The sequence below is a fragment of the Urocitellus parryii genome (assembly GCF_045843805.1).
Source record: "Urocitellus parryii isolate mUroPar1 chromosome 13 unlocalized genomic scaffold, mUroPar1.hap1 SUPER_13_unloc_8, whole genome shotgun sequence".
Classification (NCBI taxonomy): Eukaryota; Metazoa; Chordata; class Mammalia; order Rodentia; family Sciuridae; genus Urocitellus; species Urocitellus parryii.
The window spans coordinates 306,770-450,948 of record NW_027551776.1 but is presented as its reverse complement, the minus strand read 5'-3'; the positions used below and the strand labels follow the sequence as shown (position 1 = coordinate 450,948).

The 144,179-nt window shown below is 36.8% G+C and overlaps 2 pseudogenes; one reads left to right on the top strand and one right to left on the bottom strand.

The window, feature by feature from the left end:
• Window positions 1-32,160: 32,160 nt before the first annotated feature.
• On the top strand, window positions 32,161-105,643 carry LOC144251449 (glutamate dehydrogenase 1, mitochondrial pseudogene; annotated as a pseudogene).
• Window positions 105,644-128,685: 23,042 nt separating this feature from the next.
• Window positions 128,686-133,245, bottom strand: LOC144251467 (rho guanine nucleotide exchange factor 12 pseudogene; annotated as a pseudogene).
• Between the last annotated feature and the right edge of the window lie 10,934 nt (window positions 133,246-144,179).

Here is a 144,179-nt window from a genome sequence, read left to right as displayed (position 1 = left end):
TCTGCTCACAGCTGGGACAGACATGTAGGGACACTGTGCCCTAGGAAAGCTCATCTGGTTTAAAAGAGTCTGGATTAAAGGAAAGCAGAGATCTAATTATCCTGAAAAAATGGGAATTCCATCCTGGTTGAGAATAAAGCAAGGGTTCTCTTTGCTAAATGAGTGATGGCTCCCAGTAGCCTCAGCTCCAGGTTCAAGACAGACTTTGTAACTGCATTATAAAAGATCAGTAATGGAGAGATATTTACCAGACATTGCAGGATGTTGTAGTGTTATCCATCAAATGTAACTACTGGCATATTTTATTTAAATTCTAGAAATAAGTTTAATGTTCATAAGATTATTTATAATATCAGCCCAAAACAAATATCTGTGAATTTGGAATTTCATTCTCCTTTCAGATCAAATTGGACTTCCAAAATGTCTTTGAATATAATACTTAGTCCCTCAGCCCATATTGAAATAAAGACATTCAGCAAACTTTAATTCCTATTTCAGACATCTGGATCTCATGTCTACATGAGAGTTTATTGTATTTCATTTATGCTCAGGGTCAGAATGAGCCTGTAAAAGGAACTTTTCAATTATTAGGACTGGCCTGTCTCCAGGTCTCTCTGTCACTGGCCTGGTTCCTGTATATGAGTTCCAGATCTTAATGGGTCCACCAGGACATGTAATCCCCTAGAGAGCACATCTCCTTCTGGATGCTCACAAAATCTCCAACACTGACACCTTTAAATATACCTCAAAGGTTCAATTGACAATATGTCATGCATCAGGCAATGTCCTTTTTCTCCAAAACAGAGTGTTCTTTTATCAGTTTAAAGAGAATTGTAGGGAATCTAATGAAGCTGTGGGAATTTGATAAACACAATGGGATGGTGTGCAGAATTCTAGAGCTCTGATGGTCCTTTTCTACTGCTTGTTGTGCTAATTTTTACTCTATGAAGCCATGTTGCTTTATCTTCTCTAGAGTTCTTCCAGTCCATGCTACTATACCCACCCAGGTTCTCTTCTTAATCAACGGTTCTAGTAAGGGATGGAGGAGATTGATATATATCAGGAACAAGCTGCCAGCCAGTCTGTTTAATGAAGGGAGGAAACTTTTGCTTATTTCAGAACTTGTAATGCATACACCATTTAAAAATATCAGTAGAAATTAAAGGTTTTAATAGTTTAATTACCTGATGTGTCCCTGAAAATGATGCCTCTCTTCTCACTGTAAAATGCTCCCAGTGCCTGACAGGTACTTTTCCTTTTAACATGCTGAAGTATGAGCCAAGAATCTATTGAAAATGATAAATGTACTCTTGACTTTTCCAGCTCCTATGAAAATAAAATAATTTATTTTTACATATAACTTTTTTCTACTTTTCTTTGACAGAGATTAGAGAAATAAGAAAAAGGCATCCATCAATCCCTAAGCAGGGATTGATTATCTGTCATGGATAAGGCAATTTTCTGGATCTAGAAGTCAAGAGAATGAGTTACCTGTCAGTGATGACTGTGGAATTTGGAAGAAGCACAACAGAGATGAACCCAGTCAATCAATAATCACCTACCAAGTACTACATGTGGAAGTCACTATGCTGGGAACTGGAGATTTAAAGACCAATAAATAATAGACCCTTGAGGCTTTCACTCTCTGCATAGATAGAAGGCCAGATTTAGAATGAGAGATGTTATTGGTCATAGGGTCAGGAAGCTCATGGAAGCCAATATAGCAGAATTGGCTAACAGATATAATGCCTTTAAGAACAACTGTAAATTGATAATGCTAATCAAAAACACAAAACCAGTTAAACACAAATTTGAAGGGAAAATTATCATTATTACTAAATCAAAGTCTTTGTTATTAGACTTAACACTGTACCATGGCATTTAGCATAATTGCATTATTTATCACTGTGGAACAAAATACCACCCATATCAGAGAGAACATTCTGACAAATTAACAACAAATGAAAATCCACATCATGTACAACCACAAGAATGGGATCCTAATTAGGAAAAGTTATTCTCCATGTATTTATAATATGTCAAAATACACTCTACTGTCATGTATATTTAAAAAGAGCAAATTAAAAAAAAGAAAATATATAAAGATGGAAAACACCTTTCCCCCAATCTTAGTGGCTAAAAACAGCAGTTATATTTGTTCATAATGCTCTTTGGGGCAGTTTCAGCTGAAAAGTTCTTTGCATATCTTATTTGAGATTTTTTCATGTGGCTGTTCTCTTGGAAACTGGCTCTTCCAGGATGTCCTCAATTGGAAGATCTCATCTCAATTCTATGTAACCTTTCACCTCAAGAGGCTGGTCCAAACTTCCTCAATCAGAAGGATCACATTCCAAAAGGTGGGAAGAAGAAACCATAAGACCACTTGAGGCCTGGGATCAGTTGTTGCAAACATCCTTTTGGTCATTGCCGGTCCAGAGAAGTAAATGGGGAAAACATTTCTAACTCTTAGTAAGAGTCCATAAAGCCACATTGCAGTGAGATGTGAATTTAAGAAATTGAGAGATTTGTTTCAATCATCTACAAATATAATGACATCTTAATGCTCAGACACTCAGAACTCCAAATACCTAATTTTCACAATATCTGAAAGATCTCTTCCTTTGTTTTCCTAAGGTTCATAGTTCAATTCTTTCTAACTTTATTTGGAAGTCATCAAATTATAAACATATTAGTCTTACCAATAAACAGGTTTCTATAGTATGTATTTTAGAAAGTTCACTCAGATTACTTTACTATGTAGGTGGAATACTACTTACACATGGATTATGAGATTAGACAACAATAAGGATTAATGATAATGACAGTGATAAAAATGCTCCCTTTTCACAGATGTACTCCCCTTTCTTAGGATCACCATTTGAGAACATCTGATTAATGTAGGGCTATTCTTGTTTGACACCAAGTTCAAAGGAATTAAAAAGAAGTCCTACATAGTCAAAGTGATCACTGTAAAAATTGGGAACACTTATGTTTACAGTACAGTGTTCAGTTTTAGATTACTTAATAAAAGAATAGAAAAAGAAAGTCTCTCTCTCTCTCTCTCTCTCTCTCTCTCTCACACACACACACACACACACACACACATACACACACACACACACAGTGCAGGACTAGGGATAGATAGAACCTAAGGCCTTGCACATACTAGGCAAGACCTATGCCACAGAGGTACACCCCCAGCCCTTAATTAAGGTTTTAATATTCTAATTAAACAAAGTGCATTTTGCTTTCTAAAAATATAATTCAAACTGACTAACAATATTTTGAGTACAGAGACAATCACTTAATATTGAACAACCAACAAGTTCATCTCCAAAATAAGCTTTCTAACTGTTTCTGCTAGCTATTGATTAAGAGGATCACATATTTTTTTCTTCTCCATTCTGTTAATGTGGTATGTTCATTAAATTTTCCACATGAAGAATCATCTTTGCATCCCAAGAATAAATTCCACTTGGTTCTGGTTGCATAATCCTTTTTATGTGGTATTGAGTTAAGTTTGCTAGTATTTTCTTGAGAATTTTTTTCATCTATACTTAGCAGGGGACTCTTTACATTTCTTATCTTGTATTATCTTTGTGAGTCTTCAATATCAGGGTAATGCTTGCCTCATAAAATAACTTTGGAAATATTCATCCTTTTTCAATTGTTTGGAGTAGTTAAGAATTATTGGTATTGGTTGGTTTAAATATTTGGTAGAATGTGCCTGTGAAGAAAACTGTTCCTGGGCTTTTATTTGTTAGGAGCTTTTTGATTACTGATCTGATCATCAACAGATTAATGGATAAAGAAAGTGTGGCACTTGTATACAATGGAATATTATTCAGTCTAAAGAAGGAAGGAAATCCTACCATATGTGGTAACACAGGTAACCAGGAGAACATTATGTATGTGAAATAAGCTGGACCCAGAAGAACATGTGCTGTAAGATTCCATTTATACGAGTTTTCAAAAGTGGTTAAACCCAGAAATGTAGAGTACAATGGTGGTTGCCAGAAGTTGGGGGAGAAGAACGGGGAAAATGGGAGATTCTGTTTAAAAGGCATGGATTTTCAGTTAAGATCAAGAGATGTGCTATATGACATTATGCCAATAGTTAATGATAGTATATTGTGTATTAAAAATTGTTAGGAAGATAGGTCTCATGTTAAATGTTCTTACCACAAAAACATAAAAACCTGACAAATAAAAGTCTTCAAAGATCATTTTATGCCAATTACTTCTATTAGAATGAGGAAAGATTCAGTTGATATGCTCAAAATTTGCACTAGAAGAAGTGGCCTGAAAAGCATCCCATCACTCATGAGTTTCATGAATAGGTTTCTTTGCAGATTTCATCTACCATAAGGTTATTCTGGCAAGATTATGAGATAGCCTTACCTTGTCTGATTTTTCTTAGCAGGCTGAGGCAGTTATTCTAACTGGTGATTGATCAGAGAAGCACCTGGATATTCTTAGTCAAAGCTCCTGTGTGAGAGTCCTGAATAATTTGTAACTCCTGCCATGAGCTCAGCATCTGATTTATTATTCCTCATCACTGCAGCCGCCTGTATGTGTATTGAAAGCACACAAAGTACAGGAATAAGACCATCACCATCTCCACACATAGTTCCTAAACAAGACATACAATGGAAGTTAGATGCCACTTTACAAATAAACTCCAAACTAAGCACAGAGCTTTCCTATTAGAGGCTAGGACAGTATTGACTTATCCCCCTTTCCTTTTCTCCTCTCCCTTCCTTCATTCCATCTTCATGATCCTCTTCATAAAATTCATTTTACTTGTTACAGTTAAATGCGAGTGTCCAGTGAAATTATTGCCCACTTTGTTATAGTGCAAATAAACTCAATTTGAATTGAATTGAATACAAGAATCCAATCAACTATATAAATGATTGAAACCTGTATATAAATGAAGAAAAAATAACATTTATTTAGAATTGTCCATGAAGCATTTCTCAAAAAATAACCAAGATGTTCAAAGTCATAGATCCATAGCCTAAGCATACTTTATTTTTTTTTAGTGAGTTGAGGCACTGCCACTAATTGATAACCAAGGATTCTCTATCATATTTTTGTTTTATTCCAAGATAGTTCTTGCACAAAACCTACTGAGATTCTTCCATTAAATTGTATATATCCAAAAGGTTAATTGCATGTGAATTCTGTCTCCAAAACAGCTGATATAGAAAAAGAGGGAGGGATGGAGAAAGAAAATAAATATATATTACTGTGTGGTCCTTGTGGCTGCACCTTCTGAGAGTACTGTTGACCAGAGATTCTTAGGGTATAGTGGATAACCCTTTTCCTAGCATGTAGAAATACACATGCTAGGAGACTGGGTGAAGAGCTCCACTAATACCTTCAGATCACATAGTAAATGTATACTGAGTGCTCATTTTTCCTTAGATTCATTTGTTGGAGCCCTACACCTACAGGTATAGTATTTGTGAATGGGGACTTTGAGAGGAAATTGGATTTAGATAAGGTCTTGAAGATTGGGCTGCCATGGTGATATCAGTGTCCTTAGTTTTTGTTTTTTAAAGGAAGAGAAACCAGAGGTCAGTCTCTGGCTCTTTGCCATGTGAAGACACAATGAGTGCTGGTCTGCAAGCAACAATGAGAGCTCTCATAAGAAACCCAGTCTTCTGATACCTTGATCTTGGACTTGCAGCCCTCAGAACTGTGAGAAATAAATGCCTGTTGTTTCAGTCAAACAGTTTACATTATTTTGTCATGGCAGTCCAAGAAGACTAATGCATTACCTCTGAGCATCTCAAAGCTTATCTTCTTTATGCTTGGCCATTTTTGCAAAATTGACAGAGTACAGATGGTAAAACTTAAAAATCTTTACCCCAAGAGTTCATAGAAGACTCCACTATCATGAGCATCTCTCTTATTTCAGGATTTTCATATACAGATTTTGCAGAGAAAATGATATAGTAGGTTTAAAAATGGCCAGAACAGAATTAGAGAAAATAAAGATTTAGCTCAAATTAATGGACAAAATGTTTCTGAAAGACTTAAGCTCTATTTCACTAAACATGGCAGTCTTGATATATTTAATTAGCCCCTGCTCATGATTCACCTGCCCTTCCCTTTCCATTAATGCCATAAATACAGCAAACTTGAAATATTCTCTAAGAATATTCTGTAGAAGGCAGATAAATTTGATTCTGGCTTATAATCTTACTCAGTTTTTCTCTGTAAGCTAGTAGGTGAGAACCTATTCATAGTTATTTAATAGATATACAGTGTTCTCTTAAAATATATGTCTCTACTTCTTTTCTCTCTTTGTGTACAGAAAAAAAAGTTTTCAAATTTCATAAAAGGAAGCTGCCATACCCACATCCCCAAATGTCATAGGCCATAGTGTCCTGTCTCATGGTATTTCTTTAAGTGGCCATTCACTGCTTGATACTCCTATGCCACCTCTACATTAGTTTCATTTTTAATAAAGTGTAAATAAGTACTAGTAATAAGCAAGCTTACTTAATAAAAAACACTCTCCACATGTTTTCATTAATGAAAAACAGGATGATGTATCTAAAAAATGACACCTACAGCTCAGGGAGGAAAATAAATATGGACTTTTACAGGGTGCTGGGCACATAGGGCATATTTAATAAAAAGGAGAAAGGAAATAAGGGAGAATGTGAAGATGTCTAAAATAATATCTGAAGAAATTTCTAAAGAGATGATTATAACCTATAATAAATTTCCTTGAAAATACCCATAATAAGGAGCTGTCTGTAAGGGAGATTTAAGGAGATTTGCTGGAGGTTCAGGAAAAGATCCACAAGCAATAATTCTCTTACAGAGGGAGGTAGAAATTTGTGATGGCAAAACACCAAAGCACAACTCAGCAGCAAGACTTTGAAAGGCAACCTTAAGATAGATCAGTGTCTATATTGGAAGAAACTGTAAGATTATTGATAGAATGAATTGGTTGGGGTAATCTGTGAGAAATCCTGAATGCTATGCCAAATCATGTGTCACCATGTTCAATGCTTTGCCCATAAACAGTGGGATTCTGGAAAAGGGTCTTGATGAAGAAATAGCATCATCATGAAGGTAAACTATGATCACATCTTGCTCTTTTCACTAAGCATAGCACGGCAGGGAAAACTGGTAGCAGAAAGCCAGGCACAGAAGCTGTACCTATAATCCCAGCTCTTTGGGAGGTTCAGCTGGATCACTTGAATCCAAGAGTTCAAGGCCAGCCCTGACAGTTCTGCTCAAAAAAAAGAAATGAGAGAGAGAGAGAGAGAGAGAGAGAGAGAGAGAGAGAGAGAGAAAGAAGAAGAAGAAGAAGAAGGAGGAGGAGGAGGAGGAGGAGGAGGAGGAGGAGGAGGAGGAGGAGGAGGAAAAGAAGAAGGAAAAGAAGAATGATGATGATGATGAGGAGGAGGAATGAAAGAACAGAGGAGGAGAGGGAGAAAGAGAGAAGAGAGAAAAATGAAGAGGGAGGAGGAGAGAGGAGAAAGGAAGAGATAGATAGATACATAGATAGATAGATAGATAGATAGATAGATGATAGATAGATAGATAGATAGATAATAGGTATTTGGAGAGATATGAAAGAAGGAAGGAAAAATGAAAAATAAACCAAGAAAAAAAGAAAAGCATGGAAGAGAAGAAAGAAAACAGGAAGAAATAAGGGAAGAAGGGAAAAGGAAAGGAGGAAAGGAGGAAGAGGAAAGAAGGAAAGGGAAGGAAAGGAGAAAAGGAGGGAAGAAAGAAGGAAAGGAGGAAAAGGAAATAAAAGGAGCAATATGTGGCAGCAATAATAGTTAATAGGCTCCCTAGAGTATTGGTTGTACCTTCTTAGGGTGAAATGGCAGAGTAGCCATTAAAAATTGTGACTTAAAAGTATTTAATATTATAAAGAAAATAATATGCACAGAATATTTTTAATTTATTTTCTAATATTTTCTTAAAAGCAGAATGCCACACTGTATTGTGATGACTCTAACTTGTTTACTGATAAATATACAGAAGCTGGTTAGAATTTAGAATTTCTGTGGGCCACTCTCATGGAAACAAGCCAAGTTGTCAGAAACTCTTAAAATCTTCTTTAAAAAAATTCTAAAACTTGTCTAAAGGGCCTATAAAATATTTATTCAAAAAAACTCAATTAAATATTAGTGTAAATAGTGAGAGTCTCTGGTATTTGAGCTACACCTTGAACCCTCCCTCCCTATTCCAACACTCAGAGAAGCTTGAAGGAAGCTCCACTCCAAGTGGATGTGGCTAAAAGGACACTTCAGGATGGGTAGCCCACCAGCTTTTCTCATCCTCTCCAACTCTAAATTTAAGGGGCTAAATTCCTGGTGACTGTGACCAAGGAGTTGGAGTCTTCTTTCTACCTACCCACCCCCAGCCTACACAATGGAGACTGAGACTATGAAGGCCCTGTCAGCCTTCACTGTTAATCACTTGCAGAGAAGAATCAAATAGAATAAAAGAGACTGCTGTCACTTCCAACTGAGCATGTAGTGGCTTAGAGAGTTTTCACAGAATGGGTAGTCTATAAGAAAAGAAAATTTGGGTGCTCTTTTAGAGAGATGTGGGATGATCTTCTCAAAGAGTTCTAGAAAATATCTCCTTCATAAACTAAACCACAGACCATCTACTTCACCAAAGGGAACCAGAGAAAGAGCCCTTCTGGGTTCTGAACAAATTGATGACTGGCCTCCAAAACTAACCCAGCCCAAATTTAATTGTATCAGACTGCTGAAGAATTTATGTACAGAGTATTCCTGAAAACAATAGAGAAATTAGTAAGTAATTAGTAAACCTAAAGGACAGGAGCATGTTGAGAGAATGACCACAAATGAAGCAAGCAGCATGTGGAGATAAGGGAAAGTGACAGTGAGAAGGAGCCCTGACAAAACTAGTAACATCACAGGATGACTGTGCACATGGCCAAGGCTGCCCTCCACTACCACCACACATAGCAATGCTTCATACTGCAGAGGGAGCAGATTCACAAGACATCCTAGGTACACTACAAAACAAACAAGCTAATAGCAAAAAGTACAGAGAAGGGAAAGGAAGTATGTATGCAAAACTAGCACAAAAAAATCTAAAATGTTCAGTCTTTTAAAAAATTTTAATTTGTTTTAATAAATTATACATTAGAATGCATTTGTGCACTTTGATATACATAGATGGGGTATAATTTCTCATTTTCTGGTTGTACATGTTGTAGAATCACTTCAGTCATGCAGTCATATATGTACATAAGGTAATAATGTCTATTTTACTCTACTATTCTTCCTATCCTGGTATTGCCTCTTCTCCCCTCCCTTCTCTGCCCTCTACATAAACTAAGGTAACCCTATTCTTCCCTAGTGCCCCACCCCCTATTGTGAATTAGCATCTGCATATCAGAGAAAATATTCGGTCTTTGGTTTTTGGGATTGACTTTTTTAGCATAGCATGATCTTCTCCAACTCCATTCATTTACTAGCAAATGCCATAATTTTATTCTTCTTTAAAGCTGAGAAAAATGCTCAGTTTTTAACAACAAAATGAAATAGTAACATGTATCACAATAGGCAAAAGGCAAGTAGAAGAAACTGCCTGTGAGGATGACCAGGTCAGATTTAGTGGACAAAGATTTCAAAGTCGCCATTGTATACATGCACAAGAGCTGAGGCAAACTCCGATTAATGAAGTAAGGGATGGCATGGAGACAATGTGTCATCAAATAGACTCAATAAAAAAGCAAAAATGATAAAGAGGATCCAAGTGGAAATTCTTTGATTGAGAAAGTACAATAAGTGAATTTTAAAATCCACTAGAGGGGCTTAACACATTTGGGCTGTGTGTTAGTCAGAAGTTAGTCACTGTGATCAAAATACCTGACAAGAAAAACTTCAAAATTTACTTTGGCTCACAGTTTCAAAGGTTTAGTCTATGCTTGGCCAACTTCATTGCTCTGAGAACTAAATGTAGCAGAATATTGTGGAGAAAGGGTATGGCAGAGAAAAACTGCTCAGCTCACAACAGCCAGAAAGCAGAGAGAGCTGGAGTGCAAGGATTCAGCCATTAAACAATACCAAAGGTACACCCTGTGTGACCCACTTCTCCCAGCCTCACCCTACCACAATTAATCCATTCAAATTATCAATCCATCAAATGGATTAGGTTACAGCTCTCATAATCTAATCATTTCACCTTTGAATATTCCTGCAATGTCTTACACATGAGCTTTTGGGGGGACACTTCATATCTAAATCATAGCAGACTATTGAGAGAAACAGTCAAAAATCTTAAAGACAGATTGATAGAAATTATACAATGTTGAAAAGCAGGGAGAAAGTGAATAAAGAAAAATACTTAGAACTTCAGAGAAACATAGGACACCATTATATACCTCAATATATACTTAATAGGAATACCAGAAAGACAGGGAGAGAAACAGGAACAGAAAGTATTACTCAAATAATGCTTGAAAACTACCCAGTTAAAAAAAAATCAATCTATTCATCCAGGAAGATTAATGAACAAGTCATAGTAAAGATATCAAAGCAACAATCTGTACAGACAACAGCAAGATAATTACACTATATATGTACACATTGAATTTGGTTATCTATTTTTTATTGTTTATTTTTTCCTGTTTTTTTTTAACATTATCATGTATCACAACCAATAATAAGTGTTGATGATGTTGTGGTGAAAAAGGTACAATTATGCATTGCTGGTGGGACTACAAATTAGTGCAACCACTCTGGAAAACAATATGGAGATTCCTCAGCAAAAATTGGAATGAAGCCACCATTTGACCTCAACTATCCCACTCCTTGATTTATTTCCTAAGGATTTAAAATTAGCATACTACAGTGAAACAGCCACATCAATGTTTATAGAAGCTCAATTCACAATAGCTAAACTATGGGGAGCAAATCTAGATGCCCTTCAACAGATGAATGGATAAAGAAAATGCAGAATATGTACACAATGGACTATTACTTAGTCTTAAAGAAGAATAAAATTATGGCATTTGCAGGTAAATGGATGAAGCTGTAGAATATTATGCTAAGTGAGATAAGTCAATCCCCCAAATAATAATAATAATAATCAGTGGATGCTGATCCAAAATGGGGTGGGTAGGGTAGAATGAAAAAAACTTTGGACTTGGAAGAGGGGAATGAGGGGAAGGAAGGAGATGTGGGGATGGGAAGGATGGTGGAATGAGAAGGACATTATTACCCCATATATAAGTATGATTACACTACCAGTGTGACTCTGCACCATGTATAGCCAGAGGAACGAGAAATTGGGCTCCATTTGTTTACAATGTACCAAAATGCATTCTACTGTCATGTATAACAAATTAGAACAAATTTAAAAATAAAAAAATCAGCATCTATCACTTTTTAATTAAAAATATGTTAAAATATATTTTAATGGCATTATTATTAAAATAAAAAAAAATGAATAAATGATTTTAGTACTCTAGATAGGATGGTGGTTTAACAAATTAGGAAATGGAGTGGTGAGGCAGGTGGTTACTTGTTCCTTACAGATTGGTATGTCTTGCTCAAGTGTGTGGAAAATTAGTGGGTTTTCTTGTTCTGACTTTATGCCTGTCTAATTTCTATTAAACATTCTAGACTTGGGGAAGAACTATATCATATACTTGAATTATACCTGCATAAAATAGAAGCAATACTAGTTAGCTTTCCATTGCCATGACAAATAACTGAGAAAATCAATTTAGAAGAGGGAAGATTTATTTTGGCTCACAGTTTCATATTTGTTTCATATTTTTTAAATCCATAGTTGCTGCATTCATTAATTCTGGGCCTGATCTGAGGTAGTACTGCACGGCAGAAGCGCATGGCAGAGGAAGTAGCTCATGGCAGCCCCCAAGGAGAGAAGAAGAAGAAAAAAGAAGGAAAAGGGAAGAAGGAAGAAGAAAGAAGAAAAGAAGTAGAAGTAGAAGAAGAAGAGGAAGAGGAAGAGGAGGAGGAGGAAGAGAGGATGAGGAGAAAGTGGAGGAGGAGGAGGAAGAGGAGGAAGGAGAAGAAGAAGACGGGGAGAGAGAGAGAGAGAGAGAGAGAGAGAGAGAGAGAGAGAGAGAGAGAGAGAAAGAGAGAGAGAGAGAGGGATATGCACACACTAAGGAGAAGAAATATGCCAGGGCACACTTCCAGTGACAAGTCTTTCAACTATGTCCCACCACCTACAGTTTCAAAAACCTCCCAATAATTCCATAAAATATGATGTCATCAATGACTCCATCAATTGATGAGGTTGGAGCCTTCAGGATCCAATCACTTTCCAAAAGCCCACATCTGAATGTGATTGCTTTTGGGATCACAAAACACAAAAAGGTGTGTGATATTCAACACACCTTTGGAGGATACTCTAGATCTAAATCATAATAGAAGCTGACTGGTATAAATAAAATCAATGAGGATTATGATAATGTATATAGGAATTATAAAGTAGACATGTTTAGCAAGTTAAATACTATTGCCTTTACAAATTCTTCTGCTTACTCAAGATTGTGTACATGAAGGTTCTGACTAGTTTATATCTTTTTTCCATGGTTTCCCACAAAATTACTGCATTAATGCTGTAGATTCATTCAGTCACCCCAGGGAAGCTAATTATTCCTTAAGGCAGCCAATTTTGACCTTTGTTAATTTTGTGTTTTAGGCATTATAAATCTAAATTTGTGATGGAATGGCAGTTTGATTACTGTAAATGATTGACTTAGCAAACAAATGGCTTCAAATATTGTTTCATCTTAGCACTTCTGTTATAAGCTGTGATATACTCTGATATTGTATTGCTATACACGTTCCAATGTTTCCAAAGAGAGTATAATCTCAGGGAGCACAAGAGAAAAATCAAGTGTGTCACATGAAACTCTTTTTGTTCTGGGCTCTGTGTCATTAAGACACGAGCCAATCTCTCAGGGACTTCAATCCAACCTTGTGGATTAGGTTCAAGGGGTTTGAAAATCTTTAGAACTGTTTTGAACAGATAAGTGAGTATATGTGGAGGACTGAGGTTCATATATCCATGATGAATTACATAATTTTCATGATTCTTAGAAAGATCTTTTACCTGAAAAGTATCAATTCTACAGCTCTAAAATGAACTAAACTCTGAGTTATTTCTTCAGCTCACACTGCACTTATTTGTAGCTCATGAATATACACAAAATGGCAGTATGGAATGTGTCAAGAAGTTCTCAGGCATACAAGAGAAATATGCATAAAATAATCCATTGAAATGATTCAATGTTAAACACAAAGAATTAAACATTCAAGAAATTGGTTTCAGCAGGCCAAGTCAGGGAAGTATAATTTAAAAAGTGGAAATAAGTCTAAGTTTTTCTTTCCCATAATCAAAGGGCATTGGTCAAGAGCAATCTCCAGAAAGTGAGAAAGAAGGTGCTATGCATCCTGTTATGGTTTCAAAGCAACCTCATATAAAATAAGCATGAAGGGCAGATGGCTATGAATGTGGATGGGAGAGAAGATAAAGTGCTGAGTACACAGGGCAAAGTAAGGATTGGTAGAGATCTCACAAAGTGGAAGACAGGGACATAATACAAGGGGGCAGCCATTGTTTCTTTGTTTCTTCAACATATGTAGAACTATTTTTTTTGTGTGTGTCCAAAACAATCTTCTATTTTTTTTTAAAAATTGCTCATCTAAATTTACTTGTATGGATAAGCACAAATTATTTATAAACACATAATAGATATATTTCTTATTTATAAGAGTCTTAGAAAATAGAGTCTCTATTTAGTTTTATGAGAGGGATTCAATATTCTTGGATAGATAGTCAAAAATCAAGCATAACCTTTTATTCACCAATGGTTTAAGGATTGAGGATATGCACATAGACTTTTACATACTGAATAAAATAAGGCCCATAAAGGTGGGCTTTTTCTTCAGGAATAGTGAATGTCAAATCATCGAAAACAAAGCTCCATTCACTGTATTCACAAGGACACTTTCATATCTTCTCTAGGACAGTTCAGAACTAGTGCTTCAAGGGCAATAATGATGGCCATTGTGTATAGGATATTTCCTTCCTTGATTTGCTCATTGTGAACTTAGTTTTATTTTTTGTCTTTGCAGCTGTTTTATTTCTATTTTTTTTTGGTTCATTTATCCTAAGATTAGGCCATTCTATTTTTCTCTTCATACATCTGTCACCAATGATTTTTCCTTTTCTCATTCTCAATTTTATTTTTTCTAATAAGTGTCTTTCCTGCTTTCTTCATGAAATTTGATGTTCACAAGAGACTTGGAACATCTCCTTTTCTGTTCTGTGTAAAGACAGGCAAGTTCTTGCATTTTATCAAAATCCACAGACACAAAATAACAGGGACTAGAAGAGAGACAGGAGCCTTATGAAACTCTGTGCCCATTTCCTTCTTTGAGATTATCCTTTCTGATATTTATCTGAGATTTCTTTCAAAATATTCAGAGAAAATTCTATACTTTCCAATAAGCTATCCAAGTCCCTGCTTCTCTGAAGTACTACTGTCTCCTAAGGGAAAAAAATATATATATCTTGCCATTTAGTCTAAAATTATTTCTACTTCAGCACTCATTATTTTCCTTCTAATTAACTCTAGTAGTTCCCTTCATAATAATCTAGCATTTGGAACTATATCTCCCATGCTGGTGATTGCCTCAGTTTTTGTAATTCTATAATATGATTTACTTCAGATTTTTATGCAACACTATGTACTTATATTATTTTAATCTCTGAAGGATGTCTTAAAATACTGTGCTACCTACATTTTCCTGGTGAATCACAAGTTTATATGCTAACATTTTTCCAGAGTGTACAATTCTAGGGAAGCAAGGCAGGGGGACAGTGGGAGAAAGAGAACAGGGAAAGAGAGAGCAAATGGGAAGGAGTGTGTTACTCATCAGACTAACACAGGGAAGCAGTGTGGGTGATGGTCCAACCACAAAGGGTATTTAAGGGATGCAAGTTGAACTAAGTTTTCTCAGGATAGTATTGGGGAGGAGAGTTCATCTACTGACTTGTTAACATTTCCTTTCCCCCATGGGTGTCAACTCCCTCAAATCTGCCGTTTCCATTATCCATGTGCTCAAAGACAGCCACAGGAGACCAGAAGTGGCCCCATGAGAGCAGTTCTCTTTTAGCGTAACAAGATGATCTTTCTTGTCCAGCTGGACCACCACACAGAATCCTCTGTCTCTGGTGGTTGGTAATGGTGACAGCATCAGCAACCTGTATTATGGCCCTGGGGACTACATAGTGATTTTAAGAGATGTTGCTCATCAAACAGAGTCAATGCCTATTAAAACAGTCTCACATAGCACCCTTAATAGAGAAAATAACTCCTATTAATGCCCACATGCTTCATTTCTCATTTTTCATATGGAGCTACACATTGTGCAGTATCAATTCTGTGCATTTTTCTTGCCTCAGCCCCATAAGTTTCTCCACTGGAGGCCTCTCCTCCCTCTGGTGACCTTGACTCTACCATTAATTCTCAAAAGCATGTACTTCAAAGTCCATGGTATTGGGTTATGTTTTACATTAACCATTTAATCAGTGAAGCTTCTTTTGACCAAACTCTGAATTGTTTTGCTGCATTTCCATCTTTTATCAACTCATTCACAATAGTCTTCAACCTGCACTGGGCTCTGTCTCTCAGGGATCAGAACAGTCACTTGATTACCTGTTCAATCCATAAATCAGTCTTCAATTATTGGACACTGGAATTGATTGCCATGTTTCGTTTTTATAAATAATAACTAATATTTACATACATATATGATTGTTCCTTCAGGATATTTTTCTAAAAGAGAAAGTACTATGCATTTGGAAAAGTTAACTCATATTGAATTTTCTCACAGAGAGCATTGAAACATGCTGATTCATCACAGAATTTACATTTATGTGAAGCATTTAAAATATCTTGAAAAATAAAATAGGTGATACAGATTGCTTTATTCATATATCTATGTGATTGTATGGTAGAATCTATGCAATACAAAAATATAAGAGATTGTATTTGTTTCTCCATTTACTTAATAGTGAGGCTTTATTTTCAATTTTTTTGTAATAAATATAACTAAGATGGGAACTATTTTATAAATTATATATAGAGCCATGTAAGCTACCTACATGTTTAGAACATTCATTAACATAGCTGTACATCCCAGAAGTATTTTATGTTTGCCTTGTTAATAAATAAAACTGTGAATGTTACTTTGAGTAGAGCTCTAAGCATCAGCAAGTCTCTTTCTATTGAGAAAAACAATTTTATGCTCTCACTTCTTTTTCTTTTTCTTTTCTTTTTTTTTTAGAGAGAGAAAGAGAGAATTTTTAAAATATTTTTATTTTTTAGTTTTCGGTGGACACAACATCTTTATTTTTTATTTTTATGTGGTGCTGAGGATGGAACCCAGTGCCCTGCACATGCCAGGCGAGTTCGCTACCACTTGAGCCACATCCCCATCCCTTTTATTTTTCTTTTCTCTCTCTTTTCTAATTTAATAAATTCAGGATCTCATGTATGCTAGGCAAGCACTCTACCTCTGAGTTACATTCTCAACCCCTGACTTTATTTGTGATGCTTAAGAAAAGTCAACATAGATTCTTCTTCATGAAAATTTAATTTCATAGAGTAAGGAAGCAGCCCTACGTCTAATTTCAGAACTCTCTTATGAACTATGTTAACTGTATTTTTCATCCAACAGATGTGTAGTACTTAAAAGCTGGTAGGGAATAAGTATCCTGTGGTTTTTATACTCTTTACTTTCTAAGACAGGATTTTTAGTTTATGTTTACCTTCAATCCAGGGCTCTGTCCCAGTTGTTTATGACAATTCCATTTTATTTTGCCCTGTTCAACCTCTAACAATATTTTAGCACAAAAGTATTCTCCAAGATATAGTGATGAACACTTGGGTATAAATTATGTTGAACATAAAGGCTTCTATATCAAATGAATATAATCAATCAGGCAAGTTTTTATATAATTACCTAAAGTCATTCTATCATGAATATTGTCTAAAAATTACTTGTTACATTCTAAACTATATTCTAATTCTGGGAAAATAAAAAAAATAAAAATTGTGAAAATGTCTTTAGTAATGCCTGCTACTTATGCCTCAAGGTCATCAAAAGCAAGAGTGTCTCAGAAACTGTCACAGACCAGAGGAAGTAAAGGACACAGAAGAATGACTACCAAATGCAATTTTGCATTGTAGTTTGCATTTACAAATAGAAGAAATCACACAAGTAGAACAACTGTGGAGTTAAAACAAAACAAAACAAAACAAAGCAAAAACTTTGTCATTTATTTAAAGTAGTATACCCTTGTTTATTTCTTGGTTTTGATAAAAACATTCTGTGGTCATATAAGGAATGAATGTAGAGGAAACAAATGATGAGGGCACCAGTGCCTTATAAAGCATCTATTTATTTTTTTCTGGAAGTCTAAAATCATTCCAAACTAAAATTTCTTAAAAATTAGTTTGGCGAGTGGCACAGCACTGGAACCCATGGCAGAAGGGTGAAGCTTGAGCCCCACGGAGTTCTGGCAGTGAGGAGACGCAGGGTTACTGATCCTTCAGGGCTGGAGGGGCCAGACTGCGACCCATGTCACCACAGGGAACTAGAGAGAGGACCAAATTCTGGACATAATATAGGAACAGCCCAGGTCCCTCCACCTCACTGGACACCCTGGTGCAGAAATGGGAAGTCACGATATTGGAAAATCTACGTTATCAACTTTTGGCAGGTGTAGTAGACAGTGCAATGAGCATCTGAACAAGTGTGTGATTACCAGCCCTGCCTCTACCCAGCTGTGATAACTCAAAATCATTCTCCTCAGCTTTTGGTGGGTGTGAATATCAGAGCCCAGTGCAACTGAGAAGGTGCTTGATCTCCAACTCCCCCCCCCCAGATGTGATAACCCAAAACCTTTCTTGCCAGCTCTCAGTGGGCATGGCTATCAAAGAGAATAGGACAGAACAGGTTGCCGGTTTCCAACTCCCCCTCTCCACAGCTGTGATGACTTGGTTACTACCCAATACAGAGATAGCACTCTGTTGATCAGGAGCATGGGATGGCAAGGGTGCTCCCACTCAGAGTGAACACAGGGCTGTGGACAAGAGATCCATCAATTGAGGCCTGGTGGGTAGGAGAGGTAAGGGGGATAGAGACCAGGAGCAACCCAAAGAGACAGGATTGTTGGAGAGGCAACCAGCAGGTGAGGGAAAGCCACCTCACACGGATTGCTTCCACCACCCTTAGGGCAGAGACTCAACCTGGAATGCACAACACCACCTATTGGAAGAGAAGAAAACAGAATTCTAAGACTGCATTTTTTCCCCTTTTTCCTTTCTTTTCTTTTTATCTTGTACTTCTCTCTTTCCCTCTCTCTTTTTTATTCCCTTCTCTCTATCTCTTCCCCCCTTTCTTCTCCTTTTCTTCTTACTTTTCCTCCTCCTTATCTTCCTCTCTCAACCTCCCAAGTGTTACTATTTCTACTATGTGTAATTTACTAAATGTAAATAGGTGTTTGTTTCTATGCTTCTTATTGTCCTCCCACGTACTTAACTACCATAAAATACCTCCTGTCTATTCTCCTACTAATAACCCCCTTCATTAAAGTTCACCTCCAAAGTAGCTAATATATATTAATCCCATACCCTCACATCTTTCCCCCATAACATAAAGTCCTCCACCTGGCCTTCAGTTCTCTACACTACATACTGCTCAAGGAACCATTCACCAACAAGACATAATGAAACTAATGAATATATTTTAAATTATAATTGAATCCAACGTCTCTAGACATAGAGAGTAACTATGAATATATTAATAACAAAAAATAGCTCATAGATAATGTATAGATAATGTATAGTCACACAGAGCTAGAAAGAAATGTGAGCAAAATAAAAAGACAAGGAAAGAAAGGACCACAAACAATGCAGTACAATTCAACATTAGATGAGGTAATAGCCACAGAAGAAAGAATGTCAGATAAAGATTTCAGGATATACATGGTTTAGATGATCTGGAGTCTCAAGGAAGTCTTTATACAGCAAATGCAGACAATGAAAGATAACTTTGACAATGAATTAAATAAACAAATCCAATAAGCAAAAGATCAACTCTATAGGGAGTTAGAGAAATCCTGGAAATGAAGGAAATAATAAACCAAATAAAAACCTCAAATGAGAGTATCACCATTGGAGTAGAACACTTAGAAGGCAGAACATCAGACAATAAAGACAAAGTATATCATCTCGAAAAGAGTGTAGACAACACAGAGAGACTGATAAGAAACCATGAGCCAAACACCCAAGAAATTTGGGATAGCATAGTTACCAAATTTAAGAGTTATTGGGATAGAGGAAGGTGAGAGGTTCAAACCAAAGGAATGAGCAATCTGTTTAATGAAATAATTTTAGAAAACTTTCCAGACATGAAGAATGAAACAAAAATCCAAATCCTAGAGGCCTACAGGATGCTGAATGTACCAAATCACAAGAGATCCACACCAAGACACATTATAATGAAAATGCCCAACATACAGAACAAGGAGAGAATTTTAAAAGCCACGAGAGAAAGGAAGCAGATTACATTTAGGGGTAAAACAATTAGGTTAATAGCTTATCTTTCAACACAGACTCTGAAAGCTAGAAGGTCCTGTAACAACATATTTCAAATGCTGGAAGATAATGGGTTCCAACCAAGAATCTTGTATCAAGCAAAATTCAGCTTCAGGTTTGAAGATGAAATAAAAACCTTCCACAATAAACAAAAGTTAAAAGAATTTACCACTAGAAAACTGGCACTTCAAAACATCCTTGGCAAATCATTACAGGAAGAGGAAATTAAAAATAACAATGAAAATCAACAGTGGGAGGTAGTATAGTGAAGAAAAAACTAATATATAGTAAAGAAAAAACAAAAATAAACAAACATGGCTGGAAATACAAATCATATCTCAATAGTAACCCTAAAAGAAAATGGCTTAAACTCACCAATCAAAAGATGTAGGCTATTAGACTAGATTAAAAAAAAGATCCAACAATATGCTGCCTACAGGAGACTCATCTGATAGGAAAAGACATACACAGACTGATGGTGAAAGGTTGGGAAAAATCATACCACTGACATGGACCTCAGAAGCAAGCAGGGGTGTCCATACTCATATCAAATAAAATATACTTCAAGCCTAAGTTAATGAAAAGGGATAAAGAAGGACACTACATACACTCAAGGAACCATTTACTAACAAGGCATAACAATCATTAATATATATGCCCAAAACAATGGTGTAGCTATGCTCATCAAACAAACTCTTCTCAAATTCAAGAGTCAAATAGACCACAACACAATAATAATGGGTGATTTTAACACACCTCTCTCAGCACTGGACAGATCTTCTGAACAAAAGTTGAATAAAGAAACAATAGGGATCAATAACACAATTAATAACTTAGACTTAATTGACATATATAGAATATATCAACCAACATCAAGCAGATACACTTTTTTCTCAGCAGAAAATGGATCCTTCTCAAAAATAATATACATGCCACAGGGCAACTCTTAGCAAATAGAAAGGAGTAGAGATACTACCATGCATTTTATCATATCATAATGGAATGAAATTGGAAATCAACAATAAAATAAGGAAGAAAAATTCCTACATTAAATGGAGAATGAACAATATGTTGCTGAATGAACAATTACAGAAGACATCAAGGAGGAAAATTACAAATTTTTAGAGGTAAATGAAAGCACAGACACAATATATCAAAATCTCTGGGATACTATGAAAGCAGTACTAAGAGGAAAATTCATTGCATGGAGTTCACTCCTTAAAAGAAGAAAAAGCCAACAAATAAATGACCTCACACTTCACCTTAAAGCCCTAGAAAAAGAAAAACAAATGAGCACCAAAAGCAGTAGAAGGCAATAAATAATTAAAATCAGAGCTGAAACCAATGAAATTGAAAAAAAATTGACAAAACTAAAAGTTGATTCTTTGAAAAAATAAATAAGATTGACAGACCCTTAGCCATGCTAATGAAGAGAAGAAGAGAGAGAACCCAAATTACTAGCACATGGGATGAAAAAGGCAATATCATAACAGACACTACAGAAATACAGAAGAAAATTAGAAATTATTTTGAAAACTTATACTCTAGTAAAATAGAAGATAGTGAGGGCATCAATAAATTTCTTAAGTCATATGATCTGCCCAGATTGAGTCAGGAAGCTATACACAAATTAAACAGACCAATAGCAAGTGAGGAAATGGAAGAAGCCATCAAAAGATTACCAACCAAGAAAAGCCAAGGGCTTCACAGATATACAGCTGAGTTTTACAAGACCTTTAAAGAAGAACTAATACCAATACTCTTCAATCTATTTCAGGAAATAGAAAAAGAGGAAGTACTCCCAAATTCATTCTTCAAGACCAATATCACCCTGATTCCAAAAACAGATAAGGACACCTCAAAGAAAGAAAACTTCAGACCAATATCTCAAATGAATATAGATGCAAAAATCCTCAATAAAATTCTGACAAATTGGAAGCAAAAATATATCAAAATGATCGTGCACCATGATCAAGTGGGATTCATCCCAGGGATGTAAGGTTGGTTCAACATATGGAAATCAATAAATGTAATTCGTCACATCAATAGACTTAAATATAAGAACTATATGATTACCTCAATAGACATAGAAAAAGCATTTGACAAAATACAGAACCCTTTTATGTTCAAAACACTAGAAAAACTAGGGATAATAGGAACTTACCTAAACATGTAAAAGCTCTCTACACTAAGCCTCAGGCCAGCATCATTCTAAACAGAGTAAAACTGAAGTCATTCCTTCTAAAATCTGGAACAAGACAGGGATGCCCTCTCTCACCACTTGTATTCAACATAGTTATTGAAACACTAGCCAGAGCAATTAGACAGATGAAAGAAATTAAAGGAATAACTATAGGAAAAGAAGAACTTAAACTAGCACTATTTGCTGATTATATGATTCTATACCTAGAAGACCCCAAGAAACTTCTAGAACTAGTAAATGAATTCAGCAAAGTGGCAGGATATAAAATCAGCACCCATAAATCAAAGGCATTTCTATATACCAGTGACAAATCCTCTGAAGAGGAAATGAGGAAAACTATGCCATATATAATATCCTCAAAAAAAAAAAAAAAAAACTTGGGAATCAACTTAACAAAAGAGGTGAAAGATCTATACAATAAAAACTATAGAATCCTAAAGAGAGAAATAGAAGAAGACCTTAGAAGATAAAAAGATCTACCTTGCTCATAGATAGGCAGAATTAATATTATTAAAATGACCATATTATCAAAAATACTATACGTGTTCAATGCAATTCCAATCAAAATCCCAATGGCATTCCTCATAGCAATAGAAAAAGCAATCATGAAATTCATCTGGAAAAATAGGAGACGCAGAATAGCTAAAGCAATTCTAAGCAGGAAGAGTGAAATAGGTGGTATCATTATACCAGACATTAAACTATACTACAGAGCAATAGTAGTATGGTACTGGCACCAAAACAGGCTGGTAGACCAATGGTACAGAATAGAGGACACAGAGACCAACCCACAAAATTACAACTACCTTATGTTAGACAAAGGTACCAAAAGCATGCACTGGAGAAAGGATAGCATCTTCAACAAATGGTGCTGAGAAAACTGGAAATCCATATGCAACAAAATGAAATTGAATCCCTATCTCTCACCATGCACAAAAGTTAACCCAAAATGGATCAAGGATATAGGAATTAAACCAGAGACTCTGCATTTAATAGAAGAAAAAGTAGGCCCTAATATCTCCATCACATTGGGCTAGGCCCCAACTTCCTTAATAAGACGACTATATCACAGAATTAAAACCAAGAGTCAACAAATGGGATGGATTCAAACTAAAAAGTTTTTTTTTTCAGCAAAAGAAATAATATGTGAGGTGAATAGGGAGCCTACAACCTGAGAACAAATTTTTACCCCTCACACATAAGATAGAGTTGTAATCTCTAGGGTATATAAAGAGCTCAACAAGATAAGCACCAAAACAAAAACAAAACAAACAAAAAACCCCACAAATAATCCAATTAATAAATGGACCAAGGACCTGAACAGACACTTCTCGAAGAGGGAATACAATCAATCAACAAATATACAAAAAAATGCTCATCCTCTCTAGCAATCAGAGAAATGCAAATTAAAACTACTCTAAGATACCATCTTACTCCAGTAAGAATGGCAGCCATTAGGAAGTCAAACAACAATAAGTGCTGGTGAGGATGTGGGGAAAAGGGTACACTTGTACATTGCTGGTGGGACTGCAAATTGGTGCAGCCAATTTGGAAAGCAGTATGGAGATTCCTTGGAAAGATGGGAATGGAACCACCATTTGACCCAGCTATTCCCCTTCTCGGACTATACCCAAAGCACCTAAAAACAGCATACTATAGGTACACCACCACATCAATGTTTATAGCAGCACAATTCACAATAGCTAAACTGTGGAGCCAACCTAGATGCCCTTCAGTGGATGAATGGATAAAAAAAAATGTGAGATTTATATACAATAGAATATTACTCAGCACTAAAAAATAATAAGATCATGGCATTTGTAGGGAAATTGATGGCATTAGAGCAGATTATGTAAATGAAGTTAGCTAATCCCCCCAAAAAAAAGAAGTGCCGAATGTCTTCTCTGATATAAGTGGGGTGACTCCAAATGGGATAGGGAAGAAGTGCATGGGAGGAAGACTATCACTAGATAGGGAAGTTGGGTGGGAGGGAAAGGGAGGGAGAAAGGGAATTGCATGGATGGTGGAAGGAGACTCTCAACATTATACAAAATACATGTATGAAGATGTGAATTTGCTGTCAACATATCTTATATACCGAGATATGATAAATTGTGGTATAAAGGTGTATTAAGAATTATAATACAAATTATAATAATAATGATAATAAAGCTCATGCAAAAAATAAATAAATAAAAATTTAAAAAAAATAGTTTGGCATGATGGAAGAGGATTGACTACCCATGATGGTAAAAAGGATATATAAAGATCTGGAGGAAATTAAAAATGTGATTTTTCTCACTCAATAGTGAGAAAAATGGCACATTGGCATTCAAGGTATATGAGAAATGACATGGTAAATAAGATGAGGGAGAGTTTTGAGGGCTAGGTTGAGAAGAATGTGGAACATCAAGCATCACATCCTGGTGATTGCAGAAAGCAGGTGTGAATAACCGAGGAGAAAGATTTCTCTGGCCATCAAAAAATCTCAAGAAAATAACTTGATTCTACTCAGCCCACTCATTAAAAAGCATGTGTATATTCAATTGTTCTCTATTATGCACAAAACCCTGGACCCTGCAGAAGAAGAGAAGAATAGAATCCTTGACCTCAGAAGCTGCGTTCCCTCAGAGAGACATATGACCAAGCCTGAGTCAAAGTGATCAGGGCAGCCCAACATGTGTGGGGAGTGTGGGGGAAAGTAGGGCTGGAAGGACCTTGGGCTTATGAGTTCAGGCTGTGAAGGCTTCCCAGAGAAGGCAGTGTTTGTGCTGAGCAGAGAAGGATGAGCAGGAGTATGTCAGATGTACAAGAGGGAGAGAGAGCTCCAAAAAAGGAATTACTATTCTGTTCAAAGGACAAGATTTGAGGCTGGTCACGGGAGCTGCAGGCAATTTAAAGAACAGAAGACTCATGCTATGTTTCCCTAATAGAGGTTTACTAAATCCTACTTTGTAAATAAAAATGTATTGACCATTTCATGTAACTTCAATTTGGAAGAAAATTTATTTACCACACAAAACATTATGTATTTGGTTATTAAATAAACATTAGGAAAAATATCTGAAATTTACTAACAGAACAAGACAAAACAAAACAACCCTCATGCAATCATAAAATATAGCAAAGCAAAACACTTTGCCTATGGAAACCAACTCCCACAGATTAAGAAGACAAGAGAAGCCAGGCACGGAGCACGCCTATAATCCCAGCAGCTAGGAAGGCTGAGGAAGGGGGATTGCAAGTACAAATCCAGCCTCAGAAGTGTGAGGCACTAAGCAACACAGTGAGACTCTGGCTCTAAATAAACTACAAAAAATAGGGCTGAGGATGTGGCTCAGTGGTAGAGTGCCCCTGAGTTCAATCCCTGGTACCAAAAAAAAAAAAAAAAAAAAAAAAGGAGACAAGAGAAAGCCAGAAGTTAGCATTTACACAGATTCTCAACTTAAACTTAGCAAGACAAGGAGTCAACAACTTCTACCTAAATTCAAACTGCTTAAAGTTAGGGATGTATTTAGGGAACAGCTAGTCCTGAGCAGCTTTATTAAAAATATACAGGAAAAAATACAAAATTATGAAACTTGACTTTTGGCAGAGATGCCAGAAAAAATACTAACTTACTGAGAGTTCTACAATTATTGATCAGAAAACCATGCCCATGTCACTCTGGAGCTCCTTGGATGACTCCCCTCAACCCCCACTCCCCATGCCAGCTCCACTGTGACCCAGCAGGGTTCCACCACACAATGTCCATGATAATCTGCATCTTTGCAGCACCACCCACATTTATTTGTTAGTACATATGTCAACACCAACCTCAGAGCATAGACAAATCTAAAACAGCCCCCAAATTAAATCTATATCATTGTCTGAGAATTGCAAGCATGCAGCAGAGAAGCTAACAACAGTGCATCAGACAACTGCTGTTACTGCTATAATGATCAGAGAATTATTTAAAAATCTCTAAAAACTAATATGAGGATTACCAGTACAATTTTCTGAAGCAAACCATAAGAAATAAATCCTTGCTATTGTGATGCTAAGAAGAATACACTTAACCATGAAGATGGATGGCCGTTCACTCATCCTCCAGCTCATGGAAGTGCTACCAGGAAGAAGAAAGGTCTGTTCTGACACTGCCTTTTTCTGTGAATTGCATTCAACCCAGCCCAGCTGCTGCCCCTCACTGAGGAGGTGGCCTGTTCATTCCCTCATTACAGTAACAAGACAGGTGATTTTCTAGACCCAAACAACACAGGAAATGGCCATTTGCTACCATCATTTTGCTAGAAAAAAATTCTGTCCCTATATCTGAGTCTATGCCTGGTAAGGAAAAAAATATACACAGCAAACCACTTTTAGCACACAGGAATGTCTCCTTGAGTGAGTTGAGCTTACTAAAACTCAGTGCTGATGTTAAAGAATGGTTCCCATGGGCAATGAATAATACAAACTCTTAAGATTCTCTGGAATCATGCCATGCCTCCAACCCCAATCTCTTACAGGCATTTGTACATAATTTGTTACCTATATCTTCCAGGTACAAGTCACTAAAGGTCTATCCATTCTTATACACCATCAAATTGAAAAACATACATCATAACACAAATACACCACAAAAAGGATGGCAAGCATGGAATAAACACCACATGCTTTGAATGTTTTCCATTTAGAGAGAGCCTGTGTGGCTTGGGGTATAGGGCACAAGAGCAATGCATTTGCGCTCAAGCCCAGTCTGAAGTGGTGGAGTGGTAGATTTTTTTTTTTTCATGGCTGGTGTTCAAACACAAGGGATCCCACTAATGCTAGGCAAACACTAACACTGAGCTACACTCCCAGTCCTAACATTGATAGTTTTCAATGGCTGACAGTTTAACATTGTAGTCAGAAAGTAAGATACTATGTTCATAGGAATAATTCGGATGCCTAAGTGACCCCTTGCCTCTTGGAAAGGAGATACCAGAAGTACTAAATTGCTTGTTAACTTGACTAATCCCAGAATGAAATGAATACAACAAACATATTTTAATGTAGGGATCCCAGATTTTTGGTTGCTTGATATAGAGTAGCAATGTTAGCAACCATACAGGAAACACTCAGAGATGTGCAAATGTAAAGACAATCTATAGCACAGAAAGAAGAAAAGAATGGAGATTTATGTGTCTTTGGCAATAATCCCTTATCTTTACTATTAAATATGGAGAATGTAAACTGCTGACACAAGTTGGGTTTCAGTTTGGCCAATGCACATGTACCATGCCAAGAACTGTGGATTTGTGTGGAATAGGAATATGTTATTGACAGGCTTATTCTCTAGAGAATCAGGGCACTTTATTGTGGTATCAATAGAAACCAACAAAATATGCAATTTGATTCTTCAAAATGTTGGCAATGTCTCACCACAGCTTTCTTAAAAATTGAAAATGCAGAGTTTCAGGCAGCACTGCAAGGGGGCTGTAGGCTCCCTTGGGCTATGGCACACATATCTCAGGATAAAGGTTTAAGAGCTGAGTAAACAGGTTAATAATAATTCTTTCCTTAGACTTTTTATGAAGATTAAAGAATACAGGTTAATGTCTGCTACACAGAACACATTAAATAACTATGGGTAATTCTTATTTATGAGATTTCTTTTCTAATTAAAATGTATTCTAGCTGTCTCTCATCTAAAATAAGTCAATAAAATAAATTTAGTGATCTGTTAAAAATAAATATCCTCTATTTTTTTCTTTTCTTTCCTTCCTTTCTGCCTTCTTTACTTTTCTTTTCTTTTTTCTCTTTAACAAGATAGAGAGAACTCTAGGAACTAATTTCCATCTTACAGAATAATTATCTGGGGTTTTCAAAGGGGTGGTCACAAAAACCTTAAGATGTGTATACAATTTTACAATGGCTAAGCTTTCAAAGCAGAATTTTTACCTGAGCAATGAAGTGACTGAAACCTTCATGGGTGTTTGCTCAGCTCTTGAGATTCTTTGTTCTCCTTCTCCCTCCTTTTACTGTCTCCAGCACAGTCTATGTTGGCTCTACCCTGCTGCTTTCCCTAGGCCTCCCCATGGTTGCCTGTCTTCTTAATTCATTGCATCATTCCTGTTATGGTTTGGATCTTGACTGCTTCCCAAAGGCTCATGTATTAAAAGCTTGGTGTCTAGTTTGATGTTATTGGGAGGTGGTAGAAATTTCAAGAGGTGGGGCCTCATGGGAGGTTTTGGGGTTACTGGCATTGTGCCTTAGAAGGTGATTGTGGGATCACTTTCTCTTTCTCTGTCCAGTGATGAGGTGAGAAGCTTTGCTCGACCATGCACTCGAGTCATGATGAGCTGCACTTCCACCCAAGGCCTAAACTACAGGGTCCACCTGATTATGGACTGGCATCTCCCAAACATTGAGTGTACATAAACTCTTTCTCTTTATAGTTGATTATCTCAGGTATTTGTTATACTGGCAGAAATATGACTACCACAATCCCCAAAGTGCTGTTTATGCTGAATTTGACCTGAAGGTAATGTACATAAAAATTCTTTTATTGCACACACATGGTAATTGTCCATTCTTTTGCTGGCCTGTGTTTCCTCCAGCCTGTGATGATGTCTTTTCATTAAGAGTGGATTGATTAAGTAAATGTGGTATAGTCATAACACAGTATACCTGCTAGCCACTATTTTTAAAATGAATATATAGAACAACCATGAGGTATTTAGTACCAAATGTATGTAGCTAAATGACATAAGTGATCTGATTGAGGTGTGTTCTATACATATGACTATTTAGAAATCAGAGTAACAATGATCACAGAGTATATCTCCATAGGCCAATTGAGAATGTTTAATATTGTACTATATTTATTGCTCTTGAATTTTCATGTAAGTGTACACTCTGCCTATAAATGGTAGAAAGTTGAAAAATTTATAATGAATAAATGTGTTAAAACTTGGATTAAAAAAAGTGATACACCAAAATATAAATTAGTTATGTGAATATTTTCCCCCATTGGAAAAATAATCACATAACTAATTTATATTTTGGTGTATCACTTTATTATAATCCAAGTTTTTAAATTGTGATTTATGTCAGTACACCTTTATGTGGGAACATATCTCTTGCTAGAGAATACAAGGGGAGGAATAAATGCATAATTCAAATTTTATTAGTTGCTGTTAATCCAAATTCAACTAGAAATTAATGTAAAATTTCTCTAAAGTTGTAATAGGTCTAGTGAATAATTCAATGTCCCTTATAGAAAGCCTACACAGAGGTGGTGTAAGAGTGCATCTAGTGGGATTTTAAAGATTCACCTGCATTTGTACTTATTTGGTTGCTGGTAGGTCTCCTTTCAAGAGCTCTGCATTCTTTCTTTGGAGATCAGCACACTAGCCAGCATTGTCTGAGGACTGTATCTGCTTACACCACAAGGAAACCTCCCAGAAAGACAGATATGGTGCTTTGCCTGCTAACAAGGGAGGAGCACATCCCAGGAGAGCTCCGAGCTTCACCAGGGACATTCCTGTTCTTTTCACTAAGTTTCATTATTTAAAAGCTCTTTTTGTATCTTTTGAGTGTTTGGCTCCCTCTTCTGGAAAATTTGCTTCACAACTACAATTTACTTCTACAGAAGTTGGACACAGGTGATGGTGTTCTAGCAAACTGAGGTATAAAACAATCTAAAATATCAAAATACTTGTATTTATCAGACAATAAGAAAGGTTGTTCATTTTTTTTTCAAATACCAAGCCTGCAAAACATTTTTTATTTTCTATGGTTATACCTCTTCTTTATTAAGGCCCAGGAAGTCAATGTCCTATGCAATTTGAAAATGTCTTGAATATTTTTAAAGCAACAGGATCTAAAATAACTGCATGCTGTTAACTCTCAACTTATAACTTTGAGTCTCAATGTTATGCTTGAGGTTCTGTGGCTAAACATTCTACTGTACAGAATACAGAGATACAACAAATAGGCTGCACAATCTGTTTCTTCAAAGTCCAAGATGCTACTCCTTAAAGATGTGGGGTTGGATGAGGTCCAAATCAGGCCATGGTGAAATTTATGCTCATGTAAGTATTTGGATTTGTGTGGGATTCCATACTCCATTGTTTTTACACTTATACAGGATAGCCTAACATGCCCAAGCAATGGGAAGCTCTATGTATGAAATGCGAGTGTAATTATGCTTTGGGAAAATGTCTAGGAGAAAGACTACAGCATTGGTATTGCCATTATAGCTCTGATCCCCAGGTGAGGGCTCAGTTCTCTGAACCAAATTAATATTAGACATTGGGTGAATTCAAGCTTTTGCATATGTAACATGAGGGTCATGGGCTGTCCCTAAGCTACTGCTGGCTTGTGTCATTTACAGATTCCACATAAAGAGGGTAGAGAGATTTAATGAGCCTCTTTGTGAAGCTTGAATGTATAAATGTTGCCCCCAGTGAATGGCCACCTTTGTGTGAATAAACAAAGGTTAACATAGGCCAATATAAGACATCTCATTACATGATGATATTTGGCCTTCACTAAATTTTAATGATTCTGAAAATTTCTTCTAAGTATTGTGATAAAACAACAAGTCTTGTGAACAATGTTAAAAGGATTCCAAACTGCATTTGGATTCCTCTGATTTTGCAAATAATAATAATAATAAATAATAATAATAATAATAATAATATAATAATAATAATAATAATAATAATCAAATAATAATAATAATAATAATCAAATAATGCAAACCGAATGTCATAATATCTATTATCACATTGTCCTACATATATCATCTATAGTTAAATATTGATAGCATCTCATCCTAGTTTGATAAAGGACACCCCTTCATTTAAATAATTGTTTCTGTAGTTGGGATGTTAAGTCTTAGAGTGCAAAAGTTTACGTTGATAGTTTATTGCTGCTTAGGAGCTCAGAGTATATTTAAAATGGGTTTTGGGGTTCTATACTCAAAGAGAGTCTCATTATAAATTTGTTTATGAGAGAATACAATAGAATGTACTTCAAGAACAAAATTGAAAATGATCTTTAATTATGTCTTATTCTTCACTGAACTCTCGTTTCACCTACACAGTGCCACAGATGAGTGGAAACTGCCATTGAGTCAAGTGGTCACTTCACACCTGGAAACATGAACAATACTTCATAGTGATGACGATGATAACCATGATGATGTAAACAAAGTGAATGTGACTTCAGTTATTGCCAGTCTCATTCAATCATCAATGTCTTTTGAAATATCATTTTTAGTCACTTAAGACATGCAGGTCCTGTGATAAACATGGGTGATCCAATCATAAACACAACACACTAGGAATGACATTTTAGTGGGAAGAGACAGAAACTATATAGAACATCAATAAATTCATTGTGCCCTTTCAATCTACTAGTACCTAAACACGAAGCACAAATTTTCAGAAGAAAATGCATGAAAGTGTTTTTATAAAGGTTCTACCTGAGGTAAGATTTACACAGGTAATTCACACAAAGGTAAGAAGACAACTAGAAGCATTTCAAATAATGCAAACTAAATGTCATAATATCTATTATCACATTGTACTACATATATCATTTATAGTTAAATATTGATAGCATCTGATTATTTCAGAGACTTCATAGTGCTGTGAAGTAAAAGTAGTATGTATAGTAGAGAGTGATTAGGTGGACCTATTGACCTATTGACCTAAGAGTCAATCCTGTGCCTCAAAAAACCAAGCAAGCCTGTTTGACAAAGAAAGCAGTGTGAACATCTTTCCACTAACAAGCAGTGGAAACCCATAAACCCATGAAAGTTCTATGGGATATTGGGAGATGATCAGAAATGGCTCTCTTTGTACTTGCTGAGCAATGGCTAGACATAATTCTGCTAACTTCCCCAACTAATTAACTTTGAAATTTGCTTGAATCTTTGTCAAGTCTATAGTCAAGTGTCAAAATGTGAAGGAAGAGCATGAGGAAAGCAATTGTGCTCTAGACTCAAAATATCACATTTTCTTTCTCTATTTTATCTTAGCAATAAAATAATTGACTCATTTGTTTAATGATTTGACTCTGGCTTTTTTCACTCTGACAATCTGAAAGAGTCACAAAGTTGACAGTAGGCAGTGCTATTCTTTGCAGGTAAATGGATAGAGTTAGAGAAAATAATGCTAAATGAAGTTAGCCAATCCCTCAAAAACAAATGCTGAATGTTTTCTCTGATATAAGGAGGCTGATTCATAGTGGAGTAGGTAGGGGAGCATGGGAGGAATAGATGTACTCTAGATAGGACAGAGGGGTAAGAGGGGACATGGGGTTAGAAATGATGGTGGATTGCCTGTGCGACTGGGCGGCTGGAAACCACCCACCGGCTGGCGACAGACCCCGCGACTGGGCGGCTAGAGATCACCCGCCTGCCAGAGACAGCCCACCCACTGTCTGCGCGACTGGGCAGCTGGAGACGGCCTGCCAGCCAGCAACCAATCGCCAGACGGCTGCCCGCGCAACTGGGTGGCTAGAGTCCGTCCGCCCGCCCGCACGCTGGGGACCGATAGCCCACCGGCTGCCAGCGCGACTGAGTGGCTGGAGACCGCCCGGCCGCCGGTGTCCAGGAGCTGAAACCAACCAGAGACAGTTCAGTCCCACCCCTCCATTCGAACACCCCAGTAAGGAGCCTGGGGCCCGCCATAGCAGAGAGGTGATGTCACTGGAGCTCCGCCATCGGAATGCCTTCCCTGCAGAATCCACTTTAGCAAGCATAGTCTACCAACACAAAGGAGAGACAACAGAAATATAAAAAAACAAAACAATTTTATAGAAGAGAGCAGAAACACAGCAATCAAATAGAGCTGGAAAGTAGCATGAACATCATGAAAAAACAAGGAAAAAAAGGAGTACAAACAATGCAGGACAACTTAAATCTATAGGAGGACCTAGAAGCATCAGAAACAGGGATAGGGAAAGAATTCAAGGCATACCTAACTCAGATGGAAAGGAATAGTAGAGAATAGATAAGACAGAAAGTCCAAGCAATAAAAGTATATTTTGAAAATGAATTAAACAAACAAATTCAAATGGCAAAGAACGAGATTTACCAGGAGATAGAGATCTTTAAAAAAATCAAACAGTAATCCTAGAAATGCAGGAAACTATAAACCAAATTAAAAACTCAAACGAGAATATTACAAATAGACTAGATCAAGTAGAAGTCAGAACATCAGATAATGAAGACAAAGTTTATCAACTTGAAAAGAATATAGTCAACACAGAAAAGATGCTTAAATCCCACTAGCAATCTATTCAAGAGATATGGGATGTCATAAAAAAACCAAATTTAAGAGTCATTGGGATAGGAGAAGGCATAGAGAACCAAACCAAAGGAATGGAAACCTATTAAATGAAAATTCTAGAAAACCTCCCAGAGATGAAAGATGGAATGGATTGCCAAATCCTGGAAGCCTACAGGACCCCAAACATTCAAAACCGTAATAGGCCAACTCCAAGACATATAATTATGAATAGAGCCAACATACAGAACAAGGAGAGAATATTAAAAGCTACGAGAGAAAGGAGGCAGATAAAATTCAGGGGTAAACCAATTAGGTTAACGACTGATTTTTCATCACAGACTTTGAAAGCGAGAAGATCCTGGAACAATGTATTTCAAACGCTGAAAAATAATGGATTCCAACAAAGAATACTGTATCCAGCAAAATTAAGCCTCAGACTTGACAATGAAATTAAAATCTTTCACGATAAACAAAAGCTAAAAGAATTCGCAGCCAGAAAACCAGCACTGCAAAGCATTTTGAGCAAAATACTACAAGAATATGAATTGAAAAATAGTGCCCCAAACTAACAGCAGGAGGTATCTCAGTAAAGGGGGAGAAAAATAACCAAAAAGTAAAAACTAGCCAAACTAAAATAAATAAATAAATAAACATGACTGGAAGTACAAATCATATTTCAATTGTAACCTTAAATGTTAATGGCCTAAACTCACCCATCAAGAGACATAGGCTAGTAACCTGGATCAAAAAAACAACAACAAAAAAAAAACAAATCCAACAATATGCTGCCTTCAGGAGACTCATATGATAGGAAAACACATAGACAGGCTGAAGGTAAAAGGTTGGGAAAAAATCATATCACTCACATGGCCCTCAGAAGCAAGCAGGAGTGGCCATACTCATATCGAATAAAATCAACTTCAAACCTAAGTTAATCAAAAGGGATGAAGAAGGACACTATATACTGTTAAAAGGAACCATCCACCAACAAGACATAACAATTATCAATTTGTATGCACCAAATAATGGAGCTGCAACGTTCATAAAACAAACTCTCCTCAAGTTCAAGAGTCAAATAGACTACAACACAATAATTATGGGTGACTTCAACACACCGCTCTCTCCATTGGACAGATTCTCTACACAAAAGCTGAACAAAGAAACTATAAAACTCAATAACGCAATCAATAACCTAGACTTAACCAACATTTATAGAATATATCAACCATGATCAAGTGGATACACGTTCTCAGCAGCTCATGGATCCTACTCAAAGATAGACCATATATTATGCCATAGGGAAACTCTTAGTAAATATAAAGGTGTGGAGATAATACCATGCATCATATCTGATCATAATGGAATGAAACTGGAAATCAATGATAAAAGAAGGAAGGAAAAATCCTACATCACATGGAAAATGAACAATATGTTACTGAATGATCAATGGGTTACAGAAGACATAAAGGATGAGATAAAAAAATTTCATAGAGACAAATGACAATACCGACACAACATACCGGAATCTATGGGACACAATGAATGCAGTTTTAAAAGGGAAATTCATTTCTTGGAGTTCTTTCCTCAAAAAAAGAAAAAACCAACAAATAAATGAACTCACACTACACCTCAAAAACCTAGAAAAAGAAGAGCAAAACAACAGCAAATGTAGTAGAAGACAAGAAATAATTAAAATTAGAGGAGAAATCAATGAAATTGAAACAAAAAAAAAAAACATTAAAAATTGAAAAAACTAAAAGTTGGTTCTTTGAAAAAATAAATAAGATCGACAGGCCCTTAGCTATGCTAAGGAAGAGAAGAAGAGAGAGAACTCAAATTACTAACATACGGGATGAAAGAGGCAATATCACAACAGATACTACAGAAATACAGAAGATAATTAGAAAGTATTTTGAAACCCTATATTACAATAAAATAGAAGATAGTGAAGATATCAATAAATTTCTTAAGTCATACTATCTGCCCAGATTGAGTCAGGAAAACACACACAATTTAAACAGACCAATAACAAAGGAAGAAATTGAAGAAGCCATCAAAAGACTACCAACCAAAAAAAGCCCTGGACCGGATGGGTATACAGCAGAGTTTTACAAAACCTTCAAAGAAATAGAAAAAGAAGGAGCTCTTCTAAATTCATTCTATGAGGCCAACATCACCCTGATCCTGAAACCAGACAAAGACACTTCAAAGAAAGAAAACTACAGACCAATATCTCTAATGAACTTGGATGCAAAAATTCTCAATAAAATCCTGGCAAATCGAATACAAAAGCATATCAAAAAAATTGTGCACCATGATCAAGTAGGATTCATCCCTGGGATGCAAGGCTGGTTCAATATACGGAAATCAATAAATACTATTCACCACATCAATAGACTTAAAGACAAGAACCATATGATCATCTCGATAGATGCAGAAAAAGCATTTGACAAAGTACAGCATCACTTTATGTTCAAAACACTAGAAAAACGAGGGATAACAGGAACTTACCTCAACATTGTAAAAGCTATATATGCTAAACCTCAGGTAGCATCATTCTAAATGGAGAAAAACTGAAGGCATTCCCTCTAAAATCTGGAACAAGACAGGGATGCCCTCTATCACCACTTCTATTCACTTTAATTCTTAAAATACTAGCCAGAACAATTAGACAGACAAAAGAAATTAAAGGCATAAAAATAGGAAAAGAAGAAGTTAAATTATCGCTATTTGCGGATGACATGATAATATATTTAAGGGTCTACAAAGAAACTGCTAGAGTTAATAAATGAATTCAGCAAAGTGGCAGAATATAAAATCAACACGCATAAATCAAAAGCATTCCTGTATATCAGCAACAAAACTTCTGAAATGGAAATGAGAAAAACCACTCCATTCACAATATCCTCAAAGAAAATAAAATACTTGGGAATCAACCTAACAAAAGAGGTGAAAGATTTATACAACGAAAACTACAGAACCCTAAAGAGAGAGATAAAATAAGATCTTAGAAGATGGAAAAATGTACCCTGTTCATGGATAGGCAGAACTAACATCATCAAAATGGTGATATTACCCAAAGTTCTCTACAGGTTTAATGTGATGCCAATTAAAATCCCAATGGCATTTCTTGTAGAAATAGATAAAGCAATCATGAAATTCATATGGAAAAACAAAAGACCCAGAATAGCAAAAGCAATTCTAAGGAGGAAGTGTGAATCTGGAGGTATAGTGATACCAGAGTTCAAACTGTACTACAAAGCAATAGTAACAAAAACAGCATGGTACTGGTACCAAAACAGGCAGGTGGACCAATGGTACAGAATAGAGGACACAGAAACCAATCCACAAAAGTACAACTTTCTTATATTTGATAAAGGGGCTAATAGTATGCAATGAAGGAAGGATAGCATCTTCAACAAATGGTGCTGGGAAAACTGGAAATCCATAGGCAACAAAATGAAACTGAATCTCTTTCTCTCGCCATGCACAAAAGTTAACTCAAAATGGATCAAGGATCTAGATATCAAATCAGAGACACTGCCTCTGATATCAGAAAAAGTTGGCTATGATCTACATACTGTGGGGTCAGGCTCCAAATTCCTTAATAGGACGCCCATAGCCCAAGAGTTAATAACAAGAAAAAATAAATGGAACTTACTTAAACTAAAAAGTTTTTTCTCAGCAAGAGAAACAATAAGAGAGGTAAATGGAGAGCCTACATCCTGGGAACAAATTTTTACCCCTCACACTTCAGATAGAGCCCTAATATCCAGAATATACAAAGAACTCAAAAAATTTTAAACAATAAGATAACAAATAACCCAATCAATAAATGGGCCAAGGACCTGAACAGACACTTCACAGAGAAGGACATACAATCAATCAACAAGTACATGAAAAAATGCTCACCATCTCTAGCAGTCAGAGAAATGCAAATCAAAACCACCCTAAGATACCATCTCACATTGGCAGCCATTATGAAGTCAAACAACAATAAGTGTTGGCGAGGATGTGGGGAAAAGTGTACACTTGTACACTGCTGGTGGGACTGCAAATTGGTGCAGCCAATTTGGAAAGCAGTATGGAGATTCCTGGGAAAGCTGGGAATGGATCCACCATTTGACCCAGCTATGGACCTCCTCGGACTATTCCCTGAGGATCTTAAAAGAGCATACTATAGGGATACTGCCACATCAATGATCATAGAGGCATAATTCACAATAGCTAGACTGTGGGAACAACCTAGATGCCCTTTAATAGATGAATGGTTAAAAAAATGTGGCATCTATACACAATGGAGTACTATGCAGCAATAAAAATGACAAAATCATAGAATTTGCAGGGAAATGGATGGCATTAGAGCAGATTATGCTAAGCGAAGCTAGCCAATCCTTAAAAAACAAATGCCAAATGTCTTCTTTGATATAAAGAGAGCAACTAAGAACAGAATAGGGAGGAAGAGCATGAGGAAAAGATTAACATTAAACAAAGACAAGTGGGGGGAGAAAAAGGGAGAGAGAAGGAAAAGCATATGAAAATGGTAGGAGACACTCAATGTTACACAAAATTACATAGAAGAGGATGTGAGGGGAAAGGGTGGGAACAAGGGAGAGAATTGAACAACAGCAGATGAGGTAGAGAGGGACGATGGGAGGGGAGGGAAGGGGGGATAGTAGGGGATAGGAAAGGTAGCAGAATACAACAGTCACTAATATGCCATTATGTAAAAATGTGAGTGTGTAACCGATGTGATTCTGCAATCTGTATACGGGGTAAAAATGGGAGTCCATAACCCAATTGAGTCAAATGTATGAAAGATGATATATCATGAGCTTTGTAATGTTTTGAACAACCAATAAAAAAATATAAAAAAAGAAATGATGGTGGAATTAGATGGACATCATTAGTTAAAGTCCATGAATGAAGACCCAAATTGAATATACTTTGAGTACAACCAGAGATATAAAAAGTTTGTGCTCTATATGTGTAAAATGAATTGTAATGCATTCTGCTGTCATATATTAATAAAAAATTAAATAAAAATTTCCAGTAAGATCTTATCTCCTGATGGGATCCAAGATGACAGAGTAGAGGAAATACCATTTCTGGCTGCTCTGTGCATGAATCTGAGAAAGCAGTCAGATGGCTTCTCCACTGGGACTCACCTTGATAAATTATAGCATCTTGGAGCATGTGACAGGATCCCATACTAGGGATTTTTGCAGAGTCCATCAGAGAGGCAAACCCCATACAGAATGCGCAGAATGCAGAGTAGCTGTCTGTCAGTGGGACTCCAGACATGGGTCCCAGAGCCCCCAGTTTAAGCGCTGCTGAGACTCTTTGGTGGCCGAATAGAGGCACCAGGTTAGCACCTCTGGAGAGTTGCAGAATGCCAGGCTGCAATCCGCGTTTGTGCAGGTAGCCAGACAGAGTTCTGGCCATAGCACAGGGACATTCCAATTCCCCCCACCACAGCAGACACCCCGATGTGGGAAAGGAATGGACTCCATCTTGGAAAGCCTGTCCCACCATCTTTTGGTGGGCGTGGCTAACAGTACAGATACATGATTGATTTCCAACTCCCTCTGCCCCCAGCTGTGATAATTGGGTACAGTGAATATCCTAGACAAAAATAGCTCTCAGTTGAACAAGAAGGAGCACAGTGGCAGTGTGATCAGGGCACTGCCTACCTGGAGTGAAACCAGGGCTGAGAGCAAGAGATCCTGCAATTGAGACCTGATAAGCAAGAGAGGGGAGGGGGTAAAAAACAGAAACAACTCAGAGAGACCAAGATTAGGGAGGCTCCAGGCAGGAGAGGGAGAGCTCAAGCCTTTTCACACTGGTTAACTCCATCACCCTGAGGGCAGAGACTCAAACTGGAACAGACAACTCCATCTACTGGAAGAGAAGAAAATAGAATTCTAAGAGGTTTTTTTTGTTGTTGTTGTTTGTTTGTTTTGTTTTGTTTTAGGTCATCTTCTCATCCATTTTATCTTCTTTCTTTCTCCTCTACCCTTCCTCCCTGGTCCTCACAACCCCAATATATGTGAAACTAATAACTTTGAGTGAAATAGAACTTTAAAAACTGAGTCACCAGAATAATATAATATAGAGGAATTGTATAAGCCCCCTTATTTTTTTCCATTTCATTCCCTCTCTTTTTTCTCTTTTTTCTTTCCTTTTTATTTTTTACCTCCCTCTCTTCCTCTTTCAACTTCCTAATTTTTACTATTTTTACTTTATGTAATTTTCTAAATACATAAATGTGTTTGTTTTTATGCATCCTATTGTCCTCCCATGTACTCGTCTACCCTAAATGACCTCCTGTTTATTCTCTTGCTACTAACCCTCTTCATTAGAGTTCTCCTCCAAAGTTGATAAGATATATTAACCCCATACCCTTACATCTTTCCCCCTTAACATAACATCCTACATCCGACCCCCATTCTCTAAATGCCACCAGAAACTCTACACCTTTTATGAAACTACTGACTTTATTTTAAATAATAATTGAATCCAACATTTCTAGACATAGATACTAACTATAAATGTCTTAATAATAAAAATTTGCTCATAGGTGTTCTATTGTTGATATTGGGAACTATAAACATTGTTCTTCCCCACAAAGGAAGGATCTTGGAACTACACAATAGAATTACAAATTTATAAGGTAAACACACACACACACACACACACACACACACCAGTCTCACAGAGCTGGAAAGAGATTCAAGCTACATGAAAAGACAAGGAAAGAAAGTACCACAAACAATTCAAGACAATCAATGAAATCAAAACAAAAAGAATTAACACCTATAGCAGAAAAAAAAATGACAGATAAACATTTCAGGATAAACATGATTCAGATGATTTGGAGTGACAAAGAAGACATAGACAACAAATACAAACAGTGAAAAATCACTTTGACAATGAGTTACATAAACAAATCCAAGAAGCAAAAGATAACCTCTATGGGAGATAGAGGGTATACAAAATAAACAAACAAATAAACAAAAAAACACCAAACAGAAATCCTTGAAATGAAAGAAATGATAAACCAAATTAAAAACAAAAATGAGAGTATCACCAGCTGAGTAGAACACTTAGAATACAGGACATCAGACAACGAGAACAAAGTATATCATCTTGAAAAGAATATAGACAGCACAGTGAAAATGATAAGAAACCACAAGAAGAACATTCAAGAAATATGAGGTAGCACAAAAAGACCAAATTTAAGAGTTATTGGAATAGAGGAAGGCATAGAGGTCCAAACCAAAGGAATGAGAAATCTGTTCAATGAAATATTATCAGACATGAAGAATGAAACAGAAATCCAAATCCAAGAAGCCTACAGGATGCCAAATGTGCAAAATCACATATCCACACCAAGACACATTATAATGAAAATGCCCAACATACAGAATAAGTAGAGAATTTTAAAAGCCACAAGATAAAGGAATCAGATTACATAAAAGGATAAACCAATTAGGATAATGGCTGATATTTCAACACAGACCCTGAAAGCTAAAAGATCCTGGAAGAACATATTTGAAACTCTGAAAGATAGCGAGTTCCAACCAATAATCTTGTATCCAGCAAAACTAAGCTTCAGGTATGAAGATAAAATAAAAACCTTCCACAATAAACAAAAGTTAAGAGAATTTACAGCTAGAAAACCGGCACTAAAAAACATCCTTGTCAAAATATTGCATGAAGAGGAAATGAAAAACAACAATGAAAACCAGCAGAGGGAGGTAGTACACTAAAAGAAAAACTAATCAAAGAGGAAAACCAATAAATTAAATAACAAAAACAAACAAATATGGCTGTAAATACAAACCATGTCTCAATAGTAACCCTAAATGTTAATGGCTTGAACTCACCATAAGCTAGCAGACTGGATTTATAAAAAAAAACGAAATCCATCAATATACTGCCTACAGGAGGCTAATTTGATAGGAAAGACATACACAGACTGAAGGTGAAAGGCTGGCAAAACCATACCACTCACATGGACCTCAGAAGCAAGCAGGGGTGTCCATACTCATATTATATAAAGGAGACTTCAAGCCAAAGTTAATCAAAAGGGATAAAGATGGAAATTACATACTGCTCAAGAGAACCATACACCAACAACACTAACAATCATAAATACATTTGTCCCAAACAATGGTGCAGTTATGTTCATCAAACAAACTCTTCTCAAGTTCAAGAGTCAAATTGACCACAACACAATAATCTTGGGTGACTTTAACATATCTCTCTCACCACTGGACAGATAATCTAAACAAAAGTTGGATAAAGAAACAGTAGGGATCAATAACACAATTAATAACTTAGACTTAATTGACATATATAGAATATATCAACCAACATAAAGCGGATACACTTTTTTCTCAGCAGCACATGGATCCTTCTAAAAAATAGACCATATATTATGCCACAGGGCAACTCTTAGCAAATACAAAGGAGTAGAGTTACTACCATGCATTTTATCTGATCATAATGGAATAAAATTGGAAATCAATGATAAAATAAGAAAGAAAAATTCCTACATCACATGGAGAATGAACAATATGCTACTGAATGAACAATGGGTTACAGAAGACATCAAGGAGGAGATTAAAAAATTCTTAGAGGTAAATGAAAACATAGACTCAACATATTAAAATCTCTGGGACACTATGAAAGCAGTACTAAGAGGAAAACTCATTGCATGGAGTTCATTCCTTAAAAGAATAAAAAGCCAACAAATAAATGACCTCATACTACATCTCAAAGTCCTAGAAAAAGAAGAACAAATCAGCAGCAAAAGCAGTAGAAGGTAAGAAATAATTAAAATCAGAATTGAAATCAATGAAATCGAAACAACAACAACAAAAAAACAATTGAAAAATTGACAACACTAAAAGTTGGTTCTTTGAATAAGTAAATAAAATTGACAGACCCTTAGCCATGCTAACGAAGAGAAGGAGAGAGAGAGAAATAAAATTACTAGCATACATGATGAAAAAGGCAATATTACAACAGACACTTCAGAAATACAGAAGACAATTAGAAATTATTTTGAAACCTTATACTCTAATAAAATAGAAGATAGTGAAGGCATTGATAAGTTCCTTAAATCATATGATCTGCCCAGATTGAGTCAGGAAGATACACACAACTTAAACAGACCAATATCAGGTGAGGAATTAGAAGACATCAAAAGACTACCAACCAAGAAAACCCAGGACCAGACAGATATATAGCCAAGTTTTACAAGATCTTTAAAGAAGATCTTATACCAATACTCTTCAATTTATTTCAGGAAATAGAAAAATAGAGAATACCTCCAAACTCATTCTATTAGGCCAATAACACCCTGATTCCAAAACCAGATAAAGACTCTTCAAAGAAAGAAAACTTTAGACCAATACATCTAATGAACATAGATGCAAAAATCCTCAATAAAATTCTGTCAAATTAATACAAAAACATATCAAAAAGATTGTGCACCATGATCAAGTGAGATTCATTTCCAGGATGCAAGGTTGGTTCAACATATGGAAATCAATAAATGTAATTCATCACATTAATGTACTTAAAGATAAGAATCATATGATCATCTGGATAGATGCCGAAAAAGCATTTGACAAAATACAGCACCCCTTTATGTTCAAAACACTAGAAAAACTAGGGATATCAGGAACATATCTCAACATTGTAAAGGCTATCTTATGCTAAGCCTCACACCAACATCATTATAAACAGACAAAAATTAAAGGTATTTTCTCTAAAATCTGGGACAAGACAGGGATGCCCTCTCTCACCACTTCTATTTAACATAGTTCTTGAAACACTGACCACAGGACTTAGACAGATGAAAGAAATTAAAGGAATAACTATAGGAAAAGAAGAACTTAAACTAGCACTATTTGCTGATGATATGGTTCTATATCTAGAAGACCCAAAAAACTCCACAGGAAAACTTCTATAACTAGTAAATGAATTCAGTAAAGTGGCAGGATATGAAATCAACACCCATAAATCAAAAGCATTTCTGTATATCAGTGACAAACCCTCTGGGAAGGGAATGAGGAAAACTACCCCATTCACAATATCCTCAAAAATAAAAAAAGATACTTGGGAATCAACTTAACAAAAGAGGTGAAGGATCTATACAATGAAAACTACAGAAGCCTAAAGAAAGAAATCAAAGAAGACCCAAGAAGATGGAAAGATCTACCTTGCTCATGGATAGACAGAATTAATATTATCAAAATGACCATACTACCAAAAACACTATACAGGTTTAATACAATTCTGATCAAAATCCCAATGGCATTCCTCATAGAAATGGAAAAAGCAATCATGAAATTCATGTTTAAAAATAAGAGACCCAGAATAGCTAAAGCAGTTCTTAGCAGGAAGAGTGAAATAGGTGATTTTGCTGTACCAGAACTTAAACTATACTACAGAGCAATAGTAATAAAAACCTCATGGTACTGGCACCAAAACAGACCAGTAAACCAATGGTACAGTATAGAGGACACAGAGACTAACCCACAATATTACAACTACCTTATATTAGACGATGTTACCAAAAACATTCACTGGAGAAAGGATAGCATCTTCAACAAATGGTGCTGGGAAAACTGGAAATCCATATGCAACAAAATGAAATTTAATCCCTTTCTCTCACCATGCACAAAAGATAACTAAAAATGGATCAAGGATCTAGGGATTAAACCAGAGACTCTGCATCTAAAAGAAGAAAAAGTATGCTCTAATCTTCATCACCTGGGATTAGACTCCAACTTCCTTAATAAGACTTTGATAGAACAAGAATTAAAACCAAGAATCAACAAATGGGATGGATTCAAACTAAAGAGTTTTTTTTCCCAGCAAAAGAAATAATCTGTAAGGTGATCAGGGAGCCTTCATTCTGGGAGCAAATTTTACCCCTCACACAACAGATAAAGCACTAATCTGTAGGGTATATAAAGAACTCAAAAAGCTAAGCACCAAAAAAATCCAATCAATAAATGGGCCATGCACCTGAACAGACAATTCTCAGAAGAGGATATATAATCAATCAGCAAATATATGAAAAAAATGCTCATCATCTTTAGCAATCAGAGAAATTAAAATCAAAACTATTCTAAGATATCATCTCAATCCAGTCAGAATAGCAGCTATTATGAAGTCAAACAACAAGTGTTGGTGAGGATGTGGGGAGAAAGATACATTCATAGATTTCTGGTGGGACTGCAAATTGGTGCAGCCAATTTGGAAAGTAGTAGGGAGATTCCTTGGAAATCTGGGAATGGAAGCTCTTTCTCTTCTTGGACTATAGCCAAGAGATCTAAAAACAGCATACTACAGGGACACAGCCACGTCAATGTTTTTAACAGCACAATTCACAATAGCTAAACCATGGTGTCAACCTAGATATCCTTCAGTAGATGAATGGTTAAAAAAAAATGTGTCATTTATACACAATGGAATATTACTCAGCACTAAAAAGAACAAAATTATGGCATTTGCAGGTAAATGGATGGCGTTAGAGAAGATAATGTTAAGTGAAGTTAGATAATCCCCCCAAAACAAAATATGAATGTTTTCTCTGATATAAGGGGGGTGACTCAAAGTGGGGTAGGGAGGGAGAGCATGGGAGGAAGATTATTTCTACATAGTGAAGAGGGGTGGGGGGAAAGGGAGGGGGGAGGGGATTAGCAAAGATGGTGGAATGTAATGGTCATCATTATATAAAATATCTTCCAAAAGAAAGAAACCTGTCCCTATGATTTAACCAGTGGATAAGGAAGAAATGATACCACTTCTCTGATACCAGTTCCCTACAATCTTCGACAAAATAAAGGCAGAGGAAACAGTTTTTGTTCACTGCATGACATTATCATTAACCTAATCCTAAAACTAAACAAAAACACGAAAAGAAAATTATATGAACATAGATGCATAAATATGCAACAAAATGTTATCAAACCAAATCAATAAAATATAAAAATTATACACCACAACAAATGAGATTTATTCTAGGCATGCAAGGATGGTTCAAAATTTAAAAATAAATTAACGTGTAAACCATCATATCAATTAGTAGAAAATCACATAATTTTATCATTAAATGAAGATAATATTTTTTACAAAATCCAGCATATATTCAAGATAAAAACTCAGTAAACTAGGAATGAGGAAATTTTGTAATGTAGATAAAGAACATCTTCATTATACTCAATTATGACAAAATGGATGTTTTCTCAGTAAAACTGTAAATAAGGCAAAGATAATCCCTCTCACTAGAATTATTCAACATCATATTAAAAGTCTAGCTAATTCAATAGGAAGGGAAAGTAAAAGTTATAAAAACTGGGAAATAAGAAATAAAATGACTTTTTCACACAGTTGAGATGCTTGTCCATGTATAAAACCTCAAAGATTCTACAGTACTTTCTGGAACTAATCACAGAATATAGAAATTTTCCAGGATAGCAATTATAACATGCAAAATTCCATTGCTTTCCTATATGCCAGTATGAAGAACTGCATTTTGAAAATGGAAACAAATATTATGTAAATATTTATATCATTTACATATAGAATATTTACAATATCATTGAATATTAAATATATAGATCTGAATCTTGCAGCTGGGACTGTGGCTCAGCAGTAGAGAGCTTTGCCTGGTATGTGTGAGGCACTGGGTTCAATCCTCAGCACAACATAAAACTAAATAAATAAAATAAAGATATTGTGTTCATATACAATTAAAAATATTTTAAAAAATAAAAAAGTAGATAATGGGGCTGGGATTGTGGCTCAGAGGTAGAGCGCTCCCCTAGCACAGGCGGGACCTGGGTTCGATTCTCAGCACCACATAAAAATAAGGACATTGTGTTGTGTCTATCTGCAAAAAAGTTTCTCTCTCTCTCTCTCTCTGTCTCTCCTTTAAAAAAGTTGATATGCATTTATATGGAATATGTGGAGGATCTACATGTGGAAAATGATAGCATGATGAAAGCAATCAAACATCTAAATAAATAGAGATGTTTTCTTTGTTCACAGATTCAAAGACCTATTATTAAGATATCCATCCTTCCCAAGAAAAACCCAGCATCCTCTTTTGTAGATATGGACAAACTGATTCTAAAGATTATGGGGAAAAATAACTAGAATAGCCAATGTGGTATTGCAGAGGAAGAAAGACTTGCACTTCCAAAGCTTAAAACTTTATAATATTATACTAACAAAGAACGTATAGCATTTGTAAAGATCAATGGAACAGGCCAGTGAGTCCAGATATAGATACACACTAATAGTCAACTTATGTTTCATAGAGCATTGAAGGCAGGTAAATAAAGAAAATGATAGTCCTTTTAATAAACGATGCAAGAACAACTGCTCATAAACATGCAAAAAACTAATAATCAAGACCAAGAATTTACATATTTTACAAATATTGATTCAAATTTGATCATATGCCTCTATAAAAATTCAAAGTTAGACATTTTCTTTCAGTGCATTTTTTTTTTTTTGGTACCAGGAATTGAACCTGGGGTGCTTAACCACTGGGCCACATCCCAAGCCCCTTTTTACTTTTTGTGACAGGGTCTTACTAAGTTACATGGAGCCTCCCTAAGTTTTTAAGGGCCCTGCAAACTTATAATCCAATTCCTCAGCCTCCCAAGTTGTTGAGACCTCAGGCAGGTTCCACTATGCCTAGTTAGAAATGAGATTTTAAATAAAAAACAAAGGCATGTTTTATATGGAAAAATAATTCAAAAATATTAGTTAATATTAAAATTATTTTTAAAATATGAAAAAGAACAATTAAAACTCAAAAATATATAAAACCTTAATTTTAAAACAAAATAACTTGATAATACAACAAAAAATATTATGCAGATAGTAAATAAGCATTTGAAAATATGTGCAACATAATTTATTATTAGGGAGCATCAGACAACATGATGATAAAGTTACAGAGCAACAGAAACTCATTGCTAGTGGGATGCAAATTCTATGGTCTGGATGTTTTTGTCCCTTCAAAATTCTTATGCTGAAATGTGACTCCTAAGGTGATGGTAGTGTATTTTTTTGGGAGGGTGATTGGGATGAGTGCTTCTACAAAGGGTTTGAGGAGACCTTTTTGCCCTTTCAATCTTGAGAAGACATTCAGAAGGCATGATCCATGAGGAAGTGTCCCCACCAGACACCAAAACTTCTGACTTCTTCTTCTTTTTTTTTAAAGAGAGAGAGAGAGAGAGAGAGAGAGAGAGAGAGAGAGAGAGAGAGAGAGAGAAAGAGAGAGAGAGATTTTTTAAAATATTTATTCTTCAGTTTTCGGTGGACACAACATCTTTATTTTATTTTTATGTAGTTCTGAGAATTGAACCCAGTGCCCCGTGCATGCCAGGAGAGCGCATTACTGCTTGAGCCACATCCCCAGCCCCTGACTTCTTAATCTTGGAATTCTCAGCATCCTGGAGTGTCAGAAATATTTTTTTTTATGGACTATAAGTTACCCAGTCTAAGGTATTTGTTATAGCAGTCCAAATCAACAAAGACAACCACTATGAAAGATACTGTGGCAGATTCTTATAAAACTAAATGTATTTTTGCTATATCAAGCACTTTTGCTAAATGAAGACATTTATATAATTGATTTAAAACTTGTGATTACACAAAAACCTGCTCCCAAATATTTAGAGTTGCTTTATTCAAATACTGGAAGCAACTAAAGTGCTCTAAAATAGGTAAATGAATCAACAAACTGTGATACATACATATAATGCAACACTAATAAATAAAAAGAGATGAACTGTAAAGTCATGAAAATACATAAGTTAATCATAAGTGCATATTTCTAAGTTTAAAAAAAGTGCCCTTTGATAAATTATAAACTTCATGATTCATTTATATAGCATTCTAAAAAAGAAGAAAATATATATATGTGCAATTCCCAGGACTTCAGAAGAAGAGAGAGAGGGTTGAATAGTTGAAGTTCTGGGCACTATTTAAGGCATGACACTATTCTCTATGAAAAATCAAAGGACACATGACACCACTGTTTGTCCAAATCTGCTAAAGTTTATGATAGAAGAATAAATCTTATGTGTGCAAATTTTCAAAAAATATTAAGAATTTGGGAGTAAACACAAAGGGCATTTTTGAATGTGACAAAAGTACTTAACCATATTAGAAATAAATGAAACAATGTCACTGAAGAGAGTGGATGGGAAATTGATATATAATTTTGTAAATGAGCAAAAATCTGTAAAATATAAGTAAGGTAAAAAGAATCTACACTGTAGCTAGTGAAGTTGCATCCAAATGGAGATATAAGGTAATAATTCTAATCCCACAATGACTGTGTACTGGAATTGAGAAAGTGTACAGATGGTAGATCAAGAGGGAGCCAGTTCCTCACATTTGGAATAGGAGTGTATGAATAATATGATACTAGGATGATCCTTGTAGAAATAGAGTAGATAATAGGATGAATTCATGCTTACTCTACCACAGACACATACACAAGATGGGCTTGGGGTATCTTGCAGAATTAGAAACTAAGACAATGCTTAAAAAAGAAAACAAACAAAAAACAAATAAACTTATCAACAAGACAATAAACAAGCCAACCAACAAACAATATATCAATGGGACACAGAAAACAACTGAATAAGCTCTATATGGCCTAGGTTGTCAGAAAAAAATATCTAAAAACAAAATAATATTTAAAAATATAAAACAAATATCCATGAATCTATACTGATATAAATAAGCACTCAAAGAAATAAATACTGGGGAAGAGGAAAGAATTCCAAATTCCTCCATGCAGAATCCCAGAGACATTATTACATCTTCAAGGAGATGGAATGTACTTCCCCACTCCATAAATGTGGGCTGTGCATAGTGATTTTCTTCCCAAGAGTACACCATGGAAAGACAGAAGGGTGTTGGTTAGAGTTACTGCACAGTGGAGAAATGCAGCAAACACTATATCAACTAGGTTAATTTCAATCAGTTAAAATCAAATGATTAGTAATATCAATAGTATATACCTTGACATGACATGATGAGAATGGCATTTTAACTTATGGTCTTTCTTCCTAAAATCTGTGATCCATGCACTATCATGAGAAAAACATCTGACAGTTGCCAATCAAAGAGCATTATACAAAATACATGAACAGTACTTTCCAAAACTAACAAGGTTATGAAAACAAGGAAAAATTAAGAAACTGTCCTAGTCAAGAGGTACCTGTGAAAATATGATAACTAAACAGATGGGGTCCTGGAATGGTAAAAGAACATTAGATAAAAATTAAGAGGGGATGGAATTGTGGCTCAGTGGCAGAGCATTTGCCTAGCATGTGTGAGGCTCTGGGTTCGATTCTCAGCACCACGTATCAATAAATAAAATAAAGCTCCATTGACAACTAAAAAAATATTAAAAAATTAAGAAACTAAGAAAAGCTGAATTAACTATATATGTTGGATAATAATAATAATAATAATAATAATAATAATATATCAATATTGATTCATTAATAGTAAAAATTGTACCCTATTGATTAAAAATGAACATAATAAGGAAAATTAGGTACAGAGTGTATGGGAACTTTCAATACAATATTTTCAACTTTTCCATAGTTTTAAAAAACTTCTCTAAAAAGTAAAAAATTATTTATCAGCCCTCACATAGAGCTTAGAACTTGTCAGAATCATTGAAATGGCCATGAAACATATTTATTGTATCCTACATAGATGATTTTGGAACAAAATTTCATCTTCTCAAGTAGTAAATCCTAAAATAACCTAAATGTTCTATACAAGCCATAATCATGATAAATATAATGGAAAGTCCATTAATGGTGAAAATTTTCTTCACCTCATTTTCCAAGTATTTTACATATTGCTTAATGGATTTATGAATCTTAAAGATGAAAAACAGATTTCCTAAGACATTTTTTAACATCTGAGTTGAATTTGACTCCTTCTGATATCAAACTTGGATTTAATATTGTTAAGTAAGAAAGTCCTATGCAATTAGAGATAGTTTTATTTCTTCCTTTGGAAGATTTTTATCCTTGCCTAATTACTCTGTTTAGGACTTGTGATATTGTGGTGAAAGCATCCTGCTTATAGTTCTTATCTTGGAGGAGAAGCTGTCAGTTTTCCACCACTGAGTTTCAGATTACTTGTAGGATTTTTATATATATCTTTTATGTTCACTTAATTTTCTTCTGTACCTAGTTTGTTGAGAAATTCTAAAATAGAAGTTTCCTGAATTTTGTCCAGTATTTTTCTTCATCTATAAAGATAAACATGTGGCCTTTTTTTCTGTTAACAAGTTGTGTCATATTAATTACTTTGCATTTGTATCTAAGGAATAAATCCCACATGTTCATAATATATGATCATTTTTATATAATGAATTCACTTTTCTTGTATTTTGTTGAGAATCTTGCAACTGTGTTCATCAACAAAGTAGACTATAATTTCCTGTTCTTGCAGTGTCTTTCTGTGGCTTTCATATGAGGGCAATACTGAGTTTGTAAAATGAATTTGGAAGTGTTCCTTTCTCTTAACATTTTGGAAGAGCTTAAGAAGTACTGATGTTAATTATTAAATACTTGGTTGAGTTCACTACTGCAGCCATCTCCTGAGTTTTCTTTCTTAGACAGTTTTTGATCACTTTTTCATTACTGGTGTATGTTCAGATTGTATTTCTTGATGATTCAGTCTTGACAGATTGAATGTTTTGAGGAATTTATCTATTTATTGTAGGCTATTCAACTTGGTAGTAGGTAATTATTCACATCAGTGATCATTTTATTTATATTTAGGATCTTTTTTTTTAATTTGTGTGCCTTCAGTTAGAATATCTGGTTTTTCAATTTACTTGAGTATTCCTCTCATTTTTAAACTAGATTACATAAGCATGTGTTAAATTTGTTTATCTTTTCAAAAAACAACCTCTTAGTCTTGCTGTCCAGACTAATTGGGGTATAATTGGCTAAAATTGCGTATTTTAAGGTATATAATGTGACATTTTTAATATAGATATACTGTGAACTACAATAATGCTAACATCCATCACCTCACTTAGTAACTAAATCTGCATGTGTGTTTGTGGTGAAAACATTTGATCTATTCTCTTGGCAAATTTCAAGTGTACAATGCAGTTTTAATTGCAGACACCATACTGTATATTATATATTCAAAATTTATGCATACCAGATAACTGAAACTTTGTAACCTTGAACTGATATCTCCCCATTTCTATCAACTGCTGGAAATCACCATTCTTTTCTCTGCAACTATATGTGATTCAACTATATATGATTCAAATTTCTAGATCCACATAAAAGCTGAAACTTTTTAACAATTCTTTCTGTGCTTGTCTTATTTCACTTAAAACAGACATCTGTAGCATTCATTAATTAAAATGAATGATAAGATTTCCTTCTTATTTAAAGATGAATTATATTCCAGTGCAAGCATTTGTGTTAGTCTCACAATTTTCTTCATTTATCTGTTGATTGACACAAGTGGGTTTGAGATTTGGCTCTAAGAATAAGGCAGCAAACTATCATGAGAATGCAGAAAGCTCTCAGAGATAGTGATTTTCTTTCCTTGGGATATACATACACACTTGGTTTCCTGGAACACATATTAATTCTATAGTCTGAGGAGTCTTAATAACATTTTCAAAAAGCCTGAACCAATTTTTATTACCATTAACAGTTCACAAGCTTTATTTCTTCACATTCTTGTCAACATTTATAATATTATTTTTCTTTTAATAATAGCCATTCTAGTTGGTGTATGGTGATATCTCATTGTAGTTTCAATTTATATTTCCCTAATGATTTGTGAAGTTGAGACTTCACAAAAAAGTTGTTCTTTTTTTTTTTTCAAATACTGACTACCATTTCTTTTTTTTTTTTCTTTTTTTTATTTATTTATTTATTTTTTTTTATTGGTCGTTCATAACATTACATAGTTCTTAATACATCATATTACACGGTTTGATTCAAGTGGATTATGAACTCCCGCTTTTACCCCGTATACAAATTGCTGTATCACATCAGTTACCCTTCCATTGATTGACATATTGCCTTTCTAGTGTCTGATGTATTCTACTGTCTGTCCTATTGTCTACTATCCCCCTCCCCTCCCCTCCCCTCCCCTCCCCTTTTCTCTCTCTACCCCTTCTACTGTAAATCATGTCTTCCATTTGTATTCTCTTGACTTACCCCTCCTTACCTCTTATATGACATTTTGTATAACCCTGAGGATCGCCTTCCATTTCCATGCAATTTCCCTTCTCACTCCCTTTCCCTCCCACCTCTCATCCCTGTTTACTGTAAATATTCTTCTCAAGCTCTTCGTCCCTACCCTGTCCTTGTTTACACCCCTTATATCAAAGGAGTCATTTGGTATTTGTTTTTTAAAGATTGACTAGCTTCACTTAGCATAATCTGCTCTAATGCCATCCATTTCCCTCCAAATTCTATAATTTTGTCATTTTTTAATGCAGAGTAATACTCCATAGTGTATAAATGCCACATTTTTTTTATCCATTCATCTATTGAAGGGCATCTAGGCTGGTTCCACAGTCTTGCTATCGTGAATTGAGCTGCTATGAACATCGATGTAGCAGTGTCCCTGTAGCATGCTCTTGTTAGGGCTTTAGGGAATAGACCGAGAAGGGGAATAGCTGGGTCAAATGGTGGTTCCATTCCCAGCTTTCCGAGAAATCTCCATACTGCTTTCCAAATTGGCTGCACCAATTTGCAGTCCCACCAGCAATGAACAAGAGTGCCCTTTTCCCCGCATCCTCTCCAGCACTTATTGTTGTTTGACTTCCTAATGGCTGCCAGTCTTACTGGAGTGAGATGGTATCTTAGGGTAGTTTTGATTTGCATTTCTCTGACTGCTAGCGATGGTGAGCATTTTTTTCATGTACTTGTTGATTGATTGTATGTCCTCCTCTGAGAAGTGTCTGTTCAGGTCCTTGGCCCATTTATTGATTGGGTTATTTGTTATCTTATTGTCTAATTTTTTGAGTTCTTTGTATATTCTGGTTATTAGGGCTCTATCTGAAGTGTGTGGAGTAAAGATTTGTTCCCAGGATGTAGGCTCCCTATTTATCTCTCTTATTGTTTCTTTTGCTGAGAAAAAACTTTTTAGTTTGAGTAAGTCCCATTTGTTGATTCTATTTGTTAACTCTAGCGCTATGGGTGTCCTATTGAGGAATTTGGAGCCCGATCCCACAGCGTGTAGATCATAACCAACTTTTTCTTCTATCAGATGCCGTGTCTCTGATTTAATATCAAGCTCCTTGATCCATTTTGAGTTAACTTTTGTGCACGGCGAGAGATAGGGATTCAGATTCATTTTGGTGCAAATGGATTTCCAGTTTTCCCAGCACCATTTGTTGAAGATGCTATCCTTCCTCCATTGCATGCTTTTAGCCCCTTTATCAAAAATAAGATAGTTGTAGTTTTGTGGATTGGTTACTGTGTCCTCTATTCTGTACCATTGGTCCACCCGCCTGTTTTGGTACCAGTACCATGCTGTTTTTGTTACTATTGCTCTGTAGTATAGCTTGAAGTCTGGTATCGCTATACCGCCTGATTCACACTTCCTGCTTAGTATTGTTTTTGCTATTCTGGGTCTTTTATTATTCCATATGAATTTCATGATTCTTTTATCTATTTCTACAAGATATGCTGTTGGGATTTTGATTGGCATTGCATTGAACTTATAGAGAACTTTTGGTAATATCGCCATTTTGATGATGTTAGTTCTGCCTATCCATGAGCAGGGTATGTTTTTCCATCTTCTAAGGTCTTCTTCTATGTCTTTCTTTAGGGTTCTGTAATTTTCATTGTATAAATCTTTCACCTCTTTAGTTAGGTTGATTCCCAAGTACTTTATTTTTTGGGGGGATATTGTGAATGGAGTAGTTGTCCTCATTTCCATTTCAGAGGATTTGTCGCTCATATACAGGAACGCCTTTGATTTATGCGTGTTGATCTTATATCCTGCCACTTTGCTGAATTCATTTATTAGCTCTAATAGCTTCTTTGTAGACCCTTTTGGGTCTGCTAGGTATAGAATCATATCATCTGCAAATAGTGATAATTTAAGTTCTTCTTTTCCTATTTTTATGCCTTTAATTTCTTTTGACTGTCTAATTGCTCTGGCCAGTGTTTCGAGGACTATGTTGAACAGAAGTGGTGAGAGAGGGCATCCCTGTCTTGTACCAGATCTTAGAGGGAATGCCTTCAATTTTTCTCCATTCAGAATGATGCTGGCCTGTGGCTTATCATAGATTGCTTTTACAATGTTGAGGTATGATCCTGTTATCCCTAATTTTTCTAGCGTTTTGAACATAAAGGGATGCTGTACTTTGTCAAATGCTTTTTCTGCATCTATTGAGATGATCATATGGTTCTTATTTTTAAGTCTATTGATGTGGTGAATAACATTTATTGATTTCCGTATATTAAACCAGCCTTGCATCCTAGGGATGAATCCTACTTGATCATGATGTATAATTTTTTTGATATGTATTTGAATCCGATTCGCCAGAATTTTATTGAGGATTTTTGCGTCAAGGTTCATTAGAGATATTGGTCTGTAGTTTTCCTTCTTTGATGTGTCTTTGTCTGGTTTCGGAATCAGGGTGATGTTGGCGTCGTAGAATGAATTTGGAAGTTCTCCCTCTTTTTCTATTTCCTGAAATAGCTTGAAAAGTATTGGTGTTAGTTCCTCTTTAAAGGTTTTGTAAAACTCTGCTGTATACCCATCCGGTCCTGGGCTTTTCTTAGTTGGTAGTCTTTTGATGGTTTCTTCTATTTCCTCTATTGTTATTGGTCTGTTTAGGTTGTCTATATCCTCCTGGCTCAATCTGGGCAGATCATAGGACTCAGGGAATTTATCTATGCCTTCACTATCTTCTATTTTATTGGAGTATAAGGATTCAAAGTAATTTCTGATTATCTTCTGTATTTCTGAAGTGTCTGTTGTGATATTGCCTTTTTCATCCCGTATGCTAGTAATTTGGGTTCTCTCTCTTCTTCTCTTCGTTAGCATGGCTAAGGGTCTGTCAATTTTATTTATTTTTTCAAAGAACCAGCTTTTAGTTTTGTCAATTTTTTCAATTGTTTCTTTTGTTTCAATTTCATTAATTTCAGCTCTGATTTTAATTATTTCTTGCCTTCTACTTCTTTTGCTGTTGTTTTGCTCTTCTTTTTCTAGGATTTTGAGATGAAGTATGAGATCATTTATTTGTTGGTTTTTTCTTTTTTTGAGGAATGAACTCCAAGCAATGAATTTTCCTCTTAGAACTGCTTTCAATGTGTCCCATAGATTCCGATATGTTGTGTCTGTGTTTTCATTTAACTCTAGGAATTTTTTAATTTCCTCCTTGATGTCTTCTAAAACCCATTGATCACTCAGCAACCTATTGTTCATTCTCCAGGTGATGCTTGCTTTTTCCTTTCTTCTTTTATCATTGATTTTCAGTTTCATTCCATTATGATCAGATAAGATGCATGGTATTATCTCTACCCCTTTGTATTGTCTAAGAGTTGCCCTGTGACATAGTATATGGTCTATTTTTGAGAAGGTTCCATGTGCTGCTGAGAAAAAAGTGTAGCTACTTAATGTTGGGTGGTATAGTCTATATATGTCAATTAAGTCTAGGTTGTTAATTGTGTTATTGAGTTCTATAGTTTCCTTATTTAACTTTTGTTTGGAAGATCTGTCCAGTGGTGAGAGAGGTGTGTTGAAGTCTCCCATGATTATTGTATGTTGGTCTATTAGACTCTTGAACTTGAGAAGAGTTTGCTTGATGAATACAGCTGCACCATTGTTTGGGGCATATATATTTATGATTGTTATGTCTTGTTGGTGTATGGTTCCCTTGAGCAGTATGAAGTGTCCTTCTATATCCCTTTTGATTAGCTTTGGCTTGAAATCTATTTTATTAGATATGAGTATGGACACTCCTGCTTGTTTCCGCGGTCCATATGAGTGATATGATTTTTCCCAACCTTTCACCTTCAGTCTATGTATATCTTTTCCTATCAAATGCGTCTCCTGTAGACAGCATATTGTAGGGTCTTGTTTTTTGATCCATTCTACTAGCCTGTGTCTCTTAATTGGTGAGTTTAAGCCATTAACATTTAGGGTTATTATTGAGATATGGTTTGTTCTTCTATCCATATTTGTTTATTGATGTTACTAAACCTGATTTGTTATCCTCTATGACTACTTTCCCCCCTTTACTGTCCTACCTCCCATTGTTGGTTTTCAATGTTGTTTTCCATTTCCTCTTCCTGTAATGTTTTGCCAAGGATTTTTTGAAGAGATGGTTTTCTAGCTGCGAATTCTTTTAACTTTTGTTTATTGTGGAAGGTTTTAATTTCATCTTCTAACCTGAAGCTTAATTTCGCCGGATACACGATTCTTGGTTGGAGCCCATTGTCTTTCAGTGTTTGAAATATGTTATTCCAGGATCTTCTAGCTTTCAGAGTCTGTGTTGAGAGATCAGCTGTTATCCTGATTGGTTTACCCCTAAATGTAATCTGCTTTCTTTCTCTTGCAGCTTTTAAAATTCTCTCCTTATTCTGTATGTTGGACATCTTCATTATAATGTGTCTAGGTGTGGATCTCTTATGATTTTGCACATTCGGCGTCCTGTAGGCTTCTAGGATTTGGGATTCTGTCTCAATCTTCAATTCTGGGAAGTTTTCTCGTATTATTTCACTGAATAGACTGTTTATTCCTTTGGAATGGAGCTCTGTGCCTTCCTGTATCCCAATGACTCTTAAATTTGGTCTTTTGATATTGTCCCATAATTCTTGGATGTTCTGCTCATGGTTTCTTAGCAGACTTGCTGAGCTGTCTATGTTCTTTTCCAGTTGAAATACTTTGTCTTCATTGTCTGATGTTCTCTCTTCTAAGTGATCTACTCTGCTGGTAGTATTCTCAATTGAGTTTTTAAGTTGGTTTATTGTTTCCTGCATTTCTAGAATTTCAATTTGTTTGTTTTTTATTACCTCTATCTCCCTGTGAAATTGATCTTTGACTTCCTGGATTTGTTTGTCAATGTGATCTTTCATTGTCTGATTTTGCTGTCTCATGTCTTCCTTGAGACTCCAGATCATCTGAAGCATATATATCCTGAACTCTTTATCTGATATTCCATCTGTTGCAGCTATTACCTCTTCTAAAGTTGAGTTGACCTGCATTGCTTGTGGTCCTTTCTTTCCTTGTCTTTTCATACTGCCCGCGTTTCTTTCTGCTTGGTGCAACTGTTGTGTTTTGAAATTTACCCCCTATTTATTTATGTTGCTCTTGTATACTTGAAAAGTCTCCCTTGCAGGTGCGGGCGGCGGCTGTGCCCCTACTCCAATTGGGGTGACGTGTCTATCACGCTGGCGGCTCTCTGGGCCTGTTCCGGGAGTGGAAGGCGGCTCTGCTCTGTCCCTATTCCAATTGGGGTGTCGTGACTACAATGCTGGCAGATCGCTGGGCCTCTTCCGGGCGTGGGCGGTGGGCTTGGCTGGCGGGATTCCACCTAATGGCAGTCCCTAACCTCCCTGCTTGCTAATTAATGGCTTCTCTGAGGCGCCACGCCTTCTGTAGCTGCGGGGCAGGCCGCGCGAATCAGTTGGCCTGGATCTCCGGGGTCCTGCTGCTGGCTGTTTTGATGTTACAAGCTGTTGGAGAGTGGTGGTGTATTCTTCAGCTTTCCCGGATGGTGGCCACTGACTGCCTGGATGGAGTGTCCGCTGTTTTGATGTTGCACTCTGAAGGAGAGTGGCGGTGTATCCTTCAGCTTTCCCGGATGGTGGCCGCTGACTGCCTCGGTGGAGTGTCCGCTGTGGGGGATGGGACTGTACCGCTTCCTTCCCCTTCTGAGAACCCGTGCTCGGCCCAAGGGTCCGTGTGGGCTTGGCTGGTGGGATTCCACCTAATGGCCTTCCCTAACCTCCCTGCTTGCCAATTAATGGCTTCACTGAGGCGCCACGCCTTCTGTAGCCGCAGGGCAGGCCACGCGAATCAGTTGGCCTGGCTCTCCGGGCCCTGTTGCAGGCTGCTGGGATCCCTGGCACTCTATCACTTTGATTTTTTCTGCTTGCCCCTCCCCCAGCGCTGGCTAGCCAGGTTTCCTTTTGGCTGCTACTGGGAGGAGGGGTTGGAGGTCAGGTGTCTCTGGTTTCCCCCTAGCCTGTATGGAGGCTCAGCTTGATACACCCTCTCCCGGCAAGCCTAGGAGAGATTTTATGCGAATTCCCGCTGTCTGGGGGGTGAGCTGAATGACACCGACCTGTTTTGATGTCGCACTCTGAAGGAGAGTGGCGGTGTATCCTTCAGCTTTCCCGGATGGTGGCCGCTGACTGGCTCGGCGGAGTGTCCGCTGTGGGGGATGGGACTGTACCGCTTCCTTCCCCTTCTGAGAACCCGTGCTCGGCCCAAGGGTCCGTGTGGGCTTGGCTGGTGGGATTCCACCTAATGGCCTTCCCTAACCTCCCTGCTTGCCAATTAATGGCTTCACTGAGGCGCCACGCCTTCTGTAGCCGCAGGGCAGGCCACGCGAATCAGTTGGCCTGGCTCTCCGGGCCCTGCTGCAGGCTGCTGGGATCCCTGGCACTCTATCACTTTGATTTTTTCTGCTTGCCCCTCCCCCAGCGCTGGCTAGCCAGGTTTCCTTTTGGCTGCTACTGGGAGGAGGGGTTGGAGGTCAGGTGTCTCTGGTTTCCCCCTAGCCTGTATGGAGGCTCAGCTTGATACTCCCTCTCCCGGCAAGCCTAGGAGAGATTTTATGCGAATTCCCGCTGTCTGGGGGGGTGAGCTGAATGACACCGACCTGTTTTGATGTCGCACTCTGAAGGAGAGTGGCGGTGTATCCTTCAGCTTTCCCGGATGGTGGCCGCTGAGTGGCTCGGTGGAGTGTCCGCTGTGGGGGATGGGACTGTACCGCTTCCTTCCCCTTCTGAGAACCCGTGCTCGGCCCAAGGGTCCGTGTGGGCTTGGCTGGTGGGATTCCACCTAATGGCCTTCCCTAACCTCCCTGCTTGCCAATTAATGGCTTCACTGAGGCGCCACGCCTTCTGTAGCCGCAGGGCAGGCCACGCGAATCAGTTGGCCTGGCTCTCCGGGCCCTGCTGCAGGCTGCTGGGATCCCTGGCACTCTATCACCCTGACTACCATTTCTATGTGTTATTTGGAGAATTGTCTATTCAGGACTTTAGCCATTTTTAAATTGGAATTTTTTTTCTTGCTACTGAGGTGTTGATGTTATATCATTTGCACATTAACCCCTCTAACTGCATTGCTCAGGCTGACCTCAAACTTGTGATCCTCTTCTCTCAGCTTCCCAAGTAGCTGAGATTACAGATACCATGGTAGTCAGCCAGCTTATTTGCTATTTTCAAAATATATATATGAAGGTAAAGATTAAATATTTAATATACAGAATAAAAATTACTGCATAATAATGTTAATGTCAAAATGCTATATTTGAACATTACTTGTAGCTTGTCAGAGTAGTAGAGAAAAAATAAATACATATAAAAAGCATTCACTAAGTGCTTACCAGGTACTTGGCAACATACTGGCCCCATTAGGGCATTTACTCACTTGATTCATAAAACATCCATATGTCCTAATTAATATTATTATTTTCATTTAACAGATGAGAAAACAAGCACTGAGAGGTTTATTTCCCTGCCCAGTGTCACACAGTTAGTAAGGAAAAGAACTGAGAATGAAACCCAGGCAGTCTGTCTACAAAACTAATATTCTACACCAGCATTCTTTGGAGTTTAATGTGCATATAAGGATATCATGAAAAAAAGCTGATCCTGATTCAGTAGGTCTGAGGATTGGGCCTGACACTCAGCATCTCTTATGAGTCCCCAGATTATAGTATACTGCTAGTCCATGCAAAACACTGGATGTATCTATTATGCTAAATTAAATAAGCCAATCCCCACAAAACAAATGTTGAATGTTTTCTCTGGTATGTGAAAATTAAAGCATAATAAAGTGGGAGTGGGTAGAGAAAAGAAGTTCAGATTAGACAAAAGGGAATGAAGAGAGGGGAAGGGGAATAGGAAGAGTAAAGACAAAAGAAAAAATCTAACATAATTTTCCTATAATAAAATACCTAAGTGAATTCCATCACCATGTACATCCATAAGAATGGATCCTAATCAGAATAAGTTATGCTTGATTCTACTCTCATGTATAAATAAAAAGAACCAATAAAAATAATTCAAAAAGAATGCAATATCTAATTGGTGGAGAGACATGCTGTAATTTTTCTCCACTAGATTCACTTTTTAACATGCATAATTCAACCAAGGAGATTTTAAAAGAGATTAGAAAAGGATAGAGAGATGAAGGAATAAACTCTCCATTGGCCCAAGATATAGGAATAGCCTGCCAAAGATACCATCCTATAAAGGGAGATTCCATGAAGGCACAGACTAGGGGCAGTCAGGAAATCACCAGGACCTTCAAAAGTATACTCAGGGTCACTTAAGCATGCACAGAATTTGTGATCCCGTGGAAGTATTCACCAAGAACTTAAGGTAGTGTGTCCAAATGCCTGTGGAGGATCCAGGATCTTGTCACAGAAACACAGAAGCCTGCCTGGCTACTGAAATACAGGAGTGAGGGAAAGATAAATCAGAGCTGTAAGAATTTTCAGGTTCTCTAGTCCTAGCTGTATTATGGCTTCTGTGAAGTCAGCTTGAAATTACATGCGAGGCAGAGCCCTCAAATGTGGGGGTTAGCTGGAGAGACACTGTAGTTCACAGCAAAACTCAGCACCCAAGTTCATTCTTAGACATTCTCTGTTCCTTGTGGTGGCCTTGGCTACGGTAAAGAAGTGCAGAAATACTAAAGGTGTTGGCAGATCCCACATTTGGCATGTGCATCAACCCAGGTCTTCTCTGGAGGATGAGGCCAAAGATCGTTCATCTTGGAGACTCTGCCTTCAGGGCATAGGGTGGAATCTTGGCTTTAACCCTTTTTTCTTCTGCCTTTGCTTGGAACCCAGGAAGAACACAATACATATTGCAAAGCAGATTTTAATAAATATTCCTTGAATAAGTGAAATAAATGGTTGAACAAATATTAGACCAACCTGAGAAATGCAGACTTGTGTTTAAGTCCATGAACCTGGGTAAGTGATGTCAGCACTCTGAGATTTTTTTCTGCCTTCTGCATTTATAGTGATTCTTGTTCTATGTGTGCAGCATTGACTCCCATAGGGACAGTTCTAAACTCAAGTTAGAGTTGCATCTGAGAAAAAATCTAACTCATCTAGTTGACATACTAATGGCTTCTGGGGTGCCAGAGACAAAGTGAAGAAATAAACTGTAAACATTTACAGGTTGCCAATGACTTATTTGCAAATTTAAAATCTGAATAGTGGAGAAGACTTAAATACTTTTTTTTGATTGGCAAATTACTTGTTGGTCTAAAAGGATCTAGTTTTGAAATCATTTCTTTCAATATGAAATAAATATGAATAAATGAAACTTTTTAAATATGAAAAGAAAAAAAAATATACAATGTCTTATAAAAGCAGCAGTGAAATTCAACTTGCAGGGAAGATCCAAAGACTGGTTCTCACTTATTTTGGAGAGAACATTAGAGATTGTCCCTACTTGCAGAAACAGGTTCACATTCTTCACTCAGACCCATTAAATCAGTGCTCATTATCCCTGATTATGTGCAGTTTGAAAGTGGTTTGTAAGAATAGCAGGGGAACACAGGTGGCAGGGAGATTCCAAAGGAAAGTTTATACTTAATTCACATAGAGTGCATTTGTTATCACCCCCATTCTTAGCATCAGGTTTATATTCTTCATGTGGGCCATTCAGGTCTAATGCTCATTATGAATGAATATGTGCAGTTTGAAAATGACTTGCTGTGTGAGCGTGGTGGTCCATGAGTATAATCCCAGAAGCTTGGGAGGCTGAGGCAGGAGGATCACAAGTTTAAGGACAACCTCAGTAACTTCGCAAGACCCTGTCTCAAAATAAAAATATAAAAAGGGCTGAGAATGTGACTTTAGTGGTTAAATGCCTTTGGTTTAATTCCTGGAATAAAACAAACAAACACACAAACAACAAAGAACAAAAAAACAAAGACTAGTTGGAGTAGTAGTGAAATGCAAGTGACTGGGAACTTCAGAAGCAGATTCGAAGTTAATGCACAAATAGGGCTTTATGAATTGTACCTGTGGCTCTACCAGTTTTATGTTTTTTTCTACTTCCCATTAGAGCCTGTTCTCCTACTGGACAAATTTTTCAGTTTGAAAATGGCTTGTAGTTTCAGTAAACACGAGTAGCAGTAATTTTCCAAAGGCATGTTCTCATTCATTTCATGAAAAAAAAATTGGGAATTGACCTCTATTACAACACTTTGTTCACATTCCTTCACGTGCCCATGAAGAGCAGAACTATCTAAGGCTAGATGTGTGCAATTGGAAACCTGCTTTCATGAGCATCAGGAAAAGAATATTGGCTGGGCTGTCCCCAAAACAGTTTCACAATGTAATCACAGAACATTCAATGGAATTTGTTCCCCTGTAGCACTAGGTTCATATTGTTCATGCCTACTTTGAAGGTTGACTGCTCCACATGGCAAAATATCTTGCAGTTTAGAACAGGTGCAGCAGTGAAAGGATCCAAAGGTCCTTTCTGGGAGATCCCAAGTTCAGGTACTCTCTTCATTCAGAGATGTCATTGGGATTTTTTTTTCCTGTCTTAGCAACAGTTTCACATTCTTCATGTTGACTTTAGTAGGTTTGCCACACATTTTGACTGAATATATCCAGTTTGAAAACAGTTTATAGGAGAAGCATTAAATTACAAGAGGCAGGGAGGATACAAAGGCAGGTTCTTATTAAATTTATAGGTATGGTTTTGGGAATTGTTGCCTATAGCAGCATCAGTTTTACATTATTTATTTCAAAGCACGAGGGCCAGTGCTCATTAAGGCCGCATATGTGTAATTCAAAAATGGCTTGTAGGTCTCCATATATTTGCTCCCATAGTCTCCATTAAACACTCTGGGGAAGAGTAGAAAAGGAATCAATAGTAGGTAGCTTCAGGGTTTTGTAGTCTCATCAATTAATAGAACACTTAAACTTGTCTTATGTTTCCAAATATTTTCACCTTTTAAATTTTAAATAAATTAGTTTATTTATTCATCTTGTGGTTCTGGAGATGGATCCCAGGGTTACTCTACAATAGAGTTATATCCCCAGGTCTTAATCATTTTTAGTTTTGAGACAGTCTCACTAAGTTGCTGAGACTTGCCTCAAATTTGGTATCTTCCTACATAAGTCAGTTGTGTCACTGGAATTAAATGTATGTGCTGCTGAGTCTAGATGAGTTTGAAACTTTAAAGAAAATATCCATATTTTCCACAGAAGCACAATGAGGAAGCTATGGGTGTTATCAAGAGTGGATCCTGAGAATTAGAATGAAATATCTGATTGGTGGGCAGAAGCACTTCATTATATCTGTATTAGCTTCACTTTGGTAAATGCACAACACATCCAGCTAGAGAGAGCTCCAAGAGATTAGAATGGAAGAGGCATATGGGGAAATAATACCTCCCCTGGCCTGAGATGTAGGTCTATCAGCTGACAGGTAAAAGCAAGTTGCCAGCATGGCACAGCCTAAGGGCAGTCAAGAAGTCCTAAGCACCTCATGACATATTCAGACCATGGAGTATTGCATGCATGCACATTGCCACACTGCTTAGAGGAAATTTTCATTGGGGAACTAAGAAGGCAACTCCCAGGAATGGGATAGGAACCAGGGCTTTGTCAGAATTCTAGGATCTGAACTCTCTTCTCAAGTACAGGGTGAAGGGAAGGGAAGGCAGAGCAGTGGAAATTTTTAGACCTCCTAGTCCGTGATGTGTATGGTGCCTATGATATTGCATGACCTTATCTTGGAGACAGAGCACCCACAGGTGAGGGTCTGGACCATAGCTGCTCCAATTCATAGCAACTATTCAGCATCCAAGGACATATTTAGGCACTTTCTGCTCCTTCTGGTGTCCTTGGCTAAGGCAGAGACCAGCAGAGCTAATAAGGGTGCTGGCCAATTCTACACTTTGGATTGTATCTCAACTCAGGTCTTTTGCAGAGGATGGGACCAAGGTTGACTCATTGTCACCTTGGAAATTCTGCATCCAGGGGTTAGTCTAGGCCTTATCCCTTTTGTTATGCTGTCTTCAGACTAGTGATCAAGAGGCACAAGGCTCTTCATCTAACCCCTGTGTTACCAGCTAGTAATTATTGATCTCACCCAGACTGGTCACAGGAGGTTAATTTCATGTCTCAAGTTAGGGCCAGAAGAACCTAATAAATGTGCCTCTGGGACAACAGACTGCATGCAGGTTTTCACACAAGGATACAACATAGTCAGCCAACAACCTAGGGCCAAGTAGCCAATTCCACCACTTCAGGGAAGCCATTCTGCTCCTCCTGTGAATTTCTCCCTCCTTGTTCTGTCAGCAATAGTCTAAGACTTCCTGACACTGGCACCATTACATTCTAGTTGTGACCAATTCCTATGGAAAAGATATACTTCAGCTTATCTTGTTTCTCCTAGTAATTTGCTTAAAACAAGTCTCTTCACTCAAAATCTGATTCTCTAGCTGTGACAAATCAAATTCCTCTTATGTTTGTTCAGAAGAGTATTAATAGTCCAATGTGCCAATATTGGGCTGGAAGAATCCTCAGGAATGTGACTTAATGGGACTCTAGACTGAATGCCAGTTTCCATTCATGCACACTTCCCAGCCCACCAACCATCTGCCTGTCAAGGACATTGCTTTGGAGAAACAGTTCTCTTCCCCGGTGTAGGGAATGATGTAACATGTGGGGCATGTTGCATCAGAAAAGAGGAAACCTACCTGCTTCCTGGTTCTGGGGCCATGTGTGGCTAAGATGGTGCCTGGCAATCAGCCAGGAGGCAGTGCTGTGGGTGGTGACAAAAAAATCAGACGACCTCTAGGATAGGCTCAGAACCCTTCCGCCCTCGTGGACAGCTCTGTCACCCATTATGGCCTGTAGGATGGGTGTGCGCATGAACTCTCCCCACCTTGCTGACCTTTATCCTGACTGGCTCCTGTACATTATATTAGCTGTGTGTGTTTTCTCAATAAACTGAGACCCTGCTTTGACTGGTCTCCCTGTTGTGTCTGATTGTCCTCCGGTGAGGGAGGGCTGGGTGCGGGCGGCCAGTCGACCTTTGCCTTTCTTGGCTCATCCTGGTCGGGGCGTACTCTTGCCAATCTCTCGCAGGTCAAAAGGAAATGGAGGGCTAAAAACCCCAACACCCCAGGATTTCCTTCTCCCTGGTCTGCCAGGAATAGTCTCAGAATACTTTAAACCAGCATCCTTAAATCCTTGCTGCACTCTATTTCTGTGGGAAACTCTTTATTTCATCTTACCATCCTTCTATTAGTGATTAATGCAGGGCAAATTTGTGATTCTAGCCTGTGTCCCCATCTGTGACCCCATCACTAAAGTTTGGCCAGGGGAGGATTGCTTCAATGTGCTAATATTGGGCCAGAAAAATAAAGTGGCTTTCTGGGGCCCCATCCTGACTATAGAAATCCACTCATGCCCACTTCACATTCCAATCTTAACTTGTGACCAAGCCACACTTATCAGGAAAAACTATACTTCTTTCAGGACCTTCTTCCTACCAGAAATCTCCTTCAGTTGCCTGTAAAGTGCAACTTTGCACCACACTTCACCTAATTTAATTGAAAACTTTACCTCAGCTTTAGAAAGATGCTCCTGGAGTTACTAAAGATCAAGGCTTTTGAATGTGGACCCTGGTTCCCACATGGAACCAATCTCCTCCTAAGTCTTGCCAGAAAAGGGTAATTCTAGTGTTCAGATTTAAGACATAAGAACCCTCAGAAATGTGTGTCTGTTTGGTTCCAGTCTTGGAGACAGTGCTCACTGAATGCAAACTTTACATCCCAACATAAACCTATTTCCCTGGAGAAATATATCTTCTCTTTCCAGGAATTTCTTTATCCCTCTTCATTCTAGAAATTTCCTCAGGTTGCCTGTAGTTGGCTTATATGGATCCCATTTGACACTTACTTCTGTGGTAAACAAAACAAAACAAACAAACAAAAAACTTTACTTCAGCTTTTCCAGCTTTTCCTAATGGTTGGGGTGGGGAAAGATTCTTCATTTAGTCCTTGAATACCCAGATATAAATACTAGACTCCCTCATAAAACTGGCAGTGGGAAGGTAATTTACAAGCCTCAAGGGTGTGTCTGAAGAAGTCTCACAAATATGGATTTCTGGGATATCAGACTGGCTGCAGGTTTACATGTATGAGCACTTCATAGCCCACATACAATTTGGAGCCAAGGCAAGGCCATCTCCTGAGAGAAAAAGCTGTCCTCTGCCCTGGAATTACTTCCTCACTATTCTGCCAGGAGTCACTTCAGAATTCCTGAAACTGGCATCCTTATAGGATTGGTGTACCCCATTTCTGTGGGGGAGGGACTTTACTTTTGTTTACTCTGCTTCTCATAAACATTCATACAGAGCAAGTCTCCTTTTCAGCATCTGGATTCCCAGCTGTGATGAATTAATCTTGTCCTAAATATGGTTAGAAGAGAATTGTTCCATGGAACAAAGTTTGGGACAAAAGAACCCTGAGGAGTGTGGCTTTCTGGGGCCACATCCTGGTTTCAGAGATCTAGAACTACATGCTTCACATCCTGCTACCAATATGAGGCCAAATCACTTCCATTGCTGAGGAGAACCTGTTTTCCTTATTCTTGGAAAGTTTTCCTCTTTATTTTGGCAAGCAATATCCCTGGGTTACCAAATTTGCATTATCCTCTGCCTTACCTCTTTATTTTAACTTTTTAAAAATTTAAATTATTTACTGCTTTCTGTTAAATTTTTATTTTTTATTCTACTTTTTCCTAGAACATTTTTTTTCTTTTTAAAAATTTTTTTATTGGTTGTTCAAAACATTACAAAGCTCTTGATATATCATATTTCATACATTAGATTCAAGTGGGTTATGAACTCCCATTTTTACCCCGTATACAGATTGCAGAATCACATTGGTTACACATCCACATTTTTACATAATGCCATACTAGTAACTGTTGTATTCTGCTACCTTTCCTATCCTCTACTATCCCCCTCCCCTCCCCTCCCATCTTCTCTCTCTACCCCATCTACTGTAATTCATTTCTCTCCTTGTTTTTTCCCCATTCCCCTCACAACCTCTTATATGTAATTTTGTATAACAATGAGGGTCTCCTTCCATTTCCATGCAATTTCCCTTTTCTCTCCTTTTCCCTCACACCTCATGTCTCTGTTTAATGTTAATCTTTTCCTCCTGCTCTTCCTCCCTCCCTGCTCTGTTCTTAGTTGCTCTCATTATATCAAAGAAGACATTTGGCATTTATTTTTTAGGGATTGGCTAGCTTCACTTAGCATAATCTGCTCTAGTGCCATCCATTTCCCTGCAAATTCCATGATTTTGTCATTTTTTAGTGCTGTGTAATACTCCATGTTGTATAAATGCCACATTTTTTTTATCCATTCATCTATTGAAGGGCATATGTGTTGGTTTCACAGTCTATCTTCTAGAACATTTTAATGCAATATGCCATTATTCCCAGAAATCTTTATTATGACAAATAGCAGAACCTTATATAGGTATATATATGTATGTATATAAATTTTAAATACAAAAATAGTCTACAAATTTAAATTTTAAAAATATCCCGTAGCACAAGGTATTAAGATAAACAAATGACCTGTTTTGAGTTTTAAATGCAATTATAATCAGTACATGCCTGGTTCAAAAAACAATAAAATTCTAATAAAAATTATCACAAAATAAAATTCTGTTTGAATTGTCTTTTAATGAGATTAGGTGTTATTTATTATGTATGTTTAATTGGTAAACAGTTTAATTGTTTATCACTTTTTGGTTTGCTATCCTAAGGGGGGCCTTATGGTAAGTTTCTAGCTAGGGCTTTTTTAGAATGAAGAAAAGAAAATCTCTTATGTGGTTATCACTCCAGGCAAATAAATATCAGCAGTTGAATTTCATGTTTTGCAGTTATTTAGAATTGCCCACCTCTTAGAAATTTATTCTTTATTCCATAAATCACAAGAAACCATAGTTAGAAAACTACTGCTTTAATAGATGATACATTTTCATGAATTAGCAAGAGTATATTATGATCATTAGTATAATTTAAAAGTACATTGTTATCTGTAGGTATCAGCATTTTTATCTATTAAACCAAATTTAAATTTATTAATTATTCAGATAAATGAATATAGCTCAGCTAGGTATTCTTTACATTGTGCTTGGGATAATTCCTTTTTTGAGGCACTTTCCCTTGTATTCTAAAATACTTGGTATTCATGACTCTTACTTTTAAATGCCAGAAATTATCCTTAGACACTAAACAGACATTATGACTATCAGACATTTTGGTCACCCGAATACCTCAATACTCTGAATACCCTATTTTCAAACATTGTCAGGCAAGTATAACTATCCCTGATTGATAATCACTGACTTAAATATTCAGTATCCTTTTTAAGCCTTTTCCTTTTTAAAAGTTTTACAAGACTTGTTTAATTTTAGAAGTCCTCCACTACTATTTGTTCATTTTTGCATTTCTTACTATTTTTATTTGAAATATAGAGTTCAAGCTTTGTATCTTCATTGTAGACTGTAACTCTCATGATTTTTAATTAAAATTAATGATTTTAATATCATTTACATCATAAATTCTACTTTGGTATTAATATTTTTATTGATTTTTAAAAAACACATTAAGAGGAATGCATTACAATTCTAACTACACAGATACAGCAAAATTTTTCATATTTCTGGTTGTACAGAAAGTATGTTGACACCAATTCGTGTCTTCATATATGTACTTTGGATAATGATGTCTATGACATTCCACCATCCTTGCTAGTCCCCTGTCCCCTTCCTTTCCCTTCCACTCCTCTTCCTTATCTCAAATTCATCTATTCCTCCCATGCTTCCCTTCCCTACCCCACTATGAGTTAACCTCCTTATATCAGAGAAAACATTTGATATTTGTTTTTTTGGATTGGCTAATTCACTTAGCATTCATTATCTTCTCCAATGCCATCCATTTACCTGCAAATGCTTTGATTTTATTCTCTTTTATTGCTGAGTAAATTCCATTGTATATATATGCCACATTTTTTTATCCATTCAGTCACTGAAGGACATCTAGATTGTCTCCACTATTGTGAATTGTGCTGCTATAAACACTGATGTGGCTGTGTCCCTGAAGTATACTACAGTATGCTAGTATGCTGTATATAGTACGTAGTATGGTGTATATAGTATACAGTATGTAGTATGCTGGAGTATGCTGTAGTAAGTCCTTTGGGTATAGACTGAGGGGAGGAAAAGCTGGGTCAAATGGTGGTTCCAAGGAATCTTCATACAGCTTTCCATATTGGCTGCACCAATTTGCAGTCCCACCAGAAATGTATGAGTGTTTCTTTTCCCATACATCCTTGCCAACACTTATTGTTTGTATGCATAATAGCTGCCATTCTGACTGGAGTTTGATGATATCTTAAGAATAGTTTTGATTTGCATTTCTATAATTGCTAGAGATGATGAACATTTTTTCATATATTTGTTGATTTATTGTATATTCTATTCCCAATAAGTATCTGTTCAGGTCCTTGGCCCATTTGTTGATTGGGTTATTTGTTTTTTCTGGTGCTTAGCTTTTTGAGTTCTTTACATACCCTAGAGATTAGTGCTCTATCTGATATGTGAGGAGTAAAAATTTTCTCCCAGGATGTAGGCTCTCTGTTCACCTCACAGAGTGTTTCTTTTGCTGAGAAGAAACTTTTTAGTTTGAATACATTTCATTTATTGATTCTTGATTTTTTTTCAGGGTAGAAATTAGAAATTTATTAAAGGACAGAAGAAAAGACTTCTCCCGGAGGAAGAAGGGGACCCAGAAGGTGGAATCCCTTGATTCTTGATTTTAATTCTTGTGCTATAGGAGTCTTATAAAAAAAGTTTGGGATGAATCCCACATGATGAAGATTAGGGCCTAATTTTTATTCTATTAGACACAGAGTCTCTGGTTTAATTCCTAGGTCCTTGATCCACTTTGAGTTGAGTTTTGTAAATGGTGAGAAATAGAGATTTAATTTCATCTTGTTGCATATGGATTTCTAGTTTTCCCAGCAAAAGAGGCTATCTTTAATCCAATGCATGTTTTTGGAGACTTTGTCTAATATAAGATAATTGCAACTTTGTGGGTTAGTCTCTGTGTCCTCTATTGTGTACCATTGGTCTACTAGTGTATTTTGGAGCCAATACCATGCTGTTTTTGTTATTATTACTCTGTAGTATAGTTTAAGGTCTGGTATAGCTATGTCACCTGCTTCACTCTTCCTGCTAAGGATTTCTTTAGCTATTCTGGGTCTCTTATTTTTCCAGATAATTTTCATAATTGCTTTTTCTATTTCTATGAGGAATGTCATTAGGATTTTGATTGGAATTGCATTAATTCTGTGTAGTGCCTTTGGTAGTATTTGATTTGTCAGAATTGTAATGAGAATTTTTGCAACTATGCTAATTAGAGATATTGGTCTAAAGTTTTCTGTCTTTAATGTGTCTTTACCTAATTTGGGGATCAGGATGATATTGGCTTCATAGAATGAGTTTGGAATTGTTGCCTCTTTTTCTATTTCCTGAAATAAATTGAAGAGTATTGGTATTAATTCTTCTTTAAAGTCTTACAGATCTTAGCTTTGTATCCATTTGGTCCTGGGCTTTTCTTGGTTGGTAAGCTTCTGATGATATCTTCTATTTCATCTCTTTAAATTGTGTATATCTTCATGATTCAATCTGGGCAAATTGTATGACTTAAGAAATTTGTCAATGCCTTCAGTGTCTTCTTTTTATTGGAGTATAAGTTTTCAGAATAATTTCTAATTATCTTTATATTTCTAAAGTGTCTGTTGTGATATTAACCTTTTTCATCATGTGTGATTGTAATTTGAGTTTTCTTTCTCTTTGTTAGCATAGCTAAAGGTCTGTCAATTTTATTTATTTTTTCAAAGAATCAACTTTTTGTTTTATCAATTTTTTCAATTGTTTCTTTTTTTGTTTCATTGATTGTAGCTCTAATTTTAATTGTTTCTTGCCTTTTATTTCTCTTGCTGCTGATTTGTTCTTCTTTTTCTAGGGCTTTGAGAAGTAATGTGAGGTCATTTATTTGTTGACTTTTTCTGCTCTTAAGGAATGAACTTCATGCAATAAATTTTCCTCTTTGTACTATTTTCATAGTGTCCCAGAGATTTTGAAATATAGTGTCTATGTCCTCATTTACCTCTAAAAAGTTTTTAATCTCCTCCTTGATGCCTTCTGGAACCAATTACTCATGCAGTAGCATATTGTTTAGTCTCTAGGTGATGGAGAAATTTTCATGTTTTAATTTTGCCATTGTATTCCAATTTCATTCTATTATGATCTGATAAAATGCATGATAGTATCTCTACTTTTTTGTATTTGCTAAGAGTTGCTTTGTGGCATATTATATGGTCTATTTTAGAGAAGAATCCACGTGCTGCTGAGAAGAAAGTATATCCACTTGATGCAGGTTGAAATATTCTATATATGTCAGTTATATCTAAGTTATTGATTGTATTATTGAAATCTACAGTTTCTTTATTAAACCTTTGTTTGAAATATCTATCCAGTGGTGAAAGAGAGGTGTTAAAGTCATCCAAGATTATTGTGTTGTAGTCAGTTGGACTCTTGAACTTGAGAAGAATTTGTTTGATGAACATGGCTGCACTATTGTTTGAGGCATATATATTATTTATGATTTTTATGTCTTGTTGGTATATGCTTCCTTTGAGCAGTATGTAATGTACATCTTTATCTGTTAGTATCTGTAAACAAGTCAGGATGGCGCCTGGCATGTTGCCAGAGGGAGTGGTTTGTGAAGTATCGCCAGTGAACCATTAAGTGGGGAGATTCTTTATTGGTTGACTTCTGTATCTAGTTTATGTTAATTAAGATAAGCTGTGTGGAATATATATATCCCTCCTGTCCTACAATATATATATATATATATCCCTCCTGTCCTACAATATATATATATATATATATATATATATATATATATATATATATCCCTCCTGTCCTACAATAAACGGGTCCCACTCCTGCTGCATCAATGTACACAAGTTGTTCGTCCCGCCACCCCCACCCCATTAGTTTGCTGCAGCTGGACTTCGGCATTTATCCCTTTTGATTAACTTTGGATTGAAGTCTACTTTATTAGATACGAGGATGAAAACCCCTGCTTGCTTCTGCAGTCCATATGAGTGGTATAATTTTTCTCAACATTTCACCTTCAGTCTGTGTATGTCTTCTTTTTTTTATCAGATGAGTCTCCTGGAGGTAGTATATTGTTGGGTATTTTTTTTAAGTCCAATCTTCTAACTTATGTCTTTTGATTGGTGAGTTTAAACCATTAACATTCATGGTTACTATTGAGACATGGTATGTATTCCCAGCCATATTTGTTTATTTTTGTTATTTAACTTGACTTGATTTTCTTCGTTGATTAGTTTTTCCTTCAGGGTACTACTTTTCTCTGCTGATTTTTATTCTTTTTTTAAAATTCCTCTTTATGGAATATTTTGACAAGGATGTTTTGTAGTGATGGTTTTCTAACTATAAATTCTTTTAAATTTGTTTATTGTGGAAGGTTTTAATTTCGTCTTCATCTAAAGCTTAATTTTGCTGGATACAGAATTCTTGGTTTGCACTCATTTTCTTTCAGAGCTGATTTCCAAGTGTAGGTATTTGGCCATATTGCACACTGTAACTAGTGAGTCCCTAAGAAGAATGTGAAGTCTTTGTGATAGTTATTGTTAGGTACTACCACATAAGAATAATTTCCTAATATCTTCCAGCTTTACTTACTCTTGGTAGGGCTGATGCAAATGTATATCTTAAGTTACATCAAAAACTATTGTCTTTCTCATGTATTTGTTGATTGATTGTACATCATCTTCTCAGAAGTGTCCCTTCAGGTCCTTGATCCATTTATTGATTGGGTTATTTTATTTTTTTTTTGGTGTTTAGCTTTTTAAGTTCTTTATATAACCTAGTGATTAGTGCTCTATCTGATCTGTGAAGATTAAAGATTTGCTTGCAAGCTGTAGGCTCTCTATTCACCTCACAGATTGTTTATTTTGCTGAGAAAAACTTTTTATTTTGAGCCCGTCCATTTATTGATTATTGATTTTAATTCTTGTGCCAGAGGAGTCATTAAGGAAGTTGGGGCCTAATTCCACATGATGGAGATTAGGGCCTACTTTTTCTTCTATTAAATGCAGGGTCTCTGGTTGTATTCTTATGTCCTTGATCCATTTTGAGTTGTATTTTGTGTATGATCAGAGGTGGGTTTCATCATCACTAGCAGAGGATGTGGGAAATAAGATTCACTCACACATTGCTGATGGGACTGCAAATTGGTGCAGCCAATATGGAAAGCAGTATGGAGATTTCTTGGAAAATTGGAAATGGAACCACCATTTGACCCAGCTATTCCTCTCCTAGGTCTATACCCATTGGTCTTAAAAACAGCATACTACATAGACACACAGCCACATCAATGTTTATAACAGCACAATTAACAATAGATAACCCATGGAACCAAACTAGATGCTCTTAAATAAATGAATGGATAAAAAAATTTGGCATATATACACAATGGAATATTACTCAGCAATAAAAGAGAATAAAATCATGGCATTTGAAGGTAAATGGGTGGAGTTAGAAAAGATAATGCTAAGTGAATTTATCCAATTCAAACCAAAACAAAAGCTGAATGTTTTCTCTGTTATGAGCAGGTTGATTCATAGTGGGATAGGGAGAGGGAGCATGGGAGGAATAAACAAACTCTAGATAGGGCAGAGGGATTGAAGGGAAAGGGAGGGGGGTATGAGGTAATTAATGATGGTAGAATGTGATGATCATTATTATTCAAAGTACAGGTGTGAAGACACAAATTGGTGTGAGTATACTATGTATACAACCAGAGATATGAAAAATTGTTCTCTATATATGTAATAAGAATTATAATGCATTCTGATGTCAAATAATAATAATAATAATAATAATTTGTTTTTCTTTTTAAATGTTTGGGTATGACTATGCTTTTATTTTACCCTCTTGCAGGTGTTTAAAATGAAGTTTGTCAAAATTGACTTTGTTTATAGGTATTGTTAAAAGTCAGCTTATATCTTTCAGAGTCACTCTTGGGAATGCATGTGAAGCCTCTTGGCTCCTTTTGTCTTCTTTCACAAGTTGTGCCATCTGCCAGCATAGGTCAGGGTTTTGCTGACCACAATTGGCTTCTCTTAGAAGCATAAGGGACATATCTTTCCAATTATCCTCCATTTTGCAGAATGTGCACTGATTTTATTCATGTTCTTTAGGGTTCTTTTAGAGGGTTACCATTGTTCCCTGGATCCTGAATTCTGGATGGCAAGGCAAAATAATTTTTTCTTTGCCATTTTACTTCCTTAAACTTAGACTCCAAGTTCTTGATTTTAAAAATTCTGTGGTCCAGTTTGACCAGTCTTGAAGTGGGAGTAGTGCATTTTAAACTCCATGTATATGATTTATAGTTACCCCTTCCATTTAATTGTGGTCAGTATTATTCCTGGAAGTAAGCCTTATATCCTTTCTGTCCTATAGTTGTTGTCTTATTATCTCAAGTTAACTCAGGCCATTCTATTAGAAGGTATATCTCTGCAAAACACCAACAGGCAACAGTTATAAAGTATACAAGGAAAATACAAAATAAAATTAACAAGATCAAGGTTATATTCAGTTTGAAAAATAGCTATGAACCAAGAAACATACATTTTACAATTTTAAACCTTTAATTAGTTATGTATGATGTCTCCTGTTTACTTTGAGATCACAGTAATATTTACAACAAAAATCTGTCCTTTGAACTTTAAATGAGTTTAAGTCAAGCCTGTTTTGGAGTAAGGTGAGAGACAGTGTCTTATCTCAGGTAAAAAGGGGCTCTTGACAATTAACACATTACAACATTATTTCTGAAAATCACTCAAACAAAAGCAAAGAGAGCTCCCAAATCTCTTTTTTTGTGTGTGAAAAATGTGGCAAAAAGACTTTGCTGCAGGAAAAAGTCTACTCAGTAATACTCCTTTGTGAATTAAGTTTGAATCTGCTTGGGAACACATCATCAACATTTAAACACACCAGGCTTTTCTTATTATCTTTTAAAAATATATTTAACTTCTTATCCCAGTGTATAAAGTAGCATAAATTTATATAAATGTCTTATTGTAAACAAGCAACCTTTATCCAGTAAAAGCACATTCATTGGCATATATAAATTTCCAAATAAATGTGCAATTTTTATATAAGTCTAAAAGAGATTATCACTACAGACAACTTTGGTTTTGAGAATACCAGCTTGGTAAAGTACTCTCCTAAGCTTGGCATTTTAAAAACTTGTAGACTAGAAGAAGAACATGAATATATCTAATATAAAAAATAAGACTAATTTTTAGCATGTCAATTACACAGATGTCTTTATATTAATTAAGTTTAACTTTTAAAGTAAAATTCAGAATCTGAAGTGTATGATAACGATAAATACAGATGTGTATAGTCTAGCAGTACTAGCAAAAACCAAAGAGTATCCTTAAATATCTTATATATTTAGGAAACAGTGTTCATAATTATAAATAGACTTAGTCAAAGCAGACAGATATCATTTAGTTTTTCAAATGGCAGTGTGGCCTTTTTATTCTAGATGCAATGTATGAAAGAGAGGACTTACTGGTTACCTTGCCTGTACCTACACAAATGTTTATTTTGTAAACTTTTACAAAACATTTAAACAGGCTCAGAAAAAACATATTTAGTTTCATATGATTACATATTTTAGTTACATAGGTTATTCATGAAAACTAAGCCTGATCAACATTTTGTCATTTTTTTTCCTCCCAAAGAAAAATTCTAAAAGCAACAGCATACACTTTAAACATTTTATAGCTCTCAAGTCTTATACAGATTGGTGAGCTTTTGTTTTGTTTTGTGTTAGTTATTTTGTTTGTTTGGTACCACAGATTAAATCCAGGGGGCTCTTTAGCACTGAACCATATCCCCATCCCTTTTTATTTTTATTTTTTTTAAATTTTGAAATAGGATCTTGATAAGTTGCTGATGCTGGCTTTGAAATTGTAATCCTTCTGCTTCAACCTCCCTAGGTGATGGGATTAAATGCATGACCACTGCACTCAGCTCAGTGTGAGATGTTTTTAACAAGTGAAATAGGCATATTGTAGGGTATTTGGCAAAGCTGACTCAGTTCATATTTTAAACATTTGTCCAGAAGAGAATGGATCCTTATTAATGCCTCTCTTTAAAAGGGTTATTTCTTCCCCTGGTGTAAGTTATTTTCTCCTTAAACAAAATCTTGGCTAAGATAATACTGATTACCTTTTTTAGGGTACCTTTGGCCTAAAAGGTCCTATTCACTTTTAGTAGACCACCAGCAGAGCAGGCTCTGTTTCATTTTCTAAAAAGACACTTGCAGGTAAATTTGTTGCATTTTAGGTGAAATGTATTTGTACATTTAATTTACACAACAAATTGGACAGTCTGGAACATACAAAACAACTGTGTCTTAATCTTTTTTCTCTCAGTTTAGATTTAAGAGGTTGGAGCACAGGATAGTATGAAACTGACCTATTTCCCTTGTTACAATACCATCAACTTTAAACAGTTCCTTAATCTTAATTGAATTAAGAGACTTTTTTTTTTTTTTTTTTTAATGTCCGGAGCACTCTGTCCAATGAAGGTCACACTGATTATATAAGGACTGTTAGGGACCTCTATCTTCAGAAATTAGCAGGCCATGACATAGATGCCTGCATACATAGGAACTCTAGAAAGCCCCTGTATTTTAGCCCTGTGTACATCAGGCAGGGCTGCACCCAGAAGTGTCCCCTGGCCAAATGTTGCATCCTGTCATATCTTCAAAGGGAAGATCATTTTTGTCCCCAGGTTTTAATCTAATAGTTCTGGAACCTATTACCATGTCTTTTGTGACTGGCAATTTTTATCCCTTGAATAGGAGGTTAATTGTCAGGCAGAAAAAAGGAAGTGGAGGTTACAAAAAATATTAGACTCAAGGACTACAAGTGATCAGCCAATTAGAATATACATTCCAACAATTAGCCCCAACACTTTTTAATGTCTGTTTATCATGGACTCTGATCAATGCCTTTATCCAGAAGCTGTAAGTCCCTGAACTAATATAGTCTAGTTGAAAAGCCTTCTGCCCGTTTCCTTCTCACATCACAGGAATTTTCTCTTTTCTCTTTTCATTCAAATAAATTGATGGATTTTATTATTTGAATCCTTGAGACAAAAAACCAGAAAGAAATCTGTGAGACCTGCAGCCCACAGAATTGTCATCAGAGCTTTGTTCTCAAAAGTAAGGTATCATAAAAAAAAAAAGTAAGGTATCATAATTTTAGACACCCAAACCTGTCCAATTACCAACTAGAAAAAAAATGGTTAAAAACACCTTAGGCATGAGGTTTCTGCTCAGAATAACAGTTTCCCCAGACCTCAGGACTTTCATTGAAATGCAAATGGAAGAAGCCTGAAAGCTCAGTAAGAGTCTAATCTGAGCACCCCCTCACAAAAAAAGTGAAAGTGTCTTTTACCTGAATTTACATTAGACTAAACCAAAAAGTAAATTGTATAGTACTTTTCTAATTACTGGCTGGTTATTTTTTCTAGGCCTCTTGCTTTTTCTCAGATTCTGTATTTTTGAGCTCATGATTTTAATCCTACAGACCTAGGTTAATGTTTTTATGATCAGTCCTATTTTTTTATTATTATTGGTTGTTCAAAACATTACAAAGCTCTTGACATATCAGTCCTATTTTTTATTCAATTATGAACTTTTAAACATTGCAATGGAGATTTCACCTGCAGAAAGCTACCAGGCCTTTACTATTGTGTTATATGTGCATACTTGTGTTATATGTTGAATGTCTATATGTGTGTATGTCCATATATCATGTACATGATATAAAAATTGGCATGTTACCGCTGTTGACCAGTGATGAGTTCTTGCTTCCCCAGTGTTGAAGAATAACACCAAAGAAGCATGCCGAGGCAAGGTTAGAGTAGAAATTAGAAGTTTATTAAAGGACAGCAGAAAAGACTTCTCCCGGAGGAAGAAGGGGACCCAAGAGGTGGAATCCGTGGAAGTGCGGTTGTTTCCCCATTTTATAGTTTTGGTGATGGAATGTAGGTTGGAAGGCCCGAGGGGTGGGACACAGGTGGGCCTAATTATCACCTCTTGGGATGGGATTATCACTTCTCTGGGATGGGCTATTTCCAAATCTGTTGGGGCTGTTGGTTAACACTTCTTTGAGGTGGACTTTGGCCTAGGGCCTTTTCAAGACTTCATAAACATTCCATGAGTTGTCCTGTTTTCCCTGAGTCATTCTCAGTATGGCCTCCATTTTAGATTTCACTCGGTATTAGACCCGATTTACCTAACTACACTGACTACCTAACTTTAAATCTGGCTTCAGGCAGATATATAAGGAGCATTTACAACATTAAAAAAATGGATCCAAATACCTTTAATTTGTATCATTTAAAATGGTTCAATTTATATTGTGTAAACAGATAAAAGTTGTATTTAAAATTGAACTTAACTCAAAAGTCTCTCTAGGTGGTCAAAGAACTAATAAAATGTTAATATTTACAAAATATCTAATATCCCATGGTACTAGAACTTTTCTTCAACAAGGAAGAAATGGTTAGTACTGTTTAATATACTTGTCTAATATCTTGATAAAAATAAGTAAAGTTGATTTGATATGAAATTACTCCTAAATATGTTTGTTAAACATCTGATTAATTTACAAGGTTAAAATGCCAACTGTTAAATATATCATCAAGTACTCTTAACTCTTTGGATTCCATTGGGTAACATTATTGATGTTTTCATAAATTGGTAAATAAAAAAAGGGGGAAGGAGCTAAAGTTATTTTGTCTTTACTAAAAAAAAATGTTTTACTAAAAATTTAAAGTCCAAACAGGTATAATTCTATATACTTAAACATTGTGTTCTCATAAAATGGTAAACAGATGTGATTCTATGTACAAAGGTTTATTAAAGATTGCTATATACAAAGGCCCAAAAGTTTCAACTATTCCAAATAAGAGTAATGTAAGTAACATAAAGTATTTTTTTAGTAAAATTAAATAATTTGTCTTGTCTAAATTCAGAAACATACAAGAATTGTTTAAAATTGTAAACAAAAAAGGGGGGTAACAGATTGGAAAGAGGAATTAAAAATTATATATATATATATATATATATATATATATATATATATATATATATAATTAAAGAATATACACATACACACAAACACACATATACACTCACCTCCACCTGAATATGTAAAAAGATCAGTCAAGGGTAATTGAAGTTTTTTCTTAAGGTCAAATATTAATACACTGATATAAACCAAAGTTTAATCTATACGTTAAAAAGACAAGGATTTCTTAAAACATTAATTTACCCATAACATTATGTTTATTAATTCTTGGTTATTTTTTTTTTGAGCAAGTAATTTTAAAGAAATTAAGTATTATCTAACTATGGTTAAACAACAACAGTTATTTTGAAATATTATAATATGTTATTTTCTTAGGAGTGGAATTTTAATTTATAATAAAACATCAATATAATTATGGTGCTATTATTCTTTTTTTATATATTAAATATGTTCATATCTTCTAGGTATACAAGTCTTTAAGGTAGAAGCTTTAAAAAAAAAAATTATATCAAGCTAGGGTTCTCCAAACTAAAGTTGTATGGTAATTTTGGGCTTATAAGGATGACAAACTTTATTGGAGATTTATTTATATCATTTAATGTTCTATAACTGAACTTGTTATCAATATGATATAAAGTTTTATGTTACTTTTTACATTGGAGTATGATTTAAATATTTTTTAAGTTAATGAGAGCCTAAATTATATAAAGTTTCATACTATGAAACATGAAAGTATTTTGCTACTTTTCCACAAAGATTAAAAGCTTTCAGCCTTTCTTTAATTCATGTTTTAAATGTGATATTCATGTGAACTCAAGCAACAATATATACAAACTTTGTAAAATGATATTTAAGAAAAAAGATCGACTTCAGATAGAACACTTCACCTAAGATCTGTAGGAGCTCTGCCTTACTTGAGATAAGGATCTGCCTCCCACCTTACTTTTGGAACATTTTACCTCTTTTGGGACCATGGCCATCATTGGGTGTTGGCTGAGGTGGCCTCATGGGTTCTTCTAGAGCATTTCCATATACATGAGCTGGCTGGATTGGCATGCATGGGCTTTTGACCTTAGCCCTGCCTAATGGTTTAACCTGAAATCTGCCTAGGCTCTTAGTGATAGTGATGTAATTGCCCCCTCTTAGTTCTCGCTACTTTCTCTCCTTTCTCCCTCCTTCAATCACTATATAACCTTGTCCCTGACACAATAAAGCTGAGATCTGCTGCAGCTTCATGGCTGACACAACCCCCAGCTCAGTGTGGTTTCTTCCCAATCTTGGGTTGGGGACTGGGCCGTGACCCTTACCCTCTCGCTCAGCCCCTCGGAGATGACAGGCTGGTCCTGCCTGTCTCCCATGTACCCTTGTTGCAGGTAGCAACACCTTACTACATGTCAGAATGATTCCAAATCACGCCAGACTTCAGTTCATTTAAAGTTGTGTTCGAAGAATTGATTTTTGTTGTTAAAATTAGTAGAATCTCAAACAGTGAATATAATATATAATTCAGCCAAAATTCAAGATAGGTTTTACACAAACTAAATATGTTTTTACTCTTGTTTTATTTTGTATTTTCCTTATAAACTGTATAAATGTTGCCTGTTAATGTATTGCAGAGGTATTGTTTCAAGAACACACACCCTTAGTTAATTTAAGATAACAAGCTATCACCTACAGGACAGATAAGATTGTGCAGACCCCAATTAATAAAAAGGGGTAAATGACTATAAGGTTATAGACATTAAATTTAAAGCCCAGTATTATTAATTTAAGACTGGTGAGACTGACTTGATAGATGTTTAAGATCAAGACATAAAAATTAAAGTTTAATTAAAAGAACCAAGAACCAATATTTGGCCTTGCCCTCTGAGTCAGTCTAAATCCAGGGAACAGGGAACTTCTGGGCTTTGAAACTCTGGGCCACATAGCCTTCCAATCAGGGAGATTAATGAGACCACTGGAGAACAGAAAGCCAATTGATGCACTTGCCATGAACAGGAGGGTTATTGGAGAAAGAAGACATCCTGGTGCTTCGAAGGGAAACCACATGTTCAAGCAAGACCTGGATCCATCCTAGAGAAAATGGCAGTAGCAGAACTAAGAAACTGTTTTCAAGTTGCTCCAAGAGTGACTCCCATGAAAACTCAGCTGACTGTTAACAATAGGTACAAACAAAAGTCAGTTTGAAATAGTATGCCATGTAGATAATTAGCCTACTATCTGCATTTATATTATGCTTGTCAGAATCCTGTTAGCTGTAAGATCTCAAGATACCCCTCTTTGCAAATTTTTGTGCTATAAAATCCTGTTCCTGGAGAACTGGGGGCTGGTCTCTAGCCTGCACTAGGAAAAACAGCTGCTGGTCACCTCTCTTTGGGTACACATATACAAGTTTGCTTTTTTTTTTTAATTTATTTTTTTTAATGTTGGTTGTTCAAAACATTACATAGTTCTTGATATATCATATTTCACATTTTGATTCAAGCGGGTTATGAGCTCCCATTTTACCCCGTATACAGCTTGCAGAATCACATCAGTTACACTTCATTGCTTTACATATTGATAAACTCATGTCTGTTGTATTCTGCTGCCTTTCCTATCCTCTACTATCCCCCCTCCCCTCCCCTCCCCTCCCCTCTTCTCTCTCTACCCCCACTACTGTAATTCATTCCTCCCCCTTGTACTGTTTTTCCCTTTCCCCTCACTTCCTCTTGTATGTAATTTTGTATAACCCTGAGGGTCTCCTTCCATTTCCATGCAATTTCCCTTCTCTCTCCCTTTCCCTCCCACCTCTCATCCTTGTTTAATGTTGGTCTTCTTCTCGTGCTCTTCTTCCCTAGTCTGTTCTTAGATACTCTCCTTATATCAAAGGAGACATTTGGCATTTGTTTTTTAGGGCTTGGCTAGCTTCGCTTAGCATAATCTGCTCTAATGCCATCCATTTCCCACCAAATTCTATGATTTTGTCATTTTTTACTGCAGAGTAATACTCCATAGTATATAAATGCCACATTTTTTTTTATCCATTCATCTATTGAAGGGCATCTAGGTTGATTCCACAGTCTTGCTATTGTGAATTATGCTGCTATGAACATCGATGTAGCAGTGTCCCTGTAGCATGCTCTTTTTAGGTCTTTAGAGAATAGACTGAGAAGGGGAATGGCTGGGTCAAATGGTGGTTCCATTCCCAGCTTTCCAAGAAATCTCCATACCGCTTTCCAAATTGGCTGCACCAATTTGCAGTCCCACCAACAATGTACCAGTGTACCCTTTTCCCCACAACCTCGCCAGCACTTATTTTTGTTCGACTTCATAATGGCTGCCAATCTTACTGGAGTGAGATGGTATCTTAGGGTGGTTTTGATTTGCATTTCTCTGACTGCTAGAGATGGTGAGCATTTTTTCATGTACTTATTGATTGATTGTATGTCCTCCTCTGAGAAGTGTCTATTCAAGTCCTTGGCCCATTTGTTGATTGGGTTATTTGTTATCTTATTGTCTAATTTTCTGAGTTCTTTATATATTCTGGATAATAGGGCTCTATATGAAGTTTGAGGAGTAAAGATTTGTTCCCATGATGTAGGCTCCCTATTTACCTCTCTTATTGTTTCTTTTGCTGAGAAAAAAATTTTAGTTTAAGTAAGTCCCATTTGTTGATTCTAGATGTTAACTCTTGTGCTATGGGTGTCCTATTGAGGAATTGGAGCCCGACCCCACAGCATGTAGGTCATAGCCAACTTTTTCTTCTATCAGATGCCATGTCTCTGATTTGATATCAAGCTCCTTGATCCATTTTGAGTTAACTTTTGTGCTTGGCGAGAGAAAGGGATTCAGATTCATTTTGTTGCATATGGATTTCCAGTTTTCCCAGCACCATTTGTTGAAGATGTAATCCTTCCTCCATTGCATGCTTTTAGCCCCTTTATCAAATATAAGAAAGTTGTAGTTTTGTGGGTTGGTTTCTGTGTCCTCTATTCTGTACCATTGGTCCACCCGCCTGTTTTGGTACCAGTACCATGCTGTTTTTGTTACTATTGCTCTGTAGTATAGTTTGAGATCTGGAATCGCTATACCACCTGATTCACACTTCCTGCTTAGTATTGTTTTTGCTATTCTGGGTCTTTTATTCTTCCATATGAATTTCATGATTGCTTTCTCCATTTCTACAAGAAATGCCGTTGGGATTTTGATTGGCATTGCATTAAACCTATAGAGAACTTTTGGTAATATCGCCATTTTGATGATGTTAGTTCTGCCTATCCATGAACAGGGTATGTTTTTCCATCTTCCAAGGTCTTCTTCAATTTCTCTTTTTAGGGTTCTGTAGTTTTCATTGTATAAGTCTTTCACCTCTTCTGTTAGGTTGATTCCCAAGTATTTTATTCTTTTTGAGGATATTGTGAACGGCGTGGTTGTCCTCGTTTCCATTTCAGAGGATTTGTCGCTGATATACAGGAATGCCTTTGATTTATGCGTGTTGATTTTATAACCTGCCACTTTGCTGAATTCATTTATTATCTCTAATAGTTTCTTTGTAGACCCCTTTGGGTCTGCTAGATATAGAATCATGTCATCTGCAAATAGTGATAATTTAAGTTCTTCTTTTCCTATTTTTATGCCTTTAATTTCTTTCGTCTGTCTAATTGCTCTGGCCAGTGTTTCGAGAACTACGTTGAACAGAAGTGGTGAAAGAGGGCATCCCTGTCTTGTTCCAGATCTTAGAGGGAATGCCTTCAATTTTTCTCCATTCAGAATGATGCTAGCCTGAGGCTTAGCTTATATTGCTTTTACAATGTTGAGGTATGTTCCTGTTATCCCTAGTTTTTCAAGAGTTTTGAACATAAAGTGATGCTGTACTTTGTCGAATGCTTTTTCCGCATCTATCGAGATGATCATATGGTTCTTATTTTTAAGTCTATTGATGTGGTGAATAACATTTATTGATTTCCGTATATTGAACCAACCTTGCATACCAGGGATGAATCCTACTTGATCATGGTGCACAATTTTTTTGATATGTTTTTGTATCCGATTCGCCAGAATTTTATTGAGGATTTTTGCATCTAGGTTCATTAGAGATATTGGTCTGTAGTTTTCTTTCTTTGAAGTGTCTTTGTCTGGTTTCAGAATCAGGGTGATGTTAGCCTCGTAGAATGAATTTGGTAGTTTTCCCTCTTTTTCTATTTCCTGAAATAGCTTGAAAAGTATTGGTATTAGTTCCTCTTTAAAGGTTTTGTAAAACTCTGCTGTATACCCGTCCGGTCCTGGGCTTTTCTTAGATGGTAATCTTTTGATGGTTTCTTCTATTTCCTCAATTGATATTGGTCTGTTTCGGTTGTCTATATCCTCCTGACTCAATCTGGGCAGATTATATGACTTAAGAAATTTATCGATGCCTTCACTATCTTCTATTTTATTGGAGTATAAGGATTCAAAATAATTTCTGATTATCTTCTGTATTTCTGAAGTGTCCGTTGTGATATTGCCTCTTTCATCCCGTATGCTGGTAATTTGAGTTCTCTCTCTTCTTCTCTTTGTTAGCATGGCTAAGAGTCTGTCAATTTTATTTATTTTTTCAAAGAACCAACTTTTAGTTTTGTCAATTTTTTCAATTGTTTCTTTTGTTTCGATTTCATTAATTTCAGCTCTGATTTTAATTATTTCTTGCCTTCTACTTCTTTTGCTGTTGTTTTGCTCTTCTTTTTCTAGGATTTTGAGATGAAGTATGAGATCATTTATTTGTTGTTTTTTTCTTTTTTTAAGGAATGCACTCCAAGCAATGAATTTTCCTCTTAGAACTGCTTTCAATGTGTCCCATAGATTCCGATATGTTGTGTCTGTGTTTTCATTTAACTCTAAGAATTTTTTAATTTCCTCCTTGATGTCTTCTAAAACCCATTGATCATTCAGTAACCTATTGTTCATTCTCCAAGTGATGCATGATTTTTCCTTCCTTCTTTTATCGTTGATTTTCAGTTTCATTCCATTGTGATCAGATAAGATGCATGGTATTATCTCTACTCCTTTATATTGACTAAGAGTTTCCCTGTGACATAATATATGATCTATTTTTGAGAAGGATCCATGTGCTGCTGAGAAAAAAAGTGTAGCTGCTTGATGTTGGGTGGTATATTCTATATATGTCAATTAAGTCTAGGTTGTTAATTGTATTATTGAGTTCTATAGTTTCCTTATTCAACTTTTGTTTGGAAGATCTGTCCAGTGGTGAGAGAGGTGTGTTAAAGTCTCCCATGATTATTGTATGGTGGTCTATTAGACTCTTGAACTTGAGAAGAGTTTGCTTGATGAACATAGCAGCCCCGTTGTTTGGGGCATATATATTTATGATTGTTATGTCTTGTTGGTGTATGGTTCCCTTGAGCAGTATGTAGTGTCCCTCTTTATCCCTTTGGATTAACTTTGGCTTGAAATCTATTTTATTTGATATGAGTATAGACACTCCTGCTTGTTTCCGCAGTCCATATGAGTGATATGATTTTTCCCAACCTTTCACCTTCAGTCTATGTATATCTTTTCCTATCAAATGCGTCTCCTGCAGGCAGCATATTATTGGGTCTTGTTTTGTGATCCATTCAACTAGCCTGTGTCTCTTAATTGGTGAGTTTAAGCCATTAACATTTAGGGTTATTATTGAGATATGGTTTGTTCTTCCAGCCATAGTTTGTTTATTAATGCTATTAAACCTGATTTGTTTTCCTCTTTGATTATTTTCCCCCCTTTACTGTCCTACCTCCCACTGTTGGTTTTCATTGTTGTTTTCCATTTCCTCTTCCTGTAGTGTTTTGCCAAGGATTTTTTGAAGAGATGGTTTTCTAGCTGCAAATTCTTTTAACTTTTGTTTGTCGTGGAATGTTTTAATTTCATCTTCCATCCTGAAGCTTAATTTCGCGGGATACCCGATTCTTGGTTGGAACCCATTTTCTTTTAGCGTTTGAAATATGTTATTCCAGGATCTTCTAGCTTTTAGAGTCTGTGTTGAGAGATCAGCTGTTATCCTGATTGGTTTACCCCTAAATGTAATCTGCTTCCTTTCCCTTGTAGCTTTTAAAATTCTCTCCTTATTCTGTATGTTGGACATCTTCATTATAATGTGTCTAGGTGTGGATCTCTTATGATTTTGCACATTCGGCGTCCTGTAGGCTTCTAGGATTTGGGATTCTGTCTCAGTCTTCAAGTCTGGGAAGTTTTCTTGTATTATTTCACTGAATAGATTGCTTAATCCTTTGGTTTGGAGCTCTGTGCCTTCCTGTATCCCAATGACTCTTAAGTTTGGTCTTTTGATATTATCCCATAGTTCTTGAATGTTTTGCTCATGGTTTCTTAGTAGACTTGCTGAGCTATCTATGTTCTTTTCAAGTTGAAATACTCTGTCTTCATTGTCTGATGTTCTAACTTCTAAGTGATCCACTCTGCTGGTAGTATTCTCAATTGAGTTTTTAAGTTGGTTTCTTGTTTCCTGCATTTCTAGGATTTCTATTTGTTTGTTTTTTATTACCTCTATCTCCCTGTGAAATTGATCTTTTACTTCCTGGATTTGTTTGTCAATGTGATCTTTCATTGTCTGATTTTGCTGTCTCATGTCTTCCTTGAGACTCCAGATCATCTGAAGCATGTATGTCCTGAGCTCTCTATCTGACATTCCATCTGTTGCAGCTATTACCTCTTCTAAAGTTGAGTTGACCTGCATTGCCTGTGGTCCTTTCTTTCCTTGTCGTTTCATACTGCTGGCGTTTCTTTCTGCTTGGTGAAATTGTTGTGTCTTTGATATTTTCCCTCTATTTATTTATATTGCTCTTGTATAGTTTAAAAATCACCCTTGCAGAGCAGGTAGTGGCTGTGATCCTCCTCCAATTAGTGTGATCCATCTACCATGCTGGAAGGCCCTAGGTCTGCTCTGCTGGTCGGTCAAAGGTCTGCCTACCCAGCAGGCGCCAGGGGCACCTGTGTCACTCCGTAGGTTGCTGGGCCTAACCTCCCGATGGGTTGCAGGTTCGCCTAGCTTGCAGGCACTGGGGGAGGTGCTGGTTCTGCCCCTCAGCAGGCTTTGGGCCCGCTCTGCTGGTATTCACAGTCCCGCCTACCTTGCAGACACTGGGGGAGGGGACGGGCCTGGCCCTCAGCCGGCCGCCGGACCTGTCCTAGTGGGTCCGGTCCGCATTCCCTGCGGGCGCGTGTAGCTGCTCTGTCACTTGGCTGGTTGCTGGGCCTGACCCGCCCGCCCGAGGGTTGCAGGTTCGCCTATCTTGCATGCACTGGGTGAGGGGCCGGTTCCGCCCCTCAGCAGGCTTTGGGCCCGCTCTGCTGGTGTTCCACAAGTTTGCTTTAATTTGATTTAAAATTGGAGTCAGTGGTCTTTTCTTCATGTCAGGTTTCAGCACACAAGCCCATCACTTCCATCTATATATGTATTTTTACCTGGTGTTCTCCATATGTATCTGCCCCAAATTCCCTCCTTATGTGAGATTAAGGCCCCTCTTAATAACCACATCTTAACTCACTGCAAAGACTATTTCAAAATTAGGACATATTCTCAGCTTCTAGGGTTTTGTGTTGAACCAAGATGAAAAGAAAAGATCACCAACTCCAATTTTAAATCAAATTAAAGCAAGCTTATATTGTGTACACAAAGGAAGCTGGCCAGCAACTGTCTTACAAAACTGGGCTAGAGATCAGCTCAGCTCTCAGAGAAGAAAAGGTTTATATAATAAAGAAAAGTTCCAAAAGGGGGGTGTCTTGGGAACTTATAGCTAACAAGGTTCTGTCAAACATAATACAAGAAAAGATAGCAGATTAATGATCTGCATGGAATTTTATTTCAAGGTAGGGAGTAAATTTAGATCCCAACACCAGAATTTAGGAAGTGCTCCTGAGGTTTCAGAGAGAGTTGTTATCTGGTCAGGAGGAGCCAGGATTTATGAGGTGCCAATAAGCTTTTAGAGAGGATTGTTATCTGGCGAAGGAGAGCCAGGCATGGGTGAGTTTAGAGGAGGAGCAGGAATTACAAACAAGATTAAAAACTGCAGTAATTTATAGTAAAAGAGAAATTAACTTTTCGTGACTTTGTGATGAGATGGCTCTAAATCTTAAGATGAAATTAGGCTGGGTTCATCATTTTGATCCTCAACATATCTTTTCATAGGACACATTCAACTCATGACAACATAGAAAAATGCCTTGGAGAAATATTATTATTGGAGGTTGGAGGTGGGAGATTAGGGGCAAGAGTAGATGTGTGCTAATTATTAGGAACTTCAAGGAAATAAAAATGAATATATTCATATGTTTGTCTCTTCTTTAAAAAAGTGGGAAAATGTGTATGGAACTTACAATGAAAGTAGCTACCCATAGGAAGCGACATTGGGATAGAAAGAAATGGCAGGTACACTTATCAATAAGTTTTTGAACTACTTAGATTTTAGTGTTGCATAATAACATTAGCTATCCCATAAGGAAATAAGAAGTTTACAACTGGTGTATTAAGGTATTCAGCAACCAAATAGTTGAGGGTATTCTCCCTCAACTTTCAGTATTAGGAGTACCCTTCCAGAACAAATTTCCAATCTCATCCTCAGACCTGAACTTCTAGATTTCTGATTGGCCAAACTGATAACATTTTATTTTCTGATCAGACCCTATATCAAAATAAAGATCTTAAATAGATAAAAAAGAATTACTACTATAAATTGAAACTGAATAAGAGAACATTATCAACAACTTTATGAAAATACATTAAAGTATATAAAATTTATTATTTTCATTGTAAATATTAAATAATAATAGTTAACAAAATATATAATTAAGTACATGATATAATAAAAGTATAAAATATTTAATTACAAAATTTACAAACAGACAACATGATTGTTTGGTAAAGTGATTCAATAATCTATATCTAAATGCAATCACCCTCAAGGTTCAATTTTACATGTGAGTTTCCTGAAATGTGTAGAATTTTATTTCCTTATATAAATTATTCTAATGATTTTTTAAATAAAGAGCAGGAAAGAATTCCAGTGAAACTATTATAACTGTGATATTATAATTTGTCAAAGACATAAGAAAATAAAATTACAGACTAATCTAGCTTGTCAATACCAGGAGTACCAAGGAGTATTAATCAAGCTTGTCAATACCAGGAGTACCTAGAACAAACCAAATTAATAAAATGAAAATCCAAATATAATATTTCCAAAAGATGCCAGTAACAAATTTAAAAATAAAAACAGAGGGTCATGTCAATTAGCAAGTAGAATATATACAGAAACACAATAATGAGTTAACATAAAATTTATTTAAGCTATTTCTATTATTTTTAGGTTAAAAATGTAAGCTATACCTTTACTCCAATAGTATAAAAAAGTAGTCAATGGAATTAAATGCATGTTTTACTAAACTTTATCATCACTGTAAACAAAAGACTTGACAAGGACAATTCAGAGGAGGGGAAGTGTATTTAGAGGTTCAGTACATAGATGGCCAACCTCATTGCTCTGGCCCTGAGGTGAGACATAACATCATGGTAGAAGGGTATATAGGAGAAAAGCAGCTGAGAACATGGTCACAGAAAGCAGAAAAAAGTGCTTTGCTCACAGGGACAAATATAAACCTGTAAGGCACTCCCCAGTGATCTATATCCTCCAATCACACCCTACTTACCTTCAGTGGCAACCCAGTTAATCCACATTGAAGCAGACCAGATACTCCAACCCAAAAGACCCTTGCCATAATTAAGCTTCTCCTGTCAGATTAGCAGGATGTTTATTGTGGATGGCATTTTTCTCTTTCTTGTAAATGCCAGGTTTGCACACAAAAGGTGTGACAGAGTTAGTCTGCAAGCTTGTTGTACAAAAAGCTATTATCTCTGTTTTCTTGGTCAAATTTGTAAAAACCTGTGTCTGGTCCGGGGGATGGAACATGGAGCACTTTCCATGTGAACCTCCAACTCCCTTTCCCCCTAGGTATAAAGTTCAAAGAATGTCCAAGATCTTTGTTCAGAGGAAAATTTCTTAGGCAAGAGGTATCTTTGAACCCTGCAGTCAATAAACCTGCTTTCTATGATGAACTCATCCTAATTCCATTTTAAGATCTGGAGCCATCTCATCACAAGTTCTTAAAGAGTTTATTTTTGTTTTACTATAATTATTAACATTTCAATTTGGCCCAGCCATATACTGATGTTTACACTTGTTTGGAAATTCTGCACATACTCTTAACTCACCCATCCCTGCCTCTCCTGGACAAGATAACAACCTTCTTTAAAATCTCAGAGGCTCCTCATAAATTCTGATGTTGGAATCTGAATTTACTCCCTACCTTGAAATGTTAAGCCATGTATATCATTAACCTGCTATCTGTCCTTGTATTACACTTGCCAGAACCCTGTTAGCTGTAAGTTCCCAAGACACCTACTTCTGTAACTTTTTGTTTGTTTGTTTTAGGTGGACACAATATCTTTATTTTTTTATGTGATTTTGAGAATCGAACCCAGAGCCCTGTGCATGCCAGGTGAGCATGCTACCACTTGAGCCACATACCCAGCCCTCTGTAACTTTTTGTTACAAAAAAAAAAACAAAACAAAACAAAACCTAGCCCTTAAGCCACATATTGTCCTCTGGCATGGCCTTGGGTGAGGCAGTCACTGATCAGCTCTCTTGTGTATACAAGAAAACTTGTAAACTTTTTTTTTTTATTTTTTTCTTTTTTCTTTTTTTTTATTGTTGGTAGTTCAAAACATTACATCTATTTTGATATATTTCACAGTTTGATTCAAAAGGGTTATGAACTCCCATTTTTACCCTGTATACAGATTGCTGAATCACATCAGTTACATCAATTACATTTCCATTGATTTACATATTGCCATTCTAGTGTCTGATGAATTCTGCTCTCTATCCTATTCTCTACTATCCCCCCTCCCCTCCCCTCCCCTCCCCTCTTCTCTCTCAACCCCCTTTACTGTAAAACACTTCTTCCACTTGTATTATTCTTTCCTTATCCCTCACTTCCTCTTGTATGTAATTTTGTATAACCCTGAGGATCACCATCCCTTTCCATGCAATTTCCCTTCTCTCTCCCTTTCCCTCCCCCCTCTCATCTCTATTAATGTTGATCTTCTTCTCCTGTTCTTCGTCCCTACTCTGTCCTTAGTTACTTCCCTTATATCAAAGAAGTCATTTGGCATTTGTTTTTTAAGGATTGGCTAGCTTCACTTAGCATAATCTGCTCTAATGCCATCCATTTCCCTCCGAATTCTATGATCTTCTTAATGCAGAGTAATACTCCATTGTGTATGAATGCCACATTTTTTTTATCCATTCATCTATTGAAGGGCATCTAGGTTGGTTCCACAATCTTGCTATAGTGAATTGTGCTGCTATGAACATCGATGTAGCAGTGTCCCTGTAGCATGCTCTTATTAGGTCTTTGGGGAATAGACCGAGAAGGGGAATAGCTGGGTCAAATGGTGGTTCCATTCCCAGCTTACTTGTAAACTTTTACACATGTAAACTTTCTTTAATTTGCTTTAAAATTGGAGTCAGTGGTCTTTGCTTTGGTTTGCAAGTTCAACATCTGAAAATTCTTCTTACTTCCAGCCTATTTTCTCCTACTTCAACATAAGTAGATTAATCTACTGATTGGGTTTCAACTTTTGTCATCGAATCATTTCACCTCTGAAGCTTCTTGTATTGTCTCACACATAAACTTGTGGGGACACCTCAAATCTAAGCCATAACAGTGCACATCCATAATTTAAATAAAATTTTAATAAAATGGTTATAAAAGGGAAGTAATAAGAAATTAATAAAATATATCTAACTGAAACAGAGTGCAATCTAAAAACAAGTTAAATACATTATATTTAAAGTGGGGAATGAGTAAAGAGCTCATGTGGGATGATAACTAATGGCTCAGCTAGAGGTTTACAGAAAGAGGACAAAGGTCACAAGCGCTGATATCTGGTCTCCCTTACAATTCCTGTTGGTCCTTATGGCTCCTATTCAATTAGAGAATCCCTCAGAAAGCCCATAGCAAGAGACAGGGTGCTTTGAGTTTACAATTTACAATTTATTATGAAGTACTCATTGAATGTGGCTTGAAAATCTTCATTTCTTTTAAGACTATGAAAGACTTTGAAAAAAACACTGTGTGAGCCTTTGCCTCTGTCAAAATGTGAGTGATCCTGGAAAAGGCATTTATTCTCTCAAACTCAGCTATCATCTCACCAACTGAGACTCAAATTCATTTCCTGTATGTGTGTTTAATGCAGAAAATTATACAATCCACCCCAACAGGATGGTGGAGGCTTATGTAATCCACCCAATGAACAGTAAATATCTCCTAAATTAAATAGCAGTTATTACATATTCAGTGGTTATTATCTAGCAGTTTGATAACTCCTTTACAAGTGATATTGTAGCTAACACTCAAAGCAATTGAAATCACCAGTAGCTTCATTTTTTTGATAAGAAACCTGTTACCCAGCTTTCTTACCTCTGTCCTGGTTATATGTGACAGTACTGAAGATAACTTGAGCCTGTCTGGGTTCTGAGCTCAGGCTATCACCTTAGAGCCACATCCTGACATTCTGACAGTATCAGAGCCTACCTTATACCATCAGGAGTCACCACACAACCAGGCTTGTACAATTGCTTCAGCACTTGCTTCAGCACTGCCCAAGTCCCAAGATCAGGGAACAGACTTTTACAGGGATCTTAATAGCATGAAAGTCCAGGCATGACCCTGGCACTGAGGGATCAAGCTTTGGGTGGGACTGAGGATCCTGGAACTTCCTTCCTGCTCTAAGTAAGAGGGCCTACTTCTCAGCATTGCTGTAAGTTGCCTGTTGAGGCCAGAGACCTCAGTGGTGCCTCCTGTGCAAGTGCTCAGTTCCTGAGACTCAGGAACCTCTATCCCTTAGAAGCAGATAGGTTGGAACAGGTGACTAGGAGGCATACTCAGGAGCACAGACACAGAGGGAGTCTGTGGATACTGGAGGGGAGCACAATGGGGGAGATTGTATTTCCAGCAGGTTTCACATGAGCTGTGACTTTTGAAGGAAGTAAACAGTTTAATCCTGAAAGATGAAAGTGACTTTGAAATGTCATGTCCAATGGAACTGTGTTTGAGGCATATTTCATGGCCCTGGTTGGTGCAGTACAGACTAGGCTGGACACTCAAGGAATTTGCATGAAGCAAGTTTAATTCAGCTGCAGAAGTCCAGGATGGCTAATGCAAAAAAAATCCTTGGACTCTGGGTCCAGAGATTTAAACTCAGTGAGTGGTTACATAACAGTTATTTCTTATTTCATATTTCTAGATTGGACAAAGATTTTCTTAAATTTTATAAGAAAAACAGAAATAGATGACTAGATAAAGAAAATGTAATATATATACACAGCCATAAAGATGAATGAAATTATGACATTTTCCAATAAATTGATGGACTGGAGTCTATCATACTAAGGGAAATAATCCAGTTCCCAAACAGCAAAGGTTGAATGTTCTGTCTGATGATGTAGGACATGTCACATCAGAGAAATAGAAACCTATAATGGAGAAAAGGAAACCTAACTTGCAGACTGCACTTCCTGGTCTTGGCTAAGATGGCGCCTGGTGATCAGCCAGAAGGTTTTACCATGGGTTGTGCTGAAAAATCGGACCACCTCTAGGATAGGCTCAGAACCCTTCCACCCTCGTAGACAGCTTGTGTCTCCCCTTCCTGCCTGTAGAATGGGTGTACACTCGAACTCTCCTCACCCTGCTGACCTTTATCCTGATTGGCTCCTGTGCCTTATATTAGCTGTGTGTGCTTCCATGAGTTCCAGCCTTGACTGGTCTCCCTGATGCATCTGATTGTCCTCCAGTGAGGGCTGGGTGCAGGCTGTCTGTCGGCCCGTTCCTTTCTTGGCTTGTCCTGGTTGGGTCGTGTTCTCCCTATCTCTCCTGCAGGTTGGAAGGGAACGAGGACTAAAAACCCGGACATGATATATAGATTTTAACACACACTAAGGAGGGAGAAGGGAAGAGGAGAAGTTTATTGGAGTAACTTCTGTAACAAGAAAGAGGAATCTTTCATCTACAAGAAAGGGGAAGCTTCAAACCACAATGACTCTGCAAAAATTCTACAGATATTCTTTGTAACCATCTTTCTGGCAAGGAGAAAAGCTGTTACAATTATGATAGAGACCTCTCTAGGGTCTACATTATAGTGGCAAAGTATATTTGTGCTAAGGGTCTTCAGTCTTTTCAGTGTCTGATATATTGGAGCTGGTACAGGGATGGGCTGGAGAAGTTCTAGGTTAAAGTTCAGGTTCTCCAGTCTGAATTTCTCAATCCCCATGGTATTGAGATAATGTCCACCTAGTCAGACTGTTTTCTGTTTATTTTTTTAATCAAATAGTCTTTAAAAATTTAAACTCAATTTTCTAGTGAAAATTCTTGAACTTCAAATGTTATATTTAAATGTAACAGTAAGATAAACTGATGATATAACTATTTGTTTTATTCAAACTAGACATTCTTCCTCATTGTTTAGAACTGACAAAATAATGAATCAACTTTACAATTTTTCTTCCTACTCCTTGAATTCAGTGCTGAGCACATCTTTTGAGCAACCACTATTTCTTCAACAATTTATTGTTTACTTGTTTCTCTATTTTATATGAATACGTTAAAAGCATTTTGTTTTAAATTATACAGAAACATAGATTCATTTTGATCAAAACATCAATGTGTGATGAGGTGCACCACTAGTCACCCATTCTCCCTTCCTATCCCAAATGTGACCAGTGTTTAAAGGTACTCAGCCCCGAGCTTTAGTCAGCAGACCATGACATAAAATGGTGCTATTTCAAGTTATGTATAACTTGTTTATAATAGGGTTTGTAGTCATGTTATCAGTTCAAGATACTCAGAAAAAACCTTTCTTTTTCCTGAATACATAGTACTATATTATTTGGGGATGACATTTATTTCACCAGTACTTTTTGATGTTTAGTTTGTTTCTAATTTTTACTATAAATGCAGTGAATATTTTGTCTATGCATTTTTGCATATTTGTTTTTATTTCCATGGTACAAATTCCAAAATAGACAGTTATTTGTTAAAATATGTAAATGATGAAAATTTAATAAATGTTTAAAGATTGATTTCAATTTATCTTTCCACTAATATTTTTTAAAGTGATAGTTATTCTTACACATTAAAATGGTCAGGAAGGAGCTCTGGGTGTGGTTCACTGGTAGAATATTACCTAGTGGGCATGGGTCATGCATTTTATCATATTCCAACAAAATTAAATAAAATAAATTACTAATTTTACATTATATTTTTGTTATAGTTTGGGTGTGATGTGTCTTTTGAAGTTCAATGTGTTAGAGGCTTGGTCTTCAGTATGATGATGTTGAGGTGGTGGACAGTTTAAGAAGTGGGGCCTAGTAGAAAAAAGGAAAATGATTAGGCCATTGGGGACATGCCCATTAGAATTAATACTGGTCTCATGAACTGGGTTAGTTTTCATGAGAACTAACTTATTATAAACAAAACGACCCATGTACTTGGCCTCTTCTGCTCAACGCTGTTTCCTTTTCTCTACCTTCTTGTGATGTAGCCAAGATCCCTTATCAGAGCCTGAATAAATTGAATCTCTTAATCTTGGACTTTCAGCCTCCAAAATTATGAGTTAAATATACCTCATTTCTTTGTAATACTCAGCATTAGGGATTTTGTTATAGCAATAGAAAATAAAGAAAAACAATTTTAATCAATACTGTGGCAAAGAGGTATTAACAACAGGAGACTGATGACCCAGGCTAGTTTGAAGACCAATAAAATGAAACATGCACAGTCAAGGGGTTAAAAATTCTACAGCCTGGTTTTATTTCACTTCATTTATTTGTTTCAATCACAAAGTTCAGCATTCTACATGTTACTTTTTTATACATGTACAAAATCATTATATTAAGTGGTTATATTCTCTCAATGAGAATTAAATGGTTATATTTTCTCTATGGAAAAAACTTGTTGTTGGGCTGTGGCTGTGGCTTAGTGGTAGAGCACTTGCCTAGCATGCATGAGGCACTGGGTTTGATCCTCAGCACCCCTTAAAAAATAAACAAATGAAATAAAGGTATTATGTCAATCTGCAACTAAAAAATAATAAATAAAGGAATATTGACACATTAAATAAAAAGAAAAAAACTGATTGTGGGAAGATTCCAAGATTTTTCACTTTTGCCTGCCTAGTTCACCAGAGTGCTGGTGAATATTAAATATGTACTATGAACATCCATATAGTAAAATATTTGCTTGCTCTTTCTTCCCCTTTTAGTGCTTATCCTAGTCTTGCTTTTATTACTATAATAACAAATTTGAATGTCCTAGGCAATAATACTATAGTTCTCTTTCTACTGTTAAACATTATACTTAAGATAAAAATATTGTGGGTCTATAACTCTACATAAGTTGAAAATTCAAATGTATAGGAAACAAACACAAGAACTGACCAAATTAACTGTTTTTTGATAGAGGTCAATATTTGGTGATAACACAAATTAAATATGAAGTAATTATAATTCCATCCAAAAAAGTTTTAGCACTCTGCCTGACCATGGCCCCAAGTTCCCCAAATTGTGGACATGAACAACATTCCATGTGAATTACACAGATGGTAATTTTCCCTTAAATAAAAAACAATGTTGCATTTTTGGCCCCAAGAAATATTTTCTAGTCATCAGACCACCACTACAGTATTTCTTTTGGTTTTTTATTCAAATTCCAATTGTGTTGGGTTGACCAAAGGGAACCAACTCTTATGCTTGAGATACAGAGTTAGGCCCCTTTTTTCTTATGTCTGCATGGGCTCTGTAAAAGCTTTAAGTAATATCATGGGAGTGACTCTGCCATGTTTGGGGCTTGAGGATTCAATTTCTCTTCTCTGTCTTTGGGAACACTTACTCTTTTGATCCAGATGCTATGCTCTAAGGAATACCCAAAAGCCCCAAGAAGATCTCCATATAAAATGGAACTAAGGTCCTTGGCCTACTGCTCTCTCAACCACATGAAAGAGACCTTTTGGATCTCCCAGATGAAGTACTAAGTGAAGCAGATTTGAGCCTTTCCTATTATACCATGTTTATATTGTAAATTTAGGGATAAAATACATGATTTTTGCTGGTATAAGCCTCTAAGTTCTGAACTTTTTAACTCATAGCAAAAGATAAGTGAAATATGGGCCCTGAAAATCTCTGCTTTGATATAAACTGTTTCCCCTTTTGCTTTTTCTTTGTTCAGAACATGGATAAAAGTTCAGGTCATTTTTCAGATCAACTCTACCCTTTGAAGACTGAGTTTTTTACTCAAGTTTCAAGGCTTTCATTTGGGCCATACTGGCAGCTAGGTTGCCCCCTAGGTGTTCATAGACATTTTCCCTAAAACTCATCACACAGCTAAATGCTGGCTCCTTCAAGATCTGATATTTGAATATTAATTTTATTTATTTCTAAATCTGTGTATTCTCCTATAAAACTCTCTTAAGAATCTCTCTGGATTTTAGCTCATTTGCAAATAAAGAAGAACCAACTCAGTATATTTTAATGTATTTCTTGGATCAGGTAATTAGCTCTACTTTGTTCCAAAGGTTCTCTCAGCCTATATGGGTTGAAACCCATATAAGTTTCTGTTTTGATTAAACAAATTTAAAAATAACAGAGAACTGCAATTGCAGATTGCTCAGATTGCCAAAGAAGCAAATTGCCTCTTAAAAAATTCAATTATTCTGACCTCATATTCAATATTGATTTATTCTTAATTATATATTTTACTCTTTAATAATAGTTAAATTGTACCCACTTTGAACCTCTTAATTCATGTGTATTCTTCAGAAAATCTCTTCTATAATCTTACTATTATCAAAAACATATTTTTAGTGTCAGTTTAATAATTCCTCTTTTATAATTTTATTTAATCACCTCCTGTCTCATACATTAAAAGAAAAATAGACAATAATTTCCAACAATTTCACCACAGGAAAAAAATATCATTTTAATATTACCAGGTGTCAGTTTAGATTTTCTTTAATCAACACATTCAAAAAATTTATATAAATTAGAATTTTAAAATAGTGAACACTAATGTTTTTATAAGTTTTGTTTAAAATGGTTTAACTTCTCCATCTTAACTGCCTTTAAAGGATGTTTTTCAGGTAGATATTGTAAATCAGAATGAGCTAAGTAGTAGAAGGCAAAGAGGAATTAGAGTGGGATTTAGAGAGAAGGAGGTACATGTTAGAATAAATAAGCTTGATTTTAGGGTAGATGTAGCCCCAAAGGTTAATTATGCTTTTTGTGGCTTAAATATGTTGAAAGCTTATGTAGTGACCTATAAAAATTTAATGGGAATTGGGAAGAAGCCAACAGATTGCCCTTTTGCTTTAAATTTCCCCAAGAAAAGTCAATAAAATCCCAAGCATGTACACTGAAAAAAGAAAAAGAAGACTGTAAATTCCAGATTCTGCACCCTTGAAAAAAAGTTAAATTTTCAGATACTTCATAATCCTTGACTTTTAAAAAAATTTTTATATTTATTTTTTAGGTGTAGATGGACACAACACAATGCCTTTATTTTACGTGGTGCTGAGGATCGAACAAGGGTCTCGCTTGTGCTAGGTGAGCACTCTACCACTGAGCCACAATCCCAGCCCCTTGACATTTTTTAACTGGGATTATCCTACCAATAATTTTATTTTACCACACTTTTTGTTCCTCTATGGGAAGTTAATGTAGACAAAAAAAAACAGGATTAATGCTTATATTTTCAGATTTATGCAGATTTTCAGAATGTGCTTTTATGCAACAAAACCTAAACATTAGGTTTTGAGTTACTTTTTACATTTTTATATTGAATTTTTATTTTGGGGTACTATTGCAACTCATGAAATTTTATATATCTGAGTTTCAATTATTGAAAACCATGAATTTGATGTTTGAATTGTCCCATCCTTGGCCCATGGGGTCCATTGAATTGGGCTTTGATATTCATTTGATTCAATCTCATCAATTTTTGTTTGAATCTTTGCTCTCTGTTCCTAATTTCATGGGCTCACTTTATTCCTTTCCTATTACAGTACTAAAATTAGCTATTTCTCCAAAAACTCTCATTTGTTTTGTTGGAAATTCTAGGTTGATATTATAATCTGGATGCTAGTCATTCCCATTTGCTAATGAGTTTTTTATTGTTTCTAAGTAATGAATATATATATATATATATATATATATATATATATATATATATATATATATATATACACACACACACACAAATGTATGGGTCCATATGATACTTCCAGATTAAAACTAATGTTTCAGGGATCTTATTCAACTTTGGCAATTTTATTTAAAATTGAATTTATTTCCTCATATGTTGAAAAATTATTTATTACTGATTTGGTATACATACTCTAGATAGATGAGACAGTAATTCAATATTATTCTGGAAAACAAAACTACTGACATTTATAAGTTGTTTTTTCTTCTTTTGTTTTTAATACAAATACCAAAGCAAGTTTATCCTTTCATTCCAGGTTTTATAATTATTTCATGGAGTTTGTATGACTGAAATACCAATCCAGAGTATAATAAACACTTCACACATCTATAACTATAGTACTTCTTTAAATTATGTGTAGTAGTGGAATATTTATTATGGGTAGTAGAGGAATAAGTATAGGAATGCACCACAAATAGAATGAAATATTGAGATGAGAAATAGACTCACATTTCTATAATTATTTGATTTTGCCCAAGGTGTCAAGTTGTTTTTCTGAGAAAAAATAAGTGTTTTTAACCTGTTGTGCTGAACAACTGGATAAATGTATAAAATAGATTTTTTACAAACTTTAATTTCAATGTTTAATTCATCTAAATCTTAAGAAAATGATACTTTAAATATATTCTTCCTTAAATGTAAGTTTAAATACATAAATACATATGTACTTTTAAATTGAAAATTTATTGACTAAATTTTATTACTAGCAAAAATACATTTCTGTCTATGTTAAAAGAAAACAAAATACTACACGTGCCTCATGGTGGTAAGTAACAAGTAGTGATAAGCCATCACTTTTTTCCAGTAACCAAAAATGCTTATTAAATGATAAAATAATACTTCCTGAAAATATCATAGAGATATAAAAATAAAATGACTAGATGAACCAAAACTGTATAGAAAAAAGAGCTGTTCTTTAGTGAACTGAAATTGGAAATTAATTTCTAATGTGGGATTTCTTGAATGGCTGAGATTTGGGCTGATACTTGTGATTGCCCTTAGCAGAGAGTCTCTTGGAGGAAATTTCATCACCTTGTGATGATGTAACTATTCTCTTTTATATACAGCTTATATATACCTTAACTGTAGTGATGGATATATAAACTTATAGATGTAAAAATCTTGCACAGAAGTATGCACATGCACACACACAAACACATGAGAAAATGCAAAACTGGGAAAGTACAGTACAAATTCACTGGAATATATCAATATCAATTTCCACTACACTTGCCCTTCTATAATGAAACTTCCCTTTACCCAAACCATTTCCTTGTCCCAAATCTCTGACAATGATCAATTTGTTCATGATTTCTATAATTTTATAAATTTTAAAGTATATAATTTACTTTTTAAATTAATTTTTTAAATAAATAAAACAAAATTGTTCATGGCACTATAATATCATGTGTAATATCAATACATTGTACATTGTATAATGACTAAGTCAGGTGAAACATATCTGACTCCTCAAACATTTATCATTTTTTTATGTTTTAAAATCTTTAAAACTCTTTCTTGCAACTTTCTGAAATACATAGTAAATTATTGTCATATATAGTCACACTATTATGCAATATTACATAAAAATTCTTGCATCAATCTAACTGTAACTTAGTACTGTTGATCAGTTTCCTCTAATTTTTACCCTGTTATCTCCCCAGCCTCTGTCAACCATCATTCTGCTCTTACTTCTATGAGATCAACATTTTTTAAATTCTATATGTGAATGAGATCATGTGGTACTTGTCTTCCTGTGCCTAGCTTATTTTACTTAATATAATGATTTCCAGTTCCATCTATATTCTCAAGAAAGACAGAATTTAATACTTTTTATGATGTATATATACCACATTTTCCTTGTCCTTGTATCAGCTCATGAACACTTTGCTTGTTTCTACTTCTTGATTAGAATGAGTAATGCTGCAACAAACACACCAGTGCAGAAGTCTTTCTTCAATATGCTGATTTCATTTCCTTTGGATGTACCCAGTAATGGGATTGCTGGATAACATGGTAGTTCTATTTTTCAACTTTTAAAAAAACTTTCAGGCTAATTTTCGCAATAGATGTATTAATTTATATCTCCATGAACGAGGTACTACTGTTCTCTGTTCTCCACATTCTCACCAGCACTTGTTGTCTTCTGTCTTTTTAATGATAAGTTCTTACTGGAGTGAGGTAGTAGCTAATTTTGTTTGATTTGCATTTCCCTCATGCTTAGTGAGATTGATAATTTTTTCATGACCTGTTGATCATTCCTACGTCTTCTTTTTAGAAATGTCTATTTAGATCTACTGCCCATTTCTAAAGCTTGGACAATTACTTTTTTTGCTATCAAGTTTTTTGAAATCCTTACTTATTTTGGATATTATCCCCTTGAAGATGTGTAGTTTGCAAATATTTTCTCCCATTTCACTCTGTTGATTATTTTCTCCACAGGAACTCCTTAGTTTGATATAATACTATTAGTTTACTTTTGCTTTTTTTCTCCCATGAGAAAATTACTTGTTTAAAAGTTACCCCTTCCCATGTCCTCAAGTTTTTCCCCTATTTTTTAATTGTGTTTTGATTGTTTCAGATATTAAAGCTGTATTTAACCAATTTTGAGCAGATTTTTGTAACTGGTGAAATACATAACCATTCTTTTTATTGCTTTTGACTTAAAGTCTGTTTTAATTATATAGGTATGGCTGCTCCTGCTTCCTTTGGGGTTTTATTTCTCTTCATTTTCACTCTATACATTTCTTAAAAGTGAACTAAGTCTTTTTTTGTAAGCAATACATAGCTGGATCTTGTTAAATTAAGTATATCTATGAGTTTCGGTTGGAAATTTAAGATAATTATTGACAGGCAAGATCTTGCTACTACAATTTTGTTTTTAGTTTTCAAGTTTTAGTGTAATTTATTTTCTCTATTTTTATAGTCTTCCTTTGTGGTTAAGTGATTTATTCTAGTAGTGTGTTTAATTTCTTCTTCCTTATTATTTTTTATTTGTTTTTATGAATTTTTAGTTTGTAGTTGCCATAATGTTTATAAATAACATTTTTTAATTATAAGAAGTTATTTTGAAATGATGGTAATTAGCATGCCTGTAAAGACTAGAAAATAATTTTTAAAAGAATCAGAAATATGCTTATAAGAATTTTCCCATTTCCCCTGTGTTCCTCTCCACATTTTGAATTTTTTGATGACCCATTTTATGTCTTTCTATATTGTCTTTTAAGATACTAATTCCGTTATTATGTTTAATTGTTTTAATTTTTATAATAAAGGCATGAATGTTTAGAGTACCTTGCTTATAGTATTAGAACATTCTAAGTTTGTCTATATATTTACTCTTGCTAGTAAGTTTTATATCTTATGATGCTTTATACTTTCTCATTAACATCTCTTTCAGTTTGAAGAACTCCCTTTAGCATTATGTGTAGGACAAGTCTGATGGAAATAGATTTTCTCAGATTTAGTTTGTCCGGAAATGGCTTTATCTATCTTTCACATCTAAAGAATAACAATGCTGGGTACAATATTTTGGGTTGCCAGTTTTCTGTTTTTCTTTGATTGCTTTCTTTTCCTCAGTGCTATATCAATCTCCTGCCACTTGATATGGTTTGGATAAGAAATGTACCTCACAGTTTATTATAGGATGTTCAAAAATCAAGTTTGGGAGTGACTGGATCATAAGTGTCTCGATTTCATCAGTGTATTAATCCATTGATGTCTGAATAGACTGCCTTGAGGAGGGAAGTTGAAGGAAGTAGGCCCAAGGGGTGAGGGGGAGATTCCCTGGAGGGGTTTATCCTCTTTCCGCATCCTGCTGCCATGAGCCCAGCAGCTTTCAATCACAATGTTCTGACTTGACTCAGGCCTAAAGTAATGGAACAACTAAACATGGATTAAAACCTTTGAACCTGTGAGCAAAAATAAATCCTTTCTTATTTAAAATATTTTTGTCAGATGTTTGTCTCAGTGTTGCAAAGCTGACTAACCCACTACTCTTTAATGGCTTACAAGGTTTCTGATGAATCATCTGTTGTCAGAACAATGGGAATGAATTTTATGTTGCTTCTTTTTACAAACTACTTTGAGAATGTTCTCTTTATCTTTCTTCTTTGAGAATTTATTACAGGATGTACTAAAGTAGAATTGGTTGAATTAAAACTGAAAATCTGAAAAAAAAATGACTTTTCTGTACCTTGATATTTGTATACTTCTTTATTGTTTTGAAAATTTTCTGCGCTCCCTCAGTCCCAGGACTCCGAGCGCACCTCTTCTGCGGTCCGCTCACCTCTCGCCTCTACTTTCCGCCAAGTACTGCCGCCTGGGCGAAACGCTGCTGTTGTCGCGCGCGGACCCGCTGCGCTGGCCTCTGCGGCCGCCGACTCGGCTGCACTGCTGGGCTGGGCCCGCGGACAACCCGCCGCCTCCCCGCAGCCAGGATTCACGCCGCCCTCCCGGCGCCACTACAGCGAGGCGGCTGCCTACCCTAAAGACGACCCTAACTTCTTCAACATGGTGGAGGGCTTCTTCGACCGCGGTGCCAGCATCGTGGAGGATAAGCTGGTGGAGGACCTGAAGACCCGGGAGAGTGAGGAACAGAAGCGGAACCGGGTGCGAGGCATCCTGAGAATCATCAAGCCCTGTAACCATGTGCTGAGCCTCTCCTTCCCCATTCGGCGCGACGACGGTTCCTGGGAGGTCATCGAGGGCTACCGGGCCCAGCACAGCCAGCACCGCACGCCCTGCAAGGGAGGTATCCGTTACAGCACTGATGTGAGTGTAGATGAAGTAAAAGCTTTGGCTTCTCTGATGACTTATAAGTGTGCAGTGGTTGATGTGCCATTTGGGGGTGCTAAAGCAGGCGTTAAGATCAATCCCAAGAACTATACAGATAATGAATTGGAAAAGATCACAAGAAGGTTCACTATGGAGCTCGCAAAAAAAGGTTTTATTGGTCCTGGTATTGATATGCCTGCCCCAGACATGAGCACGGGTGAGCGAGAGATGTCCTGGATCGCTGACACCTATGCCAGCACCATAGGGCACTATGATATTAATGCACATGCCTGTGTTACTGGTAAACCCATCAGTCAAGGAGGCATCCATGGACGCATTTCTGCTACTGGCCGTGGTGTTTTCCTTGGAATTGAAAACTTCATCAATGAAGCTTCTTACATGAGCATTTTAGGAATGACACCAGGATTTGGAGATAAAACATTTGTGGTTCAGGGTTTTGGTAACGTGGGCCTGCACTCTATGAGGTATTTACATCGTTTTGGTGCTAAATGTGTTGGTGTTGGTGAGTCTGATGGGAGTATATGGAATCCAGATGGTATTGACCCAAAGGAACTGGAAGATTTCAAACTGCAACATGGATCAATTCTGTGCTTCCCCAAAGCAAAGATCTATGAAGGAAGCATCTTGGAGGCTGACTGTGACATACTGATCCCTGCTGCTAGTGAGAAGCAGTTGACCAAATCCAATGCACCCAGAGTGAAAGCCAAGATCATTGCTGAAGGTGCCAATGGACCAACCACTCCAGAAGCTGATAAGATTTTCCTGGAGAGGAACATCATGGTTATTCCAGATCTCTACTTAAATGTAGAAATTACCTATTCCTGAAAGCCACTTAGGCAATTTGCTTTTAAATTAAAAGTATCTTCCACCTGACTATGCTGCCTTGCTCCAGGGCTCTTCCCAAAAATAAAAAAAAAAGGGTTGTTGCCAAGGAAAGCAGTCAAGAACAGTTACTCAGTTTTGCTCTGGCAGGTCTGGGACATGCTGTAACTTTGATACATGTGAGAATTAGATATGTGGTTTTTGAAAGGTGGCATGGTCCTCAAATGAGTTATTGGTATTTTACATCTGCATAATAACTCAATTTTATAAGTTGCAAAAAAATAAAAGCTGTCTCGTATGCATTTTATTCTCATAGAATAAAATAAGTACATGCTGCTGTAATAAAATTGCCTTGAATCACTTAATAAGCCTAACCTTGACTCAAGCAGTGAATGCCTATAAACATAGTAAATGAAAAAAGCTAGTATTTTTATAACATAAAGTAATATCATTTATAGCTTATCAGTCATATATTGTCCAGCAGAAATAAAAAGCCTGATGGAGATCTGTCTTCATACCTGGAAACATTGGAGACTATTTTTGTTAAAACTATCAGAATTTGCTAACTGCCATTATGACACATAGTCCAAAGAATGTAGTAATCTCCTTATCATGTTAATTAATTGTTCTTCCCTTTTGAATATTATTGTGTTGACTAAACCATAATTCAAGTAGAGTGTCCCAAGAAAAACCACTGGGCTCCCTGTTTGGAGTCCAGCTGGCTCTGAGCACTGACTCAACCTGTGTGCCCTCCCCTTCTGGAGGCTTTGCATTCTGCACCCAGCTTCATTAACAGCAGGCTGAAAACAACATAGGTTCTAGTGTTTATGGAGTTTTTTGGCCAGGGCCTTTTGGCCTTTTGAGCAGTGTCCCAATGAAGTTCTAGGTATTTATGTAAGAATGAGCGCTTTTTTTTTCTTCTTCTCCTTCTTCTTCTTCTTCTTCTTTTTCTTCTTCTTCTTCTTCTTCTTCTTCTTCTTCTTCTTCTTCTTCTTCTTCTTCTTCTTTTTTTAACAAATAATGCCCTTTCACAGATTTCTAACTACTTTGTAACTGCATGACTTAACCTGGTGGTAAAGGCAGTTATTAAAAGTCTACATTTTCCAAAATTTGTTTCTTTTCTGTGTTTTTATATTTAATAGTCTCTCTCTTAGTAGGATAAAACTACATCTGGATTTCAAGAATTTTGTAATAGCTGCCTATGTATCATTTCCTTCTGTTGTGTCCTGAGCTGCCCAAATTTTATTCCTGAATTCTTTTGCATTTTAATTTTATTAAGTAATACTAATAGCTGTTCTTGGGGAGGAGATTTAATGATTAAAACTGATAACTAAAAAAAAAAAAGAAAATTTTCTTCTATTATCTCTTTGAATGAGCTTTCTGCCTTTTTGACAACGGTGTGTGTGTGTGTGTGTGTGTGTGTGTGTGTGTGCATGTGTGTGTATGTTTGTGTGTGTGCATGTACACGCAAGTGTGTAAGTGTAGTATTGGGGATTAAAAGCAGGGTATTGTGAATACTAGGCAAACATTCTGTTTTAGTCAGGTTTTTGTTTTTTGCCACGTGGACCAAAAGACCTTACAAGAATGATTTTAGAGGAGGAAAATTTTATTTGGTACTCATGGTTTCAGAGGTTTTATTCCATAGCCAGCCACTCCATTGCTCTAGTCTAAAGGCAGAAAATCATGGAATAAGAGAGTAGTGAAAGAAAGCAAGCTGCTCTCTGTTGCTATGCCCTTCTGCATTGATGTTCTGTCTCACCCCAGGCCCAGAGTCATGAAGTCAGATGACCATGCACTGAACCTCTGAAATCATGAACCAAAATAAACTTTTCATCCTGTACATTTTTCTTATTGGGTTTATTGTTCAAATGTCAAAAACAAGGATATTTTAGCATGTACTTGAAGATGTGATGGAATAAGTCTTATGACTATCAAAGAGAACGGGTTCTGGCCAGAGGCAGTAATAAAAATAACAGCATTGAGGTAGACAACTGTTTGGCATGTTCAAGGAATATAGAGGAAGCAAGGGTAACTTTTAATAGTGAAAGTTATTGGTGATGAGCTCAGAAATGTATTGGGTAAGTGAGATTATGTAGGGCATGTGAGGTTCTGAAAGCACAGTGGCTTTTATACTAAGGACAATGGGGTACCAGTGAAGAGCTTTGACCTAAGGAATAATGTTTTTACTCATTTTATGATTATCACTTTACATTTTGTGATGAAACTAAAATCTAGAGCCAAGAATGGATGAAGGTTCAGGTTTAGCTTTACTTTAATTCAGGTGAGATATATTAGTTGCTTTGAGAAGTCCTGTACCAATGGAGTTAAGTAAATAACAGAAAACAGCAGGGCTAATGACATTTACTAACACATCAAACATAGAACATGAAAGACTGATGGGAATAAAGAATGATTCAAACATCTTAGCCTGAGAAATTGGAACTTATGGAAAGGAAAGTGATCAATATAGGACATAAGTTGAGATGCTTATTAGACTTTCATAGTGGAAGACCAATAAGCAGAAATCATACAAGCCTGGATTTGAAGGAAGTAGTCTGGAGTGGAAATATAAATTTAGTAAAGAGCAGGATTTCACATATGTTTCTTGAATCTGTGAATATTCAAACCAAGATAAGTTAATTCTGTAGAAAGTTATCCAATATTGGGTAATAAACAACATAGCTATGTATCAAGATGCTACTATTGATTTTGTTTTCAGATGTTGGCCAGGAGTTTGTTTAAAAAAAATAATGAGGAATCTGAATGAATTATGAGCAGGAAATGAATATATTACAATTTGTTTCTAGTCTTAACATGCATTCTGATATTTGGGATTCATGAATAAAATTGTTTTTAAAGCACAGTGCCAATATGAGTTCTATGAAAGAAAAAAGCAGCAAGTTAGATATCCTGGTAACCCTTTTCTATAAATAAAATTTTACCTTTGAGTTACAGAACAGAATTATTTTCCTCTAGAGCTTTACATTGCTTCTTTTAAGGGTTCAGAGTATACTAGCACTAGATCACTTTCAAACAGTTTTTTTTTTCTATTTTTAAACATCAGGTGATGAATGTATATTTGGACACAAAATTTGATAAAGTCTCATTTGTTCCAGTTTTCTAGAGGCTGACTCTTCCCACCCCCACTTTCTGTTCTTTTTAGGTTGTAGATTGAAAATAACAGATTTTTCTTGTGTTTTTATCTGTATATTTTTGTTTTCCTTCTTCTAGTAATTTTGTAGATTTTGTATTTCCAGTTTTATGGAAATACAAAATACATCTTACAACTTGGGCATGCTATGTACTCTGAGGCCATGAAAACCCAACCCAAAGATGGTGTTGTTTAGCAAATGTCTTAGCATGACAAAATTGATCCAAGGCTCCATCTGGGTTGCCATATTTACTGAATAATTACACATGATAAATAGTTGTCTCTCCTGCTAGTTAATTAACACATTGCAAAGATTTTTCAACAATGGAATCCTTGTTGATTACAGTGGGACATTCCAGACAGTTAGCTTACATATTACTAAATCTGAATACTTAGTTGTGAAAGAGAAAATCATTCTATTAGTATCTGAACATTTCCTTAGGGTCAAATATTGTAGCCTAGTTTTCTCTTGGAAAATGAATAACTATAACTCTCTTATTTTTATTCTTATTGTCTAATAAGCTTACCAACAGTCAATAAAACCTGGAAATGTAAATAAGAATAAAAACATAATGATGATGATAAAAGCAGCAAGTTTAATATTCTAGTAACCCTTTTCATTGTAATTGCTCTATATAGAATATTATAATTTCTTGGCTTGGTGTGGATCTTTTGTGATTTTGCACATTCAGCATCCTTTAGGCTTCTTGGATTTGGATTTCCTTTTCTTTCTTGATGTCTGGAAACTTTTCTGATATTATTTCATTGAACAGATTGCTTATTCCTTTGGTTTGGACCTGTATACTTTCCTCTATCCCAATAACTCTTAAATTTGGTCTCTTTATGTTATACCATATTTCTTGGATATTCTGTGTTTCTTATCAGTCTCGCTGTGCTTGCTAAATTCTTTTTGAGATAATATACTTTGTATTCATTGTCTGATGTCCTATATTCTAATTGGTCTACTCTGCTGATGATACTCTCATTTGAGTTTTTAATTTGGTTTATTATTTGTTTCATTTCCAAGATTTCTGTTTAGAATTTTTGTATAACCTCTATCTCCTGATAGAGGTAAATTTTTGCTTCTTGGGAAATGAATAATTACAACTTTCTTATTTTTATTCTTATTGTCTAATAAGCTTACCAACAGTCAATAAGACATGGAAAAGTCAATAAGACATGGATTTGTCTATGATCAATATTTATAGCAGCCTAATTCACAATAGCTAAACTGTGGTGCCAATCTAGATGTTCTTCAATGGATGAATGGATAAAAAATGTGGCATTTATACACAATGGAATATTACTCAGGACTGAAAAAAAAGCAAGATCACGGCATTTGCCAGCAAACAGAGGGCATTAGAGAAGATTATGTTAAGTGAAGTTAGCCAATTCCAAAAAAACAAAAACAAAATCTGAATGTTTTCTCTGATATAAGGGGGGTGATTCAAAATGGGGTAGGGAGGGAGAGCATGGGAGGAAGATTATTTCTAGACAGGGAAGAGGGGTGGGAGGGAAAGGGAGGGGGAAGGGGAATAGCAAGAATGGTGGAATGTGATGGTCATCATTATACAAAATACATGTATAAAGATTTGAATTTGGTGTCAACATACCTTATATACAAACAGAGATATGAAAAATTGTGGTACAGTCTTAACATCTGGAAGATTAAAGACAAATGTAGTCAGGTTGATGTGAGAATGTACTAAGAATTGTAATGCAAAAAAAAGAGAGTACATGTATAATGGCATAATTTGGGGTGAACATACTTTATATAATTGTGCTGTAGATGAGTAATCATGAGTGTAATGCATTTCAGTATTGTCATGTATGTAAAAAATAAATAATTAAGTAAATAAATAAATAATATTGTAATATTGTAACTTTTGTAATAAGCACATGATTTCGACTGTTATTATATTTGAACTTCTTAGAATGTAGTCAGTTTTCAAGAGAAATAAAATAAAATTGCAAACATTAATATTGGGGAAAATATGAGGTTCTTACATATCTAAGTTTTCATTTACTATAATGACAAAATGTATATCAGCATATAGAAGAGACTCACTTACTTAAAGTTTAAAGTAATATTAATTTTTTAGTAGTCTTAGGACATTCGTACAATGAGTACTAAGAAATGCACAAGTAACCTGGAGTGTTTTATTTCTGGCATGAAAACTTTTGGATATTAGAGACATCAACAACACTTTGGAATATCTTCAGAATGTGACCATTAGTAATGATAATTTGTGAAATCCTTGAGAAAGAGAGAGAGAGAGAGAGAGAGAGAGAGAGAGAGAGAGAGAGAGAGAGAGAGAGAGAATATATGTTATATGTTGATGGAGATTTTAGTGTTAGTGTTTTGAATATTCAGGAGACTTAAATCTACAAAACTAGATATAAAAAAGTTGTTTAGAATGTTATGTAAGTTTTCAATATTCAGCTTTAGTGTAGGAAAATGAAATAACTTTACTTCTGTTTTTTGTTGTTTTTCAGATGACAGCTACCTAAAATAAAATGCTGGAAGTTCAATATTAGCTTTAAATAAATGCAGCTCCTCCTTATAAATTGTACTCTGGTTTCTGCAAGAGTTCTTTTATCTCCTGTGGAAAGCTTCTCACTGCCTGTTGGGGACATACTACAGAGATGAGTAATGTTTTAGTCATCCCCATAGGAGGTTCCCCATAGAAGTTCAGAATCATCATTTTTACTGTTCCAACCGAAGGTGATATAATAAATATTAAGCAGTTAAACTTTATTATTCATAATGCGGGCACATTATTTCATCAGACTTATTCTCATTATTAAAGAACACCTTAGTATTAACATCTGGAAGATTAAAGACAAATGTAGACAGGTTGATGTGAGAATGTGGATTGGCTTAAAATAATTTTAAATCATTCTTTCCTTCCTAGTAATTTCAACACACTTCCAATTTCCTCCTTCTATAATAAGATAATATATGCTCAGGATTACATCAGAGCACTTATGTTGAATATATCATCTGTGAGTTTTAAAATATTTGTCATGATTTCTTCTAACAAAGTGGGTTAAAAGTTGGTTCTATTAGTGTTCCAGTTTGAATGTGAGGTGTCCCCCAAAAGCTCATGTGTGAGACAATTCCAGAAGGTTCAGAGAAGAAAGAATTGGGATGTAAGATGGTAACCCAATCAGTGAATTAATCTCAAATAGGGGTTAACTGAGTGGACCAAATTGTTGGTAATAATTTCTTCTTTGGAAAGCCTGTGGCACTCAAAAATTGTGTGTCCCAAATGGATAACTTTTCTCAAACTCAATTTTTATATCTAAAATTAGGAATTACAATATATATGATTTTGTATGATCTACAGAGGGACAAATAAGAAAATAATTTACATATTTACAATGTGGTAGGTCCATAGGTTTCCCTTTCCCTTCTCCTTTTATGGCATTTGTGGTTGGGGACTTTCCACCTGGCTGAGGAAACCCAAATGGCCAATCAGCAACTGACATGGCAACAGACCCCAACAACCACGGGTTCCTGCTGACTGAAGCAATTGCCCTGTCAACTCACATCATTCCTGACCAACTTGAAACAGACATGATCCCCCTAAACTCGGCTTGGCCAACCTGCTGAAGGTAGCTGCAATTTAGATGGCCTAGGCCCTCCTACCTCCAGATTTCCTTATTAGCATTGTTTTTGTCTTTCCTGCCTGCAACTTCCAGGCCCTCACCCTTTTAGGAACCCATGAACCTGGCCCAGGAACTCTCCCTAATAAACCTTCTTTTGTTGCCTCATTCTTATTCTGTGGTTCTTTTTTTTTTTAATTTTTATTTTTTTTTATTATTTTTTTTATTGGTTGTTCACAACATTACAAAGCTCTTGACATCTGATGCACCCATTTCTGCTTTACACTATAGTGAATCAGATTTTGGATAATTTCCCAAAAACACAAAAGGAAACTTTTTATTTGCATACATTCCAAATCTTGTAGCTACTGAATACTAAAATCCCCAGCATTGGACATTGGACATAATGGACTCACACTCTTCCATTGTTCAGATCTTGTATGTTCATATATATTTTTACACATATTTTTTACAAGCATATTCTTATGTACATTTATATTTTCCCATCTTAACTTTAATTTTCTAACCCTAAACCTAGTCAGTACAAAATTTGATATTACCTTTTCCATACCTCTACATCTAAACTTACTGTGACTTAAATTCATGTACACAAATATAAATTTTAAATTATATTTTGACTTTTGCTTTAATAGTCAATGTTAAATTTGATACATATCATAATGTATCATATTTATGAGTCATGCAATCATATATATATATATATATATATATGGTAAACATTTTAATTATCTCTGTTTTAGATCTTGTACATATATACATATATATGTCTTCACATATTTCATAAGCACTTTCTTATGTATATTGATATTTTCCCATATTAATCTTAATAATATAACTTTACCCTAGCCAAAAACAAAATTTGATATTACCCTTTTCATACCTTTATATTCAAACCTAATGTGACTTAAATAAATGCACATGAATGTGAATTGTAAAGTGTATTTTGACTTCTGTTTTCTATTTTCAATGTTAGGTTTGCATACTAATCACAATATATTATATATACAATTCATTCATCTATGCACATATTTCCGAATATTTATTTATAAAACCCACACTTCATTTTTTACTGTGTCAGAACCATTATATTTTTATGTATGATGTAACAAATACATTCTTTTTTAAAATTTGTTATTTCTTTCTTTATATTTTTTAGTCATACATGACAGCAGAAATAATTTTGACATATAATACATACATGTAATGTACATACATCAATCATATTGTCAATTCTATTCTGCTGCCCTTCCTATCCTCCTTACTCCTCCCCTCCTCTCCCATCCTTTCTCTCTATCCAATCTAATGTGACACACTGTTTTTTTCTTTTTCTCATTATAACATCATATATGTATTCTGTATAATAATGAGGTTCTCCTTCCATCTTCAGTGAAACTCCCCTTCTCCCTCTTTTTTCCTCCCACCTCTCTTCCCTATTTAGTGGTAGTCTTCTTCTCATGCTTTTCTTCCCTATCCCATTTTGAGTCACTCCCCCCTTATATCAGAGAAGACATTCGGCATTTGTTTTTTAGGGATTGGCTAACTTCATTCAGCATAATGTGCTCCAACGCCATCCATTTGCCTGCAAATGCCATCATCTTGTTATCTTTTAGTGCTGAGTAATATTCTATTGTGTATAAATGCCACATTTTTTAATCCATTCATCTATTGAAGGGCATCTAGGTTGGTTCCACACTCTAGCTATTGTGAATTGTGCTGCTATAAACACATGATGTGGCTGTGTCCCGGTAGTATGCTCTTTTTAGGTCTTTTGGGTATAGTCCAAGAAGGGGAATAGCTGGGTCAAATGGTGGTTCTATTTTAAAATCTGGAACAAGACAGGGATGCCCTCTCTCACCATTTCTATTCAACATAGTTCTTGAAACACTAGCCAGAGCAATTAGACAGACAAAAGAAATTAAAGACATAAATATAGGAAAAGAAGAACTTAAACTAGCACTATTTGCTGCTGATGACATGATCTTATACCTAGCAGACCCAAAAAATTCAACCAAGAAACTTCTAGAACTAGCAAATAAATTTAGCAAAGTGGCAGGATATAAAATCAATATCAATAAATCAAAGGCATTCCTGTATATCAGTGACAAATTCTCTGAAATGGAAATGAGGACAACTACTCCATTCACAATATCCTCAAAAAAAAAAAAAAAAAACAACCTGGGAATCAACCTAACAAAAGAGGTGAAAGATCTATACAATGAAAACTACAGAACCCTGAAGAAAGAAATAGAAGAAGACCTTAGAAGATGGAAGGATTTACCTTGCTCATGGATTGGTAGAATTAATATTATTAAGATGGCCATATAATCAAAAGCACTTTACAGATTCAATGCAATTCCCATCAAAATCCCAATGACATTCCTTGCAAAAATAAAAAAAGCAATCATGAAATTCATCTGGAAAAATAAGAGATCCAGAATAGCTAAAGTAACTCTAAGCAGGAAGAGTGAAATTGGTGGTATCGCGATTCCAGATTTTAAACTATACTATAGAGCAATAGTAACAAATACATTCTTATGAATATTCACATTTTTCCATATTAATTTTAATTCTCTAATTTTAACCATAATGTAGTAGTATATTTATATTATGTTTTTTATAATTTTTATATAAATATAATGAGACTTGCTTACATATCCAAGAATATAAATTTAAGGACTTATGACATTTATTTTAATTTTAATATTTAAATTTGAATGCATATCACAATATTTCATATATAGATTTCATCCAAGTGATCCCATAATTACAAACATATATTCATAGGACTCACAATTTACTTGTTTCTGTTTCAGATCTTATAAGTTTCTGTGTTTTCACAAATAAGTTCAAACACATTGTTATGAATATACATATGTCCCCATATCTTAATTCTCTAACCCTAACCCTAAGCCATTACAAAATTTGGTATTTTCCTTTTCATACCACTATATTTAAACTCAATGCAACAAGAATATAAAATTAATGTGCATTTTTAACTTAAATGTTCAATTTTCAGTGTAAATTTGCATATATATATATATAGAATATAGTATATATAGAATTCATCTCTGCTTCCTCATATTTACAAGATATACAATACCTTTACACATTAATAATGTAAGTAAATTTATCTATAATCCCCATGCTGTGCTTTTCTTACTACACCCCTGTCTCATTTGGTCCAGGGCCACCACCCCCACCAGATTCTCCACCCAAATCCCCCACCTAATCTTTTTCCTCCCCCTTCCTCATGCACTACCCCACTGAGTGGTCCCCTAACACCTCTCCAGTCAGGGTACCCACCTACACATCATCCCTGCACAGTGGGCTTTACTACCTTTGGCTCCCCTTGCTGCTCCAGGCTGGGGCTCCAGGGGAAACAATTCATAGCTGTGGAAGCCAGGGGACCACTATGGCAAGGCCAAGCATAACTGGGACAGCATTGAGAGGGTGGTGGCTCCACCTTCCAAGAGGGCAGCAAAGATAGGGACAGAAGCAGCAGAAGCCCTAACACACTACCAGGAAGTGACTTATAAGGCCGCAGGTACTCACAACTCAGGTAGCTGGTGGACTGTGTACCTATGATTGCACCTGTGTGTCAGGAGTGGGGCCATATGGTGGGACATTTGGGAAGTCTATGTGATGAGATGTAGCTTGTCAGCACATGGGATTTTTGAACCGGATCAGGAATGTCCAGTGAAACTCAGCCTAGGAGACATTGCCTGAGGACTTAGTGGTGGTGCCTAGGAAGGCCACAGAGTGTTTACTATGGGTTGTGGATGAGGCTCAGAGAGGTGAGGGAAGGAAGTGTAGTTGCACCCTTTTATTCAAGAAAATCTTAATTAAGTTTCTTCAGAAATTTTCACCATAATTTATTTTAGGACTATTAGCAAAAGAGTCTCTACAAAACAGTTTAATACAGTTAAACTTCCCATTTTTCTGTTGCTGTAATTTACTTGGCCACTGGTCTGGAAGAGATCAGCACTCCAGGTGCTGAACACACCTTTTTCTAGTTTTTCACAAACATTTATCCAGTATAGTAGTTTGTAAAAGTGTGTTTACAAGTGAAAAATGTGATACAAAATTTTTTTATTTTTAACAAGGGCTCTGACCTTGAGCTGCAGCTTCACATAAGTGTTTACATTTCTATGTAAGAGGAAATTACCTATTGGGCTCAATGGTAACAGGTGGCATGGGGAGAAAAGAAAGGGGAGAAGAAGTTTTTCCCTTCTCAAGTACTGTCCTAAATTTGTTAACTTTCCCAGAACAGTGAAAGAAAAAGTTGCTTTTATGTGAACTTCTGCAGGGTGTGAACTTCTGAGCCTCTTCCCTTACATGTTGGGAATAAAGTTCTGAAAAGAACCGGGGTTCAGGGGATTAATCAATTATAGCAAAAGCTTTACACTCTGAACCTGGCTGCAGGCAAATAAAACTCTTTCCTGCTATCTTCAGTGCTCTGCCTCCTCTGTCCCTTACAACAGTAGTACTAGTTCTGTCTACCATGGCTCAGGCTGGGAAGCATTGACAGGGTTCTCCTGGATATGTGGGGCTTTTGGATGGGGTCACTCACCATCAGGGTGCAGGAAGCCTGGGCCATCAGAGAACTCCAGTCTCCCTAAGCTGCTGACCCTCCCATCAGGTCTCTGATTAGACTATTCTTTCTGGAGATTAGGGTGAAGGTAAGTGTTTGTGGTGGTTAGAATGGTAATGAATTTGAGTTTCAGGTATGTTCTTGGTTAAATTAGAATTAGACCATAAATTTTGGGACTATGATTTTCTCAATGAAAAAGGTGGTGTTGGGATTCTAATATTGGTGATGTTTTAGTGCTTAGATCATAAAATTTAGGTCATAAAATTTCATTAGTCTTGAATAATTTGAGGTCAGTTGCTAGGGATTAGGAAAACAGGTTGGGGAGGGAGTTCCCTTGAGAACTCACAAGCATAGGAAATGCATCCTGGATCTAGCTTGTTCCTACATATTGCCTTTTTTTCTATGTCCCTTCCCTTGCACCAACAACTACGCCTTTACCAGTATCCCACTCCCAAAACCTGGTAATTCACATGCCAGCCATCCATTTACTTCCTTTTCCTTCCTCTACTACATTTGTCTCCACTTGCTACCACTGTTTGCCACCCACACCTCTATTTGATGAACAAGCACTGCCCTGTCTGCCAACTTGGGATGCTTGAATTCCCTGTGTTTCCAGCACAGTTGCAGGCACTTTGTCTGTCCACAATAATTCAGTGTTCCAAATCCTTGCTGGTGGATGTTTGTTGAGATGGCCTGAGGAAATGACTACAAGAATGGTGACCCTCATAACTCTGGTTGGCCTGTGTGCAGGGAACATTGTATGGAATAGCTTCCTTCTACTGTGTGTGAAGGAACAGTCCCCTTCTGACCTGTCCACACAGCTAAGCTTGGGAAATGCTCCTGGATCCTTAGTATGCCACTCCAAGGTGGCTGAGCAAATGTCCTCTCAGCTATAGGCTTTGAAAATCTGAAGCAATTTGAGAGGATACAGAAGGTCACCTGCCATCCTTGGTGGACTGGGGGTCAAGGGAAAAAACTTCCAACCTTCATCAAAAATAGATTTTCATGGAGGTCGTAACAGATTGTTTTCTTAAAGCAGATCGACACCACATTAAATAAATAAATAAATAAATAAATGTATTGTGTCCATCTACAAGTGACAAGAAAAGACAAATGAGAGGTAAGGGCTTAGGGTGAGTTTGAGGGTGTAAAGGAATATTTGGTGATTAAAGTGGTTCCTGTGGTTTGGGCTGATTTGATATTAGCATTGTTTTGGCAACAGTATTGAATTCTCTCAGATACTCTTCTGCATCAATTGACATTAGTATGCATATTTGCAATTCCCTCTTTTATAGATTTCTTAATTTTGCATGTTGAACTGTCCTAGAATTTTAGAAAAAATACCTACAAAATGGTATATAATTTTGTAAACATGTTCTTAAGCTCCTTTTATTAATTTATTGTTCATGGTTTTTGCATCAGTTTTCATCAGGTATATAATATAAACTCCCCTTTTCCTGGTATAACTTTGGTCATTGCATCAGTGTAAAGATGTTTTCATTGACTGAGTTGAGGGTTTTTTTTTTCTTTTCAAGTTTTGTAAGTGTTTGGGGGAATTAGGTTTAGTTGTTTTAAAATATGTGATAGTAATCAGCAATGAATCTATCTAGTCTATAAATGTACATTAAAGGAGGTTTGAATAATGGTTCAAATCCCAATCTTATTTTTGTTCTATTAAGACTTTATATTCCTTAAGCATTTGATCTTGGTTGACTGGGTTTCTTGAAAATTTTCCTGTTCTCTGTAGCTATATTATTTATTGAAATGTAGTATTGTATATTATTGTTCCACTCTTGGTTTTTTTTCTGCTTTTGTTAACTTCCTCATATTTGTGCCAATTTTCGAAGGCCATTCTGATACTCCATGTGAAGTGGTATTTTTTCAAAGACAACTATTTCTGGTTCATGTCCCACAATTACTGAAGTATTTGTGACTGCTATGCTGAATGGCCTAGCCTCTTATTTGCCTATATTTGCTGTCTGGGTTTTAGTCTTTCTCCACATGTTCCAGACTTAATCTGTTTTACTCTACTGCTTGATATTGATACTTGTTATAGTTCAAATCTGAAATGTTTCCACAATTCCATGTGTTAAAGTTGTAATTCCTAGCATGTAGCACTACTGGGAGGTTATGGTATCTTTGAGGGAGTGGCCTAGTGAGACAAAATTAGTTTACTGGAGCCTTCCCCTTGGAGAGGATATTAGGATACCCCCAACACCTGCCTCTTTCTCTTTGCTTTCTGGTAACTCTTTAGTGTACAGGCTTCCTCTGTTAGGTGATACTTCCATGTGATACCATGCTGCCCTAGGCCCTATGCCAATAGCAACAGGGCCAAGCCAAAAGAAATTTCTCCTTTTTTAAAGCAGCTTTACGCAAGTATTTTGTCACAGTGATGGAAAACTCACCAACACACTTATTATTGCTTATTTCCTTTTCCTTTGCTTGCTAAATCCTTGGGTATTCATATATATGATTTCTTTTTGTACTATTAAAGTCAAAGAATGCTTTGACTATTCTTTCAAAGATTATCAGGGTATTTGTTGTAATTGTTCTGTTTTGTGGCATACATTGTATGTTTTCTCACTTGTGATTTTAGTCATGAGATTTCACTTTTCTCCAAGCAAATCCAGCTATGAATTTGTGAATTGTGTCATTCTGTTAAAAAACTCTTTGCCTAATTGATTTTGTATGTTTATACTTTGTTTCATTTTTTCTATTCTAATATTTAATATTATCTTCCTTTGACTAGATTAACATGTACTCAGATATTTTTCTAGATCCTTGAGGTGCAATTCTTTAAAACTTTGAGATATATTTTTATCTCTAATCTTTCATTTCAGCAGTTGTTCCTGAATAATATATGCTTTGATATGTAGTATTTTCATTGGTGTCTACATATGTACCTTTTCCCATGCAACATTTTTTTGACCCATTAGTTTTTAAGGATTTATACTTTATTAAGGGAAGAAATTGTTAATTACTGTGATTCAATCATCACATATATACATGTATTAAAACATCACAACTTGATTTAATATGGACTATTAAGAAATATTTTATAGTATTTTGAGAAATGTAAATACTAAGAAAATGCATTTGATAATTACACAATGTATACATGTATTAAATTATCACCCTGTAACTCATGAATTATACAATAAAAAGAATTAAAACCAACTTTGGGTGTATCCACAAGACACTAAATTTTTATAGTAACTGGATTGGACTGGAGGCAGAGAAGTAGGGCATAAAGACAGGGAAGTGCAGTGCATCAGATTTTGATGCTCAGCTGAACAAGGGCATCCTACAAGCCAGAAGACCAGTAAGAGTGGCAGCAAGGTCAGGTGCCAGGTATTTAGTCAATCAGAATTCTAAACACACATCCAAAGGCCCAATATACTTGCCAACAAGCAGGGAAGGTAAGCATACACACTCCCTGTGGAAAAACATACCAGATTCTTTGGTGAAGACATTCTACAGCCTATACCTATCTTGCAGAAATATTATCTATTTACCAGCCCCCCACTACTGCAACTCCAACAGGTGTCAAGCCACTGGGATAATATGGTTGAGCCTGGAAGAAGGAACCTGAGGGGGCCCATGCTGGATGGGAGCTGAAGCAAGACTTGTACAACCCATCCAAACACCCATAGGACTAGGGCCCTCATAATTTTCCACAAGGGAAATTGGGAAAAGAAATTCAGATAGGTAAATCAGAAGATCACACTCCAGGAGCAAACATAGGGTGGGCTTATGGAGTAACCCTGAAGTTCTCAGACCTTACAGGATGGTTCTAGCCAGCCCTTATCTCATTACCCAGATTTAGAAAAAAAAAATTCCAGCTAGAGGCTTTAACTTAGCCTTATCACACTCCACAGGTGTCCCAGACATTAAACAAGACTAGAAAAAAGTTGAAGCAAACATTTCCCCCAAGTGGCTAATGTTGAGGAGATCATACTATCTGCCTCTAAAATGCAACTGACTTATATTGATTTTCCTAGCTTAGGAACTGTGGGGCTTCTGGATATGCTGGTCTATCTACACAGGAAGACCCAAAAAACCCATGCCAGTGTGAAAGAGACTGGAGTTCAGCACTGTTTACCACTATACATTAGGGAAATTTTTTTCACCAACCAGAGGGAAGGAATTTGTGCCAATCCATTATGTAGGAGGAAGAAAGAGGAGTTTAAAGGTGACACCTGACATGACTTACTCCACCAAGTCTTATGGAGAAGGTCTTAGCATTGCCAGGCCTTCCCTGGAACAGATGTCAGATTCCATCCTCTGATACATGTGTCCTCATTTCATGCCATTCCCTGAACCAGTCGCAGCCCATGGACAATATATGGAGAGGCATGAGATGTGTCAGGTGACAGGAAGTGGTACCACCCTGGTTGAGCATTCCTCTCATCTTCCACTCTCTGGTTACTCTTAGGCACTCTAAGTGCCAGTTGAGTGCTTCCAGATACAGCCCATAGTGTATACTCCTGCATCAGGGAGGGCATCCAGGCAGCATCAGTAGAAGCCAAGGGACTAGCAAAGCAGGGGCCTGAGACCCTGTTAAGGTAGTGGTGGTTCATGGAATATTCAGAGAGTGTGAAGACTTGCCCAATTGTCTGCAGACCTGCAGAATGCAGCTGAAGACAAGAGGAGATGCAGAGGGCAGTGTTACCTAGTTAGCTGCACATACTGGAGTGGAAGCAGACCCCACCAATGGGTTCATGGAGACTGTGGCCTACAGCCAAATGCATAAAGGATGGACCTTGTCTGGAAAAGTCACTTCCTAGCACCTGGTTGCAGCTTTGAAAGGTAGCATGGAGACTTCAAGACCGCTAAGAACCCTCTCCACACTTGGGGTGGAACAGTGCAGAATGCAAGGGTGGCATACAGAAATGTGCCCCTGGTGGAAACTGGGTGAAATATTTACATAGGGAGTATGTACAAATATTTACAAAGGTATAGGGAGCAGGTGAGGACTGCAGGAGATGAAACCAGGGAGAGCATAGGACAATGTAGGCTGTGAAGAGGTGTACCTCACCACCAGTTTCACTAGGCACATGAACTGTTCTGTGGCCTCTAGCATAGTGTCCAGGCCTCTGTGACCCCTGTAGCACTTGAGGAAATTCTGCCTGTCCAGTGCAGTGGTCCTCAGCCCCAGGGATTCTTCATATTACAATGGGTCAATCACCATCAGTTCTTACTTTGCTCTCCTGGGTAAAAACATGACAAAGCAGTGCTGTTTGAGTAGAGGGAAGGACTATGGGAGAAGGGATTTGTGTAGGGCCAGGGTCAGTTGGCCAAAGCACAGCAACTTTGGGGTGACCTCTAGAGACCTAAGATATTATTGAGCCACAAGGGCAACATGAACAAAATTCTACTACCACACCAAAGAGCCATTACCAGATGTCTGAGATGAAGTCAGTTTTTTGGCACTCTGAAGCCTTTGACTCCTGACACCCTCTGTCGTGACCATTGTGGCCAAACTAGGAGGTTCTGGCAAGAGGCAATGGGAGATTGGAAGAAATAGAGTCAGCACATGTAGATCTTGAAGAACAGTTGGGGTTGGATGGAGTGCTGCTCTCTGATGGAGAAGCAGGTCTAAAGATTTACACCAGCGAGAGCAAGTGGTGGAGCTGAGCGCTGTGGAGCTGAGTGCTGCAGCACAGAGCAAGTACAGAGCTGAGTGTGGTGACACAAAAACTTTGCTTACCAGTCACCAGACTGAGCTCTGGCCACAGTACAAGGCCATCCCTTCACCCCCCCCCCCACTTCACCAAACACCCGACTTGAGAAACAGATGGAATCCATCTTGGAAAACCTTACTCACCATCTATAGGTGGGCATAGTTACTAGCATAGTCTAGCAGCTGATCAGGTACCCAGTTGCCATCTTTCTCACCCCTGCTGTGATAACTCAAAACTTTTCTCACAATCTTTTGGGGGGACATGGCTATCAATGCGGAGCTACAATTGTACAGGCACCTGGTTTCCGACTCAGAGAGACTAAGAGCAGGAAGGCTCCAGGCAGAAGCTCAGGCCCTCTCACACTTGTTACCTCCACCACCCTGAGGGCAGAGACTCAAGCTTGGAATAGACAACACCACCTACTGGAAGAAAAGAAAACAAAATTCGAAGAGACTTTTTTCTTTTGCTTTTTTTCTTTTGTTTTCTCATCTATTTTCCTCTACCTTTCCCCCTCTGATCTTCACAACCCCAATATATGTGAAACCAAGAACTTTGCATGAAATAGGACTTTAAGAACTGAAATACCAGAATAATATAATATAGAGGAATTGCATATGCCCCCCTCCTCCCTTTTTTTCTCTTATTTTCTTTCTCCCTCTCTCTTTTTTCTCTCTGTTTCTTTCCTTTATATTTTTTTCTTCCACCCTCTTTCCCACTTTCAACATCCTAATTTACACTATTTTTACTTTGGATAATTTTCTAAATACATATAGGAGTTTGATTTTATGCATTCTTTTATAAACTATCTCCTATCTATTCATTAGAGTTTTTCTCCAAAGTTGCTAAGATACATTAACCCCATACCCTCACACCTTTTCCCCTTAACATAATGTCCTACGCCCGACCTTCAGTTCTCTAAACATCACCAGAAACAATATGCCTTTTATAAAACTTATGACTATATTTTAAATAATAATTGAATACAACATATCTAGACATAGAGAATATTGGGAACTGTTAACATTGTTTTTCCCCACATAGGAGAGATTTCAGAAATATATAAAACCATTATAAATCTATAGGGTAAAAACAATAACACAACAGTATAACAGAGCTGGAAAGAAACATGCAAAATAAAAAGAAAGGGAAAGAAAGGACCACAAACAATTCAAGACAATACAACATTAGAAGAGGGAAAGTGAACATTTTCTTTAGTTGACAGCTTTGACTTTTTGTGAGCCCTATTCAAGCTCTGCCAAAGGTCCCACACAGCACTGGAGATGGGGTGACCTACTGTACCTACACAGCCCCTCTGAGAAGGGGGTGTTCTGCCAAGATGCCAATCAACCTGCTGACTGCAAAACATCATGATGCAAAACTATGCCCTTAAAATCTTATCACTGCCTTTTATGTGGATTAAATCTATCAGAGGTTTTGCTTTTAAAAATATATTTCTGACTCTTGGTATTTTGTTCTTCACTAATATTCTAGACTTTAATTTTTCTTGTGGCTTACACTCTCCTTGGCAGGAATAACCCCCCTGTGAGATGCTGACCATTGTCCCATACTTGACCAAGTAGTTGTGGTTAATTTCTTCAGTGATACCTCCTCCCCATGTGCTGTGATAAAAAGATCATCTCACTTCTATGCTCCTTATCCCCTAGATACTACATACAGCACTCTATAATTAGCTAATAGTACTCTTTGAAAGGTCAAGATCATGAAAAACAAGGGACAGCTGAGAGATTGCCCTAAATTATTGGAGATGAAGGAATCATGATGACTATTACAAAACAATGCCCCTCCTTTGCTGCTGTGAATAATGAAACTGAAACAAACCAGGAGTGTAAAATAGTAAAATCCAAGTTAATTGAAAAGTTTAGTTAATAAAATTATACCAAAAATATACTCCCTCTAGAATTCTTCCTAGAATAAAAAATTTCAAAATAATTACTAAAAATAGAATAAAGTGGGAAGGAGAATGAAAAGTGAAAAATAGGAAAGTGGGTATGTTTATACCATCACAATTCACAATAGCTAAACTATGGAACAAACCTAGATGCCCTTCAATAGATGAGTGGATAATAAAAATGTGGCATATATACACAATGGAAAACTACTCAGCGATAAAAGAGAATAAAATCATGGCATTTGAAGGTAAATGGATGGAGTTAGAGACGATAATGCTAAGTGAAGTTAGCCAATCCCCCCCCCAAAACAAATGCTAAATGTTTTCTTTGATATAAGGAGGCTATTCATAGTGGGATAGGGAGAAGGATCATGGAAGGAATAGACAAACTCTAGATAGGACAGAGGGTTTGGAGGGGAAGGGAGTGGGCATGGGGTTATTAATGGTGGTGGAATGTAATGATTGTTATTATCCAACATACAGGTATGACAACACTAATTGTTGTGAATATACTGTGTATATAATCAGAGATATGAAAAATGTGCTTTATATGTGTAATAAAAATTGTAATGTATTTCTTTGTCATATATATAATATATATAATTTCTATTAAATAAAAGAAATATATATATATATATATATATATATATATATATATATATATAATTTCTATTAAAAGGAAAAGTAAAGGAAAAAAGTAGAAAGGGGAATGAAGAATGAAAAATAAGGAGGTGGGTATGGTTCTGTTTTGGTTTTAGTAAGACATTCTGTGAAGTTCTTATGGTCATGACATCTGTCTAGCAGAGCAGAAGGAAATCAAGCCTGGATCATGTAAATGTCAAAGCCAAAAATCCAAGAACAGAAAAACATCAAGTATAAAGAAACTGAGGTGAGACCATGACATGTTTAAGACAGAGCAGAGGGGTAAACTGCTCAGGGGAGAGAAGAGTAAGAATGAGGTAAGAGGGAAGCTCTGAGGGAAAGGGGGTATCCAGTGTTTTCACCATGGTGAGGACTTTGGACATTATTGTTTGAATAGGGATGATTTTTCATATTTTAACCAGAAAGTCAAATCTGTGTCCTATGACAGAAGAGACATGAACAGCACAAGAAAAAGTCAGAGAGATTTGAAGGAAATATGATTTGATAACCCATTGCTGGCTTGAAGATAGAACACAGGAGAATAAATGTGGGGGTGGGGGGGCACATAGGTTTCAGATACTGAAACTGGACCATGACTGAAAGTGAACAAAGAAGCAGAATCCTACTCTTGTTGCCGCAGTCTGGCTGGGCACAAATTATGAGCCACTGAAGCAGGAACAAACTTTATTTATGAACTCCACCAGCACACTCCACACACCTCGGGAATTTCTCCGGAACACCACGGGGCTCGTCCAGCAACCAGAAGCCAGAAATATCCCTCCTCCGGCACTTCCCCAACAAATGGGAACTCTGCGGGAATCCCCGCGAGAGCTCAACTGGAACTCAACGGGAACTCCGTGAGAACTCGCTGGCATCACCTCTCAACCACTACTTCTGGCAAAAATGCCATGCATCATCCCGACTCGGCTGTGGCCCTCAACATCTTGTCATAATAAGAAAAAACTTTCTAGCAACCTCAATGATCTTGGATGCATATTTTACTCTAGAACGTACAGATAAGGGCTTCACAGGGCCAACACTTTGAATTCAGATTTGTGATACCCAGGCAGAGAATCCAGTCATGCTGAGAATTATATGTTAGTAAAGAGGTATTATGTTATGCCACTAAATTTGTGGTAATTTCTTCTGAAACAATAGAGATCTAAATACGGATGCCTTGATATTTCTTTTGCTCCAGAGACAGATAAGTTTCAGAATCGGGGAATCTCTGCCTATCATGTTGTACCCTCCAAAATGACCCAGGACCATGGGTAGATCAAGTACTCTCAGAATCATCAGTGTGCTTGAGAAGTTGTGCTCAGCTCTATAGTGATGGATTCAGTAGCTGAGATCTTTTTGCTAGACTTCCTTGGTTAACCTTGAGCCTGTACCAATTTCAAAGACATTTAATCACTTAACATAAATCTATCCACAAATTGCCATTTACTTATTTTAAAACTGCTATTTTCAAAGGTTATGTAGAAACAGTTCAATTAAACCACCAAAATCATTTTTTCAAAGTTAAAAATGAAAAATGAGGTGCTATAAACAAGGCTTAAATCAAAGAAATATTCAGGAAAGCATGCCCTAGAGAAATGTGTATTTAGAGGATGACAGAAATTAGGTTACTCATCTGGGAAACATGGAGAACAGGAGGAAATGACCTAACATTTTGGAAGTACTAAAAGAACCATCAGAAAGGAAGAAGAAAGAAAGGCATCCAGGGATGAAGAGGAATTTGTGTTTGAATTTGATTTTAGTAAACTAATTCTTAAAAATGTATTCAGTTATCTAAACAAAAAGAAATTCATAATAGAAGACATCTTTGAACTTCAAAAAGAAAGGAATGCCAGGGGGCAAAAAGGGGATATATGTCATAGATGATGCTTCTCATATGTTTTTTTTTAATGAGTGAACTCCTTCTTTATTAACAGAATTTACAACTTTGACAAATGAATTCATTTTAGTTGGCAAAGTACTCCAGAAATACATTTACCTAATGTACAAAGAAAACCACAGAAAGCCAATATAAATGAAGGAGTTCTCAAGTTATAATTCTGACATACGTATCCTCTTTAGGTGCTGCCAATACTGCTATTCATCCTAGAGCAGCCAGTTACCAACACTTTGCCTACAGTATCCAGTGTATGCTCTGGTCTGCAATTCCTAAGGTCAGTCATGGCCCAGTATTGACAGAGTTGTGGCAGTGATGATCAGAGTAAGTGATGCTGGAGCTTGTGTGAGCAGTCTGCCTTCTCCACCACATCTCACTCCACCCTGGCTCTCCTTGTGACTCAAAGAGCCCTTTGGCACTATCAGTACAAAAAATTAAGAGTCAAACCTCTGGGTACTAATATTTTACTGGCTTATAATCCAGCAGTACCCGTGGCTTATGACAGCCATGGTTCAACTCAGTAGTGATTCATTTTAGATAACCTTCCAAACATTCCTTAGCAACCCCCACCACCACTGAAGCATTTCCATTTATTTGTTCTTACTTCCTGCCTTATCTGCAGGAATGATTTTACAAATGCCAAAGTCTAATGTAGAATTATAAAAATGAAACAATACCAAGAATAAAAAATTTATAGTGAAGAAAATAAAAAATTTGCTTTCCTTTCCCTCCCAAATTCCAACCCTCATTAGAAAAGATGACAACAGAAGAGAATACATCCATTTGCCTGCTATTTAGTATGTTGAGGATTCCTGTTAATTGGGGGTATATCCCAGCTTCAGAGAAGCAGTGCTTGCATTAGGGTGAGAGGAAGCCCACTACTCTCTAACCTCTGGGCAGCACATAGCTCACATCTTCTGTACATAGGGACCACCATGCCTTTGGGGTGAACCTCAGAAAATCAGCCTGCTGCACAGCAGAGGGTATGGAACACAACTAGTGAATATGGGATGCTTTTCCTCCCTCTGCTTCATATCCTATCTACCCAACCTTCTAATACCCCATCCTGACCTTTTCACTTCAGGAGCAATTGATCCTTGGGTGTACTAAATACAAAGGGCCAGAACTCTCACTACTCAATTAAAATAAAACAAGGCAAAATAAAAATTAAAATGTGCTTTTAAATATGAAATAAAGTGAAATAAATACATCTGATTTTCTTTTTCTTATGTCTAAGTACAATTTCATGTCCTACACCCAAAGCTCCATACATTTGGGTTTTGTTCTGAATAAAAACAACTTTCCAACAGTGAGGAGAGGAGAGTGAGAGAATAGACATTCCCTCACTGACAGACCAGTGCAGCTGCCAGACTGTGAAGAACTAGTCCTGCTCTGGGCACTTCAGGACATGGCTAACCCCAAGTGGTTCATAGGCAGATCCTCTGCCACACTCTCTCTGTGTCCACACTGGAACCAGGATGTGGTTGGTACAAGGCAAATGCTCAAAATCCAACAACCTGCAGTCACCTCCAGGACACTCAGCTTTAACTTTTATCTGAGTGCTTGTCTATGAGGGCTGATCCAGCCAGCCTTTGGCAAAGAATGGTATAACTTTCCTCCACTCTCTTTAAGTGTTCAAGGTCAGCCTCTATCTTATGAATGTACTCCATGATCTGGCTTTGTGAAATCTGTATAAGAGGAGAGGCTCTGGATCTCAAAACAGGAATCCTCCATAGTTCCCCAATGCCTCTGGACCAGGAATTCTGGGGTGAATGGCGAACCTGCCCCATCAGAATGAGCATTCTGGGGAGAATGCTGCTGATGGTGAATGGAGTACATAGAAGGGATGCCTGTCACCGGCTGCAGGGTAAATGAGGAAGCTACCTCCTGAGCTGTGGAGCTCTGCTGTACTGTTTAATAACCATCAAGGATCAGTTTCCTGAGATGCATAAATTAACATCCTTCTCCTCCTTTTTAACTGCTCCATCACCTTCTGATGGATTATCATCACTATGTGCTTCACGGGCATCAAAAAAGTGCTCTCCACTCTCATCAAGACCCTTCTGGCTCTGTGGCAGGCATCTCTGGGATCATTATCATGTGGTCCCTTACTAAAATGTTACCTGCCAGGCTATCTTGGGATGCCAGTACCACTGAATCCCGTGGAGCAGAAGATTCAGTTGAAGTCTGTGGACTGTAACAAGCTGCAATGTCACCAGTTCCAGTTCTAAAGGGCATCTGTCATTCACCAGGATAAGCCTTTGTGTTTTCAGAATTCTGGATTTCACTATCTGCCTGCACCCCCTGAAAGGTTATCCTGTAACTTGGGAAATGTGGTCCAGTCTTCCTGAATGTTCTTCTCAGTCAAACCAAGCTGCTGTACCAGCAACTGCTTTAACAGACCCAAATTCCTTAGTACATTCAATGCCAACCATTCTTCTGAGAAAGGCAAGTGTGGATCTGGGATTGTTATAATTTTCTCAACTTTCCTTTATTGTCCCATCTGTATGCAGTTCCTTTGCAAAGTGTCTCTCAGTCACAAAAAGATCATCTGCCTCTGATTTCCCAGATACTCAGTGAATGAGACTGAGGTTTTGATGATAGTAAGGGAGACTCTAATCCCAAATCTCTGTCTGGACTTTGTAGACCAGTGACCGAAATGCCATGCTGTTCTACTTTTAATTTGGGTGGTTCTTCTTCATCATTGTCTCCTTCAAAAGCTGGTGACTGTAATGGAATTGGCTTTGTGGATTGTTCCTTCACTGAGGAAGCCATTCCTCAGATTAGGTCCTGCCAGACAGTCTTTTCAGAGACTGTCTGTGCCACCAATTCATAAATTGGGCTCCGTTGTCTGACATGGAGATGATGAATAAAGCTTTGTTGTCTGTTGCCACTTTTCGAACCAACACTGTATTCAACTTAATGACAGGCTAAATGTGTGTTTGCTATCAGCTGAAGATGCCAGAATCTTATTATGACATCTTAACACCAGCATATCATCCTGTTTTTGTAACAAAACAAGAATGTCCTCCAGCAGCAATGTGTACAGATCAATACTTTTGTCTCTATTCACCTTCCAAACCAATGGTCCTTCATGAATCATCTTCCTTTTTGTTAAATCCAAACTCCTGAGTTCTTCAACATTTGGGTACTTCATATTGGAGGCATCGAAGTGATGCTGATAATCTTCTAAGTGCTATTTGTTTTCTACCTCCTTGACAGCCTGATTTACATAATTTAAGATCTGATGACAGTGATCAGCAGCTTTCTTCACCTTCTCCCTTTCCATTGGCTATTCTTTTTATTTGGCAATGTTATCCAAAAGAAGTGGGTATTTAGTTAGCCTCTGCATTTGGGTGGGAATGATATCTTTCAGCTGAGGACAAAGTGGATTATTCTCAGCATCTTGCACAAATGTCTGGAATCGAGATTTCTTTTTCTGAAGAGACTTGATCATTTCCAGAGCGAAAGGTTAATTACTACAAAATGTAGCAGCAGCATGTTTCAACTTCTCCTCTCCTTGTACACTGAACCAGGTCAACAGATCTTCCTCAATGTGATCAATATCAGAGGTCTCATTCCTCTTTCAAACAGCCTTCATTTGTTCATTTAGTCCAACATGAAGTTGAATAATATCTTCCAAGTTTGAAAAAAATCTTCTGTAGTTCTGAAGGTGAAAGAATTCCTTCTCTGGATACTCGCTGATAGAATACTTGATCAAGAACCTTCAATGTTCGAACATGAGTTCTCTAGGTGTAGAACAATTCATTAATCACTTCCTGTCTTTTGATTTCAGAGGGTTTGAGTCCCAATAACACTTCTGTACTAACAAGCTGCTGCTAGTTGGGTGGCTCTGTCTCTAGGTCATTTTCAAATTGTTCATCCTCACTTTGACTTTCTCCAAAGGCTATGCTGTCAAACTTTCTAAAGGGCTTTGGTGTCCCATGTTCCATCACCCTTTCTACTTCAAACTCCTCCTCCTGCACTTGGACTAATGCAGGAGGTGGGAAAATCAAAATATGGTATTGGGAATATGAGGTGTGCCATCCAATGAGTCTCCAGATGCTGGTGTTTCTCCAACTTGTTTTGATCCTATATCATTTTCTTTCCCTACTTCCTGGGAAAGAGTGGACCCTAAAGCCACAGAGGACACGGAATTGGCAGAAAGGTATCCAGTGTCTGTTCCTTCATTTTCTAAGCCACATGGCCACACCTTAGCAGAGTCCTGGGGTTCCAGACTCACAGATGAAGGCATGGATAAATGTTTAGGGTGGAGTGGCTTCTGTAGTTCCATGGCCCTTCCAATTGCGCTATTGTCATGATGACTTGGTCTCCTAGGGGGTCCTAGGATGCTAGGGAATCCTCTTTGCTTCCCTTTTTCTTTGCCTTCTCTATCTTTCTTCATACTTTGCTTGATTTTTGGAAGGAATCCAATCCAACCCCGTTTGTGCTCCAGATTTCGAGGTTCTTTCACTTTTACTCCCAAATGCTTCATATACAGGAGAATAACATACTGCATTGTGGAACTCTTTTTCTTCTTCTACAGCCTGAGCAGTCAACAACACTTCTTCAATTTTGGCAATGATCTGTTCTGCGCATGCCCTCTCCTTCTCCAAAATTACCTGGTCCTTGTCTCGCTCTGCATCAAGTTTAGTCAGCTCACTTTCAGCCAAGGTCAGTCCCATACTATGTTTCTGCTGAAAATCTTCCAAGTGCCTCTGACCTTCTGGGTGGACTCTTTCTTGCATAGTTTGGATATAGTGGCAATGTAGATCCCCAGGAATAAGTTCGGGTCTCCTTTTTTCTAGATCTACAGATATTTCATCAGGAACAGAAACCTTCAGGTGTGCAGATGACAGGAAGAACTGATGAAACTCAAGAAAGATGTGATGAGTTTCTTTGGAATTGGTCTGTTTGTACAGGTCTGAATAGGGATAACAGAGCAATGTTGCTGGGTCAAACTGTGAAACTACATGGTGTAAGAAAACAGCCAAGTGAGCAGGGCGAGATTTTAGCAACTCAATGCTCTGGAAACAGCTGCACTGCCCATTGATATTTTCATGTTCAGTACCAAAATCATCATCCTCTGCTCCAATTATATGAGGTGCAACACAGGTTGAGGGACTCCCAACAAGTGACTGTGTGTCAGTGTCCTGAATTGCTTAACTTTTCTCTGGGCTTTCCTCTAGATAAATCCTCTCTTTCATGCCACTCTTGGGACTATCTGCATTGTCACTACTAGGCCAAGATGCATCTCCACTGCTCCAGTCAGTCCTGCCCAGTCCATCTCCAGGTTCCATTTCTGCCTCACTGCCTGTTAAGGCATCACCTAAAGGCCTGGAGGGAGTAACTACAGCTCCATCCTGAGCAGAGCTTGTGACTTTGAATAACTGCTCTTCAGCTGAGTAATGTGTTTCTTGGCTTCTTGTATCTCTTTTAGCAATCTTTGGGCAGGTGATCGGCTGTAATCTTCCTGCAATAACTGTAGCCATTCCTGTTCTTTCTGCAACATTTTTCTCAGAATTTCTACTTTCTGGTTATGAACCACATTACTTTCTTCCCCCATGAGCACAGGACTAGTGATTTGCTCCATATTCCCAGATGCTCCAGGTGAGTGAGGGGATGTCATGATGGGAGTCTTATGTCCAATGACTGATGGTTTTACTTCAGATTCAGCAAGTGGAATCTGGGGCGACCCAGGAGGGCATCCCTGAACAGTGAGAGCTACATAAGAACCAGATTTGATTAATTTCACCACCTCCAAATGGTTCGAATGAGTCACCAGAGTTCCATTCACCTTGATGATTCAATCACCTGTCTGTACTCCAGCCCACATGGCTGCTCCATCTTCTTTCACAGACTGAACGATTGTCTCCACTGACTGTCAGCCCAAAGCCATTGTCACCTTTCTGGATGATTACACAACGCTGAACAAGACCTGTGATGCACTGCGTTCAACTTTCTGCTTCTTATCTGTTGGTGACTCTCGGTTCAAAATACTTCCATGCCTTATAGGTTTTTTGAGGGGAAACCTGTCCGTGATAGTTGACTCTGTGCCACTCATTGGGACCCTTGGCGAGAGGTCCTCCTTTTATCCAACTTTCATTTTACAGTAACACCTCCACCCGACCCCCAGTGCTCTAGGATCAAGCCCCATTCCGGCGGGGACACAAAAGTCCAACTCAAAACTCCATTCAGTTGTCTAGAACATCCGATTGATGAGCGTCAAGGAAAGGGAATGCGGAATGGAGCAAAACAAGTTATCTCCCAAAGCAAACCTAGAGAGTTAGCGGAAGGCAGTTCTAGAGCTAGAGATAAAATCCTCCAGAAAGCACAAGGGGAAAACAGAGGGAAGTCTGTGAGCCATGGGGAGGGGACCCGAGAATCCCTCCGGGGGCTGGGGTGGAACTGGCTCAGGGACCTGCGTCGCCTACTGCTCCTGAGTCGCCGGGCCTCCAACTGCCAGCTGCACCAGGACGGGACCCTCTGGCCCAGCCTCTTTATCTTTGGCTGCCTTTGGCTCGCGGTCGCACTCTCGGCTGAGTCTCGGGCCAGTCTCGCGCAGCCCCAGGTCCCCGGGCCCAGGGCCCGTCTGGTCTTCCTCGCCGCCTGCACCAGGCTCCAAGCGCTGGGTCTAGCCGCAGGTGCTGACGGGAAGGGGATCCCGCAGCCCCAGGGACCGGGGGTCTCAGCGCCACACGCTGCTCCCCATCCCTTTAAGGCCCGGAATCTTCTGCAGTCTGCACAGGAGGCGGCGGCTCCTCCCCGACACTCCAGCAGGCGGCGGTTCTGGCGAGGAGCTGAAGTCCGCTTCCAGCCGGAAGCCCTGGCCAAGGAGGGAGCGACGGCGAAGGCGACTGCAGTACTCCCAGCGCAAGGCCGGCTCGCCGGGTCCTGGGAGCCCTCACGGCAGCGCGTGTGGAGGGCGGAGGAGGCCGCGAGTGGTGGGGGCTGCGCCTTCTCAAGTGTTTTTAAAATCCTATTTGACATGGTGAGTAATGGAGTGCGGACGGGGCGTAAGGGAGAACACCGAGGTGGGAGGGGCGGCTCTGGAGCCCTCGTGCCCCAGGGCGAGCTGGGGGCTCGGGGACTAGCCATAGCCTCTGCCCTGTAGACCCCCTGGAGGTCCCACTATAACTGTCCGCTGGCTGGTCCAGGCTGTGAAGAGCTGGTGAGCCTAACCCCCCTGGCTATAGATGACCTGATAGCCAAAGCGACTGTTGGACCCCGCTTTGGGACTGTTGGCCCAATCCTGTCTCTCCCAGCTGAAGAAGCTGTTGGGCGCGTGTCGCCTTTGGGGGGCGGGTGGCGGCGGTCCTGTCCTGGCATGGCGAGATCGATGGCCACCCAAAGGCCACGGAGGCCGGCAGGGGCTTCAGTTCCCAAGAAGGTGAAGGGCCGTCCAAGAGCTAGACCATGTGTTAAGTAGAGCTGCCTAGACTAGGGCGCCCCTGCCCCCATGATGGCTCTGTGCTGGCTTCTCTAGACCACATCTTTGTTTCCACAAGGCAAACAAAGGCTTTGAACTCCCTGGAAGGTGAGCAGAAGACTCAGACTGCGAAAGATGGAAGGGTCAGTGGCCTGGGGTGATTGGTGCTCCTGATACCAAAGACAGAGAAGGTAAGAGAAATATACCAAATTTGATTGGAAATGCCCATCATCCTTTGGTAATATTTACTGGCAGTTTATAGGAGGCCTGTGTATATGATATGAAAAAGCTATTCTCAATTTGCCCCCCACACACAAACTTTTAAAACTTGAGCTACATCTGCACTTTCTAAATGTAAAGAGGTCGCCAATATATGACAGAGTTAGAATGATGTTTTGTAAACTCCCATTTGTTTAAAAAAATCACAAGTGTCTTCTGGAAGTGACTTTGAAATGGATTTGTTAGACCACTTCTAGGAGTGACACTTGTCCATATTTCTTCAGTGAGTTCGAGAAGACTTTGGCTTTGAGAAGGAGGTCCTGTGCCAGACTGGTGTTATGTAGATGACATTTTTCATATAATAACCATTGTTTTGTGTATGTATTTCATCCCTCCTTACTGTATATATAGTTGGAAAATAGCACACATTTTATAAATTTCTTTTTGTTAAAGTTCTTATGAACTTTTTTTTTGAGGGGGGGGTGCAACTCCCTGTTGAGTAGTACAGAGTTGTGTGCTGTTCCTTGGGAACACCATGCCAATGTGCTTACTTTGAGGCAAGAGTTGTCCATTGTATCTATGGGTTTTGTTTTACTTTGCAGTATTTGTAGTTTATAGAAAGGATAAATGAGTCCTAATCTTCTTGTAGTCTTTCTAAATGTTAAAGAGGTTGTCAGTGTATGACAAAAGTAGAATTAGTAAGCAAATTTTGTATGTTTTTTGTTAAAATTCCTAGGAAGGATTGTCTTCTGAAAATTTGAGCATTATATAGCCCACTAGGGGTGGTGGCGAAGGACCAGAATTCTCATATTTTGATTTCCGTATATTGAACCAGCCTTGCATCCCAGGGATGAATCCTACTTGATCATGGTGCACAATTTTTTTGATATGCTTTTGTATTCGATTTGCCAGGATTTTATTGAGAATTTTTGCATCCAAGTTCATTAGAGATATTGGTCTGTAGTTTTCTTTCTTTGAAGTGTCTTTGTCTGGTTTCAGGATCAGGGTGATGTTGGCCTCATAGAATGAATTTAGAAGAGCTCCTTCTTTTTCTATTTCTTTGAAGGTTTTGTAAAACTCTGCTGTATACCCATCCGGTCCAGGGCTTTTTTTGGTTGGTAGTCTTTTGATGGCTTCTTCAATTTCTTCCTTTGTTATTGGTCTGTTTAAATTGTGTGTGTTTTCCTGACTCAATCTGGGCAGATAGTATGACTTAAGAAATTTATTGATATCTTCACTATCTTCTATTTTATTGTAATATAGGGTTTCAAAATACTTTCTAATTATCTTCTGTATTTCTGTAGTATCTGTTGTGATATTGCCTCTTTCATCCCGTATGTTAGTAATTTGAGTTCTCTCTCTTCTTCTCTTCCTTAGCATAGCTAAGGGCCTGTCGATCTTATTTATTTTTTCAAAGAACCAACTTTTATTTTTTTCAATTTTTTCAATTTTTTTTTGTTTCAATTTCATTGATTTCTCCTCTAATTTTAATTATTTCTTGTCTTCTACTACATTTGCTGTTGTTTTGCTCTTCCTTTTCTAGGTTTTTGAGGTGTAGTGTGAGTTCATTTATTTGTTGGTTTTTTCTTTTTTTGAGGAAAGAACTCCAAGAGATGAATTTCCTTCTTAAGACTGCTTTCATTGTGTCCCATAGATTCCGGTATGTAGTGTCTGTATTGTCATTTGTCTCTAAGAATTTTTTTTTATCTCCTCCTTTATGTCTTCTGTAACCCATTGATCATTCAGTAACATATTGTTCATTTTCCATGTGATGTAGGATTTTTCCTTCCTTATTTTATCATTGATTTCCAGTTTTATTCCATTATGATCAGATATGGTGCATGGTATTATTTCCACACCTTTATATTTACTGAGAGTAGCCCTACGGCATAATATATGGTCTATCTTTGAGTAGGATCCATGTGCTACTAAGAACGTGTATCCACTTGATGATGGTTGATATATTCTATATATGTGGGTTAAGTCTAGGTTATTGATTGCGTTATTGAGTTTTATAGTTTCTTTGTTCAGCTTTTGTCTAGAGGATCTGTCCAATGGCGAGAGCGGTGTGTTGAAGTCCCCCATAATTATTGTGTTGTGGTCTATTTGACTCTTGAACTTGAGGAGAGTTTGTTTTATGAACGTTGGAGCACCATTGTTTGGTGCATACAAATTGATAATTATTATGTCTTGATGGTTTATGGTTCCTTTTAACAGTATATAGTGTCCTTCTTTATCCTTTTGATTAACTTAGGTTTGAAGTTGATTTTATTCGATATGAGTATGGCCACTCCTGCTTGCTTCCGAAGGCCATGTGAGTGATGATTTTCCCCAAACTTTCACCTTTAGCCTGTGAATGTCTTTTCCTATCATATGAGTCTCCTGAAGGCAGCATATTGTTGGATTTGTTTTTTTAATCCAGGTTCCTAGCCTATGTCTCTTGATTGGTGAATTTAAGCCATTAACATTTAAGGTTACAATTGAAATATGATTTGTGCTTCCAGTCATGTTTATTTTTTAATTTTAGTTTGGCTAGTTTTTCCTCTTTGGTTATTTTTCTCCCCCTTTACTGAGATACCTCCCACTGTTAGTTTTGGGCACTATTTTTCAATTCCTCTTCTTGTAGTATTTTGCTCAAAATGCTTTGCAGTGCTGGTTTTCTGGCTGCGAATTCTTTTAGCTTTTGTTTATTGTGAAAGATTTTAATTTCATTGTCAAATCTGAAGTTTAATTTTGCTGGATACAGTATTCTTGGTTGGAATCCATTATTTTTCAGCGTTTGAAATACATTGTTCCAGGATCTTCTCGCTTTCAAAGTCTCTCATGAAAAATCAGTCATTAATCTAATTGGTTTATCCCTGAATGTAATCTGCCTCCTTTCTCTTGTGGCTTTTAATATTCTCTCCTTGTTCTCTTTGTTAGCTATCTTCATAATTATATGTCTTGGAGTTGGTCTATTATGGTTTTGGATGTTTGGGGTCCTGTAGGCCTCCAGGATTTGGCAATCCATTCCATCTTTCATCTCTGGGAAGTTTTCTAGGATTATTTCATTTAATAAGTTGTCCATTCCTTTGGTTTGAAACTCTGTGCCTTCTTCTATCCCAATGACTTTCAAATTTGTTTTTTTTTATGAGATCCCATATCTCTTGGATAGACTGCTCGTGAGATTTAAGCTTCTTTTCTGTGTTGACTATATTCTTTTCAAGTTGATAAACTTTGTCTTCATTATCTGATGTTCTGACTTCTGCTTGATCTAGTCTATTTGTAATATTCTTGTTAGAGTTTTAAATCTGGTTTATGGTTTCTTGCATTTCTAGGATTACTGTTTTTTTTTTTTTAATCTCTATCTCCTGGTAAAGCTCGTTCTTTGCAGTTTGAATTTGTTTGTTTAGTTCGTTTTCAAAATATAGTTCGTTTTCAAAATATACTTTCAATGCTTGGACTTGCTGTCTCATGTCTTCTCTAATATTCTGTTCCATCCGAGTTAGGTATACCTTGATTTCTTTCCTTGTTCATGTTTCTGATACTCCTAGGTCCTCCTGTAGATTTAAGTTGTCTTGCATTGTTTGTAGTCCTTTTTTCCCTTGTTTTTTCATGTTGTTCACGTTACTTTCCAGCTCTGTTTGACTGCTTTGTAACTGCTTTCTCCTATACATTTGTTTTGGCTTTGTATATCTCTGTTGTCTCTCCTTTGTGGTGGGAGATTATGCCTAGAACTGTTGGGCTTTATTGTACTTTAAAGATGATTCATTCAATTCATAAAAGGCTTCCAGGTTCTGTATCCATATAGTGATTTGTTGTTTGTTCTTAGGACTATATGTTTAGCTTAGGTGCTATGATGGTACGAGGGTTAGTATGTCTTGGCTACTTTAGAAGATTGCTCTACTAAAGGTGGATACTAACAGGCAATTGGATCAAGGTGTTGGTAGTAGCTAGGTATTTAGGAACCCTATAGATAGCCTCGAGACATTCACCTATTTGCATTTAGACAATTACACGTAATAGAAGACGTAATGCTTGGGATGAAAGTTGGGGGGTAGGGGAATGAAGGTGCTCTTAAAAAGAAAGAAGGAGAGAGATTAATGATTAGAGGAGAATGAAAAGAACAATAAAACTTGAAATGGGAAAGAAAGAGAGAAGGAAAAAGGGAGAAAGGAACAGAGAGAAGAAGAAAAAAAATATTGAAGTCTTAGAGATCCATTTTCTTCTCTTCCAGTAGGCGGAGCTGTGCCCTCCGAGCGGAGCTTCTGCTGTCTACCTGCCCATAGCAATCCCTGTAAGGTGTCTCCTGGGAGTCTCTCAGACTTGTCAGTCCAGAGCAGTTTCACTTCTCTGGCCCTCACCCTCCTTCCTCCTGTCAGCCAGCCAGCCAGGTCCTGTTCACCAGAAGCGGTTCCCCAGAGATCTAGTTACACTTGCAGCCCCACCGTGTGTCCCATTTAAGCCCCAGTGCTGTGGTAAACTGGCGGCTAGGACCTTGGGAGTCACCGCTGGTGATTTGGGGGGTTGGGGGTCGGGGATCCCCTCTACTTCCCTACAGACATGACCCCTGAGAGTTCCCTGAAGTTTCTGGCTGCTTGTATCTGGATGGGGAGGGAGTCACACACCTCCTAAAATGGATTCGGCTGGGAAGGAATTCCATCAGCCGAACTCTGATGACGTCACCTCTCTGCTATGGCAGGCCCCATGCCAGAGTGTCCGAAGGGAGGGGTGGGACTGGTCCATCCCCGGTTGGCTTCAGCTCCCAGCTCCCTAATTCATGAAGGCTTGGCTAAAGACTTCTTCCTGCTAAGCTGTGTCTTGGAGGCTCGGGACCCAGTCACGTTTGCTGTGTTTGCTTTTGCTGTGGGCGGACGGGCCGGCAGCCATGCGCTGCAGCGCGCGTACTGTGGCTGGCGGATCTGGACCTCTGCGTCTTGTGGGGCAATCTGTCGCTTCAAAAAAAATCCTAGTAGCTCCCAGCCGGTCTCTCTTCAGTGGAATTTTGCCAGGAGATTCTCCTTTGGTAGCATCTAAGCGTTATCTAGGCGTCTTTATGATCCCATCACTGGGGAGGTATTGAAAACGCTGCCTCTCCACTCACCGCCATGTTGGATCTCGACACAACATCTTTGTTTGTATGTGGTGCTGAGGATCGAACCTGGGCCACATGCATGCCAGGCGAGCGCATTACTGCTTGAGCCACATCCCCAGCCCCCCAACTTAAACTTCTTAACAAATAGGTTTGCCTTTTGTTAGTGTTAATGTACACATAAGAGAAGAATTAACTACTCAAGATAAAAGGACCAATCGACAAGAAAGATATGTGGCATGCTTAAATGTCTACATACTGGACAACATGACCTATAAATATAAGAAGCACAAACTGGTGGTAGAAATAGATTAGCCTCCAATTCAGTTCATGTCTTCAATATCCCATTTTATCAAGCTAGTAGTCAGAAAAATAAGCTAGGTTGTATAAGAGCTGAATAGTAGTCAACCAACACTACTTTATATATATGAAACAGTCCACCCAACAATAGAATACACAGTTTTGCAAAAATCCATGGTGAATTTACCAAGATGGGCCATATTCTAGGTCACAAAATGTACCACAACAATTTTGAAAGAAATTTTAAAATACAAGTGGATTTACAGTTAATGTTGAACTCAAACTAGAAGTTAATGAAAAAGCTAATACAAAAATTTTGAGACACTTCAGGATTAAACAACATCCATTTTACTAAGTACAGGTAGAAGAGGAAGGGGCTCAAAGGAAGGCTCTATTGGTCCTTTTATCATTATGTAATACGTGAAGTTGAATGAAAATGAAAACAGCACAAGAGAATGTGTATACATTGCTAAACTGAGCCTAGTGTGACATTTTGTAGCACTAATTGCTTACATTATGAAAGAAGAAAAGTTCGAACTAATATTCTCATTTTTCTGCCTAGTGTGACATTTTGTAGCACTAATTGCTTACATTATGAAAGAAGAAAAGTTCGAACTAATATTCTCATTTTTCTACCTATAGAATCTAGATAAAGAAGAGATAAACTGGAAACAGGCATAAGAAGAAAAAAATATAAGAGTGGAAATCTGTGACATTAAAAAAATCAGAAAAATAATTAAGAATATAAAGTAAGGAGCGGGATCCTTAAAAATAAATTAAAAAATAAAACCAGCAAATTGCTGGGAAGACTGAGAAGGGTAAAATAGAGATGATATTTGAAATAAATTAAAAAATCAGAGAAAAAGATATAGCTGTCCCTGGGGCCATTAAAATGAAAACTAGTGAATACTACATATTACCCCATCATTTCCATGGCTTATAAGAAATGGAACAATTTCTCACAAACCACAGATAGCCAAATCTAAGTCTATAGATATCCTGAAGAGTTTTCTCTTATAATTATTAAAGAAGCTAAATTTATAATTACAGAACTCTCTCCCCTACAATCTCCAGGCCTAGATGGTTTCTCTGGAAAGTTTTACCAAACATTCAAAGAATTAACACCAATGTTCCACAAACTACAGCAGAAAATAGTCAATCCCCAAATAATTCTTTAAAGATACAATATTCCTCTGATATCAAAACCAGATAAAAATAACACAAAGGGGAATTAAAAGGAAATAGGGATCAAGATTGCTCATGAGATTTATTCTAGAGATTAAGTATTCAAAACTTTCAGTGTTATGCATTATATTAACATTTTAAAGAAGAAATAATTTGTAATCAGGTGTGACGTCTCATGCCTGCAATCCCTGTTTCCTACTGAAACAAGATGATTACAAGTTCAAGGCTAGCCTCATCCATTTAGTAAAGCACTGTTTCAAAATTTAAAAAAATACAAAAAAGATTAAAAAATATTTGCTATGTAAATTGATGCAGAAAAACAGCATTGCACAAAGAAGTATATCACCTTCTCGTGGTTAAAAAAAAAAAAAAACTTGGAAAACCAGAAATAGAATGAACTTCTTGAACTTTATCAGGTGCTTTAACTACAAAAAGTATCTAGGTAAATTATGCTTAACAGTTGAAGAGAGGATGTGCTCATTCTCAGATGATGTCCACTTTCATTAGTGCTATTTCCACAAATTAGAAGAAATAAAACAGTCCTATTTTCAGATACATGATTAACTATGGATCATCAGGGAGAATCTACAAAACTCTACTAGAAATAATAAATTGCTTCAGCAAGTTCACAGGATACATGATTTCCATTTCAAAACCCACCACATTTCTACATACCAACAATGAATTCACAAAAACTGAAATTTAAAATGTAAGACCTTGATAATTGTTCCAAAGGAAATAAAATACTTAGTCATAAGTCTGTCAAAACTTGTACAGAATCTGTAGGATGAAAAAACAGTGTTCATGAAGTAGGTGGAAAGAAAATATCTAAAATAAATTCAGACAACCTTTCTCATAGTTTGGAGGAATCAGGAAAGTAAAGATGTTAGTTCTCTCCAAGATGATCTATGAAGTTAATGGGATTTATATCAGAATCTCAGCAAAATTGTTATGCATATAGATAAGCTTTTAAACATGTATGCAGAAAGACACCTCATATAGCTAAGACAATTATTGAAAAAGAGTAAATTACTTAAATCATCTTATGGGACAGTGAGTGCTTACATTATGGTTACTTTATCAATCAGTGTGATATAGGTAAAGAACTCGGCAAATCAGTGAAACAAAGAACTCCGGGTTGAATCCATGGAAATATGCTCAATTCCTTTTTAACTAAGATACATCACTATTTGAAAAAAAAAAAGAGAATCTTTTCAACACATGGTATGTAAGAAAAAACTAAAGGTTTAATTTTCTCAACCTACCCTAACATCTTTCACATTAATTAACTCAAAATGGATCACAGACTTGAATATAACATGTAAGATTCTAAAGTATTTAGAAAAAAAATTTACTTAGGAGAAAATGTTTGGAATCTAGAACTAGACAAAGAGTTCTTAGTTTGTTTTTTACCAGTACCTTTAAATATGTTTCAATTTTTACTAATAGGTCAATGTGTACCTTCACTTTTTCTTGAGAAGAAAGAAAAATATCCAGTGTGCCCTTCAGGTTCTTCATGTTCTCAGACAAATCACATGCTTGATCATTCATTACAAAGCCATAGTGGATCAGTAGTACAAACATCCAGGGTTTTCCTGAGGGGCTAACTCTTTAGTCTCATGTAATTCAGGGATATTAGAGACAGAGTGAGGGGGATCTGAAGCCAGCTGAAGATATTCTCAGTGTAGTTGAACACACAGGGAATTTCCCCAACTCAAGGACAGGCAGACCTAGCAGAAACTTCTGGAGAGAGACTCAGGCTTCAAATCTCCTGTATAATTATGATGTACCATCTTTTGAAGAATAAAAAAAAAAAAACAAAATGAAACAAACAAAAAAAACAGTATTTTCCAACTAAAACTGGAATTAGGCAATATAATCATAAGGAGGCTAAAACATACACATGTTCATATATATATATATATATATATATAAAGTTCAATTGTTAAGCAATAAGCAGAATAGTAATGAGAAAATACTATAATAAAAGTTATGTGGGTGTGGTGCTATCTCTGTTCTTCAAAGTAGTTTATTGTACTATGCTATGTTTTTAGACTATGATTGACCACAGATACCTGAAAGATCTAAGGCAAAATCAAAGATTATGGACAACTGCTGTATTACTGCTGTATATTTTCACATCTTGGTGTGAGTACCAGTCCCTTTTCTGTTTATCTATCACTGCATATTATGTTCTGTTTCCACTCACCAGCGGGGGGGGGGGGAATGAAGCCTCGGGGAAACCTTTAGCTTCAATTGGGAGACATAAATCTAGAGTTTGAGAAACTAATGAAAACTTATAGATCTCCTAATCAAATCCAGTCAATACTTGAGGGAATAAACAGACCAAGAGTGAAGTGCCTTGCAAACTTGAATGCATTTTCTAATATTGACTTAACTCTCCTACTCCCAAATTTTATATATTTTGATAATGTATAAATTAATCAATATTATACTCACTGATAAGATTTTGATTGTTTTATTCTCCCTCCTTCAAATTGTCTCATCTTGGGCCTACTGTTACCATTCATTTAATATTCTTATCTCTATTGGTCATGAAGTTTCTTGAGCCAGTGGTGGGCCAAGGATTCTAATAAGCCCCACAATGTAACTCCTGAAGAAAACAGTATAGTATCAATGAGTAATAACATAAAATGAAGAAACCATTTATAATATTTGAATGTTTGTGTTATGGCTTGGATGTGAGGTGTCTCCCAAAAGTTCACATGTGAGACAATATAAGAATGTTTGGAGGAGACACAAATGGGTTATAGCTTTAATTTAATCAGTAGAATTAATCCCAGATGGGATTAACTGGAGGCAGTTTTGGTGTG